At 41.3% G+C, this 143,699-nt stretch overlaps 4 protein-coding genes across 14 annotated transcripts; 2 read left to right on the plus strand and 2 right to left on the minus strand.

Moving 5' to 3' along the window:
- Nucleotides 1-30,652: 30,652 nt before the first annotated feature.
- MRPL39 (mitochondrial ribosomal protein L39) lies at nt 30,653-40,286 on the minus strand. The gene is made up of 10 exons (XM_074599976.1): nt 40,198-40,286; nt 39,492-39,698; nt 39,004-39,143; nt 38,429-38,528; nt 37,747-37,814; nt 36,256-36,368; nt 33,806-33,871; nt 32,440-32,593; nt 31,851-31,898; nt 30,653-30,834 (listed from the first exon to the last, which is right to left on the minus strand). The coding sequence occupies exons 1-10, from the start codon at nt 40,247-40,249 to the stop codon at nt 30,748-30,750; spliced, it is 1,035 nt and encodes a 344-aa protein (XP_074456077.1). The 5' UTR covers nt 40,250-40,286; the 3' UTR covers nt 30,653-30,747.
- Nucleotides 40,287-48,425: 8,139 nt separating this feature from the next.
- On the plus strand, nt 48,426-86,120 carry JAM2 (junctional adhesion molecule 2). 7 transcript variants are annotated; one of them, XM_074600040.1, is made up of 10 exons: nt 48,646-48,832; nt 72,633-72,698; nt 76,066-76,179; nt 77,400-77,552; nt 78,869-79,074; nt 80,503-80,605; nt 82,347-82,454; nt 83,273-83,288; nt 84,200-84,233; nt 85,389-86,120. In XM_074600040.1, exons 1-10 carry the CDS (start codon nt 48,778-48,780, stop codon nt 85,419-85,421), a joined length of 888 nt encoding a protein of 295 aa, XP_074456141.1. In that variant the 5' UTR covers nt 48,646-48,777; the 3' UTR covers nt 85,422-86,120. The 7 variants fall into 7 exon arrangements, 6 of the variants coding, with proteins under 6 accessions (XP_074456151.1, XP_074456141.1, XP_074456132.1 ...); XR_012588957.1 differs by lacking the exon at nt 83,273-83,288 and having other exon boundaries at nt 48,426-48,832; nt 82,347-82,482; XM_074600031.1 differs by lacking the exon at nt 85,389-86,120 and having other exon boundaries at nt 84,200-84,444.
- Nucleotides 86,121-86,551: 431 nt separating this feature from the next.
- On the minus strand, nt 86,552-91,380 carry ATP5PF (ATP synthase peripheral stalk subunit F6). Of its 4 annotated transcripts, none has more exons than XM_074600105.1 (4): nt 91,178-91,380; nt 90,206-90,394; nt 88,846-88,970; nt 86,552-86,683 (listed from the first exon to the last, which is right to left on the minus strand). In XM_074600105.1, the coding sequence occupies exons 2-4, from the start codon at nt 90,373-90,375 to the stop codon at nt 86,655-86,657; spliced, it is 324 nt and encodes a 107-aa protein (XP_074456206.1). In that variant the 5' UTR covers nt 90,376-90,394; nt 91,178-91,380; the 3' UTR covers nt 86,552-86,654. The 4 variants fall into 4 exon arrangements, with proteins under 4 accessions (XP_074456206.1, XP_074456176.1, XP_074456186.1 ...); XM_074600075.1 differs by lacking the exon at nt 91,178-91,380 and adding an exon at nt 90,728-91,026; XM_074600085.1 differs by lacking the exon at nt 91,178-91,380 and adding an exon at nt 90,890-90,996.
- Nucleotides 91,058-116,353, plus strand: GABPA (GA binding protein transcription factor subunit alpha). Of its 2 annotated transcripts, none has more exons than XM_074599990.1 (10): nt 91,058-91,278; nt 95,056-95,156; nt 96,863-97,007; nt 97,892-97,976; nt 103,381-103,626; nt 105,785-105,979; nt 106,781-106,837; nt 107,881-108,021; nt 109,380-109,572; nt 113,380-116,353. In XM_074599990.1, the coding sequence occupies exons 2-10, from the start codon at nt 95,080-95,082 to the stop codon at nt 113,606-113,608; spliced, it is 1,368 nt and encodes a 455-aa protein (XP_074456091.1). In that variant the 5' UTR covers nt 91,058-91,278; nt 95,056-95,079; the 3' UTR covers nt 113,609-116,353. The 2 variants fall into 2 exon arrangements, with proteins under 2 accessions (XP_074456091.1, XP_074456101.1); XM_074600000.1 differs by lacking the exon at nt 91,058-91,278 and adding an exon at nt 91,740-91,874.
- The last annotated feature ends 27,346 nt before the right edge of the window (nt 116,354-143,699 follow it).

Here is a 143,699-nt window from a genome sequence, read left to right on the forward strand (position 1 = left end):
AATGAGAAGGGAAGTAAGAGAGAATTGCTTGTAGTGCAGTCTTTGCTTTTCTGCTGCACTAGTATGAAGACATCATTCCCACACATTGAGCAATGCAGTACCCCCACAGATTTGGGCAAAGGGAACATGAATGAAGAGCAGAGTGAACACACCAGCAGATGCGCATTTAGGATGATAAAGTCCTGATCTTCACAAACCTGAGACCAGAAATATGCTGAGATGCAGAAATTCACTTACAAGTGCTCTTTTAGAATTACCCTTGTTCAGTGGGAATCCCCATTCAATGTACAAAATCAACTGAGAATTGCCAGGATGAATCACAGAAGTGGTCCAGCCTGCCCTAGACAATACCAAAGATGTTAGGTTCCAGACACCTTGGGTGTAAGATCACTAAAAAATATGTTGCTCTTTAAGTCACAGCCCTCATTTGCAGTTATTTCTGTATGTGTTTTAATTAAAAAGTCCCCTCTATGTAAGCCATGTTGCTTCATCATAACTCTAAGATTGCAGTAAAAGCAAAGGGATACATTTATTTAAAAATTTATACCAAATTATTAATTTTTTTAATTGTTGCCTGTAATCTGGTAGCAAACTTGATTATGATTTTTTTTTCTCTTTCTGTGAAAAGCACAAAGGTTCATAAAAATTAGCGTAAGCAAATGTCAGGAGATGAAAGAGCGAAAAAGTACAATGAATCAGAATGACCACTGAACTGTATTCACGTGTATCAAACAGTAAAACACCTCCACTCTGGGATACAAGAAACAGCTGGAATTATTGGGAAACTTAATGGCATGTAAGTATCCAGGGAAAATAATGGTTCTCTTACGGCCACCACCCTCTCTCTCTGCCTGTGATTTAGTGGCCTTAAAATACAAAAAAACAACTCATTACGAGTGTAGGTCCCAGAAAGGAAACAGATTACCAAGCCAAAAATTCAATGCAGATGTTCTTTAGGCAATGGCATTTCTCAAGTGTATGTTATAAGGGATCTAAAAAATTATTTCATTGTCTTCTCCTGTGCACCACAGTGATAATCCTGCAGAAATTCAGGCTCTGATCCTGCAAACAAGTATACTCCAGTTTAAACTTTTGAGTAGTCCTGTTAGCTTTCCTGGATTTACTCCTTCACATGAAGTCAAGCACTGTTACCGACATTTTTATGATTAGAGAAAACAGTTTTCAAAACTCATTAAAGTACTTGTCAAAGAAGCAGGTCACTGAGTAGGATTCTGCCAGGGCACTAGGAATTGAAGTGAGATGTAGGCTACAAACTACTTAATGTCATATTGAGGAGACTCCACAAACAGTGAATGTTGCTGAAATACCTCATATTTTATCCTGACGTGCTTCTGCAATAAAAGAATTTGAAGACTGTTTGAGGAATTAAAAATGAACTAATAAGAAATAAAATTTAAAAAAAAGAACACAGACAAGCAAGTATCACTACTTTCACTACGCTCACTGCTTCACAAAAAGAGAATAGATGTACTCTCCGCTGACATTAAACAGTTCGGTTCCCACTTCTGTGTGCACAACTATTCACGTTTCTGTTCTGCCAGGAAATACTGAAGGTTTAGGTCTCTGGGCATGCCTTACGCTTTGCCTGCATACAAAACTGCCCAGTGAGTAGTAAGAGATATGCTTTAAAAACTGCTTTGGTTAAACCACTGTGAACACTCATGGGAGCCCAGCGGGGGCAGCTGGGGCATTGCAGTAGAAACATAAAGTCTGCTTTAAGTAAAATATGAATATAACCATTACATTATCCAAACGACAATTTCTTAAATTACACATTGCTCATCCCACAACAACACAGTATGCATGTACATCAGTATTGTTTTGAAGGCCCTAAGTCAACACAATGAAATATCATGGGCCGATAGCCCCAGCAAAAATGAAGGCATCACTTTGTCCTGTGTGAGAGCAGAAGACAAATTGGGAACCCACCTCTCCCCTGCGTCTGGTAAGAACCCTGAGTAATTTCATGTGAGTACATGAAGTTTCAGGATGAAAGGTGTAAAAGTGAGAGAAGTTTTAGATTTTCCTTGTAACGTTCCCAAGAGATATATCAAACAAACCCCTCACCGATTTGTTTAATGAGGTTTTCAGCTTAAAATAACTGCAGGTCACTGCAAAAATCAGTTTCATTTCTTGAACAGATACATGGAGAAGGGACATCAGTGTAAGGCTCTATATCCTTGTGACTCAAAATAGTTCGTCATTCTGGACCTGATTTTCAATTTTGAATAAAAGATATTACCCGAGTGTCAACTTTAATTAAAAAAAAAAAAAAAAAGAAAAAAGAAACCAACCACCAAATCAAAAAAACCCAAGAGATGAGGTTTTCTACTTCAAATAGAGAAATCTGTTTCCAAATCATTTATCTAACTGCTGAGTCATTGACTAATTGAAAATAAGTAATAGTTTCGTGCAAGAAAAAATAAGGTTACACAAGACTTTCTATTGAATTTAACAGGTTTTTTTCACAATGTCACTGAATAACTGCACGTATCTTGCAAAGGTATGTATATGATATATATGATATATATTTCTTTATTCTTAGAAAGTTTGTATTTTCTGTCTTCATACATTGGATCCAGGTTTCACTGAAGTAAATGCCCACTGAAGCAAGTGGGAGTGTTCCACAGGTACAACATTAGGAGATATATATATCTGGGACCAGCATGAATAAATTCATTAATTCTCTCCAGTGAATCTGGATTAATTTTACATAATATTAAAAAAAATAATAATAATTACTATTTCTATGGTACATACCCTATAGGCTTCAGTATTAAGAACACAAGACATTAGTTAATATGTGTTTGAATAACCAATTACATTTAAGAATCCATTCAGCTAATGAGGTAACAATTATTTGTTGCTAATACTACATTATATCCTGCAAGAAAAATGTCTTCCTACTCGATCAGTATTCCATATATTTATATATTCAGATGATATTATAGAATCTGCTTCTATTTAACTTTATTTTATATATTTTCTAAGCAAATCTGCTCCAACTGAAAACTCTGGAACACTCATACTGCTTTTAAAAAATCAGTGGGAACATGCCCACCATCCGTAAAGTTTTATTGTTGTGTTTTTACATTAACTATTACACTTGTGTTTGTTATTTAATTGACAAATTAACTCACCTAGTACCCTACCCCCCAGGAGGAACTGAGCATCCCAAATTTCCAGTAAAGCCACGATGTAGTTGACTGGAGTGAGATATCTTTCATTTTCGTCGAGTGCAAAGACAAAAATCCTATCATTGCACCAAGCCCTTACAGGTCACCCCACTCCCCAAGTTTTGCTGAAATCCACGGAATTTTTTGTAATAATTACTCTTTTTTACCCTGTGCATGTCTTAGAAGTCAGTCAGAATATAGTAATTTGTTTCACGTTGCAAATGTTGTGGTTAAAACACAGTCCTGATTTGAAAAATCTGACAAATTAAGTGGCATTTCCTGTTTGAAAGAGGGGAGCAACAGAATTTTTCAGGAGCGTGCAATGCTGGTGACATTCAAGTGAGGCAACTGCTTTCATGGCACGGCACTCAGAGCCTAGCATACAGGGTGACTCTAGTCTACAGTTCAGAATGCAAGAAAAAGTATTCCCTGCGCTCAAAATAACGCAAATGTGTTCATGCAGACATTCAAATCAAATATTACCGGGTTCACTTCTCCCTCAAGAACTTCATTTGCTGCCATAACAGAAACAAGCAGGCAGCCAAAATCTTGTGTGGTCAAGCAACTTGCAGTGTTGCTGAAGCTAACATCTCTAGACCACTGTTCAGGTGATACCCTCCTTTGGCTGAATCCTAAATCAAAAACTTTCGCCTTACCTATTTATCAGGAGGTAGGAATGCAACGTTAGAGCAGGTCCTTAGATTCACATCTAAATAGAGGTATAGAGTGTGCTGCTGCAAAGCTGTGACTAGATTCCTTCCCTATCAGCCCTTTCTACTCTGTGGCTTTACCAGATGAGGGGAACGGACAAGTAGGCAGTAAATCCAGCCTACCAACTTTAAACAGAACTGATCATGTGAATATGGCAAGCTTTTAAGAACTTGGATATGGTTACCAAAATTTGGACTTCTGCATATAAATATCCACAGAAAGCTTTGGTGTTTAGGTCAAGATAAATTTTCATACATTGCACTCCATAAAGAAGAAACTTACCAGTAAGCTATAATCTCTGGCTGTCAAGAATGCTCTCATAGGGACGGAAGGTGTCCAGCCTCTCTCCTTATTTACAGTCTTTGGCATATAGAGATCATTGCAAGTACATTTAGTCAGATGATGTATTCAAACCAGTTGTAAATAAAACTGCAAATTGATAAAATCCATTTAGTAGCTTTGATGAATGGATTTCAGACATTTTATCCCGAGATTTTTATTTTTCAATCATGGAATCTTATAGCCATATTCAGATCATGTCACAGTAAATTCAAGTATTCGTCTGCAACATCGTATGTTAAAAATAAAGCCAAATAAAAATTGAAACAGCAATTTTGTAAAGTAAATATGTACCCTAAATCTTGTAGAATAACTCCACAAAAACTTTGTGTTTATGTTGCTAATGTTGGTAACCAGTACTGGATCTCAATCACTATAGCTATATAACCCCCTGCTTGAGGAGGATGCTGAGGTTGGTGCACTTCATTGTGCTCTTCTGGTTAACCTTTGACTTGGCCTGGGCTCTGTGAATAGGATTCACCTGAAAAAAATGTAGCGTCTAGCATAAGTAGACCTCAGCATCTGAGATAAAAGTGTAGGTTTTCTGTACGGTCATGGAGATAAATGGGTCTTTTAGGGTATAAATCATCTCCATCTAAAGTAGAAATCTAAAACAGGTCAGATGAACTGTGTCCAAAAAAGTCTATTTCTTCCCACTTACAGACCTTATAGAGAATCCAGGGTAAACTAACACAGACACAGATATCAATGCCATGAAAGTCCACCTTACGTGAGATGAATCTCCTGTCAAAGGTCTAAACCCACTTGCATTCAAGCCCAAAGGGACAAACTGTCCTCCTGTAGAAAGACCCAAGTCCATTAAAATGATTGTCCCTAGAATGACCCTGGCAACAAAGGGTTCCACTAATAGACTTGTTCACCTGTGCATGCAGCAAATCTCAAGCAAGGACTGACCTTTCCCATGCACCGAAACCTCTTCAGTTCTAGTTTTCATATGAAATAATTATACCTTGCCCTATACCTGGCGTCTCTTATTGGGATTTTCAAATATCCAGTAGCCTTTGCTGGCAAACATCTAGAAATCTGGTAGATCACTACCTGCAGCAGCGGGGCAAATAAATTACTATAAAAATTACTATCAAACACCTAAATCGTTAAAACTAGTTCAGCAGTACGCATTAAACAAATTCATCCCCCTGCAGTATGACATACAGGAGAGAAAAACACATGTACCTTGACAAGCTTGTTTTCAGAATTCTTTTTTGAATGTCTGTTTTTTTCTAAGGTAAAACATCCAAGTGCACAGGCAACACACGTTATGCACAAAATCCTGTGCAATATGATAAATGGTGTTTCTGTAAGTAAATGAACACACATCCTTATACAGGAATTAAATAAAATCTAAAATTAGAATGAGTGTGTAAGTTTATGAATAAGTGAAAGTACACAAAGTAAGGCATATGTAAACTTATCTTGTGTTATATGAATCATTCTTGACATACGACTATAACGGCAGCCTTCATTAGAAAGGGGAACAGCAAAAACTTCTAAGAAATGAAGTAGGAATGCTTCCTAACGTTCAGTGGTTTGGCATTCTTTGGTAAGAAGGTAAAGAAAGCATAAACAGAGACTGCATGCATTTCATGAGTCACTTCGTAAATTAACAGTTTTTGGGTATGAAGCTGTGTCACTTGGAAAAGAGGATATGATATGTATGTGGTGGGCATGAAAATACTAGATACATTTCTTGTTGTTAGTTGTAGGCTATGCTTTATAAATGCTTATCATTCAAAGGATGAGATTTCAGAGGAACAGGTAATATTTGATACCTGAAGGTCTTCATTTTATGCTCGAGTGTAGATACATCGTATAGAAAAGAAGTTGTCATTGGAGTTTTAGGGACTCGGGAAATAAGAGTGTGCATGCGTGGTGTAACTATGTATGTCTTCTTGGATCATAAATTAATTTACAAATCTACTGATCCTCCAGCTGATGTTGTCTTATCTTTCCTGCAAATCGCTCATAGATACATTTAGTATTCTGGGAAGTGCCCATATGGCATGCAGTCATCTGGTGGCCTATTGCAAACACTGCCATGGGCTGGGGCGGAGAGGGGAGGAATATATCCGTATGCATGTACACACTTACAACGATCTCATACAAACCTCCAACGGCAGACTGTGCTATGTCTTTATAGTGAAAGTCCTAGAAGAAATGGACTGTTATTTGCAACCAGCTTCCTCACCTCAAACTAACTTCCCTCAGCTTGAGGGGTTTTATAGGTGCTGGTCTGTCTCATCTCTTCGAACCACATCATCCTACAAGAAAGCTGGGGAGGGGCTGTTTGCAAGGGCATGTAGCGATAGGACGAGGGGCAGTGGTTTTAAACTAGAGCAGGGGAGGCTTAGATTAGACATTAGGATGAAGTTCTTTACAATGAGGGTGGTGAGACACTGGAAGAGGTTGCCCAGAGAGGTGACAGAGGCCCCATCCCTGGAGACATTCAAGGCCAGGCTTGATGAGGCTCTGAGCAATCTGATCTAGTTGAAGATGTCCCTGCTTACTGCAGGGGGGTTGGACTAGATGATCTTTAAAGGTCCTTTCCAATCCAACACATTCTATGATTCTGTGATCCCTTTTCATCTCATCAGCACTGTTTTGGCAGCAAAACTTCCAGCCAGATGGGTGCTGTTGGACACAATGAAAAGAACTGGAAAAATATGAACTGGTCGTTCAAGCTCTCGTGTTAATTTGCAGCTTTGAGATCCCCTAAGACATGAAAGTTTCATTCCAAAGCAGTTTCTTTCATTGAGAAACATTTTTTTTAATTTTTTTTCAGTTTTGAAACATTGGAAACATGGCATTATTCATAGCAATTTATCTCTTTGTGAGCATCAAATACAAAGCGACATAGTTCTTTGATGTTTTAAATGATTAGGAGAGAATATTTCCCTCCTAAGTTTCACTTTGTGCTCGGTTGTCTGCTACTACATGGAGCTAAAGTGACAGAGGGAAATGCTTTGACTGATATTGAATCTTCCTTGCTGTACCCTGCCACCTGTTCTTCCTGCAGGACAGGAGAATGCAGGGAAAGGGAGGACAAGCTGAAAGAATGAAGTTGTGCAGTGGCTACGTTTTGCTGGGCAGAGCAAACTCAGACTCAGAATTCTGCAGTAACGTCATACTTCCAGTTTTCACTCAGGGGAAGCTTGCAAACCCTCACAGTCGCACACAAACACACTGAAAACATGATCCTAAAATGCAGAACACATGAAGGAACGGGAAAACCTGTTTTACCACTTCTAAATCAATGTGCTGGTATTTTGCTTCTGACTTTGGGTCTTTGCACTTGGAGACATCACACAGAGTTGGTAAAGAATCCTGCAACATAGTGCAATTTTATGATGACCATAAGGCTCGTGGCAACGTGTCTGTTTCAAAAGACTTTCACTAACCAGCGAGCAGCATTCCCTCTGGTTTCCTGCCAGCTCACCCCTCCGCTGTGAGCTCGGATCACTGAGGCTTGTGGCCCCAGAGTACCACTTCCCTCCCATTAGGACTGTCTCAGGACCAAACTGCCCAAATTAAAGTAGGACTTTTAGGATGCCTTAGCAAAAACTCCAGCAGCTCTGGAGGGCAGGAGAACCTTGGTCGCAGAGGGTTTTCACATTCCCCTCTACATAGATATGTATGGAGTTTTTGCTGAAGATGCTCTTTCTCTGGCTCCTGAGTTTTGCACTTCATAGCAGGGATGTGCCCTGTGGGGCATTCCAGCCAACCCTGTGTGCCAGAGATTCCCTGGCAGTCCAAATACCTATCCAGGTAGGGCAGCTCCCGATTAGCCCAGACCTCCAACTGCATCGCACTTGCCGAATCTCACCTCCAGCTTCACTTTGCAGGAGGATAATCCTGTGTACCCATGTTTGCCACGCTCGGGCTGATGAGTTAGCTTGAAAGGATAATGGATCGTTCACAGAACCAAGACCTACGTGGATACAGATATACCCTGCTGCATTGTCACACTGTTAGCCAGTTTATTAGGTCTAATGCTACTTCCCCGTTCACGTGTTCACTGTTGAGTCAGGCTCTGGTCTGGGGTATTTTTCTTTGTTTCTCTCCAGTCCCGGAAATGTAGGAGGAAGAGACAGTCCAGATCCTACAGTTAACAGACACCAGTGTAATCTTATTTAATCAAACACGAGGACTGGCCATGTGAGGAAGTGCTCCTCACCTGAGCAAAACCACAGGGTGTCCAGTCCTCAGTGCTACCATGAACTTCTTTAAAAACAGAGGACGCTGTTAGAAATGCAGCTGTAACTTTTTTTCAGTGCGGGATTGTGTTGCTCTCTTTCGAACAAGACAGATATATTCCTTTTTTCCTCCCTGTAAAGGAGAAGAAATCAGTTGAGGGTGTGAGTCAAAGTAAAACTGTTGGCCCCATTGAAGACCGCAGCCTCTCCTTTGAAAGCTGTGTTAGATGTGACTTAAAATCATGGGGTTTAGGTGCATAATTACTAGTTGGTTTCTCAAGACAACCTGATGCTGGTAACACATGCCATCAGACCCTTGAGGCTTGCTTATCCTAATTCTCCTGGTGCCACTTACAGAAAGTTGTGAGTAGGAGCCCTAGGGCTCCTCGTGGCACTGAAACACCCTCATAAACAGCCTCCCCTCCAGCCACCAGCTTTCAGGGTGTCAACCTGGAAAGTGGTAGACTCCATTTTTCTTTTTTCTAAAAAGCTAAATAGGAGTATAGTTTCAGTGGCATTGGTTATAGTGGGATCTTCCCTACCCAATGAGTTTCTGCTCCCAGATAAACTTAGTTTTGAGTGTGACACTCGTCCCACCTTAAGTCCTTAAGCCCTGTCCCACTGTTGTGTTACCTCACTGAAACCAGCCTCTCCACTTGTTTTATTTATGTTGCTTTTGTTTTACTTACCTATTCATATATTTCTTGAATGGAGAGTGTTTACAAGTAATGAGAATTTTTAATTACTGTTATTCAGTAAATGACTTATGCATTAAATTATTATTTGTTCTTTCTATTGTTACTGCTGCTGCTATTATTAATAAACCTTACCGACATTTAAAGATAAAAATGCAATTGTGTAGCTGTGCTTATATTACGTTTAGCAGATTTATATTTACAAAGTTAATCCGTTTTCCTAGGAACACACAAGAGCACAGAAGACATCCAAACATGTAATTTTTCATTCAACATTTCTTTCTCTGTGACATAAAGATACTTATTACTATCTTACCAGGCAATATTTTTTCTATATTTAATCCCATGTCTCTGTAGTAACAACTAGTGTTGTCATTAAGGGGATTCTGGGAAGGAAATATTCACCACTGAAAAAAGCACAAAATCCCATGTACTTTACAGAAAGAAAGATCATTGATTGAAGACTGACTTCTTCAGAAGTTTCTGAACTTGTGTGTAGCTTGTAAAAATTCCCCACCCACATTATTCTCTTTGAAGCACACTCTCACAGAGCTGCTCCTTCCATTTCTTGCCATAAAACTGTCAGCTGAGTGTTTCGTGTTGTGATACAGCTCTCTATGTTACAGGAAATCGACCTAAGTAGTTTTCCTGTGAGTATAAAAGCAGCAGATAAAATCCATTAACCCTTTCAATACCTGATATATTTACACACTTGCAACATTGCAGGACTTACTTAGAACAAAGAAAAACAGTCTCAATGGGAAACAGCAGTGGTTACCAGCAAGGCTTTTTTCTTTAAGAACCTTTTTTCTACTCGTTGGGTATTTTTTTTATTTATCCACAAAAGATATTTGTGGGTATTTTCATGAGTGGCCCTTCTTTACAACTGCAGCTGTTTCTAACAGCTGCAAAATATTTTTTCATCCTAAATATTAGCATACTCTCTCAGCCTAGAAAATAAACATCTGCTTTTCTTCTTGATTTGACAGCCCAGTACGTTGCTGAAACAGAGCTGTGCCATGAGCTCAGATCCAGCCCTAAATTTTCAACGTGTGGTAGACATTTCTGATTTAGTTCTTGCTGAAACCTCTTGGTGGATTGTTAGAGATGTGCAGACTGCAAGAGATTAGGAGCTTTGAATAAGGCTATACAAATTCATAATCCTTGTCTAAATTTCCCTAGGCGTCCAGACAAAAAGGAAGTCTGGAACTGTAATAAGGATATCTTGCACTGTGGAATTCTTAATAATGCTTAATGTTCTGCAGATGATGGTTTATCAAAACACACACTCGCTTAAACATATCCTAATATTTTACACGAATAAAATTTACTTTGCAGTCCCAACTGGAGAAGACAGCACAGAGGCCCTCATCTTAAACCATAATAAGAGGTGAGCACAGATCTTAAATTCAAGATTCAAAACCCAAAATGTATACCATTAACTCCATCTATCAGAATTTTTTGTCTACTACCTATGAATTTTGCATTCTTCTCCAAGAAATCCTTCCTCTGTGCTGTAATCTACAGTGAGCTGAATTCTGCTGTCAGGACCACAGAATAACATCAGGTTGGAAGGAATTTCGTGCTACAAGACCACCTTATCTCACTGCATCTGACTCTACTGCAAAGTGACAAAGAAAAGCCATTGAACAGGTACACAGATGCAGCTCAGAAAGGAACAGCATGAGAACCATCTTCAAAAGCAAAATAGGTCATATTCCTGGGAAAGGATTTTTGACCTTCAAGTGGCATTCACAAATAGCTGCAAATAGCCCCTAATTCAGATAAAATATTGCCAGCTCTTCTATTGTGAGGAAACATCGGGCTCACCTAACCTTTCTTTTGCTTTTTATTCAATCTTATATCCTCATAAATTCTGAACTGCAGCTTCTCACTGTTCTACTTCCCACTTTCTTGCTGAGGATATGCCCCTATGCTCTTTGGTACATCATTGTAATTTTTCACTAGGTTCAAACAGTTAATGGTTAATGTTGAAATTCCCTGTCTCTTAGTCCAATTTCACATCTAAAACAATTTATCCTGGGAGAGGTAGGAATAAGAGAATACACAATTTTTTGCACAGCACCAACCTGGTTTATGCCAAAAAAAAATGTTTACCTCCCTCAGAAATACAATAAAGCTTCTGAAATAAATTCCACAGAGTGGCAGTTTTCCTCAGCCTATAGATCGATAATATATACAAACATTCTTCTGATTCCCAACGCCGTAATTCTGATTTTTCAGGGGAAAATAACTGAAAGGTTTGATATCTGGTCTGTGCTTGGGGGCACTTATGTGTGTATGATCTACACATCTTCCTGTGTAGCTTATATAAAAATCAGACAAGTACTGCCCTGACTATTCAGGGTACTTATAACAAGGAACACAGAAGTTCTCAAATGCCATGTAGGCAAGGCTTGACTTGCTACGTCTGCGAATGTATAGCAGATAACCTGCAGGTAGAAGGGTGTTCCACAATACTGAAGGCAGTCAGAGTTTTCTGCAAGGCTCTGATTTTTTTCCTCTTCGCTGTGAAAGCGCAACTGCAACAGTTGCGTTAGGATGGGAGAAAAATTTCCCTTTTAGTTTTAAGTCTAGGCTTATCTCTGGCTCTGAACTAAAACATCTACAGGATGTTTTAGCATACTGAGGGACCTAAGAGATTTGTGAAGATCATTTCTCCAAGCAGGAATCATGTGAGTCCCTTCAGCCCGTGCCTACCAAGACTGAGGGGGGAAAAAAGTAGAAACATAAAAATTTCCTGCATAAGGTTAACATACGTCTTTCTGTAGTCCCGGCTTAAATATAGACTAAACACACTTCCGTGGTGATTAACTTCCTCAGTCATATTTTCAGTGGCTACCCTACCTATACGGTCTATATTACATAGCTGAAGCAGAAAGCTCCAACAAGTTCTTAAGAAGGCACGAGGAGATACGTGCAAATTCAATTTTTCTGAACCCTGCTACAAAAGCATCTTTTATTATTTTATTATTTAGTGAATGCTCCCCTCCCCACACTCTCCTTCTTCCCTCTGCCAAACCCAGCAGATATTTCTCTTCTACCTGTCGTATATTGTTCCTTAACTGGTACCTCCTGAGAAAGAGAGGCTGCAGAGGTTTATGGGTGCCATGCTGGCAGGGAGCATTGCCAGTGGCCGGCTACGCTCCCGTGTTCCTCACCAGCTCCCACCCAGGGCAGAGATCCTGGGGCTGTCCGTGGACCCTGCCCCTGGCAAGGCCCTGAGGGGACCACGGGGGCCACACTGTAAAGCTCCTGTGCCATGTCCAGGGCTGTTCTCCATCAAGTAGTGGCTCTGAGTACCAGCTGTGCTGCCTGGCACCACCGGTGGTGTGAGGAACTCGTCTGCCTGAAGACACAGAAGATTCCCACAGGAGATTTCCACAAACCAGAAGAGTGGACAGAACCCGTCAGAGCAAAAAGTTAGCAGAAATCCATCCAGCTGATGTTCAGACACAGAAATCGCATATAAACTTTTTTGGCAAAAAATGCGTTCCCCCACAATATTAGCGAGATCTGAGAATTACAAAAGCGCGCTGGATAGCAGAGTGTGGACGCCAGACTCCCTTGTCCTCTGGCCCTATGGCTCGTAGTAATATTCTGTAGTAGCATAGTAATATTCGTAGTAAATATTCTGTTTTTGAAAGGGTGACAGCAGTTTTTGCCACAAGAAAGTAATGGGAAAGGACTTTTATTATGTCAAAATAATTTTCAGTTCATGCTTTATTGCCTTCCTAGAAAGGCAATTCTAGAAAGAATCAAAGTGGACAAAGCATGGATGCTAAAGATAATAAAAAATAAAAGACTATCTCACAGACTGCTAGAAATTAAAATTACCGAAAATCTGGGAATGAAATATGTCAGTTCTCCTCCAAGAATAAAAGGCTATAATAAAGAAAATATCCAGAAACTATGAGAGCTGAAACCGTAACCTGAGAACGCTGTTAGAAGAAATGCCATTAGGATACAAATCTGAACATTATTCTTTGATGTCTGGATAGAACTCAAAACACTTAGAAATTGCACATAGTAATCTGGCATTATTAAACATACTTTTAATTATACCTGAGTTCTATAGAGTCACACCTGGACTTATCCAGGATGCAATAAAACATGTATTTTATGAGCTTAGCCCATTCTGCCATGTAAAGATAATCTCAAAGGCAGTTCACAATAACATCCATTCCCTTTTCCTATTAGAGTCCTCCTTACTAGTCCCGGTTTTCACTGCATTCCAGGACCAAGTCTTTTCCTTTCCTTAAAGAAGTAGAAGGAACCTGTTTTCCCCAGGATGTAGCTTTTAAAGCAGCTTTCTCCATCACTGTTGCCTCCTTCCATGGCCTTAAGCATGGGGGCTCTGGAGTTCATGTTCAAAGCCTGATCTCCAGCTTTTTCACTGGAACAGCCTCCAAGCTACGCTCGAGCATCTGTGCAGCCTAATGCTCTGGCAGGTACTCCTGGATTTCTCACTGTCAGTTTTGACACGAGTAGAGGAGGACCAGAAGCAGCTCATCTGCTTTTCCTGAGCCTCCCCACCTCTTGGGGTACTGGCTCTAGCCCTAGTTCCTCAGATAAGGCCGGGAGTTCCACTGGAAAGTGGGTCCCCCAGAACGTCTTGCTAGCACAGCAGCTTTAGAAAGCAGCATCTCCATTGCATGGGCAAGAGAGACTCTAAAGAAAGGGAAGGCACTCTTCATCAGTGTTTAAAGCTGCATCTAGGACTCATGACCTTTGAATCAGAAAAGGAAGATAGATCTGAGCAATCACATTCTGGCTCCTCTGTGGCTTGCCAGTAGGATTTCAGTATCACAGATGAAGTTTTGGGCGCTTAAAGAGTAACTTGTGCAGAATTTTGGTGCCCACAAGAAAAACTGGTTTCCTGTAAAAGCAACTCAGTCGTCATTAAGACCCAGGACTGCACAAGTTGCAGTGCCAGAGGCTGTTGCAAAGGGATAGAGGAGAACAGGGAGAGATGGTCTGAAAAAGCTTCAAACATCCATCTCAAATTATGTTTTAGACACTTCACTAGGCAATGTGACAAGAAACGATAAACCGTATAGAATAATTTTTGGCTAATCGAAATGTTACCTTTTAAAGAACTTTTGTTCAAAAATATCTTGTCTAATCAATGTCACAATTTCCATAACAGTATTAGTTTACTCAAAATAAAAATTTGCAGTCGGCTATTATTGCAAAGCCTAATTTTAGCAATTTTGGAATTTTCAGCTCAAACTCATCAGAAGAATAAAACAATTTATTTCAAAAAGGAGAAGAAGATGAGTCTGGAAAGTCTGAAGAAAATTGCCGTTAATTAAAAGAGAAGTTTGCTGCCTCTAGATTGTTATTAGCTTTTCCAGTGACCCATATTTTAAACCCCTGTGGTTACTCATGAACAAAATCTGTTTGAAGATGGTACTTCTGTCATTAAACACTTTTAATTAAATCTGGCATTTCCACCTTTTTCATTGTTTATTTTCTCATAGAGCTCCAATTGCAATCGGCTTCTCTCTCTGATAGATGTCATTAGGAGTCTTAACCACTATCTCAAGTGAAATTAGTATTGAATGTTATGGGTCTGACCAGTGTCATACTAAGCCTAAATTCTCCTTGAATTCCATAAGTTCTGGACCGGAGCCTATTGCTTGTATGAATGTATTGCCCTCTGTTGGTCAGGCGTATCTCATAGAGCATCCCAGAAGACAGGAAACCTAACCGTCTTTACCATGTCAGTTAGGAAGTTTATGTTTCTATGTATTCTGGACAACTAGAAAGACTGCGGGAATTTAAAAATGCATGGCATACTTTTAGAGACTGATTACTTTTTTTAAATGACCCTAAAGGTCCTTTTTGACATTCTTGCAAGGCGTTATTGCTTTACATCTCTCGGTGTAGCCACTGAAATCATATTCGCACACTTGAAAATATAAAAGACATTTATGCACCATACTCGAGTGCAGAAACACAGTGATAATTGCTGTAAGGTGCAAAAAAGAGTTTAGGGGGTGAAACTCAGAGGAGCAGAAAGAGAGCATGGGAGAGCCTCAGCAGCGCCCTGGACCACGGCAATGCCACCAGCCCACCTCATGGCACCGTCGGTCTGGGCATTTGAAGCTGATTGCCAGCCTGTCTTCAAACACAAATGCTCACACATGACCCTAATCAGGCGACCCCTAATTAGGCATCAATGCCTAATTGACAGCTTTCCTGCTAAATTACCCATGTATATTGTTAGCAACATCAGGATTTTATTTGCTCTTTAACCCAAAATGGTCTATTGATCGATGTATTAACTGGTGTTTTCATGCATTTAATGTAATCCCTTCCCAACCAGGTCATTTTGTGAATGGTAAAATGAATAAAATCTGGTTGCCTATGGATTTGTAATTGAGCTCCTATGTGGACTCTGGAATATTTACTAAGAGTTGAACTCCAATTACCGTCCTTTCCACAAGTGGGAATTTTAATCAGATCTTTCCTAATCTGCTCGCTTCTTTTCACAAAAATCATAGGAGCTTCACATCCTCGAGATATCCTTCCATCATTGTGGGTTCAAATTAACCCATGATTTCAAGTCATTAGAGAGACCAACAGATATGCACACAGACATACACATGCCAAGTCTGATTCCGTAAGTCTTATCTCCTTGGGAATATAGGTTTCCAATGTACACTGAAATCAAGTAAAAATGGAAGTTAAGAAAAGAATTTAGATAAGAATTAACACTTTTTTGTTGCAGTATTATCAGGCTGGAGACAATCCCAGAGTCTAAACTCACTGAAAAGGAATGTCCCTCTTCTTCCCCATAAAAGTTGCCCCAAGTTGTGGCCCTACATCAAGTAAAAGAAGACATTTGGGGAAGAGGACCAAGTAGCTTGGCGCTTTTTCCTGGGTAAGGGTCCAAGAGAAATCCAGTCTCCTTGCAGCCCAGAGGCATAGGAGGAAAACAGAAAGGTGCCTGCCATAACCTCCCCACCCACCCAGACGCATGAGCATTAGAGCATAGCCGGGCTTACTGCCCTCTTCTCCTCCAGCAGCGTGGGTGGCGGCCACGTCCCCAGAGCGGAGGACCTTGGAGATAAAAGTAATTGTTTGTGTTTCTCAGAGCTGCTTCGCCTGGGGTGCGTCAGAGAAACATCACCGCTCCAGCCATAGCTTCAAACTTTTCTCTACTACGTTGGGAGCCAAAATCCGTCATATTGTTAATGGGGCGTGAGGGTCTGATGTAATCATGTAAGTGCAGATCTGCGGAGAAGCATCCAAAACTTATACGGGCTCAACAGGGAAAATGGAGACGTTTCTAATTACACGCCTAAAAGAAAGAGAAGAACAGTGTGTGTAAGGTGGAATTTGACAGAATTTTTTTTATTTCCTTATATTTCCATGGTTGGCACACAGAACTATTGTTTTTCAGCCATCTTAAGGAGTTCTGAAATGAAAATATTTTCTTAAAATGTCACTGAACTTCCAAAGCACAAGTCAAAAGAAATTATGTTATTCATAAAGAAAATACAGTATTTTGAGAGTGTACAACCCTCAGTGTCTGAGGAAAATCAGGATGTAGCAGCCACACCTTTCCTTGCTGGAAATTCATATAAACTGGATTTTTCTGGGAATATGTTCAGAATTTAAGAACTGTATAAATTTATATCTTCTACATTTAGACCAACTTGTCTTTCCATTCATCCGCAGTGGTCTTTCAAGAATGTTAAAAATGCCATATAATTTTAACAACAGGCTTCCACAATCCCCTGTTTCACAGTCTTCCATGTATACCCTACTTTGGCTAGAACTTGTCCCTGGTTTTAGAGGTTTGCAACTGTTCCAGCTACAGCTGTCAGGTGTCTGCATATTTCTTGAAGACAGGGAGAATTTTATCCATCTCTGACTCCTTTATTTTTTTCTGCCTGGCTCTGCAAGGGTTAACTGTGATACGAAAAGTCTGTGCAGGACAGCTCTGGATGAAAAAATAATACAGAGAAAAGTAAGAAACAGCTCACCACAGTGAACTCCCTCTCCAGTTAGATCTCTGAAGATACTGGCATGAACTCTCTCTCGCACGACATACCCCTAACTTGTTTAAGAGTACCATCACTACTAAACAATCATTTGCATTTATTGTTATTACTCAATTCAAAGGCTGATGCCAAGCTGTCTGAGGGAAGGAAAGTACATGGTGTATTTTTAAAAAATCCTCAGTTTGATTGGAGTTTTCTGTTTTCCTTGGGTTTTCTCTTTTCTTTTTTTCTTTTCTTTTTTTTTTTTTTTTTTTTTTTTTTTTTTTTGAAGCTCTGTTCTAAGAAAAGGAAAGCAGGGGATTTACTAAAGGCAAGGCAAGTCGGTTAGTTATGAGTCACCTTCATGACTTATAAAGGGTCTCAAGTTGTTTGGAGCGGGCTTTCTACACCTAACTTGTGCTGCAGGGATATCGGGCGACCAGCCAGACCAACAGACCTCTGTGGCAACTGCTCTTGCCTCGGTTGCTTTCTTTCATTTTTCATTTGCCTTATTTCTCTCTCTCTCTCTCCCTCTCCCTCTCTCTCGCTCACTCTCCCTCTCTCTCTTTAGAAGAAAAAAAAAAACACAGCCCAAGCTCAGTGATCATGGTTAACCTGTGAGATGGAACAAAGGAAGCCTGTGGCCTTCTTGCTGCATTGGTTTTGCTTGCATCTCTGTGTAAAGAAACTGCCTCGTAGCAGGTAGGTTTTTCAGTTTGGTTCTTTGGTTTTTTTGTTTATTCTTGCATGTGCTCTTTTTTTTTAAATGAGAAGCTCGTATGTTACCAGAGAGGGGAGCAGGCCAAGGGAAGGGGCCCTCGGGCAGGGTTTAGAAGCCTCGAGAGTCAGAGAGGCTAAACTTCAAATATTTGCACGCACGCAGAAACATCCTGACGGAAATATGCCTTCAGCCACCCAGAATCGCTCACAGACAACCAGCCTCGAGTGAATACGTCCCCTTGCTGTCTTTGCATTTGCTTTTTTAGGTGGCTATACCTCACGTAACTGATGGGACAGCACGCAGGAGAAAGGTGTCTGCAGACAACTAAGAGGACCTGGGGGATGCATGCTGCTTTTTAGCTCCTGCATCCCTCCTTCTTTTGTTTTGAGACGGATAGTTTAGAGGACCGTGCAATATGGAATATAACTTCTACAGTGTTTCGGTTATCTATTTGGAAGAGGTTTATGACTCTTGGCTACAGCTTGCCAGAGGCATGTTGAGGCGGGGATTGGTTTGACTTATTTAATTTTGGCCATACAAGTAGTTTTGGACATGGGACAAGTTCTGGTCCTCATTTCATAAATAAGCAACGGAGAAATGCCTTCTTAAAAGTATACCCATTAGACCTGCATCACTTAGCTATGATTTGGTTTAATTCTTTTTTAAATGAAGATGTTTAAAATGTCCACGTAAGACCGTTATATAACTTTCTTGAAATGCGTATCCATACTTACAAAACAGGAGCTCCATGCTCAGCATTAATACCTCTCTGGTGAAAACTCTAAAGTTTAATTTGGTCATAAAAATTTGCTCTGAACTTAAATTTGGCAGCCAATATCTAAGATTAATCATTTGTTTTATTAGCTTTTTAATATGGTGATTTTTAATTTACAGAAGAACAAGCAAAATAGCTGAAATACAGTATAAAAAAAAAAACCAATATAGCTACTTGATCCACAAAGTGAAATAGAGGTACATTTTATTTTAGAGAAAAGCTTCTTCTATCCTCATACACATCTTTGTAGCTCCTGCAGTATCTTAAGTAAAAGACTTGAATTCTATATTTTTCTACGTGTTTCAAAAAGAATAGCTTTACTTTCTGTGAAATTAGAGGAGAATAGAGGACTTAAAATCCTCATGAAATTGTAAATAGGGTACCTGAAAATGGATGTCTGGTGTCCCATTTTTGTCCAACATCCTTTTGTAGGTGATTAAAAGTATTATAGAATGTGCTAATTATATTAACCCTCATTCTCTTTCAGTCAAAATTAGATTTCTGCCATTCAAGGGTAAAAACTTCTCTGAAACTGGTACATTTCATATTGGTACTTATTTTTTTACAAAAAGGAGTTTTTCATGACTGCAGAGGAAGGCATACTCAAAAGCCACTCTCGCATACAATACCAAATTTTAGTTTTGACAAATAAAAGGAAATAGGCATGTCCATAAGGCAACTTGCAACATTCTAAGAAAGTTATAAAATAGGTGAAATGTTACCCCTTGGCCAGTACCCACTTTTCTCTCTCTGGTGAGCATTAAGGGAGGATACGCGGATAGACAGCATAGACTGAAGACCTAATTTTTCTACAGCTGCAGCTGGGTGGTGTGAGTCTCACCTCATGTCCCCTACAAAGTTGTTCACATAGCCTGCTTGCTGGCATATCTCTTTCAAGACTCCTTCAAGTTTTTTCTCCCAGAATCAGGCCTTTAGTTTATTTTTAACAGGTAATCTGACATTGTGCTTGAGAGCTGCATCTCATTTATGTGCAGGTAAATGGGAATAAAAGACTGGAGCTCACTAGGTCTGTTTCAAAGCCTTTTGCGGTCAGTGTGGGTCCCTATTCCTTAACTTCAAAGTACTGGTCTTGGGGTCTATCACAGTCTGACTCCTCCAACGTGATTATGAGTGAACATACTCACGTGCACGAGCACTGCAGATTTCTGGCCTTGGTGAATTGCCTTTTCTTCCTCTCACCCTCCCACTGAAAAGGGGCTTTGTAACAGAGGTGGTTGCACAACCCTAAGCACCTTCAGATGAGGCTCCCCAAAAGGCAAACTTCTAATTTTGGGGTTTTTTGCGCTGTTTGGAGAATACACCTTTTATCTTTTCTAAATTGGCTACCAAATTTTGCAGAATTGGTATCGCTTTCCTAACCTGCATGTGGTTTTTATAAAAAAATTTATATTGGGAAGTACTATCAAAGTTGGCATGTCCTCTTGCTACCAATCCAAACACAAAAGCTTGAGGTTTACTCCAGATTCATGACAAAGGATCCCCTCTAGTTGACCAATAGATAAATAAGAATTTGGTCATTTGTACTGGAGGTGCAAAACTGGATAATAATCACATAACTAGATGAATAAGCTGGATGCTTCTAGTCCATCAGTGGACCAGTATAAGTCCACTCAGACCCCTGAGGTACTGTAAAATGATGTATAAATGTACAGGCGGGGAAATGAGTACTTGTCACACTTAAACTAAGTAGTTGGAACTGCATTTGTAGTACTCCTTCTGAAGGGAATCTGAATATAGACTGTGATATGGATGAACTGGTTATATTTCACTGACTGAAGAAAATCCTAGGTTAGCGAACAATGAGCTACTTACACTTGAGCAGGCTTTTTAAGTGCCTCAATAACTCATAGATTTTTTTTTAAATATATGAAATACAAAAATAGCTATGAATACGATGTCTATTTTCATACATTTTGGAAGACGGATTGCAAAGTAAAATTACTGTAGTCTGTAAATTTACTAGTCCACATTTATTTTTCAGTAATGCCATAGGTCTCAGTAAGGTCTCAATCAGTTGCATTAATATTGCAGCAGAAATGAAGGTAAACATTTCCACATACTGCGGAAATTACAAATAGAAGAAATTAAATATATGTGCATATGTGTTTACAAGCGCAGAGAAAATCTTGTCAATGTTTACTAATTTTACGTTTGTTTTTATTGCTTATAGTTCAAACTAGGTCATCCAGCCTCTCAGTTTATCCCAACTGCCTCACAGGCTCTTCCGAAAGCACTAGCAGGTTTCCTGAAGCTGTCATAGCAGAAGTTGACCTTTAGGAGGTATTTGAAATACGAGAAAGGAACCGTGAAGAAAACATTGTATGTATGAAAGGATGTTTTTGAGATCGATGACTCGAATAGATATAATAATTGTTTCTCTAAAGAAGCTCAACGAGTGCCATACTTGCACGTGCCTGCTTCCACCGTCACTGTTGAGCAGTGAGGGAAGGGAGAGACTCCAGGCAGCCTTTGCTCTCTGCAGCTTTCCTCCAGAGCCAGCCCTTCTAGGCAAAAGTGGGTAAGTGGGTACCCATAACCCCAGACAAGCCTTTGCCGTTGGTGCTTTTTCTAATTGTATAGCATGTACGTCATGTACATCTGACTGTCAAACAGGGACAAAATAATCAAAGAGCATCTATCTTGAGAGATCAATTCTGATATGGACAGCTTCTGTGGAAGCAATAGCAATGAAAGCCGATATGAAGTTTGAAAATGAAATTAAAACACACACCTATCTGAGGTCACTACCACGGATGAAGGAACAGAAAAGCGGATGAGTGGATGGGACCTGATGACCAGAGATCAGCAAATGAGACAGGAGGAATAAATGCGTTGTTCTGATGATAGTGACTGAAGGAAGAGAGCGCTGAAAAGAGGAAAAGGGAAATCACACCAGGTCGTATGAGCTTTATCTTTTTTAATGTTGCAAGGGAAATAATAGGGGATTTTATTTTATTATATTTAAGCATGAGTAGCTGGTCATCATTTCCATTGAAGGCAAGGCCACATTTTTAGAGCTCTGTGAGAAAACAGGCAGCAATATGTGTATTCGTTCATGTAATGGAAATCTGACAGCTGTAGAAAAGGCTGTTACAAAGGTTCAGCAAGAGGAAACACATGTCATTTCTCACCACTTCCTGATAAAGCATGATTCTTTTTTTTTGCCTTTAGCACACAGAAGCACAACAGTTCGCAGCATTGGAGATGCTCTACGGCTTTTAAACCCAAAATTAAAATGCTAGGTTGCCAGCCTAGGCAAAACCCTTCCATTACATAAATCCTAGATCATGGGAGTAGAAAAAGCACCAACGGCAAAGGCTTGTCTGGGGTTATGGGTACCCACTTACCCACTTTTGCCTAGAAGGGCTGGCTCTGGAGGAAAGCTGCAGAGAGCAAAGGCTGCCTGGAGTCTCTCCCTTCCCTCAGTGCTCAACAGTGACGGTGGAAGCAGGCACGTGCAAGTATGGCACTCGTTGAGCTTCTTTAGAGAAACAGTTATTAGATCTATTCAAGTCATCGGTTTCAAAAACATCCCTTCTCCAAGACTGAATGCAGGAGAAGGCAGACTGAAGAGGAAAGTGCCGTCAACTACAAACGGCTGCTGCAAACCACAGATAAAATTGCTCTCTTTTTTAGCAAATCCCTGGCAAAGCCTAAAAAGTTATGAAAGAATTAGGGTTTGGGAAGCACGATGTAAAGAAGAACAACCTGGAATACATTTAATAGAGTGCAAATTTACAAACATGTTCTACAAATATTCTTGGGGCAACAGACTCGGAGGTGACAGAAGCTTCTTGTAGCAAAGCTCTTGTCCTACTGCATAGTGTGATCCTTATCCAAAGCTTAATGAAGCCAAATCTAGCGTTCCCACAAGAGGAACAGACATTTTGCATCAAGCATTTCATAAAGATGTATGCCCACTGGGTGACAGCAAGTGAATAAGGAGTCAGGGACGTAGAGACTTTAAAAGCACAATAATTGAATCAGAGAATAGTTCAGGTTGGAAGGGATCTCTGAACCTCATCAAATCCAAATCCCTGCTCAAAGCAGGTTCAAACCATAATAAATTCAGAAAAGATAATAGCCTTTTATTGTCAGAATTAATTTGTTTGCTTTCTTCCTCAAAAAAAAAAAAAAGAAAAGAAATACCTTAACTCGCATCTCTCATCCTCGTCCCCTGACCTGCACCCCTTGCCCTCCACACACATACCACATATGCACACACAACATTTTGGAGTACTGATGTATAGTTTTAGAAACCGTTCACTTCACGGCCCACGAACGCAAATGTTACACCACAGGTCTCGGTGTCTGACTTCAGTAGGAGTTTAGCCTGAACACTCAACAGAGCTCTGAATCATCATTTTAAATTTGAGGTTTGGAAATTTCTAAAACACTTTTTTCTGCCTACCAAAATTTTATATTCATCTTGGAATTTTTGTTTGCTACTTACATATCACAGCCACGTACTTGGCTGGTTTCATTTAGAGTGGCACAGAGTGAAAGGTAATTTCCCTAAAATCTCTAAATTAGATCACAGTCTTACTATGACATTTTAACTTCCTCTTACAACATGTGTTAGTAAGAGTAGGGAAGTTATAAATGTACATAAGTTTCTTTAAATTTACATACAAAAAAGATCGCCAAAATTGCATCTTATATATAATGTCTTGTTTCTCCGACTGTTTTTCTTGCTACTTTTTTCTTAAACAACAGTAAATGGGTTTTTTTGAAAGTGGTTACTGGGAGACCAAACAGAAAGCAAACAAGATTCAGCCATTTCTGAACTCTGCCCAGGAGCCCATACTTTACTTTAGAAGGATGGAGAAAGGAAAATACATTTCAATCAAGACACACTTAGCAGAGAACTAACTGGGCGTTACTTAGGCCTTTTTAATCCTGCTTGGAATGACTGTCTCAACTATTCCATCCTTATTAACGATGTAAGTAACTGAAAATTGTAAAAAAATTTCAGATAATTGGATATATAATGAGGATTCTCTAACCTTTCTTCTATAGAGTGCATTTCTACTTCATTATGCCATTTCTTTGCAGATTTTTTGAAATATTTTATAGAATTACTGATTTCTAGAACTATGTTTTCCTTGTTAGTTTTCAGGAGAGAGCTCGCAATAGGCTTAAAGAAGTAAAAATGTTCAACTTTGGTTAAAAAAAATTCAGCACTTGCTTACTAATTTTATGGTCAAAGCATCAGTGACTGCTTAATATTAAGAAGCGATTAGAAAACAATGTACTGTTCGACACAGACAATAACAATCATTAATGTGATTCTAGCCTACTGGAACAAGGGTGTAGGAACCCCGTATATGGATCCTAAACCAGCAACTAAATCTGTCCAACAGGTTTTGTCTCTGCTCAGCACTCATTTATACCAGAATCCGAAGCAATATTTGTTGTTTAATCACAAACACCATATACTGATGAAACTATGATTATTTCTTAGCTCTGTTTTTTACATCCTGTTAAACAGTCAGCTCTCCTGATTGATAGGCATTTTGTCTTATTTAAGTGAAAGTAAACCCAAGTCTTTTTTTGCTTTTTTTATCTTGGGTTCTTAACAGTTTGAGGAACTCGCCTGATACTAGAAATCTTCATTAACTGATATCTAAAAGGATACAAAATTAGGCAAGACCTTGCTCCAGTCTGTATTCCTTCTGCTCAGTGCAACTAAAGCAGCACAAAAAAATGCAACAAGCAGAATGATGGAAGTCCTTCGGAGGGGAAGAACAGTGAATGTACTCTATCTCTCTTATAAAAGTAACTAAAACAATTGCAGGTTTGACTGGTTTTAAATGTGCAGCAGATGGTTCCTATGCATTTAACTAACTACAATCCTTTTTCCTCCAACGTCTGTCCTTTTTCTGTCTCTGACATAATTTTTTTATAAGCACTTCTGTCTCCTTTTTTGTCTTTTCTTCTTTTTTTTTTTTTAGGTATATCAAGGGGAAAAAACAGTGGTTTCAGTTCTTTATGTCTCATACTCCGGTCTCTGGAGTTCTTCTGAAGGCTGTATGTTGTTAATGCTAATCGTGATAGGGGTTTTTACCTCTGACTGACTCCTACATATTAGCATTATCACTGTATCACGCCTTTTACCTGAATTCACATGGAACAAACTGCTGCTGTGGGAGGAGAACAGAAATCGTGAATCAGTCAGTGCTATGCTGGGAAAACCTCCGTTCTACGTGTGAAACAGACGAGTTGTTCTGCATGCAGACGTGCTTGCTAGAATGTTTGCTAGGTTTAGAGTCACTGGGAAAAAACAGGGGGGAAAAAGCAGCTTTGTGTATCAATAAGTCCTTACTAGGATGTAGACCGTGTACCATTTTGAGTGCAACAACCTGTCTTTTATTTTGTTCTATTGCTTTTCAGCTCTTCTGGCTTTACTTCCCAGACAAGCATTTCATTTCTTCATTTCATTTAGGAAACAAAAATGATAAATTAAACTTTTGTCATATATAACTGTGCATTCTATTCATTTCTGTAGAATTTTATTATATGTAAGAGAAAAACTGACAGAAAACGTTTCTCTCAGATTTTATTGTCAGTTCATTAGGAGAAATGGGTCAATGGGTCATTAGGATAAAAGAGAAATATATTTATTTTACTTTAGGATTACCAGCGCATTGCAAACCTTTAGAAGACGTCTCAGAAAATTACAGACATAGGGAAGTATTCTTATATTTATTTTGTGGAAGATCAAAATAGATACTCAATACTCACAGTCACAAAAACTGAGTGCCAGAGCCAGTCTTTAAAACTCTCTATCTTATGCGGTAATTAAACCTGCTTAATTAATAGTTTAGTTGTGAAACATTGATTTGATGGGGGAGCAGAAGGGGAAACAAAGAAACTCAAAGTACTCACCATTAATTAAGAAATAAGGTTAATGTTTGTGCTGTATCAGTATGTATACCCTTTCCTGTTAGCAGTGTTTTGGCTGTGAACACTCGGTAGGAGGTATGGTTACAGAGCACCTCGAGACCACAGACGCTTACGAATCAATGGTCTCACACATAAAACAGTCTCACATGTGAGCAGTCTCACTGAATGCAATTTTTTCCACTCAGACAGAACTGCTGCAGGGTGTAAACGTTTTCCGAATCAGGCTGTAAGTTCAGTGGCTCCCCCAAGGAACACAAAACAGCCAGGGACAACGACCACCCAAAAGCAAAAGCCAGCTTCATCCCTTCCAAAGTCAGAGCCGTAGCTCTGAGAGGGGATTCTCAATGTGGCAAAGCACACTCTGCTGAAGAAAAGCGTATTGCTATTTGTTTTGCAGGAAAAACAGCTTTGAAAGCGGGGAGGAAACTGTGGCGAAAGAGTGGAGGAGAGTCAATAGAAATTCTCATTTCTTGGGACTAGGGTGAAACAGTGAAGCGCGGTTTGATTTCCCTCTCCGTTTGATGCAAGATTTGGCAGTATCGCTTCTCTTACTGAAGCCAAGGTGGTTCCCGAGCCCCAGGGAGCAGGGGAGTCCCGCTCTCGCAGGTTGCTGCTCCTTGTCTTCTCTGTGGTGCAGTTAGCAGAGATCCAGCCCGGCGCTGCCCTGGCGCGGTTGCGGGACTTAGGGCGCACCCAGCCGCACAACTGGCACAGACAGACAATGTTAAAGACGAGATTTCTGTGAAACGCAGAAATCTGGAGATGCTGTTGAGCTTGTCTCCTCAACTTAAATTCCCCCATGGGATGTACAGGTTAAAGTGAAGTATTAATTAAGTGATTACATTTGTTACGTCAATTCTGCTCGCAAAAGGAAGACGTTACTTGATATTTCCCTTGGTTCCTCATTGCATTCAAAGAGGTCTCATTTACTGCGCAGCACCCCGAGCCTGCAACCAACCAGAGATTCTTTTTCTCTTCTTCAAAAGCTTAAATTAACATCAGAGCAGTATACCCGGAGTACAGTAGTGTCCCCGGTGTTTGTGAATGACACAGTACTGAACCAATGACCAATGACTTCCTCACTTCACCCCACCTTCACACTCCCCAGATTGGACTTCCCATTTCTATCCTATATAGACACATGCCAATAGAAGCTATATTAAGGAAGAAAACGTGCGTTGCCACTCATCATTTTGATTCATAGTCATGCTATAAAAATCAACTATATGTTCCCTTGCATCTTCTCTCTTTAAAATGTAAGTTGAGTGACCTGCAAACTTAAGAAATAAGCAGCAGATATAAAGACGGTCATTAGACCATTTATATGTATTTTTTCTGCCTAGCTGATTCCCCAGGAAAGTAGGCATATTAAGTTGTACAGCAGATATTAAAAAAAAATAGGTTTTCTTTTTACTCTGAAAAAATGTTAATGCTGTCCATGACTGGGGTTAAATCTTGTAAAAGACCACAGCATGATAGCATTACCATTTTCAGATGGTTGGTGTTCTTCAAGAAATATCCACTGCCAACTCTTCCCATTGAACGCCTCTATGATATTGAGTTCCTGTGTCTGGATTCCTTAAAAAAAACTAATAAAATAAATGTAGCTGCACTAGCAAGTTCACTGGCTTCAAAAATGAAAAGTATTGCAATAAGCTGATTGGTATAGCATTAGATAAGTTACCAAACAGCAAGACGAGATTACTTCTTGCCAGAGGTTAAAATAGAAAGGGAAGCTCATTCTGGCTGCTGTCATAAAAGGAATCGACGTCTACTGATGACTGAGCGTTTTCATCACTTGCATGTGTTCCATTCCCCAGGGAAGAGTTTCACTTCCTTGGTAAGAAAAAAAATAACTCTCTCCTGACATTTAATTCCTTCTGTTATGAAGGAAGTCAGACTACATCATAATTGCCTTTTCTGTCTCCAAATCCATAATAGCACAGATTACAGAATATTTCTTTGGAAAAAATATCTCACTTGGTTACATAATGTGTATTACAAAGCTGGAACTGGCTCATTTAAGCCTTCCTACTGCTACCTCTTAGGATCAAGGCACCATGTAGCTTTAACCTTGGTATGGAGTTTCCCTTTTGGTTAAAAACAATAAATAAAAGGGAAGGCTCAAGGTCTGAGCAAAACTTCTGCCATTTGGAAAAGTGTCAACTCTCTTTCAAACAAGAGATAGAAAGAGGAACAACTTGAATGTGAGAAGTCATGAAGCTACTACTGACATGCAACAAGGAAGGTGGCTTCAGTTCCTGCCTTTTCCCCTGTAATCATAGCATCATAGAATGGTTTGGGTTGGAAGGGACCTTTAAAAATCACCTACTCCACGCCCCATGCCTTGGGCAGAGACATCTTTCAGTAGGTCAGGTTGCTTAAAGCCCCATCCAACCCACCCTTGAACACTTCCAGGGTTGGGGCATCCACAACTTCTCCAGGCAACCTGTTCCAGTGTCTCACCACCTTCAACGCAAAAAAAAAAAAAATTCTTCCTGATTTATTCCTTATCAGAAACTGGCCAGTGTCATCTTCTGCTCATGTATGTTGGCCTAAATCACCCCACCCTCCCCTTTCTCTGTCATCTGTGCTTCACAGTATGGCGTCTTCCTAGATTCTTCTTTACCTTTAGCTAGCTCTGCATTTCTTTTACTGGACGAGTGCAGTAAAAACTGCCTCTTGAAACCTGAAAAGCAGTTTAATAAAAAGGACAAATAGCCAAGGAAGTGACTTTGCTTAATCTTGTAGTCTCTTTTGTCTATCTGCCCTCCCCTAATCCCTGTAATCTCTGTGATCTATAGCATTCAGTACAGAGAAATAACAGTATGTACTTTCCTGTCTCTTTTTGAACGGACCTGCAGTGGTCTCTCTTGGCTACTCCCATTGGAGATAAAATACAGAAATGGCCCTGAGCTCAGGGACCAGACCTCCCTGCTGCTCTGTGGCTGCCACCAGCACTGAGCACTGTTCCCATTTGTTCTCATGCTTGTCCAAAGAATGTTCAGGGATTTTTTTTCTAGTAGTGGCATCATTTCATACCGCTTGGGTAGGGAGCACTCAGAGTACGTTATGATCCGTCCCCCGAAGGCGTTTCGCCCTGCAAGTGTGGCTCTGGATCCCTCTGTGGCAGAACAGGAAACTGAATCTACGTCTCCTACTTCTTTGGAAAGTGCTGTCACCACCGTACTGATGGGTAAGAAAGAAGTGGCTGCTGCCTTCTACAGCCTGATTCTCTTTTAACTGCTGTTGTCTTCTGCGAGAATCTGGTGCTTTTCAAAAACGCCCACCAGCTCCACCTCTCCCAAAGGAAGACCTGCCTCCTGGAGCCCATCTAAGCCAAAACGTGAGCTAGTACCGAGTTCTGCAGAAGTTTGAGCTTCCACCTTTTTACACATAGACCTCTGGGGAAGGCGGGGGGCGGCGGTGGGGGGGGAAGACTAATCTCGTGTAAACTTCAGCTGGCAGCCCTCAACAGCATTGGCAGTAGTTCTGCACTTGCAGAATGCCGTGGGCATTCACCCGTGTCCCCGTAGGGGAACTCTCCTGCTCCTCTCCCGCCGGCGAGGCGGCACCGCTCCTCCCCAAGCCACGGCTCCCACCTAGCGGCGGGGCTCTGCAGGTGGCCCAGGCTCTGCTGCAAATTCCCCTTGCCAGTCCCGCACCCACTCGTCTCGCACCCAGTAAAGGTCAGGAAAAGGGAAATCCCCTCTCCAGACTTCTCAGCCCAGCTCTATGCCTTGCAAGCCGTTTTTTACACCACACACTATAAAAGCCGGGTTCCCTCCCCTTCCAAAAAAAGCCCAGAAAACTCTGAAACGTGAAATTCCATGCTAAGGTTAAAAAATTTCCCAGCGGGAAGCAGCATTCTCACCTTCCTCTGCAGGTGGTGGAATCCAGGAGGAATTCTGAACTGGATTCCCAAGCGACAGAGCAAACTTCAGACTTGTGTGAGCTGGTGATATAATGGGCTGAAGATTCAAAACTGACCGCTTAGATCAGATCCTACGGGCAAAATTTCACTATGGTCTAGGGTATCTCAAAAAAACCCACCAATCTCCCCCCAAAAAACAAACAAACAAACACACACACACACACAAATCACCAGCAAATTTGTGTCCCTCAAGACAGGAACCAATGCCTGCTTCTTCTGTAGCACCAGAGCAAGAGGTCCAAAGCCAAAGCATACTCCAGAAGGTTAGGTTTAAAAGAAACACAAATAGGAGCAAACATATTTTAACACGTACCTGAAGCAGATTTCTGCAATTTCCCCAAAAGCTACTTTTACCACTTGCAATTCTTCTTCTGTGCTCTGACACATTCAGCATTCACTTACACATTATTTAGTTTGATTAAGCTAGGTAAGATTTCCTTACCTAAATGTATTTTACCAAACTGCTACCCTGCTCTTACAAAACTATACTGTCAATTGATTAGAAAGCAAGTGATGCAGTTATGGTAAAAATAGTAATTGGGATAAAATTCAGAGAAAATATTTGCACTTCAAGAAGTAATAGAAATCTCTTCTAGTATAATGAGAACAGCTCTAATGAGCCAGGGATGAAATACAAAATGTCAGAAAACATCTCTAACAAAAACCCCTTGCGAAATTTAATTGAAGTCACCATATTTAAATATCAAAGAATGAAAACGCATAATAAATCTTACTACACTGGGGATGCAAGTAATAGACCACATTCCTGGTACTATTCTGGAAAATGATGTTTGACTGCAGTGGTACAGCAGCAAATATTAAACTCAAAGAACTTTTCAGCTTTAACATTCTATTTTTTGTATTAGTAAAGCAATGGCAATTACACAGTTGTCTACTGAATGGAGTCTTTTGAACCAGAAACACAATGGAGTATCCAATTTCAATTCTGACAGGATATCAAAATGAGTAAAATAATAGTCTTTTGTAACTCTTTATGGACTTCTGAAAGGGCTTTTTTTCCTTTTCTTTTTCTTTTTTTTTAAGATACTATTTGTCTCAACTTTCTATTGCAGTAGGCGAACAACTCAGTGGAATTTCATTTGCAGTAGGCAGAGAACTCAGCAGAATTCAAATTAATTACCCAAGTCATTTTTATATGCAGCACAAACAAGTCATGTAAAAATACACATTTTATTATGTACATTTAGAGCTTAAAGTTAATTTAAATGGATACAGTTTTTCCATCTTCAGTTACACCTTTTGCCTCATGACGTTCTGCTGCTGCTTTCAAATACTCTTCTTCAGTGACCTGCAGAAACAATTTTGTTGTATTTTTAAAAATTATTTTATTCTCCTTGACCCTGGAAATCCTCCCTGCATACTGTCACTGTAACAAGAAAGGACAGCCTACAAAGACAATTATTGTCTCCAAAATTAAACAACCTGAATCACAAGCATCTTCAAATTAATTTCATAGAAAAATATCATGGGTTAGGATCTGAATACATCCTTGGCTAACAAGTTTCAGTGGACATACAGTATTTTTTTTTTATCTTTCTTGCCACACAAACAAGTGAAATATTTGATCTGAAACATCCACTGTTTAATTCTTACGAAGATTTCCTAAGTTTAAGCATGCCTCGATAGTGAGTTTCTGGTTATATGTGGCTTATGATATTTTATAGTTCCATTTATCTTAAAAACTCGCCTTTTCCATTCATTCAGTCATTGCAAAGCTTCTGTTGGTAAAGTACATTTCAACTTTGAAATACTGGCTGTTTAGCAGAATAATATTTGCAAGAAACTCTTATTTTCCACGTAGGTTTTAAACTTCAAACTAGTGCATTTATGCAACTCCCTGAAATAGCATTCCCTTTTAGCTCCAGAAACTTCCACCGAGGTTCACCCAGTGGTACTAGATTTTATCCCTGAATTTACTTGTAAGAAACATGTTTGTATGTGTTCTCTCAAATCTGTGGCAGAAAACTTGTTACTACATAAAATCTAGGTAAGCGTAAATACAGTATTCCAATTTTTAGTTTTCTTATTTCATGTTCATGATCAAAACAAGAAAAAACAATTTTAAATTTTACACACACATGACACCAACATCAATTCTACAAATTAATTTGAAAAATACTAATATAGTTGAAAGTCCTAATTAACAACAGCTTAGAGATCTCCTGTGCATCTGATTTTTCTTCACCTGTGAACATTTCTTGAAGGTTCTTGAAGATATTGCCCACCTCTAATCATTCAAGGTCTACTCTATCACAGCATATCTTTATATTTGGTAAGCTGTACTTCACCCCTGATGAGACTTACCAGCCTCTTCGATCTTGCCAGTAGTTTATGCCACACGGTGTGGTGAGCCTGTATTAAATTTCATTACATAAAGTTACTGGAGGCCAAAAAAAAAAAAATATCTTCTCATAGAATAGATTCTGACAAGTATATAGAAATGATAGCACAAAACCACAACAATCCCCAATTCAGGCATTACGACTTATGATTTCAGGGTCTAATTTGCCCATATTCCTTTGGGGGACTTGAATAAATGTCTGCTGATCATATCCATTAATTGTGTGGAATCACTGAGGGGGTAATGGGCAAAAACGGCAATTAAATCTTATGACAAGGAAGGGTGTACACAGAGATGAGGTGAGGAACCCAGTGCCCTCTTGTCCCTTAAACTTTCCCACTGAGACAATAGCAGATCTGCTAGAGCACAGGTCAAAATCGCATAAGTCAACAGAAATGGGAAGAAAAACTGCTGCCTCCACCTATAGTTCTACAAAACCTTTGTTTAAGGCTTATTAGTGCTAGGACTTTTTTTTTGTTATTGTTGTTAAGTTTTACTTTGGTGTCATGAAAGACTTTGAAATGCTATTTTTTATCATGAGTATATAGTTACCTTCAAATGGACTGGCAGGGATACACCCTGGAACCTCCTTATCAATTCAGATTGTTTAGTCTGAAGATTATGGGCTGCTGTTATCTCATACTGGAAACAGAAACTTGTCCTTGGAATATGAGGGCCTTCACTAATATCTACAAAGTCACCAAACCTGATGGGAGAAAAAAAAAAATATGACAAATATATTCGGAGAGAAGTACAAACCTATTTGCTTTTATTTTTGATTAGCAAATTCCTATCTACAGAACAGATGAAAGAAAATCCACACAAATCCCAAACCAAATCTAAATAAATCCCCAGTTCAGCATTTCTAGGTTACCTGAAGCAAAAGTAAAGGTCACGCAATTTCCTAAAATGAATTATGAAATCTAAACGTCAAGTCTAGAATGAAGATCCTAGGTTTAACAAATCTTTGAAGCCATGTTGGCTTTAAAAGTGGGATAAATCTGTCATTAACCAAGAAAAGATTTGTCTCCGAGATGACACATTTTCCACAGTACAGTGTTTACAACCTGCACAGGTATTTCCCTTTCAGGTCTTGGAAAACTGCAAATCAATTAAGAAATGCAAGAGATAAAAAGATGTACAGCAAAAAAACATTCAGAACAAACCTCTCCCAGAAAACAATAGGTAAGCTCATTTTCCCTCTTATTGAGAGAACTAGGGTGGGAGGAAGGAGGAACAACAGATGTAACATCATTCTAAAGTTTCAAGAACCATCACTGCAAAGACATCTGTTCCTTTAGAGAGACGTGGACTCCAAAATCAAATGCAGAACAATTTAGACATCTAGAAAACTGAATACCTTACACTAGCCTAAACTAGTCACAAATTCTTCTATATGCCTGAGATAAAATACAAGCCTCCTGCCTCCAGCCTAAGAACTTTACATCTTACACTGTATCCCAGGAGCCAGCTCCATTCTCATTTCCACCACGACAAGGCAATAACTTGCAGTTAGGAAGATCTTCACAATTTTGGAAGAAAAATAGGCTATACAACGCCAACTCCTGTTTTCGAACAAGTATTTGGTTTGTATTTTATTTAACCTGTAAAGGTCTAGACATTTATTTAGATTTTATGTAAAAACATTTAAAGCAGTAAGGCTTTTCTGGCACTGCCCTTTAACATAACAAGAAACAGAAAGGTAGTGAGATCCACCAAGTGTTAAGTATCACCAAAACAATGGTTGCATTAAAAAAAACCAGCCAAACAACAATTTAAGACAGACAGCAATGAATATAAGTAATTTCTAAATTGAAAACTATCACAGATAACTTACTCTTCTCACTTGGCAGAGAGTACTTGCGATATGATCAAATCTTTCAGCGAATCATTACAGAACGAGTTCAGTTTTGCTCACCTATGTAACGTTACAATTCCTTCCATATTCTGGGAAGCTTTTTGTTCTATCATCTCCATTTTGTATCTGAACAAGACAAAAAAAAAGTTAAAAAAAATCCTTACCTTGAACACCTAGTTTTTATAAGAATACTAAAGAGATCAATTTAAGGAGCATTCGTAAAAAACATGCTCATATTTATGTGAGCTTTAAAACAGGTTTAAACTCTTAATTTTATATGACAACACATATTGGAACGTCTCATAAAGCATGTCATACAGAGCTGTTAGTCTAACCTCAGTTCCTGGAAAAATTACAGAGAAAATTATTCTGAGTACTATTGAAAGGCATTTAAAGAATAATGCAATCATCAGGCACAGTCAACATGGGTTCACAAAGGGAAAGTCCTGTTTAACTGATTTGATATCCTCCTGTGATAAGGTCACCCACATAGTGGATGAACAGAAGGCAGTGGATGTATTTTTCTGGATTTTAGTAAGGCTTTTGATATTGTCCCTCACAGCACCCTTCTGAACAAGTTGTCCAACTGTGGGACGAGAGGGCTCACAGTGTGCTGGATGAAGAACTGGCTGAAGGGCAGAGCTCAGAGGGTTGTAGTGAATGGGGCTACATCTGGCTGTTGACCAGTCACTAGCGGTGTTCCTCAGGGTTCAGTGCTAGGGCCAGTTCTGTTCAGATCAATGATCTGGATGAAGGAGTTGAATGCACCATTTGCAAGTTTCCTGCTGATACCAAACTGGGAGGTGCTGTTGACTCTTTTGAGGGACAAGAAGCCTTGCAGAAGGTAACTAGATAGATTCGAGCATTGGGCTATGATTAACGGAATGAAATTAACAAGTTGAAATGCCGGATCCTGCACCTGGGAGGGAGTAACACGAAGCGCAAGTATAAATTGGGAGAGGAGTGGCTGGAGAGCAGCCCTGCAGAAAGGGATCTGGGGTTGCTGGTTGACAGCAGGCTCAACAGGAGTCAGCAGTGTGCCCTGGCAGCCAAGAGTGCAAACCACATCCTGAGGTGCATCAAACACAGCATAACCAGCCAGTCAAAAATTGATTAGCCTGCTGTGTTTTAGTGTTGGAGCAGCATCACCTTGAGTACCGTGCGCAGTTCTGGGCCCCATAATTTACGAAAGATGTTAAAGTCCTTGAAAGCGTCCAGAGAAGGCCAGCAAAGCTGGTGAAAGGTCTGGAAGTAATGTTCCATGAGGAGCAGCTAAGGACTTTGGGCTTGTCTAGTTTAGAAAACAGAAGGCTGAGGGGCCACCTCATTGCTCTCTGCAGTTTCCTGAAGAAGGGAAGTGGACAGGGAGGTGCTGAGCTCTTCTCCCAGGGATCCAGTAACAGGACACTTGGGAATGGTCCAAAGCTGCGCCTGGGGTGGTTTAGACTGGACATTAAGAAGCACTTCTTTACCAAAAGGCTGGTCAGACACTGGAACAGGCTTCCCAGAGAGGTGGTCAATGCCCCAAGCCTGTCAGTGTTTAAGAGGCATTTGGACAATGCCCTTAACAACACACTTTAACTTTTAGTCAGCTTGATTCATCAGGCAGCTGGACTAGATAATTGCTGTAGGTCCCTTCCAACTGAAATGACTATTCCATTCATGACTATTCTACTCTATTCTATATACAGGTGTATGTAATAGGAGGGCCATGCTCTCCTAGCAGAGTTTTATTCAGAAAGATCAAATGAAAAACTTTTCTTTTTATTTTAAGTAGTATATTCAAGTCGCATGTAAGAATAGAAGACACTATCAGATCACCTAAACTGATTTTATGCAACATGCAGTCCTCAACAGCTGGTCATCTGCAAGACAGTAAAGTGTTCTCTGCTCTTTCTACACACACACACACACACAAATACACATACAATGTCAAAAGCTATTGTCAAAAGTCAGCTCCCAGCTGCTGTCAATACTTGCCAGCCAATACAGTGAAGAGATGCCAGTCCATATGTCACATTAATATCATCTTCACTATTAAGCTAAAAAACTAGTTAGTTTGGCAACTTTAGCTTTAGCATAAATTTATTTATTTATAAATTTACGAAAATTTATTTATTTATAAATTTACGAAAAATGTACATTTCTTTGAATATGAAAGTCTTTCAGTAAAGGCTGAAAGTAACTAGCACGCCAAGTCTAACCACCAGAGTTTCAATTTATAAGTAGTGAAATCTTGAAGCTCACTATTAAACTAAGAATTCTACAGTCTTTCCATTTGTCACAAAACTACATCCAGCAAACGTGCCTGGTGTTGACCTCTGGAGACAACATTAAAAATTAAGTAAGGTAGTGTGACAAAGAGAACGGAAGTATGTTCATTCAGAGTAGTGGGAGAAGTACCTTCTTACTTCACCTGTCATGTCTTACTTTAGATTTACAAAAGCAAGCAGAGATTTAAATTAATTTCTAATTGCCTTTCTAAAAGAAAGGCAAATTCAGACACTTACCTGTTATGTTGAAACATTTCACGTGCTACTTTTGCTTCAGCATGTAGTGTTTCAAATGGCAGGTCTTTATAAATTAGCTTTCCAGCATCCCTTGTAAGAGAACGGAAGTTGTCCTGAAAAACAGTTGATACACAAAAAATTGTCACCACTATTTCACAGCAGTACTGAATGGACAAAGAAAAGTAAATACTAAATATTAGTCAAAACAATAAGGACCATCTACTATAAACCCTAAATATAAGAATATTGTGGTAGGATTATAACTCTTACTCCTTATCTGCAGCAGATTGCTACAGATCATCACTGTTTGAATGGACTGATTCAATGCCCAGTGAAATCAATAGGCGTTTTTCCATCAGAAACTATACATAATAATTGGAGTTAAACTTCTCATGTTTTCACAACGTGATATATACACATACAGTCTTGCTACTGTTAAATATTCATCTGTGTTTCCCAGAGTTGTGACTCCATTTGTAAATGACCTCTACTCTGATGGAATCAAAAGAAAAAAGTACTGAATAATTAATAAGTAGACATTGCTCACCTTGGTCCAGAATTCAAAGCTTTGCATACTCAGATTTGTCAATAAATAAGACACTTTTATTAGGAGAAATTACATTTATAATGTCTCTTAGAAAACACTTCAAACTAAGCTACCTGAACTATAATATCGTGAAGAAAAATTCTGCACTGTACCAACGTTGCTTTGTTAGCCATACAAACCTCTGCTAATATTTGGGCGCAAGAACAAGAACAGGCACCAGATGAGTAAAACACTCCTGATCATACCAGCTACCAAACAGTTACATATATATATATATATACACACATATATATACATATATATACACACACACCACAGTTACCAAACAAGGTTTTAGATTATTAGATTTACTGAAGAGCATGAAATGTAAGCAAGCTATTAAGGAAAGGTTCAGCTGAATGTGCTCACAGTTCTTTTACAACAATAAACTGATTATGCTGTAAACCCTACGCGAAAATACGCATATTACACACATTTTTATTTACAGAGGGCTCTATTAACACAAAGGCTATAGGGCTATGATTGCACCTATATTACTAGGCAAGAATGGTTGAGTAGGAGCAGATCTGTATAGCAACAAAGATGGCACTGAGTTTCCAACAGCCATGCCAACTATTTTGGGAATTGTTTTTCAGACTGGAGCTACTCTAGCCCCATACACTTAAAACCTGTAAGTATCTGCAGGATTGCTATAGGTTTAATTTCATCTGAAAAGAACCCAGTTTGTGTGGTCTGAGACCACCCTGCCATGAAAGCCAGTATATGGCAAATGCAGAGATTAGTTGCCAACAAGTACTCCTAAAATGCTACTAAGATAAAATACTAGTGTATGTATACCCTATGAAAAGAAAAAAACCTCGCTGCCCCCTCTCCTCCATTAGAAAAGAACACTGAACAAGGATGCAAGCTTTATAACTTTTTGAGGAAGAAGTTATTATGCTTACGTTTGTTGGTTTCCAGTCATTCAGTCTATTGTCCAAAATTACATCATAACAGAAAGCTCCAGAGATCACTGCAATTCACATTCCAAAAAGAAAAATATTCATGCTTGTAACAAAGTACATGTGTCCTTGCCATAATACATACTTGTAAATACATCAAAATGAATGAGAAGAAAAACAAAATGATCCCAACAAATCCACCACAAAATATAAATTCTCAGATGTAATTATAGAGTCAAGTGGAAGATTAAATCTGTATCAGGTTACAGATAAGCAAAAGTTGTTATTAACCCTGTTTGAATTTCAATAATATTCCAACTCGATGTACACATGGGCTCACAAGGTTATGTAGTTATTAGGGTAAATATCACAGAAACACATCACATCTTCTAAATATGTTACTTCATAATAAAAAGGTTATATCCTCAAGTTACTAACTTAACCTACGAAATCTGAATTGGTCTGAAACCTAGTTGCACAGACCAATTTTCTGCACTTAAATAACAAAATTGTTTTCAGTGCAACTGCTATAAATTACAGCCTACAATAGCATGTAATACACAGATCAATGCTAAGTACCTTCAATCATTGGAAAAGGAGCCTCTGATTTTTTCAGTAACATTATTAAACAGTCCCTTAAGAAGCAGCAAAAGACAAGACAATCAGTATAAAATGCTTGTATCACCTGGCACTTCTGGGGCTTTAATCAGATTCACTGAGTACTCATCTTTGAATGCCCGCTTTAACACACATGCCATGATCATGGCACAGGAACGCCAATAGGCCTATAAAGAGAATTTCAAATCACAGATTTATTACCTAGAGGCTGACAAGCCATATCAGATGAACATCAGCTATTTATTCCAAAAGAACACCAACATTTAACTGAATTAAATAACCTATCTGTCAACTGAAGCATTACTTTCTTTAGTATTTAAAACTTCTGTTTGAAGATGATTCTCCATATCAAAAAAATCAAAACTGCACTTAAAATGCAAGCCAGATGTTTCCCTGGGGATATTTAAATCTGAAATCATAGAATACAACAACAATATAGGTTGAAAGGAATGCCCGCACATCACCTAGCCCACACCCTGGGCCAACTAATGATAACCGTGTGTGCCAACCAACTATTAAAAACATATGAACTTTCACAACAACAAAGTTCAAGAAACCAGACAGACACAGAACTGAAAGGGGCATACAGAATCAAGTGGTCATAATCAGGGTCACCTACAATAGGATAAGATACAAACTTACCTTGTTCACCTCCTCTGGATCTTCATCTTTGAAAGTAAGGAACTGAATTTCACATGATTTGGTCAAGGGTCTATACATATCCCAGACTTCACCATCCACAAGAGCTAGAACAGATTTCTTGCAATGCCATTCACTTAAGTCTAAAGAAAATTTGAAAAGTATTACACAGTTATTAACCATACTCCTCAGAGTCAGCAGTTTAGATCCCTGCATTTTCAACAACAAACTGCAAGTTTCATTTTTGTAAATTACTTGGAAAGATGAGCTGTTGATAGTCTCCAAAACTTAACTCAGTTTCTGCTGATGTATTTTAGTACAAACTTATTTTAAACATACCAACTCCAAATATTCTGAATGCATGTCTGTTACCTTGGTCATTAAAATGTCAATAATATTAATATTTCAAATTTGGATGATAAGTACTTCAACTGGCAGTGCAATTTTCATCACCAGTGGCACAAAGTCAGTTTAAGAGCCCATTCACTTACGCATGGCACAATTGTAGGGAGTTGACAAAGCTTTGTTCATCACAAACACAGTGCCGGGGTGAGACTTCCCAGTGTATTTTACTTCGATTTTCTCAATTCGTGGATACAGAGATAACTGCCTCTCTTTCTCCTTGGTAAAGAGATCGTTACGCATCCGAATCACTTCCTCTGATGTCAGTCGAGAAACAGCTGGTGTGGAGATGAACCCTGGTAAAATGGAATGACCAAAAAATAAGCAATAAGGAGTTTTTAAAGCCCCTTAAAGACAGGAAGGGGCTTCTTTCTACAGACAGGAAGGCAAGCCCCTGCGCCGCCAATCCCTGTGTCTGTCTCAATATGCGTGAGGCGACCACATCGGTGACCGCCCCATTCTCCGTCCCTGCATGAAGCCACAACACAGAACACTGAGGCAACGGGAGCTCCGTATGGCGTCCTCTGCCTGCAAAGGCCCCTTCCCTCAGACAGGCCCCTGCGGATCGCGGCCGCCGCCTCCCCGCGGCCCGCAACCCACTGCGGTCTCCTCAGCCCGGCGGGCCGGGGCCCCGCGCCGCCCCGCACGGCCAGGCCAGGCCAGGCCAGGCCCGGCCGCCCCAGACCCGGCCCCTCAAAGCACAGGCGGGGGACGACGCCGAAGCCCGCCCGGCCCCGCGCACACCCGGCACCCCGCTGCGCCTGCGTCCGCGCCCGGCCCGCCGCCGCCACTCACGGCGTCCCCGAAGCCCGCCCCGCAGGCAGCGGGCTGCCCAGCGCGCCGCCATGCTCCGGCCCAGTCCCGCCGCCCCGGTGCCTCCTCCCCCGGGTTCCGGGGGAAACAGCGACGGCGGCAGCGCGGTTCCGCCCGGCGCTCCGCCAGCGGTCGCCAGGCGGCGCCGTGGGAACCGGGACCGGGAGCGGGACGGGGGACCCCTTGGTTCCTGCAGCGCGATGGCGGTTGGACGGTGCTGGAGAAGCGGGCGGCGGCTGCCCGCAGCGCAGCGGGGATCGGCTTTACTAGCCCTTGGCTTTTGGCTCTCTCTGCAGAGGCCCTGCTCTGTACGTATTCGTTCCGCCACGCTGTGGGTGCCACCCGTGTCCCCTCTGCCCTCCCTTTGCCTCAGCTGGCCCCATTTCGCCAGGCAGTACTGTCATCCCCAAAACCAGCAGCTTTTGGATGGCCTGAAGGTGTAAGGGGTCCTGGTGGACCACAAATTCGATATGAGTGAACAGTGTGCTCTGCGGCTCAGCAAGCCAACAGGACGCCGAGTTGCATCAATGAGGGCATCACCGGCAGAGATAAAGAAGTCGTTATCCCACTCTACTCAGCGCTTGTCAGGCCACATCTGGAATACCACGTTCAGTTTTGGTCTCCGCTACACAGAAAAGATGTGGACAGGCTGGAGAGGGTCCAGAGGACGGCCACCAAGTTGATCTAAGGACTAGGAAGCCTGCCATACAAGGAAAGGCTGAGAGAATTGGGTTTATTCTGCCTTGAGAAAAGAAGGTGTAGGGAAGACCTTATCACCATATTCCAGTATTTAAAGGGTGGCTACAAAGAAGAAGGAGACTCACGTTTTACCAGAAGTCACATGGAAAAGACGAGGGGTAATGGATACAAGTTAATCCAGGGGAGACTCCAATTGAACACAAGAGGAAAATTTTTCACAAAAAGAACAATCAGCCATTGGAACAGTCTCCCCAGGGAAGTGGTGAATTCCCCTCAATGATGGACACTTTTAAGATTCAGCTGGACAGGGGGCTGGGCCATCTTGTCTAGACCATGCTTTTGCCAGGAAAGGTTGGACCAGATGATCTTTGGTGTCCCTTCCCAACCTGGTATTCTATGATTCTATGATTCAGCCTTCTCGTAGTAGGGATTGCAGATATGTAGTACTGGGGTTACAGCATTAATGTTAACAGCCTGGTGGCTGGTGGAAAGGGTCCTTGGTGCCCAGCTCCCTGCTGTGCCTAGGCAACCAGCAGGCATGTGTAACTGCAGCTCCTCACCGCCAGCTCCCCTTCGCCATCGCTGACATCCCTACTGTCCTTCCTCCCCAAAAGATTGAAGCCAAGCACATACTAGCTACTGCACAGGTAGGAAAATCATGGCTTGCATTAAAATATGTTAAAATTTATGCAATAACTTAGAATTTGTTTCAATTTAGCTGATGGAGGTCTTCAGCTCAATCCTCAATTGCCAAAGATACAACAACAGCCATCAGGAATGACAACTGCAAACAGTTACACTGAATTAGTGTCATTAAGAGCTAAAGGTTGTAATTAAACTCAGCACCAAAAAAATAAATGTGTTACTACTGGCAAGGGCCGGCAACAGACAGAGCATTTTCCACTGTGGAAACCCTTCTGCAGAGCAACAGGACAGCTGGCCCCTCCTGGTTCCATACCTGGCACTGGCTTCCCTGCTCACCCGAGCTCTCATCCAGAAAACCAGGTGTGCGAGTATGGTAGCTGTTGGTGCCCTTTGTTACATTATTTGATAGATTAAGAATTTCAGCAAGTCGATTATCCTGCTTCCTCATTTTTTCAAACGAGTTAAATACAAATTATTTTTTGGTGCACCAGTCTTATTGTAGGCTACATACTTGTGTATGTAAAACAGTTTATAGCCTTGAGGTGAAAGGTCCCAAGAAAACACAAAGATGCTATTATTATTTATGCCATTATAGCTCAACTACGCCATTTCTTCTATTAACTTTTTATTCTTTGACTTGAGGAATCATATGCGGTCAATGATCACATCACGTAATTGTTTTGACTTAAATAATAATAAAAAAAAAAAGAAAGAAAAAACACAACCAAAACAAAGTTCATAATTTAGGGTATAAAAAGAACATTATTACTCTATGAGGAGATAAATTCAAAATGTTCAGGGAATGACAGAAACAAACCCCATTCTGTCACTCTGAGGAAGTCTTGAACAATAGGAGTAAAATCCTATTTGATACTGCACACTTTATTATATGTCTTTCTCTCTCTCTGTTTTAAATTGCGACCTTCTATTCTCTAAATCTTCTTTTGTACAAGTATTTGCAACTTTTTAATCAGCTAAATATTCAGAAAAATGGTGGTAGAATATCTGGTCCTTCCTTCCACTTGTTTGATGTTGCTCTGGAAGCTCAATGCAGATAAAAACCATCAGGGACTTGTAACACACTGAAGACCACAGGAGGAGCATGGTTGTAGCCCTCTGCCTTTTGGTAATCCCTGTCCAATGCAGTGACAGTGCAAAGCTTTACACCTCAGTGGAAATCAAAAGACATCCAAAGCCGCTGGAAATTTCACCCAGGGTTCAGCTGGCATCTCTATAGCCCCTGGACAAAAGCAGAAAAGAGGAACAACAAGAGCATAGATTTGGGGTTAATTGAAAAGTTCAGTGTCCAAGTTTATTTTTGATTCATGCTGACATAGCTGGCTCACAACTGTAATATCATTTCTCTGTTTACTACAATATATTTACTTAAAGCTTCTGTGGAATGGTAAAAATCCCTGGGTCCACACAAACCCCATGGACTGAGCCAAGGGCCAGCTGGGGGTTACTCTCAGCTGCCAAACGTGGCAGTAAATGAAAAGGCTTCGTGCAGTCTCCCCCAAGCTATTGATCTCTCAATGCCAAAAGACAAAGGCCTTCCAACTGAGAAGTACTCTGGGAAGAGCTTGGCTGAAGGCCAGCAGCTTTTAGTGTGTCACAACATGGACCATGTTTGCGGTACCGAGAAGAGACAGGTAACAAAAGTGAAAAAATGTCCAAGAATAATTATAAGGTATCAGACTTCACAACGCCCTGTGACTTTCAGGAAAACTAGGGATGTTATTTTGTAATGTGCAGAAGAAAATGGGAGGTTGCCCTACAAGGCAACAGTAACCCTGTTAAGTGCTCTTATGCTGTAGTATGTGACCCAACCGTAATGGGTAAGTGACAAACCATGACCGTGCATGGCTCTCATAGAATCATAGAATGGTTTGGGTTGGAAGGGACCTTACGGATCATCCAGTTCCAACCCCCCAGACACCTCCCACTAGACCAGGCTGCTCAAAGCCCCATCCAGCCTGGCCTTGAACACTTCCAGGGATGGGGCATCCACAGCTTCTCTGGGCAAACTGTTCCAGTGCCTCACCACCCTCACAGGAAAGAATTTCTTCCTAATATCTAATGTAAATCTCCCCTCTTTCAGTTTAGAACCATTACCGCTTGTCCTATCGCTACACTCCCTGATAAAGAGTCCCTCCCCATCCTTCCTGTAGGCCCCTTTAGGTACTGGAAGGCCACTATAAGGTCTCCCTGGAGCCTTCTCTTCTCCAGGCTGAACATCCCCAACTCTCAGCCTGTCTTCAGAGGAGAGGTGCTCCAGCCCTCTCATCATCTTCGTGGCCTCCTCTGGATCCACTCCTTCTTGTGCTGAGAAGCAAGATAAGGTCAAAAGCAGAACTGGCTTAAAAACTCCTGCCCCTCCCTTTGCCATTCTTATCTGTTTCTCACTGCTTACCCTCTAGGTAGACAACCGTGGCAGCACTGAACACGAGATCACTGAAGTGGTACAAATTATAAAGTGGTACAAATTATAGGATCGCTATTGCTGAAAGATTATGTTTTATTCACATTATTTCAGTGACTTGGCTTAAAGTGCAGCTTCATATACACATTCCTGTGCACACTGTGCACACTGTAGTGACATAATTCTGAATCTACCACCATCAGCATTGTGGCTCACGCATTGTCCACGGTCACCTCGGTTGAATCAGGAAATATCCAGTGCCATCCAATTCAGTGGATCTTTTTTAGAAATGTACCTTTGATTGCTACTGAGCTGTCTGCTCAGTGGGAGTAATCTTGCAAATTCAGTTGAAAAACATGGCATTAATACTGTACTTTGCAAGTCAAAGATAAAATTATACAAGACATTCCAGAAAATGGAGGGAGGGGGAGGTATCCACAGAAAAAAGCTGCTGAGAACAAGTAATTTGTATTACTGTTATCTTGTTCTACCCTCACGTTTTCTGGCTTTCTTGCTTCAACTTTGGCTGGCACATTAGATAGGAAATATTTTAACAGTCTAATAGACATACAGTGTTCTATCACTCACAGCGCTCTAATCCTTTTCATTATAGCAAGGCAACTAATCTATGGTATACTCTCTAAACAGCCATCCACAACAGCTTCATGGAAAAAAAGAATATCTGAATATTTTTTTGCTTCTTTTCTCAAAACTATGCTGCTCACAGTTTTCAGTTTTGAAGTACAGAACAAGCAGATAATCTGCTAGCTAAATCAGATTTTTTTCCAGACAGCAGTTAAAGTAATTAACATGAAACAGTGAAACAAAATAACAAGATGCCACAGAAATAGAAAGGAGACAAGGCAAAGAAGTAGAAAGGACTAAAGAGTCGATAGCGGTTAAAGCAATACCCCAGAACATTATAAAAAGCTAGGTGTGGTGGAAGTTAAAATTGCAAAAGTTAAAAAATATCCCTTAAATTGTAGATATCAACCTCTCCATGTGCTTACACACAGCTGCTGATAATTCTTCAGACTAAAGAGCAAGGCTTTCAAGCCGATAGATTCAATGTACTGCAGGCTGATAGTATCAGGCACAACAAAAAATACATAGCACATTGATCAATAAGTTTCAGAAACAACATTTGTGACATGGAGCATGAAATACGTATTTTGGTGATCAAGCTAGTTAATTAAATGGAATGTGTTTTAGCAGTTTTACAAAATAGGTTTCCCAACTTGTCCCATTGCGAGAGAGTGTCCCGTCACTCTAGAACAGTCGCTCTACAGCTATGTGCTCCTGTCTTCAGCACTTACTAGAACAAACATACGTGACAGCAATTTGGTGTGCTTGGAAAAAAGATGTGTACAGAGATTTAACTCACAGGCTGTGGCCACAAGTCTCAAATGACATCTCTCACCACCTCAAACGCAACATTCCTCTTTTAGAAATATGAAAAAATCTGTTTCTTCTTTAAATATGGAAAAATATTCAATCATGTCTTCTTGATCAAAACCTAAACAATAACAATTAGCCCTCCAACTCTCCATATACATAAAGATATAGGTGTACTTATGCACAGGAGTGTTTTTTTCCTGTGTCTTTTACTTTCTCCCTCAGTGGCTCCAGTTCCTACATCTTCCCCCCAGCTCCTCTCATCATAACCAGGCAGGGTTATCAGCAGCCTTCCTGGGCTACCTGCTATTATAGATCAGCTAAGAGACACTAAAAAGTTTAAAGAACACTGAACTTAGGAAAGCTCAGGAAGAAAGGGGGAAAGTGATGCAGACCTGTAATCTTCGATGCTTTCACTCAGCCAAAAGAGATGAGCTACCCACAAATCATCCCAGATCCATACTACCTGCTCATCAACACAATAAAAAATATGCACTTGCTTACATGAAACTAGGGTTACACTAGTCGATCTACTTAAATTCAACAAGGAAACTTGAGATATATCAGGCTTATGCCTGAATGGGATATATTAGGGAAGCATTGCCTTTAATTAACGTCTTTTTTTAACGGAGGTGCAAGGATGAACATTCGTTAGTTCTCCCATGACTGTCTTCTAGTTTGGTATGTGTAAGCCATGACAGATGGGTGATTACTTGGGAATTAATATCTTACACTTCTAAGTATTAATTAAGCAGACAGTTCTCTTCTTGTAGCGCATTACTTTTCCGCCTGTCCTATGCATGTTTTTGAGAAGAGGAATCATAATCATCTTCCTCTCTTATCTATCTGGAATGTCTTAATAAAAGTTTAATTAAGAGAAGAATGAATTCCATTACACTGTTAGAATGTAGATTTATCTAAAATATCATCTAATGAAATTAGGGTAATCTTTTGGTTTATGAATTACTGAGATCCTTAAGAAGCGTCCAAGTCTTGAAATCGTGTTGCACTTCCACACAATTCTTAGAGGGTTTTCTACACAAAGAACTTGACTAGAATAGTTGTTAGAAAACAAGATAGCTATTCTTGACTGGCACTCTGTATGCAGACATTAATTATAGGCTATTTTTATTATTCTAAAAAGGAGTCTCTCTGGAAAACTCTCCAAGAATAACTGCTAATCCCATGTTGGGCTCTCTCTGCTGTTTAATGAAAATATTTTTACTACATTTAACTTAAGAGTTTAAAAATATGTGTAGCAGTCTTGTACTCTTCTAACAAAGTACTTACAGTATTTTAAGAATACCATTGTTCATCAAAGTACATACAGAGAAAGTATATACATTAAATGAACTATATGCATTACAACCAGTTTTCCAATAACTCTGTAAACACTTTCAGAATACTCTCATTTAGTTACGGGTGTTTCCTGCAGTTGTAAAAAACGAGCAGAGAAACCGTGATCTAGTTGTTGCTGAAATAAGAGAGAGGAATGTAAAGAACCTGTGAAAGTACTGTGAAACCATACTAGAAAAAGTCAGAAACAGCCTGGGGAGACAACCCTGTGCACTGGGTCTTTGCTTCACTTGCAACAGAAACAAAAGAGTGAACAGTGTAAAAAAAGGAATTTCACCTCATGCTTATATAAACCCTATGCATTTAAGTGGATTTACAGTGGTATAAGAGTCATCTTAATGAGTCCAAATTAAACCCCATGTGTGAGTCAAAGTATTTGGGCAATTAGAACTGAACGCTTACTGTGGTGGAAAGGCTGCTGTACTAGTCTAGCTTCATCCCATCGCCTAATGGAATACCTTCTCCTCACGATTCATCTCTTCATTCCCCACATCGATTCATTGTCATTACATCAACTTTAGTAGCCATCCTATAAGTTATCCCTTAATTCCATACTGCCATTTCTTAACATTCCCCACCTCTATACCTTTTTCACCAGGCCCCTCCCAGATATTTAAATTTTATATCAACAATGTGTTTCAATCACTGTGTGGGTTTAAACAGTACTGTAATCAATGAAAGTTTGTATATGCTTAAAGTTATGATGTGTTGGGCCACACAAAATAAAGCACTTTTCTATTGTCTGTGGAATAGTTTTGATTTTATTAAATGTGTGTCACCATTGTACCAGTAATATATACTGGTCATATATATATATGTGCACATTTTTTGCAGAAATATTACTTGTATTCTAAATACATTTTTGCATGTGAAAAATAAGCCGAGAAGATTTTGTTGATGGCATCCTACTTCTTCGGTCTCCATTAAAATAGCTGCTAGAGATTTTATTTATAAATAATCTTTCCTCATTTTGCTACAGTCTAACAAAATGTAGCCAACATTACTGTTCTGATTATCAAATAAATGCTTATGATACTTTTCTTGCTATAGAACCGCATTACATCAGTGGCAATATATTTTTAAGATGTCATTAGGAACTACTCAGATGCACTATCAACTGTCACAATGAGTAATTTTCCTCGATTCATAAATTTAAAGGGCCATTACACCTCCTGTATATTTAATCGAGAATCTCCTGGACCGGTATAAACTATTAATACAAAAGGGAAAAGGCTTGGAAGGTCGCCGTGTAGCACCCATCATCTGCTGGATAACGGAGGTGCCCCGCGGTCGGTGGGGTTTTCTCCGGCACAAGGAGCCGCTGCGGCCCCCGGCAGCGCCCGCCCCATCCTCACCCCGCTCCCTTCGCGCCCGCCACATCCACGGGTTTGTTCCGTGATTTCACCCTGTAAATTCCTACTTCCACCCACCGTCTGGCTTTGGTTTCGGGAAACGTACCACAACAGGGACTACGGGCTTCTCTGAGAGGTTTAAGCTCTTCGTAACGAAAAGTTTATTCTGTTGCAACAAATGTCCTTGAGCTTACGAAGACCTCGCGATTTACAAATACAAGTAATTCGGAGGGAAGAGCTGCTGAATGCAGCACAGGACGGCCCCGGGATGCGCGGGGGCTCCGCGCTGGCCCCATGGCCAGGAGGAGGAGGAGGAGGAGGAGGAAGGAGGAAGAGGAGGAGGTGAAGGGCGATGCGCCCGGAGCTGGCGCGGAGCTGCCGCGGCTCCCCCGCAGCCGGTGCGGGGCGGGGAGGAGCCTCCTCCGACACGTTAAAAGTTTTGGGGCAGCGGTAGCAGAAGGGGGGGTTCCGCCGGGGCGGAGGCAGAGCCCGAGCCCAGCGGGCTGCGCCCCGGCCGCCGCACCTGCTCGGTGGCCGCTCCCCGGGCAGCCCCGGCGCCACCCCCCCGGTTCCTCCGAGGCGAGGCCGTGCCGGGCCGCCCCCCGCTCCGGCCGCGCCCCACGCCCCGCCGCCGCCGTCGCACGGCCGCTTATTAGCCGCTGCCGCCGGTGGGGAGCGGCCGTCGCCGGGAAGATGGCGAGCCGCAGCCTCCGCCTGCTGCTCCTCGGTTACTTGGGGGTCCTGAGCTGTAAGTGCCCGCGTCCCATCCCCGGTGTGGGGGGTACCGCTCCCTCCGGCAACGCCCCGGTCGCGGGGGGGACCGTCCCCCCGAAGTGTGAGTGTGCGCGGAAGGGGGAAAGTCTCGGCCCCGGGGCGCCCGGCCGCCGAGAGCCGCGCCCGCCCCCGCGGCGGCGCTGCCCGGGGTCCCGGGGAGCCGGCGGGCAGCTCCGGGGCGAGGGGAAGGGAGCGGCGGGGGGACGGCCTGTCCCCTCCCTCGCCCCTGGAGCCAAGTCGCCTCGCCAAGAAGGCAAGAAAAGCGGCGGCGTCCCGCGGCGGGGCCGGGGCAGCGCTGCGCCCTGATCGTTTCCATGTGTCTGGTGGTGTCACACAGATGTGACCTGTTTCAGCCGGGCCTGTTTCAGCGCAAGGCGGCGGCTCTCCGCAGTGATGCGAACTTCAGGATGCGGGCTGCGTACTCTGCTTTTTCTGATAGCCTTTACGGGATGAAGCAGCAAGTGAGAGTGTGTTTTCTGTTGTCAGCACTGGATGCTGCAGCTCCAGAACAGGCTTATGTTTCCAGTATTTGTATAGTCCTATTGTCTAACTCCTTAAAAACAAAAGCGAGGGCAATATTAAAATAAGTTGGCAAAAGCTGCTGCACCCAGAAAGTACCTGCAAATAAGAAAAAAAAAAAAAAAACAGATCGTGGGGCCACATACCTGTGAAGAAGCAGTGAATTAATATACAGTGCTAACAGTGCCAGTCGTGTGATAAGGCTGTCACTTTCAGATCACATCTTACTGTGCTCCTGTTGTATGCTTCTTGTGTCTTGCTGGTATTCTAGGGAAGGAGGCTGTACATGGAAATAGTGTTTTGAAAAGAATTATGTAGTGCAGTCTTGCAATGGAGCAACAGCCTGAGATCAGCCTGGAATGGGTTCTTAGTCCATTGTGGATGGGGGACATCCACAGTGCTGATGCTGGCTATGTTTTGTAGTTTACCTTTCATTCCTTCGCACCTAACAGAATCTTGTCTTTGTGGAAACTCCTTTTTTGCAGAGGAGGGATGAGTCCCGTCAAGGAGAGACTTGAAGTGGTGTGTGGCTGTTAGGTCTTTGGTTTGGTGGTGGTTTTCCTTTTCCCCTCTCTTTGCTTTTACAAGACCTTATGGAAATGTTGGGCTGTTAGTCGGGCAGCTAGCACAGACTTTCTTTTCCATATAGTAAATAATGATAAAAATTATTTCTTTGATTTTTTTTTCCTTCAATTGCTGTTAATTGCATGGATATATCTGAGCAGATGAGGCTGCTATGGTTTTTTTTAGTGACAGGTTTCAGTGTTCTGAGGCTGCTCAGCTTTCTGGTTAGTTGTGTCGGCCAGCAGCACTGGCTCTGACCAGTGAGGAAATGATAGAAGCTGGTTTGCAAGCAGTACAGCTAGATCAAAGTCTGGTGCCTGCATTGTTGTCAGACTTGCATTTTTTTTTTTCCTCTTCCTGTCCCAATTACCAAGAAACACCAGGTGGGGAGAAAGTTTACCAGCAAGGTGCTGATAAGAAGTCGTGGCATGAAGAAAGTGACTGTAGGTGGGTGTGCAAATGCTGATTGTTTGTGTGAGCCAGAGGAAATCCAGGCAGAAATCCAGGCAATCGGGAGTCTGCTGCTGCTCCTGTGGCTGGAATATGTTCACATGAACAATGAGAGTGAGGAATACTGGCGCCCAAGTCAGATGACGTATGGGCTGAGTGGTCTCTTACGTAGGACTGGGGCCTAGTGTGCCATGGAGATAGTGGGGAATGGGCTGAAAGCAATGAGGACAAGAAAGTAGTGGTTGATACCTGAAGCGCGCAAACGTTATGTTGTGGAGTAGGTCTAGAGAACTTGCTTGGTAGTTTAGCTGCAGAAGTTAAGAGCTGTTGGTGAACGGATGTTAGCATAACAGTGGTGAGGTAGATGAGGTTTGGATTGCTTTTCAGTGAGAACTTACTAGGAAATACAAATGACCCACAGGAACAGTAGTTTCTCTGAGTTAAAGCCTCTCTTTTCATCTTCAATTTAGAGGAAAGTAAGGGACTTGGAGATCTTCAATCACATTCTCTGTCAGCATGATCTCCTGAAATTGATGTTATCTGGAAAGTTTTAAAAGGTGCCACAGAGCAAGACTTGTGAGCCCTGCTGGCATGACAGTCAGAAAATGTACGAAAATGGTTGTTATTAATCATCATGGCTACTCTGGAGGAGATAGTACGTACTGATGAACTGGACTTTTTGTGAAACTTCTAGGTGTGATTTTTTTTTTTCTTGCATTAGTGTGCAGTAGAAATTAAACTGAAGCTGGTGATGCTGGGGGCAAATCCAGTACAATGTGTCTGCATGAGGACAATGCAGGGGCAATAAATAGTAGTCTTACATAAACATTTGACGGAGCTCACAGGGGTAGTTTGAGCAATAAGTAAGGTGAGTATGTGGGTTTTTGTTTGGTTTTGGCTTTAAAACAAACACCTCCTTAGTATTCAGGAATCTTTCAGCCAGATACAGAGGTTCAAGGCCAAAAAAGCCTTTTATGGCTTGCCCCCTGACAAGAAACCATAAAGCATAACTACATTGGCTGTAGGAATTGACAGTCTTTAAATGATGCTTTCCTGATTATATGTGATGTATTCAACATGGAGAATATTGTCAACCTGTTGATTCTTCTGTTGAACCCTCTCTGTTTGCTGGGTTAACTTGGTAGGGACTTACTCTGGTTTCTAAATGTGAGTCCATATTCAAGTGAGATGGGACTTCTTAAATTTGTAAGACTGCATACTTCTCTAGTAATATCTTTACAACAGAATACTATAAACCAGACTATCTATTTTTTGGAGAGGGAGTGCGGGGAAGAGACATCAAAGAAGATCTATTGCTGTTTTAGTTGAGAAGCAGTGTTTCCTTGCTGTGGACTGCCAGTGGTCTACAAACCTGCACAGACTCTTAGACAACATAATATAGGCTGTGAGATAATGGTAAACTTCTTAAATATAAAGAAACAAATGATAATTAACTACAGAAATGCAATGTTTTTTAATAATGTTCAGCCTAACTTTTTTTGTTTATGACTGTGGTGACACTGCACAAGATACTAGAATGCTTCTGAAATGGATAAAAATTGAGAACTTGGTTGGAAGACATCCCTGTCTTTAAAAGGGAGACGTGCTCCTTTCTAGCTTATAGAGTCATAGAATAGTTTGGGTTGGAAGGGGCCTTTAAAGGTCATCTAGTCCCACCCCCCTGCAATGAGCATGGACATCTTCAACTAGATCAGGTTGCTCAGAGCCTCTTCCAACCTGACCTTAAATGTTTCCAGGGATGGCGCATCTACCATCTCTCTGGGCAACCTGTTCCAGTGTTTCACCATGCTCAATGTAAAAAATTTCTTCCTTATATCTAGCCTAAATCTTCCCTCTTTTAGTTTAGAGCTATAACCCCTTGCCCTGCTAAAAAGTTTGTCCCCATCTTTCTTGTAGGCCCCTTTTAAGTATTGAAAGGTTGCAACAAGCCTTCTATTTTCCAGACTGAATAACCCCGAATCTCCCAGTTTTTCCTCACAGGAGAGGTGCTCCAACCCTCTGATCATTTTTGTTGCTCCCCTCTGGACCCAATCCAACAGGTCCATGTCCTTCTTATGCTGGGGGCCCCAGAACTGGATGCAGTACTCCAGATGGGGTCTTAAAAGAGCAGAATAGAGGGGGAGAATCACCTTCCTCGGCCTGCTGGCCACATTTCTTTTAATGCAGCCCAGGATAAGGTCTCCCCAGAGCCTCCTCTTCTCCAGGATGAACAACCACAACTCTTGCAATCTGTCCTCATAGGAGAGGTGTTCCATCCCTGTGATCATCTTTGTTGTTGTCCTCTGGACCTGCTCCAACAGGTCCATGTCTTTCCTGTGCTGAGGGCTCCAGAGCTGGGTGCAGTACGCCAGGTGGGGTTTCAGTTTCACTGTCTTGGTTAAGGCTCAGAAGAAGTTTTGTGTGTGAGTTACTGGCATGTCTCTCAGAAATCATGGCCTTTACTGCATTTGATCAGTCACGCTCTTTGCCTTAAACTTATGCACGCTGCTTGGAAAGGAATCTTCATCTGAGAGGACTCACCCCGTAGCAAGGCTATTTTGTGATAAGGGCTTTGCCTCTCTCCTTTCTCTCCCTGGCAGAGAGGAGGCAGAGAGGGCTGGTCCCTGGCTGGCCCTGCAGTATCCTTAGTTCAGGTTACTGGACCTGCAGGCTGCTACTGGATATGCAAAAGAAAAAAAAATGAGGGTCACTGTCTTCCCTCACTGCATACAGGCGACAGGAAACATACCTGGAAATCTGACATCAAGACAGTCACAATACCTCTTGTTTTCTTCTGTTTAAGGTGGATGTATGCAAGTGGAAGACTTGCTTTTGCTGTCATTTGGCCTCTGAGGTCCTGTTTTCTCAGCTTTAATGTTGCAACAATTCTTTGTTTGTGTCATAGGACATGCATTGCTGGTAACTGTGAATACTATAGGGCATCTGGCAGCAATAATGAGAGTTAAAACTACCTCTGTGATTAGCAGATCTAATTGAGCCAGGATGAGGTCTTCTCATTGGCTATTTAACTGAATTAACACAAAGATATTTTTGCAATTGTTTCCTGTATTATACCTATTTTTCCTACTGCAGGCTGTTTTGGCAGTAACACAGCAGCTGCCAGGTTCTGCTGCAGAAACTGGCTGATGGCATCACAGATGACTAGGCAAGAACTCGCAAGTAGCTGAACTTTGACTTCACCTTTGACTTCACTTGTCAGTGCTTTTGGAGGGGCAGGAACAACTAGTATTTTAGTTCTGAAACTGGGATTTTAAAGTTTACATATGGCACGATCTACTTAGATTCCATCAACACTCAAAATGTCATCTTCCTGTTGGAGCACTTCTGAAGACAGTCTGTTCATCGCTGGTTCCCAGCAGCTGGCGATCCCTTTTAGGAATACTGTTCTCGAAGAAAGTCTTAGTGTCGTACTTTCTCTTAGCAGTGCTAGAGGTGACTCCAGAGTAAATACTTACGTAAAGGAAGATTACTAAGAAAAGTTCACACAGCCAGAAATGGCTGCATTGCAATATAAATGTCCTGTATATCAAAACAATTGAAGCACAAGGTAGACATTTGTACTTGTCATTGCAGACTATTTGCCAGGGCCATATGGAATGGCTAAATTAGGGTTCCCTTGAAGTTATACAACAATATTAAAAAAAAAAAAAATTGCTTAAAATAGTGTCTCTGTGGATGTACCCAATGAACTATCTTATTGCTGGTTTTCCTTGGTTGGTTGGTTGGGGTTTTTTCTCCAGCATAATAACTTTGTTGCACTATTGCATAGATGTGGGAAAATAGATGGTTTACAAGTTCTTACTTTCTAGTTTAGTGGCTAATTTACCATGGGGTAAGCATTTTAATGGAAACTGAGGGACACGTTATGTGGAAGCTGAAAGGCAATTCATTTACCAGTCATTAATTCTATTTTGTTTAGGTCACCTTCCTCCCCCCCCGACTTTGTAAAGCTAGCTTTGTTACTTTCTGCTGTGTCTTTTCCCATCCCAGGTACTTTTCAAAGAACTCTCAGTTTTAACGAAACACTTCTGCAGAAAAGCCTGTCACATCTTTCTCAAAATGTTGTACGTGATTGTGCTGTAATTCCACCACAGGAAGCTTAAAGAAAATATTATGGTGTCTTGTTATCAAGACAAATGGTTTGTTTCCTTCATCTAAATACGGTGGGGGTTTTTTGGGAAATGAATATGCATTTCAAAGAATGAGACAGCAAGTGAGGCCAGAGGAGCATTTGGAGGGTTGCCAGTGTTTATGCTCACCTGTATTTCCAAAGCCACTCTTTTTCTGGAGGTCTCCAATGAGTTCTGTCACCTCTGTGCTCACAGTATATCATTGAGCACTTGAATGCTTATTATATAAAACTTCTTAAGCCAGGCAGAAGGTGAACTTGGCAGCTGAACATCTGGTCCTGTTCACTTGTCAGTTTCTAACACACACTGGGAGGTGAAGGAGCTCTTGGAAAAGGAAGAAGGGGAAAGCAGCCATTTCTGAACAGCAGCAAGTAATACAACAGCAGTAGTTGTTGGACCACTAGTAAGTCTGCAACCCCTCCTGGTTAATAGGAATTAAAGCAGGTACCCAATTTCTCTCAAAGGTTATTTACAGGGGAAAACATGATGGGAAAATCTGGTAATAAGCCTTTTCGAATGCTTGCTTTTTACAAGTTCAAAACTTAGCAGTTTTCCATAGGAGATGAGAAGGTCAAACTTGCATTGAAACAGCTACAGTTTGATCCTGGCTGTTTGAAAAAGTAAGAAATGGTCAGACTTGAGCTGCAAAGAACAGACCCTACAGGTATGAAGTTTCAATAGATATATTTACAGAGCCTTTGTTTGGATTAACTTCTTAAGGGTTGAAAATGCTCTCAAGCCTATCCAAACTACTGGGTCAGACACCAAGGGAAACAAGATGTATTATCGCGGAAAGCGATGTATTATAGGGTTGTTTTGGTACCAGATAATATTAGTAATAGGGGCTATATTTGCTGATCACAAACTGCTAGCACAGTTCTTGGAGGTAATGATGGAACATGCATTTTTGAGTGACTTTTCCTCAAATTAACATAATAAAGAAACCAAAATGATTATGTATTGTGTATCAGCCTGCAGAAATAAATTGGGAGATGCTCTTGGGAGTGGTGTGCTAAGTCATGACGTTGTGTATGTTGGCTAGAGCTGGTTTAGAGTTGGAGAGGTGCTTGTGCTTGGCATACTTGTAAACATATGAGGAAACGATATGCAGAAAACCGGAGTTTGAATACGTATTATGTGAGTTGAGACAGCAGTTTAGCACTTGAATGTACAGACAGTACTTATCTCTGGGAGGCCCTGGTTCATAACTGAAGCCTTCTCGCAACTGTACTGGCAAAAATGAGTAAAAACACATTATCTGGAATTATATCTGTAGAATGCATAGGTGTGTTTAGGTGCATATTATACTTAGCTTTTGTGCTCTAGTACCCTTCTCGTTTCTATAAAATGGTCTTAAAAAGTAAATATTGGTTCTTTGCCCTTTGACTGTTGGGACACCTAAATTGATTTTTCTACCTCTAGTCAACCACAAAGGTGAGAAATTTTGTCTTAAATTCCTGGTTTGTTGTTTGTGGCTCTTGTTTTCTGTACCGTAGTGCCAGGTTGACTGGGATTTGTGGGAGTGTGTCAGGGCTTTGGTGCAGCTTTTACACCATTCAAACTGGTGGCAGTGAGCACTTTGAGACTGGGAATAAAGCAAGCTGTAGTTAATAACAAAGGGCTGTACTTCTGTGTTTGGGGAGGCCGCTTCCCTGTGTAAATACAGAAAAATCTGAGAGGGCACAGTGGCTGGGGATGGGAGCGTGGGCTTTGGTGTGCCGAGACCCGTGGAGCGCTGCTGGCTGGGAGCCCCTACAGCTCTGGCTTGAGGCATTGCTCAGTGGCGTTGGCTGGGGCGTTCTGAGCCCCCCTTTTTCATGCTACGGAGCTTTACCGGGTCTGGTTGACTGGTGTTGAGCTTGCTTTTTTTAAAATGCAGACTGAAGAAAAGTCAGGCCCTGCTGAGAATAAAGCACTTAGCTGACCCATGCCGTATGAAAGGTGTTTGCATGAATTAAGTTAACTCTTAAGTTGAGCAAGTTATTTCTAAACAGAAATATATGCTTTCTGTAATAAATGTGACGTGACTGAAGACTCTTTAAATGCTGCTGCTGAATTAAATTTTAACGTGATGTCCTGCCAATTGAGATGTTCTGTGTCAAGATTTGGAAAAGGATATAAGTTTTAGTAACTTCTAACGTACAAATGCATACATCCCGTTGCTTGAGATGTAGAAGATTATAACTAATCAGCAACTTATACTGCATATAAACAATTCCAGCTTGTTTCAGATGTTTGCAACTCTTAACTGTAGGAATAATTAAATAGAGGAGGATTATCTCTAAAACCGAAGTAGTAGAATATCCTAGGAAGACATCACTGGTACCTGCTTAGCACTGTTCAGAAACAAAAATATGTGATAAATGTTGATGGGTTGAGTTCTTTTGTTGTGTTGTTGGTTTGTTGGTGTGTGTGGGGCTTTTTTGTGTCTGTCCATCCCCCCAGTGTGTGTGTCTCTTCTTTTTTTTTTTTTTTCCCTTTCATTCTCCTTTAATGACCATATAAAATCCAATTAAAAGATCACTAAAAATGCTTATATGTTGGAAGAGTTTGTGCAGAAAAGGTCTTTATCCTCTGAAAAGACTTAGTAGCTTTCCATTTAAATGTCAGTAAATATTTTTATTTGAAAGGTAAATGTTTTTGGTTTTACTCAGTATTTCAGTATTCTTTGTATCTTGCAATGAATGCTGCCGTTGCCTTCTGTTCACCAACATAATGGTCCTCCCTGGTGTAATGTGATTCACTGAGACACAAGAATGTCATGATCATTTGAGAGGCTCCTCAAAGGAAAATCAATATTTCTATATTGCAATAGAACAATACAACACCTGAAAATGTAAAAGAGGGAGGGTTGGGACAGCCAGGTGCTAGTAAAGGCTCAGAAGACTTTTTTTTAATGATGGTATTGTAGTATTGGAGTGACTAGTAAAACAAATTCGGACACTCCAAATTGACTGGTAACATCAAACTTGGTGCCTGGGAGAGGAGGGGAAGAGAAGTAAGCAAACACATCCATAGTGGAAGTATGCTTAGACATCAAGAAGCGACCCTTTGGACTGCATTAGTGTATGGGTTTGCTACTTGCCATACAGTCTAAGAGGCCTTTACATAATTCAGTTTGAAAATCAATTGCTTTATTTTTATTTTTTTCCTTTTCTAAATAAGACCTACGTCCTGGATGTCAACTAGTGCTATTTGAATCAAGTGATACGGAAGTCTTCTGGAATATCGTGAAGTCGTAAGAAGTAAATGTGATTCTTTTCTTAGTACGTGTTCAGCGTAAGTGTTGTTGAAATGATGGCTCGGGGTACTTCCAGAAGTTAATGTACTTATAGCACTCGTCCTTGGAACCTTTCAATAAATAATGTTCTAGTGGATGAAAGTCATCTGGGGAAGCTGTTTAACAACAGGGAATCAGCGCCATATGTAGAGAGACTAACTAAAAAATTTGTTTTCAGCTCTACTTTTCCCCTGTCACTGCATACTCTGTTACTTATTTTATTCATGTTCTAGTTGAATCTCTAGCTGAGTCCTCAAGACTGTAACAATCCACACACAGTTGCTGTTCGCTTTCCAGCTGTGTTCAAATTCTTAGCCCCCTTTTTTTTAGGGGGGAGAGGGGAGGGGAAGCAGTGCTACAAAGGTTTTGCCCAGTTGCCAAACAGTGCAGTGGCTTTCTAACATAAATAGCTGTTGGGAGAATGCACTGATTTTTGTGAGAGAAGAATGGAGCGATGTCTCTTTATAAGCATTTAAACTTATTTAAAGTTTATTCAAAGCTTTTGAAAGCTATGTAAACAGAGAAGGAGGAGAGGGGTGGCCAGTTCTTATATGTACAGACTTTCAGGTGCAGAATATTTTTCTTCAGAACACCAAAACTGCACAGAAGGGTTTTTTTTTTCTTACCTTTTTAAGCCTGTCTTCAGTCCAACAAGTAAAAAACTCATAAACCTTTGAGGCAGATACTTTGCCTTCTAGTAAAATAATAAGACCTAAAAGAATAGAATATATATATAACAAAATCTACTAAACCCAAAAGGTTGTTTAACACTTCACTTTAGAAAGCTGGGAATAAGTCAGTATTTAGGATCCGCCTAGCATTTGATAAACTCTGAACACAACTGGATTTAACTTCAACTAATTTTTTGGGGGGGGAGGGTGCAAAGTTGAGCTTGTCTCTTATGGCATCTTTAACGGTGGATTGTATACAACAGTGCATACTCCTCCCACCCCCAAAGCAAAAGAGCAGCTTGGAGGTAGGACATGATGGGCAAGGAACAGAGTTGCTGTTTGTTAATGAAGTGATGCTGTACCTATGGATTCCAGCAGAAATTAGATGTTACAAGCAGTTAACGAAATATTGGAAGGGGGTAAGGAGGAATTTGCCCTTCTTTTGAAGCTGAATTAGCTCACATTGCATGAATACAAAGAGAAAGAGAGGGACAAATCATAGCTAGAGAGAATATCAATAGAACTAACAGTGTAGCTTGTGTGTCCAATATGTACATAAAAAAGTTGACTGGAGTCCTAGTAACACTGTTTGCAGGCATACTATTTAAAACAGTATGTCAAATATAGATATGTTAGTAACTTAAACACCTTCAGTTGTGGGGTGGGACTAATCTCTGAGAACTAGAAAAATCATCTACTGCGTCATGTTGCTGTTAAGGCTGCAATCCTGTACCTATATGCTACAGTATTATAACTTTATGGAGCCCTGCCGAAATCTTATATGTAAAAATGTGGTATGAAATCTGATTATTTTAGGTTGTCAGTTGTGGTGACTGAAGGGTAGACAGTCCATGTTTTTTAGCTGCCTCTGTCTTGGGATGGGAAACGTGCTGGATGGACAGATAGTATCCAAGGAAAGTCCTATGGCTAAATGAGGCAAGTGGTTTAGTTAAGAAATAAAACCGTTTAAGTAGAAGATATGTGTAGACTTGGCTATGAAGAGTTCCATATCTGTAAACTCTGAAGTGGATACTCTTTCCTGTGAAAGTAATTAATTTTTTCTTGTAAGGAACCTGTTCCTTATCTGCCCTAAAACAATACCTGGCACTCATAAATCATAAAAGCTTATGCGCTTATTTTACAAAGGTGCATTCAGCAGAATTGTTGAACTCTTACTTAGTTGGGGATGAGTTCCTCTTAGAAGAGAAATACTGGTAGCAATCTATTATTCAACAAGGCATCTTGTTTGATTTCTTGACCACTCATAGCTCTGCTGATGCTAGCTCTGTACCATCCAGGCTCACTGCAAGAGGCCCAGCCCTGCAACAACAGTGGGAATAACTACATAAATGTGCGCTGATCCTCCTCTTACAAAAATATATTGTTCTGTGAATTTAGAGCTGAACTCCGAAGACCTCATTTTGTGTTTCGGTTCCATGTGATCACAATGCTTATGCTGCTGTTTGCCAGTATAGTCCTTGGCCTGTTCTTCAGTCATCTTTCTCAAAAAGGGATCCTTAAACTGAAATTAATTGACCTCAGTTGAAGGAGCACAAGGACCTTTAAAGTGGTATTATTTAGTCTTATTTCTAAAGGAAACTTCAGTTTAAGCAATAATAGCGTGACACAAGTTTCTAGAGCATCAGTATCTCATGAGTAGTTGGTTATAAAGGGAATATGGGCAGAAGCAGGCAAAGCAGGTGGGAAAACAGTAGTTTCAAACAGTATATATGCCTATCTGGGAGTCACGGTTTCATGAACTGTGTTAATCTATTGACTCTAACTAGTATTCTAGAAATGTAGTATGTGTGTTTTGGTGATATAATATCTTACGTGCTCTGTAGACTATCACAGATATAGCCACTTTAACCACCAGACTTTTAAGCATTAAATTGCATTTGAGGAGGTAGTGACCCAAGGGGCTGAATCCTTAATCATGTATGGCTTATTCTAATAAAAAGAAAACTTAAAAAATCTAATTGCTTTAAAAAAAAAATATATATAAAAATTCCCAGGTCTACACGTTCCTGGTACTGTTTCTGTCTCTGAATGTGACTAGATTGACTAGTTAATTCTGACAAGATTATTTGTCTTCCATACAAATCATTCTGTCTCCTGGGTTATTTTTCTGTTGTAGTTTTACAGCATTACAGAATTGCTGACATCTTTTTTGTTTCATTTTTGTGCGAGTGAAACAGCTGGTACTTTCTTAGTTTAAGTAACAAGATCATCAAATCCTATTACGTGAAGCAACAAACCAGTGAATTGTGAATGTTAGGTCACACACTGAGCTTTCCCTTCTTCTGATGCAAAGCAGCAGAGCGCTTCATTAGCGAACCTTACCCAAATATTCTTGAGGATGTGGCTCCTACTACATCTCTTCTGTTGAAAAGCTGTGGTGATTACCAAGTTAACATTTCTGCTTGATTTAAAAATAAACAAAAAAAAGCACAGAGTTACTTTATTATGTTTATACCCGTTTCCTGTGTAACTTTCCAGTGTTGTTCTTCTAATGTTTTCTAATCTGAATACCCATATGTTGTTTTGCTTGGGTAGCTTTTAATGTGATGAAGGCTCTAGTGGTTTGGTTTTGTTTTTACCGTCTTCATCCCCTTTAAGGAAAACTTGGCACCTATTATACTGTGACCTATTGTTCCTAGCTCTACCTTCCGGAGGATTTCTTCTAATCAACCTTCTCCTTTAAGCATGCAAAACATCTTCTGTTTGTTCTAGCTCCTCTTGATATGTATCAGCCGTAACTGAATTGAAGGAGTGGCTTCAGTCTTGTTCAAATGTGCCAGAAGGTGCTTCTATAAAATTTGATATTAAAGAACTAAATTATCTATTAAAGGCCTGTAGAATTAAGGCTAAAGTTATACATTTGTACTGTAAACTACGATGTTGATTGAAAGTAATAGTCATCAAACCTGACTGTTAGCTGCTTCTGGCAGGAACAGACAATTGAGCAGACTTGGCAGTGTAAGAGACCATGTGTGAATGAAAATGGGATGAGCTAATTTGGCAATTGCATTTGGATTATTAGGGAGGGTTCACCAAATCCTTTTGGCCAGCAGAGAAGTGGTCATCATGTTCCCAGCTCATATTAGCAAAGAATCTCGTCTGGAGGAAAAAAAAGTTAAAACGTGAAGTTCAGTGCTGTTTATCATTAATAAGATACAGTCTTAAAAATCACGGTTTGAGTGAAATGTGTTCAAGTGAAAACACCACTCCCACCCCCAGTTATTGGAAACATCTCCTCAGAAATCCCAAGTTCACAAAGCATTGCACAATACTCTTGCTGAGTATTTGTATTTAAAGAGCATCCTACTGTTTTTGGAAAGACTCTGACTTTTTTTTTTTATGGACATGCTAGCTAGAATGACATCAGAGTACGTCCCAAAGTCAGCAAAAATTGAATGGGAGAAAGCCCGTGTAAAGCCCTTTTTAAAAACTCACCACAAAGAGTTATTCTTACATCCATTGCATGTTAGTATAGAGGTATATTCTAGGTCAATGTTTGCTTCAGAGAGAACGGTTTCTTTTTAAATTAATGTGTTTCAGATGTATCGTCCCTTTCAGTGGGGGACATAAGGTGACAACACTGACTTAGCTTCGATTATTACATTTTGCTGAAAATGGGACATTTGGGTGTAGTTGGTCAAATTAGCTATCCTACCTGCTACTGTCTGCAGTGCACAATTCTGGTTAGTTAACTGTTCCTATACCTTTAGAAGCCGGAACTTAATACAGACTCATATGTACTCATCCTCTGCAGTGAAAGAGCTTTGTAGAAATGCTGAGATTAATAACAAAGGGGTTGAGAAGACCTACTGGGGAAAAACTGCTCTAAACTCAAGAAAGGACTGAGGATGCACAGGGAATTAGATTCCAGCTTAAATGAATAAGACTAACTATGGGAAGAGACATTTCTTCATTATAACAGTGTATTTACTTAGAACAATTTAAAATTGTAGCATCTGGAAATACGATCCTACATTGAGAGCGACTGAATTACTTCACTGGTTCTGAATGAGCAGGGACTCCAGTTTCATATGGTGTTTACTGGAGTTGTAATTTATGCTGGTTGGCACAGTTGGAAAGTAAACTAAATTTGTTTTCAGGGTTTTTTAGATAAGTAATGTGTATTTGTACGTAAGTATTTGTAGGTATATAAACGACGGACTTCTAGAAAGTGTTTATCCTTTTCCAATTGCTCGGCAATTCCAGCAAAAGTCACTTAAGTGTTGTAGGAGACTTCAGAGATCTTTACCTCGAATTGTGGGCCAGAGTGGTTGTGTGGGTTTTGAGGGGGGGGGCGGGTAGTGGGGTGTTGCTTGTTTCTTCTAGTTGCCCAACTCTCTTGCGTTTCAGGGCTGATTTTACGGCTGATGTAAATCAGGCGAGTACTCTTGACTTCAGAGGAACGTGCTAGTTTGCACTGGGTACCTAGCTTTGCTTTAACTTACTCATTTGTTTTAATTTAACCATTCTGCGACAGTTCCTCTAGGTGTTTGCGCAGGCCTGCCTTTCGCTGAATCGTTACCCCTAGTCGCGCCGCTAGAGATGTGTTTCTTCCGAGCGCTGTCGGAGCGTGTGGTATGAGGTGGGCGGCTCGGCAGCGGCCGGGGGCTGCTGCTCCCATGGCCCATCCGCACAGTCTTTTGAACACACGACGGTACCAGACACAAGCCGCCCGCATCCCGATGCATCTTAAAATGAGCAACGGCTGAAGCAGCTCCAGGCTTGCGCTGCATTTACAAGCTGTTTTTGAGCCGCTGCTGAGTTGCCGTGGAAACCAATGTCGAGCAGGACTGGGAGAGGGCTGGAAAATAGGCTTTTTTTTTTTTTTTTTCTTTTCTGTGGGAGCCTGAGTAGTTTAAAACCCCATCCCCCGTTTTCAGAAGCTCCCTCTGAATTGCCATGGAGACAAGAGGAGTAGCGGAGTTTGGGGCCTCATAAAAGTGCGAGCTATAAATATTTATTTGGTTAATAGTGTATGCTTTCTGGATTGTCTTTCTGTTGGGATAAACTCCATGCTACACTGAACCTTTGCAAGCTGTGAATTCAAACCGTTCCTTTCTTCTGTGTGAGTAGAAAAAGAGGAGGGGGAAAAAAAAAAACTTTGAAGGGAATTGCATTTCACATTTTGATTATTAATTACATAAAAATTAATTATAAATTTATCTTTTCCCAGAATTTCCCACACCATCTCATGCAGTAATCTTTCAGCGTTGGGACTGCTGAAAGCTCTTGGGAGGCTGCTCAGTTTATCTGGAATTGTTGAGTTCTGGCGTTCACGGTTTCTTCAGAAAGGCTGACCTAAATAATCTCTTCCTTTCTTGTCCCGTGCTACTTGACTTTTATTCCCTACTTTCTCCTCCACAAGCGCTTCCAGTTTTGTGTTTCCAGGGCCAACTGTCCTTGGGGCTCTGCTCTGAAATGAATCATTACCATGGTCTTAAACTCTTAGGACTACTACTGATAACTTTAGATAATTGGCTCTGACAACTTCAGTCTCTTACTACTGTTACCTTCAGGTTTGGTTTTTTTTTTTTGCTTAATTTGAAAGTTAAGAATAAAGGCACCATCAGCTGGTGTGCTAGCCTTCCAGATTGCACTAAACAGTACACCCAAAGCCGAGGATTAACTCATTTTTAGGTAGGCATTGTAAATGAAAACCTCTTTGCTAGTCTGCTCTGTAGTTGAGGCCTTTAACACAAGAACTTCTTTCCCCTGTGAGACTGAGAGCTCCTCAGATTATCCAATACCAACAGGTAGAAATCCTGCTTTTAGTCACTTTCTGGCAAAGTTTCTCTTCCCCTGTTTAAATAACTCCTGGCTGAATGAAAATGCAATTCTGCATTCTGTTTCTCATGTGACTTCCATTACGAAGGAAGAGTTACTGAAGCTGATTAAAACCTACTCTCTGTAACAGATGACTGTGAAGGATTGTTTTTATTTTTATGCTACATCTAAATAAAATAGCATATTTTTGCATTAGGCTCTAGGCCTCTGGATATGTAATACGTAATAAATCCCAGAAAAACTATTTGAACATGATCAGTTTGGGCATTTAAACGCTGTCACTTTAGCCTAAGTTTTTGGGTTGTGGTTTGTTTTTTTGGTTTTGTTTTGTGTTTTGGTGGCTTTTTTTTTCCCTGAAACAACCTGTTACTTGTCAAGTTTTCCTGTTTGGAGGAGCCACCGTGAAGTACACCTTCAGGTAGGTGACGCCTTGCTTTGTTGCAATAGAGGTCTTGCAGGTGGGATACCTTAAAACTTGACTGCTTTGTCTTGAGTATCTGTAGATTATTTTGATTATTTTTAATTCTTTTTTTTTTTTTGAACTTGACAACTGCTCTTAATTTGGGATCTTTTAATAAAAAAAGGTGAAAAAAAAGTATCTGCTGACTTCCCAGCAAGACACTTAATATGTGTGTGTTAGATATCTCATTGACCTACCATCTGGATGCTAGCCTTGTTATTAGCTTCAAAAGTATAGCTCTGCTCAGGAGAGCAAACAGAGCGGAGGATTACTCCATTGTGCATGGCTCTGAGCCTGGGCTGGAAGGGGCAAAAATGCCTTTGGGTTTGGTGAAAATTTTTTTGGTTTCACCGGGCGTGGGGGGAAGGTCAATTTTGTGTGTATCAGATGCTCAGCTGTAGAGGTGGAATTTTAATTTTGTAATAGCTGCTCTTCCAAAAAAGAAGCCAAACCAAATATTGGATTTAGCTGTTTTCTTCCCACTGCCCCAGCTCTTCCCTTGCTCTAAAAACCTAGTCCATTTCTCCAAGAATAAAAGGGGAAGGCTTGTATAAAAAGAGGGGAGGGAAAGCTAGCAGGTGTCTGTACGTGTAAACTGCAGTTCATTACAGGGCTTTTCATGAGGTTATTAATAAATCTCTTTATGGAGAAGGCACTGCCTATAACATAGAAGTTAAGCTGTGTAACTCTGCCAGTGAGCTTTTATTCCTTGCATCCTCCTATTCTTTGAACCTTCTGAGTATCTAAAAGCTTGCTTCTTCTGCTGTATCTCTGTCATTCCCAGGAGTCAAGACCAAGACATTGCATTTCTAGTACTGTCTAAGGAGTTAAAATAACTAGCCGTATTTTTTTTTCCTTGACGCCTGAAACACTACCAGCACAGATACCCTAGAACAGCTTCTTTGTAGTGCCAGGAAACCAGCACTGCATCTGCTCGTATCAAGGAACAGTTTTCTTTATAGTTGTAAGGATTAAAAACTTAACTTCTTTGTTAAAGGCAGTTTCTTCAAGCTGCTAGAAAAACGTCTCATTTTCCACTGATGTAGGGATAGCACGTGTATAAATAGTGTAGGATCCCTAGGTTTCCTTCCTTGATTAAGAACATCTGCAAGGTCTAGGTCCTCATTAGCCAGTAAAAGTGTTGGAAACCTTGCTGTGTATTTCACAGCGTGTTAAGCTACTCTTAAGAGCTGTATGTGTTACCACCAGGTCTCAGAGAGTTGCAGCATCTCTGGGGTCTGAACAACCAAAACTTGCTTGAGTGTTTAAATCCAGCAGTTTCCAAAACATGACAGAAGTGCTGCTGACAGCTGCCATGTAAGTGGAGGGGTGGCTGAGAAACTCTTTTAAGTTCCTTTTGTGTTTTACACCCCTTTAGCTGTTCAGCCAGAAAATGCGCCTTCTCTCTTGGATTACTACCCTTTATGCAGTCGCACCACGCCTATTAAAATACAGATTTGCTCTCCCCATCTGGGTTTAGATGGGTTTATTATTCCCACCCTGCAGACCCCTCCTTCAGACTACTCCCTTATTTGTTTTCTCTGGCTGAAGGTATGCAGGGTTGATTTTTTTGTAAATCGGATAAACTCTGCCCAAAGTAAATCCTGTTCTATTATTAATCTTTAAGATTCAAGAAATTTTGTAACTCAAGATAACTGAAAGTCTGAAGTTGAGCTTCTTTTTCCTTTTTTTTGCCCATGATACAGGATGATTTCTTCTAGCCCTTGTCTAAAATTTGAAGTCTTAATGCCACGTTTATGTTATGTTTACTTAATGAAGCTGGGTTTACTCCAGTTATTTCCAGCTATGTTCTGGTGCCTAAATTGCCAATTTTGGAGATCATTTAAGGACTCAGTCCAACACAGGAGACTCCTGCAGAAGCTGTGAATACTCCCCATCTCTCTCCAGCATGTTTGCTGGAATTTAGCATTCACCAAGCAGAACTGATGGAGGATGAAGGCTGCTTAAACACGGACTGCTGACAGCAACGTGGCTGGGAAGAGTGGTGGATCTGAGCCCTGGCTGCTGGCTGTTAACTGTCAGAGTTAACATAGTCAAGCCTGCCAATGCCACTGTGAGCAGGGTTGGTAGCCTTTCGGTTGTCGTAGCCACATCTTAGACTACTAAGAAGAATGGGACTTAGTCTTTTTTTTTTTTTTTTTTTTTTTTAAGGTTATGCACAACTAAATCTCTCCAAAGGTAGATAGCTAGATAGCTTCTCCTCCCTCCTCCCCATTTATGGACTATGTAATCTGTGGAGTAGTTCTCGTAGGAAAAAAAATGTGGCAACAGGAGAGACAAAACAGACATGAGTGTTTAAACGCTGGGTATCACTTGAGTACCTCATGGTAGGTAGTTACATAGCTGAGAAGTCTGTATCAGCATCTAAGCACATCACCAATGGTTTATCCTGGGGCGGTTGTGTGTCTGAAGGGTGCTAACACCAAACGGATGTCTGGTTTCCTCTTCTCTTTTAGGTTCAGTGGGAGAACTGTCTTCATTATCACTTTATTCTTGGAACATCAGACTTCCTAAACTTACAGTGTCCTCTGAAATCCTTTGTTAAGCTTTGCTCTAAACCACCTGCTCTTTAGAACTTGGCAAAATACCACAAGACTGCCTTTTCTCTTGTACTTATAACTTTGTTTTGATTCTGTTCTCATGTAACTTCCTCCAGGCACACTGTTTCCTTTGATTTGGTTTGACTAATATGCTTTTCCTTAATGATTCCTCCAGCTAGTTGTTTCAGTTTACAGCTGTGTGCGTGGTTATCAAATGGAAAGTGTGTATTTTTGGGATTTACTTCTAAACAAATGGATTTATTGGCACGAAAGAGCAGGGCTATTTTTTCAGTCTGTATAAAAGGTGAACAAAAAGTTTACTAGTACAGTAATATGTCATGTTTTCACTATTGATCTTTATATGATGAATTAAAATCCAAAGCTTAGAACTAAGTTTCTGAGTAGTTGTTGGAGGCATTTCTAAAAAGACAATTTAAGAAAGAGATGCTCTAGCTTTGAAGAGGTCTCTTGTCTTTCTGCTTGATCAGAATATATAATGGTTTTAATTTGGTCAGCTATCTCTACAACAGCTATCTCTTAAGCTACTGTTCGGACTCTGATGCTTCTTGAAGAGGGGCATGTACATGTGTGGTTTGTGTGTGTGAGGAGGAATGCTGTGTGTATGTTGAAGTTCTTTATTTTTTCTGATGTATCTTATACGTACTGCATTGCATAATTGGATCTTCATGTATTCTATAAATCCCTTGATGCAACAGGAAATATAGAGACTTTGTCCAATTGTAAGCTCCCAAAACAAAGTACGCAAAGTAATTCCATGATGACTTGCATAGTGAGAAGTACCATGATCCTGCCCCAAAAGTCATAACGTTTTCTTATTGTAGCTTCTAGCTTATGGATACTTAGACTGTGACAGTGGGCTACCTGACATCTCTGTTAAAGAGGAGGAGTGAAGTTTCTAGGTCTATGAAACAGTGAATGTAATACAGTGGTAAATTGCGTGTATTTGAGCTGCTTTGTGTCCAGACAGAGAAGGTTGGTGTGTCACTTATAAATGGCTCTGCCCACACATTGGAGCCCTAGAAATGGTCCCTACCTAAGTGTTAGCTGCTGTCAGAGCCTCAGAACAAAATGCTCCTCCCTATCATGAACATATGAAGGAATATGTTATTTCAATAGATAAACCTGATTTCTCATCTATTGGCATATAGGATAAAAAGGAGTGGTGGTGTTACTGCTCTAGAAACAACATGGTTTGGGTAAAAGTCAAAAGCTAGTTTTTTTTCTGTAAATCTAAATAGGGCTTAATCGGTTAAAAGGAAAATGACTTAATGACTTCAGGCTTTATTCTAGACCAAGCTTAGACAAAACTGAGGAGATGGGCTTGATGTAGACATGCAGAAGTAACAGTAATTTGGGAGGCACTGGAGAGGTGGTTCCCTCCTCTGGTTTCAATGGGGTGTGTGGGGGGGTCACTTTTTGTTTTTCATGTCTTTTTTTAAAGTCCAACAGGAAAGTTTCCTTTCTTGATGGGGTGGAAAAAATTTCCAAGTGCTATTTGTAATGCAAATATTTTTTGCTATTTCAGTACTTTAAGGGTACGTAAATGGCATTGCTGGAATTGATGTCTTCACTTTTTATTTATTTTCATATTATAAACTTCTGCTGTAACTATTTTGGGGTAATGCAAACATGATGGTAAGATCAAAACATATTAAGGACAGGATAGTTGCACACAAACTTGGATCTTTTGGTAATGTGCGCATGTGAACATATGTTTCTCTTAGAAATAAGAAATGTTGGACATACATTTGGAAGGGGATGGTGAGAGATCTAGAAAGGAGCAGCTTTGAAGAGCAATACAGGAGTATGGCATGTGGGTGCCCCAGCTGGGCTGTCAGGGGTGCCCAGGCTGGGCGGCTTCTGTGGTGAGCGGCCAGGGCTGCCCCGAGCCGGACACAGATGGTTCCAGCTGGCTCTAACCCACCCCCCGCAGGGCACAGCTTTGCCAAGTGAAGTCTCTGTCTTTCTCTTGACACACGAGCTTTTTAACTTTATTTTCTCCCCTGTCATGTTGAGGAGGGGAAGTGAGAGGGTGGCTGGGTGGGCGTCTGGCAGCTGGCCAAGGTCAACCCACCACAATAGGATACAGTGAAAGAGTAACTGAACTTTTGCTACAGTGCTGGGAACTCAATTACCTATTCTTACTGTTGCTCCATGACTCAGAGGCAATGCTTACAGATACTGATAGAACTACAATCTGTATTTTTAAAGGATGCTGAAAAAAAAACCCTAGAAAATTACAGAAGGAAAGGGCTGTAGGAAGAGTTTGGGTGGAGAATTCACTCTGTAGTGCCAGACTTGAACGATAAAGAATGGTCTTCAATTGAGAAGAAAACCATGATGGTGTATGGGATCAGTACTGTTTAATACCTTCATCAGTGACACAAACAGAGGGATCGAGTGCACCCTCAGCAAGTTTGCTGACTACACCAAGCTGAGTGGTGCAGTTGACATGCCTGAGGGATGGAGTGCCATCCAGAGGGACCTGGACAAGCTTGAGAGGTGAGCCCCTGTGAGCCTCATGAAGTTCAACAAGGCGAAGTGCAAGGTCCTGCACATGGATTGGGGCAACCCCCGATATCAATACAGGCTATGGGATAAAGGGATTGAGACCAGGCCTGCTGAGAAGGACTTGGAGGGAGCTGCTGGATGAAAAGCTGGACATGAGCTGTAAATGTGCACTTGCAGCCCAGAAACCCAACCATATCCTGGGCTGCGTCAAAAGAAGCCTGGCCAGCAGGTCGAGGGAGGTGATTCTGCCCCTCTGCTCTCGTGAGACTCCACCTGGAGTATTGTGTCCAGCTCTGGAGCCCTCGGCACAGGAAAATCATGGAACTGTTCGAGTGAGTCCAGAGGAGAGCAACAAAAATGATCAAAGGGATGGAACACCTCTCCTGTGAAGACAGGCTGAGAGAGTTGGGTTTGTTCATCCTGGAAAAGAGAAGGCTCTGGGGGGACCTTATTGCAGCCGTTCAGTACTTAAAGGGGGCCTACAAGAAAGATAGGCACAATTTTTTTAGTGGGGCCTGTTGCAATAGGAGAAGGGGTAATGGCTTTAAACGAAAAGAGGGAAGACTTAGTCTGGATATAAGGAAGAAATTTTTTACATTGAGCATGGTGAAACACTGGAACAGGTTGCCCAGAGAGATGCTAGATGCACCATCCCTGGAAACGTTCAAGGTCAGGTTGGACAGGGCCTCTGAGCAACCTGATCTAGTTGAAGATGTCCCTGCTTATTGCAGGGGGGTTGGACTAGATGACCTTTAAAGGTCCCTTCCAACCTAGCACATTCTATGATCGTACCTTCATACAAAGAAGGTGCGAACTCGGAGCAGTGAGAACTGTTGTGGTTTACCCCACCTGGCAAAAAAGAACCATACGGTCTTTCACTCACTCCCCACCACCAACAGCGTAATGGAGGTAGAATCAGAAGGAAAAGGCAAAACTTGTGAGTTGACATAAAGGCAGTTTAACAGAACAGCAAAGGAAAGAGGAAAGCAACAATATTACTGATAGAGGAATACTGAGGGAATCTTATCAATGCTTCTAAATATCTAAAGAATGGGTGTCAAGAGAATGGGGTCAGGCTCTTCTCAGTGGAGCCTGTCGACAGGACAAGGGGCAATGGACGCAAGCTGGAACACAGGAAATTCCATCTCAACATGAGGAAAAACTTTACTTTGAGGGTGACAGAGCACTGGAACAAGCTGCCCAGAGGAGCTGTGGAGTCGTCTTCTCTGGAGGTACTCAGAACCTGCCTGAATGCATTTCTGTCCAGCTTGCTCTAGGTGAACCTGCTTTGGCCCAGGGGGTTGGACTAGATGATCTCCAAACTCCCTTCCAACCCCCACAATTCTATTATATACGAAACACCATTAATGTACCACAAATACCTATTTGGGTCAGTCAATCCAGCTGTGTCCCAGCTCCTTGTGAAAATTAACCCTACCCACACCAGAACCACGTTGAGAACCCATAGCTGAAAACCCAAATGGACTCACTCAAGTGAGAAATGAGGCACACGCTTCAACAGAGGTAACAATTGTCCAAAGAAAACAATAAGAAGCAAAAGATTCTTGATCTGTTCGTGTCTTCAGATCAAGACTGGATATCCATCTGCTAGGTTGTGTGTGACTCTTCCCCCGTTAGAGCCCCCATTAATTCTTGGGGATGAACAAAGGAGGTCTGTGTGTGTGAGAGAGATAAACAGCAAGGTTAGACTAAAAGGAATAAAGCAAGACTAGTTTCTATCAGTCAAAAGAACATTATTCTCTTAAACAAGCTATGTTTCCAGATGTTATTGATGATAAGGGCTCCGTTCTCATTCATACTGTCTGTAGCAATTGTTGAGTTGGCTGATGCAGATGGAGACAACAGACTGCATTAGGAGTGTCCATGCTGTCTTCAAAACTGGTCCTAAACACAAGGGAACTTTAGATGCTTTTGGAAAGAAGAAAAAAAAGTTAACATAAACCTGTGTAAAGAACTGTATTTAGCCAATCTTAAGCACTTGGTACACTTGTAGCCTGCCATGAAGTAATCAGAATAACTGGGACTGATTTGTAGGCCTTGCAGGAATGCTTCTGAATTGTGAGGGGACATGGTGAAGTCCTTTTCTACTCTTAAGAGAGAATGTATAGTGACATGAAGTGGGGGAGGAGGGAGCTGGCTGGGGGACTAGTGGTTATTTCATTTGTTGTCTCTGAAATGTCAGTATTCCCAATACAAGAGATATCCAAGAATGTATGGGGGTTTTTTTCTCTCTTTGATATAAAACTATAGAAATGTTGACTACTGTTTTCTGTCTCATTTCAACAAGAATTTAGGGTAACTGCCAATTACTGCACATGTTGTTTTACCCTGTAGAAGCTGTACGTGGTATTCTTCAGTAAATGTGCCTGCCTCGTAGTAGGAATACAATGGAAAATACACTTAGGGATTAATACAAGTCTCCTCAATTAGAAACAGACTGAGACATTACCCTAGTATAAAACAATGCCTACTGTTTATATAGAACTTCTCATATGTAAATATTATCATGCTATTGTAAAAGAGAAATATTACTATTTTTTTACAGGTGCCAGGGCACAGAGAAGAAAAGAGGAATTGTTCAAGGCCACCCACATGGCCAGCCCTGATCTAGCTCTTAGTCCTGTGCTCTCTCTAGGAGACAGTGTCTGATCTGTGCACTGTAAGGAGGCCTTGAAAATATTGCTTGTAGATGCTAAAGTGCATACGAAATTACAAGTGTTTATTGCTGAATTGTCTTTTTTTTTTTCTCTCCCCTTGCAGATCGTAAAGTGTCTGGAATTTCCATTGAAACGGATAACAAAAACGTAAAAGCAGAGGAGTTTAAGGGTACAGTATGGGTATTGCTGTGATTATTTTTAATATATACACAATACATGCAAACTGCGTATACAGAAGCTGTGCAGCTGTTCAAACTGTATCCCTTTTTTCTGAGGGGTCCTGCTCCTACTATCTCAATCGACTTTGTGTAATCTTGGTCTTGTCCTCATTTTGTTCTCTTACTTGATGTCAGGTTGGACTAGATGCTCCCCAGAGGGCCTTTTCAACCTCACCTGTTCTGTGATTCTATGACTTGTTTGTCAGTCCTGGTAGCTCACTCTGTAGCTTTTGCCTTGGTTTCCTTCCACCCACAATGATGGCAACTGATAGAAAGGAAAATGACTTGTCTTACAAGACCGAAAAGTGAGGGACTAGAGAAAGAACGACTGTAAGTCAGCTAATTGTCAGTAACTGTAACTGGGTGGCTACTTTTAATTGTCAGTAACTATAGTGGATATTTATATATGTATATGTCATATGTAAAACGGCAAATGACTTCTAATAATGTCCTAGAGAAGTTAAGGAGGCAGGGAGGAAAACCTGATGTTTGCTGGGTAAATGATAAAGGGATCCTAGTAGTGTGTATGAGTTTTGTGGTTTATGTGTGGGTTTTTGTTTGTTTTTTCTTTGCATTTGGTTGGAAAGGAGAGAGGTGGGAATTGAAAGAACTGTTTGCTGAGCTTTAGGCTTTATTCATCTGTTTGAGGTAATAATCAAATGTTTTAGAGGTCTGTAAAGCTGTCAGTTGGGCTCCTGTGAAGAATTTTTGTCACTTTGGGGGAAGAAAACCTTAATACATTTAGAGCTCTGGACAGGCAGGGGGAGAGAAGCTCTTCAGGTAATATTAAAGCTTGATAAGGTTCTGTCTCTTTATATGATATATGGCTTGCATTTTGTTCTTTTGTTATTTGTATGATAGAGTGAGATCAGCTCAACGTAGCTCAGATGCCATGCCGAGTTTTTTTTGTGTAGTAGCACTAAGGGAATGGCAGGGGCTGGTGGGCCTAGCTGTTCAGCTGAATGCCACTGACCTGAAATGCATTTTTCTTTTATACTCCAACTCCTACTACTGTATGGGAGGGTGGTCTGTCACTGGAACGGGCTGCCCAGGGAAGTGGTCACAGCACCAAGCCTGTCAGCATTCAAGGAGTATCTGGACAACACTGGTAGTCATATGTTTTAGTTTTAGGTAGTCCCACGAGGAACAGGGAGTTGGACTCGATCATCCTTATGGATCCCTTCCAACTTGAGATATTCCATGATTCTATAATGAAATTATAGCCTCCAGAGCAGATGTAAATACAAATTAAACATTGTTCAGGCTGCTCCAAAATCCCGGAAGGTTCTTCCAGGCCTGGCAGAGCCTTTGTTGATGCACAGCATGCTGTGGGCCTACCTTAATGCAAGTCAAGTAGACCTGTTCTGGAAAATACTTTTCACTGCCTCTGTTAGTATGGGAAAAAGCAGGAGAGGGAAACTATGATGAAGGAGAGTTTTATTATGTTGTCTCTGTTCTGGGTGCACTCCTTTTCTTCCATGTCATTCTCTTCCTCAGAGTAAGATTAGTGGGAGGGCATCAATGCTAGCTTTTCTGAAACAAAAAAGGTAGCATGCAAGAAAGGGGCAGCGCATTCAAGATGGAGGTGACTTGTTCAGCTGAGATCACTTCAGCTGAGCTGTCTCTGTGTCAGCTAATATAGACCAGCTCATGAGATCAGCCAACTGTCACAAGGTCAGTAGCAAAAGCAAGCTGAGCTTGAATGATGGTTTTTCTTTGTTAGAAGGATACAAAAACAAAATGGAAAGGAAACTTTAGCAAATCTTAAGATTCAGGAAGCCTCCACCCATCCACTCAACCTGAAGTCAGGAACCTCAGGCTTCCTGAGTGCACAGCATGTTTTTCGAAGCGGCCAGTGCGTGTGTAACATGTTTCTGGCAAAGAATGCCCTCCTGCCTCAATTTTTCTTTCAAGTCTGGACATTTTTTTCCCCTGTGAGACATCACCAAGGCTACCAGTCTGGCCCCTTGAAAGCTTTTTGTTTTTCTACAGAACAGACCTGGGAAATCAGACTCTAAAGGGTGAGTGGGTAGATGTATCGGTAGCTCTTAATTGCCCTTCAGCCTTGTTTGCTGAGACTGGGAACAAGGGTGCTGGTTAAGGCAGATTGACTGTACGATGATTGAGCAGTGGATGTTTGTCTCCTGAAAGCTAGACAGGCATTGCCAAAACTATAAAGGCTTTTGATCTTTGATACTCTGGCCTACGTTGGAAGATGAGCAGCCTAAAGGTGGCAAGATCAATATTGTGTTTGTTTCTCCTACAGAAGTTTCTGGGAGATACTAAACTTAACTTTATTAATAGATTCAGAGGTAGTCAGATGTGTGGTTGTATTCTTTCTTCTAATGTTGTTTCCCAACAATTCTTATTAATACCTTGACTTAAGAGTTATTTACTAGGAAAAAATGTATAGAGATATTTCAGCATGCTGTTGCATGGAGAATGGAACTACTGAAACACTGAGTTTGTCCCAATAACTCACCTATACAGTTTGTCATGTCTTCTCTCCCTCTTTAGTTCCCCCATAGTGACTATAGGATTGACCATAGACCACGATTACTATGATGCAAGCTACGTATTAGAGACGTTCACTTGCTCCAGTTGCTCACACCACAGTCCCACCAGTTTGTTTGGAGACTGATGGGTTTTGTCATCTTCTTTGTTAGTCCCTGTTTGTCATGTTTGTGTGTCTGTGTTTTGGTTTGTTACTGCCTCCTTTACTTGATACCACTTTTGCATTGAAAAGGTCTTTGATTGGGAAACCTTAATGAAGCAGACTCTCACCCTCCACATACCCTTACAATAATCAATGTGAAACTGTAACTGCTTACATAAGTTACTCAGGAGAATATTTAACCATCTTACTGGTATGTTTTCCATCTGCATTAAGTTATACGTTTGAACAGCTAAAATACTGATACCGAATTCAGAATGGTAATCCACAAAATATTGTTAATGGGGTCAGAGGCCTTTTTTAATAGTGATGCGCTCACTGACAAAAATATTTAAATCTAAAATGAGGGTGGTAATACAGAATCTGTGCCCATCCAACATGGGAATATCTAGTCCCCAACATCTGAAACTTGATCCAAAGGCCACTGAACTATGGGAAAATTACTAGTTTCTGTTTTCTTGTTGCGTTTGTGTAAGTCTGGAGAAGGTCTGATGGCATCTGGCCCTCGCTGACTGCTCAAGTTGACTGCTCAAGTTCTTTTGAAGGGGTAGTATTAATTTAATGTAGCCTGAATGTGTACCAAACACAATGCTGAAGTCTCTAATTTTCCCTTTTGCGTGTTGTTTTTTTTTTTTCCCCTCTAGAGGCTATTCTTAGTTGTAAGCACAAATTTTCAAAAGGGATGAGCTTAAGAATAGAATGGAAGAAAATACAGTCTCAAGAAGTCTCATTTGTCTACTACAATGGTGAATTTACAGGTAGAGTACTACAAACTTATACTAATGGTTTAACGTGTCATTCTCTAGCATAGATATCAACACTTCCTTGTGAAAATAACTGAAAAAAAATGCTCTTGACTCTCCGTGCTGAACAGCTGTCTGTTTGAGGAAAAGAATCCGTGCCCGGGGGAAAGCATTCCTTAATAAAATCTTCAATGTTTAGTTACCTTTTTAATGAAGTTAAATATAATAAAACACAAGACTAAGAAAAATGTCACTGCACGTTCCTTGACATTTTTCAAAAATGAAATTACATTCAGATGTAAACTCTCCAAAACTACTGCAAGCTCTGCACTCCTATCCTATAAAAAGGTTTCTGAAGCCTCCTGAAGGGCTGGAGGCTTGGATATGAATAATGCAGCAACTTTATATACATAAAATATAAAGTCAGCTGTATATTTTAAATTATTTGTATTCTTTTCAGAAGTGGAATTTCTGTTTATATCTTCTGAAAAGGACTTACTTCAGCTTTATGTGTTGAAGAAAATATGGGTCTCTGGTACCTTGTACACAGTAAATTAAGGTTGAGAAGTAAAAGCGAAGCACAGCGATTTCATTAGTTTGTAGAGCTTGCAAGATGTGCTGGTCTTGTTTTTTTTTCTGCATATATTTAATTTAGTGAAACACTGGACCTTATGGTTCTGTGTGTGCATGTAACTTCAAGTTTAATTTAACAAGCTGGAGAATGAAAAAAAAAAAACAAACAAAAAAAAACCCCAACCCTAATTGTAAGAAGTCTGATGGCAATATCTTTACTGAATCCATCAAGTTTTTCCTTCCAAGTTAAAATGTCAAATACTTTGCTGTGGTCTTTCTCACAGTTCTTTCTGTAAGGTAATTAAGTTAGCGATTGCCATTCCTCTAGTGGAAGTCTACGTCTTTTTTGTCACCTGACTACTGCTATGCGTGTTTTCTTGAAATGTCTTCAGAAAAAAAGCATTCCATCTTCCAACTACAAAATGTGTAAGAGATGTAGGTTTTTTTGAACTGAGGGTTTTTTTGGACTAAATGGACGAGTTGTAGAAGGTTCTTACTGTCTTGGGAGGGAAATTACATATTGCTCCTTGGTGATAGATAACTAACACTGAACAAATGAGCAATAGTTCATAAATTGTACATGACTGCAGAAAAAGCCAATGGGACGCAGACATTTGCTATAAGCAAAGAGTAGAAACCTTTCTGTTATTTCTCACTTAAAGGTGATCTTCGAGGCCGAGCAGAGATGCTGAATACAGGAATTCGTATTAGGAATGTGACTAGAAAGGATTCTGCAACATACCGCTGTGAAATCAGTGCAAAGAGTGAAGAGGGGCAACGCCTGGGAGAGGCTACTATTACTCTCACAGTATTGGGTACAAACTTTGTTACTTGGGCTTCTGTAAAGACATTGAATGATGGCAAGCGGTGATGAAGGTGGGGTTGTCCATGTGATGTGTGCCTGCTGGGTTTTTGGGTCTTCTTTGGGCTGGGTTTATAAACACATGTGCACATGCATGTTCTACAACATACTTGACAAAAGAGCTTTGTAAAATGCACCCTTGCATTAGAAGGGAATGGGACTAGGGGTTTGTTGATATAAATGTGGGGTTTAGTTCTCCAAACTTAGTAAGTATGCTGATTTATGTGATCATGAAATGTCCATTTCTACTAAAACTGAAGTCATTCAGTGGCTGAGATTCTGGATAAGCTGATCATGGAGTTTGGCACTGGAAAGTCAGCATCTGTCAACACTTATCAAATATTCCTAAGCAGCAGTTGATTTCAATATGCTACAGTCTCCTCATGGTTTTGGAAGGAGAAACTGCTGCAATGCCTGTGCAATGCCAGCCGGCGAGTTAGCAATCTGTGCGCTTTATTTACAGGAGAGATGCTGTTGGCTTGGGGAGGTGGTTGTTCTTTGTGGCTTTTTGTTTATTTTCTTTCCCAGTCGGGGAAAGGAGGGAAAAGTGAATACTGAGCACATTCTTCTTACACTGTTTCTGGTATTTTTCCCAGGGGATGAGTGGTAGAAGTTGGTAGTTTTCTTCTTTTCCCCACATAGGGAGAAATGAAAATGTTTGCTTTTGTAGTTTCCATACAAAAATAATTGATCTTTTAAAACTATAAATGAAGTCTCAATGTTCTTCATAAAGGATGATAAATTCATGGACTTCTGATTAGCTCCAACAGTGTGGTAAGCCCACTTATTCTTTCTGACAATCATTTTTCAAATCCAGTTGATTTCTTTTAATAAAAAAGATCTTTTTCCTCTTCCTCACATCTGTTTTTAAATACTGGGGCAGGGAAGGGGAGAATTGCTGGACTACAGATACTGTGAGTTGTCCCTCTTCTGCCTGTGAGCAGGAAGCCCCATACAAGAAACGAGGTGGAAAGATCTCTCTGGGGTTGGATGAGGGTGTATAGATTGGAGACAGGATGACACAGCATGTTGGGGGGGAGTCTGGCGTGGAACAAGCCTCTTTCTTCCGCTTTTAGCAACTCACAAATTTTCCTGTGCTCTACAGTAGCAGGACTCTGCCTTCAGTCCCTTCTCCAGCACCTCATTTCATTAACATGGTAGTTTCTAAGCATGTATACAAGTGCTCACCTCCTCACCAGTGACTGTCCAACTGTTGTCATGTAGACAATGCTGATAAGACTGTGTAACAAGTGCAATTTCATTTTCCAGTTGCTCCAACAACTCCGGTATGTGAGGTACCCAGCTCTGCAATGACGGGAACAGTAGTGGAACTGAGCTGTAAGGAGACTGAGGGATCTCCTCCCTCTGAGTACCAGTGGTACAAGAATGGTGTTCCCTTACTGGAAAAGACAGGAACAGGCAGTGCTAGAGCAGCAAACATAACTTACACCATGAATAAAAAGTCTGGCACTCTGGTAAGTGTAATAACCAACTCTGTCATAACCAGCTATCACGAAGACAAAATTTAGTGTTTAGTACAATGATGCACAGGGGTCTCAATCCAAAAATGCACAAGGTCTTTGTTGAAGATCAGTGTCATGCTGATATATGTGATAACAAATGTAGAAGGTGGTTTCTGCCTCAGATCAATGACAAGCCATAGGCATGATACAGATAAATTGGGTGAGTTGCAAGGATGCAGTACTGATAAATGAGCAGAATCTAGAATAGAAATGACAAATTTCACCTTGTAATTTAACAAACGAGTGCCAGGTGAGAATGATCTCTCAGTATGTCAACAGAGTTATATTTGGTAGCACCTTAAAATCTGAAATAGCAACTTCTGTGCACTTCAGTGGGAGTGCAGCACTAAGGGTAGTCCAGAATCTGTACAATCCAGTGGCGTTTACAGGTTCCAGTCCAGTACTTGTGAAGTCAGTGGGAAGTAGCTGGGGCTGTAAGTAGCCTTAGTGTGTTTTTTGTTGTAGTTATTTGTGGTGTGTGTGTGTGGGGGGGGACATCCCTCAGAACTGGCCATCACTTGCTCCTACTTGATCCTTCTAAAAAAAAAAATAAATTGATATGTACTACTTATGGTGCATTGTCAGCTGAGGTCTTTCAGAAGTAAAGAGCTGTTCTAGGGACACCCTGCTCTTGTGCATGATCAAACCTGGAAACTGAGATGTGGCTAAGCATTCCGAGGTGCTGTGGATCTTTCAGCATGCCGTGGAAATTAGGTGGACTACTCAAAATTAGCAATCACTTCTGAAAATCTTAAAGTATGGTATATATTAAAGGAAAAAAGTTTAACAGGCCTAATAGTGGAAAAAAATAACAATAAATACAGAGAAACACTGCAACAGACATGACGTCAGTCTCTGTCCATCTCTTGCTTCCTTACTTTCATTTTTACAGCAGTAGTATTTGATAAATAATGCACTTTAGCATTAGAAAGCGCCATTTCTTATGGGAGGGGGAAGCCCACAAACTTTCCCTGGGAAATATTTTTTTTACTACATGAATTTTTATTTTTATTTTTTTGGTGAAATGAACAAAACGTTCTGATATCAGGGATTCTGAAATTGGAGCATGCCTAAAAAAATGTATTTTGTTGGAAAGTACTGATCCACTGAAAAAGAATCTCCTTGTAGATACACACCATCTAGTTCAAATGTCCATCTAAAAGACCCTCTTAGACCAGAAGCTGAATTTCAAGACCACGGGATGTGACTAGGGAGCTGAATTATGAGGTCAATTTCTCACTTTCTTTCAGGTTTGGTTTTTTTTTTTTTTGGTTAAAAAAACAACCAACCAAAGCCTGTTGACATGTCAAAATTTCTATCCCACAGGCAATTCTGAATTTCTTTCCATTCTGATAATGGTTTTGGACTCTGTCTTAACAGCTATTTAACACAGTTACAAGGAATGACACTGGAGAGTATTACTGTGAAGCCTCCAATGGGATCGGATTATCTCAGAAATGTTCAGTGAAGCGAATGCAAGTTGGTATGTGTCAAAGCAAATAAGGGTGGAAAAGAGTCTTGCAATGGGAATGATTTTATTGCTTGATGCAACTGACAAGCTAAGACCAGATTGAATTATATCTCTTTGTTTGATTATAGCATTCTGGGGGAGGAATAATGATAATAATAGTTCCTTAAATGTGGTTGCTGTGGCTACTTAAAGCATTCCTTTCTTACAGCACAAACATGTCTCACTGCATTTCACAGAAAAGCAGCTAGTGTAGTACCCTAAAATTATTGTAGCAGCCAGCCTTTAGGTTGCTAAACACTGAACTTCACACAACAGCAGTATCCGTATGAAATCCTTAATATTTCAGAATGCTTTTGTGGAAGCTGTACAGTATAATGTGCCCGTCCACTGGGTTATTTTCTTTATGAAAAGTCTCCCTTTTGAGATTCATTCATGTGAAATCTTAATGCAACAGATCAGAAATTTAACTGTGGCTCATCTATACCTGCCAGAGGAACGTTGAAGAAGTCAGTGTATCTTGAAAAAAAAAAAAAAAAATTTAAAAAAAAAAAAAATCATGCTGCCTGTTTGTTTTCTACTTGCATAGCATAGGTGAAGTGTAACATTGGTTAGCTAATAAAGAATTTAGCAAAGTCTGGAGGGGCGAAGTCTATAAAAACCCAAAATACATGAATACTTTTACAGAATATAAAACTAGCTCTTGCAGCTGTGATAGGAAAGCAGATGCTAAAGAAACAAATTTGCTGAAAGATCCTAACCAATACCGCACAGAAGTGCATGTCCAAGTATTCCATAAAGCAGTTGTCTGGTGCTTTCTTAGAACTTGGCTGAAAATCAATGGATCGTGGCTTTTAATGCATACCTGGTTGATTATGGGCAAGAGTCCCACAAGCTACCATGACAGAATCCCTCTGTTGTGGAAATACTCACCAAAGTCCTAAATCGCTATCAACCAATGCACAAAAATTGATAGGCTTGGGGGTAAAATTCCCAACCATATATTAATGCATGCTTAAAGTCAGGATCCAATTAAGTATTTGGGTATATAACAAAAACTTATGAAAATGTTTCTGCTTGTTGATGTTATTGTTTTTTCCTAAAATAGATGATTGTCTGAGGCTCTTAATGGTTAGATCAGGAAATGGGCATGGGTCATCACCTTCAAAATAAAAATGGCTAGATGTTTCCGTAGCACAGTGCAGAGTTTAACTTTAGACATCTGGGCTAAAATATTTGTTGATCTTTATTGGGTTGGATTTGAAAAGGCTTGCTGTTTAAAAATAAAAAAAGCATTGAATTTTAAATAACTTGCCTGAAGAGTTCTTCAGGACTGGGACCTGACATTGCCATCAGCTGTTTTAGTTTATTTTAGGCAAACTAACTGTATGAAAACACTTGTTTTAAGACTTTTAAAGATTTCCAGATATTTTCCCTTAGAGACATATGACACGAATAATACTTATTTGGGATAAGTATGATGAGGAATATGTATCCCTTGACCCCTCTTATTCTTTCCTTACTTTTGACCCAAACTAAGCAGTTGAAGTGTACCAAGGACTGCTGTTAATGTGGCTGTGATACAGTAATGCTTTTGGACTCCTTATCTACATCTATTCGTTACTAATTAACTTACATAACTTGGGCCAAAGACCACCTATAGGTACAAAAGGTCCCTGTAGTAATTAGAGGAAAAAATCCAGCCTACGGAAACTTTTACAACTTATAACATTGGACTTACGTTTTATAATTACAGATGACCTTAATGTAAGTGGTATCATCGCTGCAGTAGTATTTGTGGCTCTGGTAATGGCATTGTGTGGCCTTGGAGTATTTTATGCCCAAAAAAAGGGCTACTTTACAAGTAAGTAAAGTAAAATCAGTCCTTCCTTGTGTCAAAAAAGAAACAATCTGTACTTCTGCTGACTGTAACATGTCCTCCGTTTCATGAAGGCTCCAACTCCATGGTACTAAGGCTAAAGAGTATTACAGCAGCAACTTTATTGTGCAGACATTTTTATTTTGCCAACTTCTACTGCAAAAGATACTTTATCAATGGCATGGAGACGTTCATGCAGTTGCATAAGGCTACCAAACAGCAATCTGGGGAAAGCACCGAGCCGAACCCTGGTTCTTGGAGCCTCTCTGCTCTGGTTTTGAGAAGGGATGGCACAGAAAGGCAACATAAAAACAAGCCGTTCAAGTTCACTTGTAGTCTAAAAATTCTGAGCGGCTGAGTTCTGATGAAGGGGAAACTAAATTACTGGCTCCCTCTTCTGGGTCGTGGCGAAAATGCACGTGGAGAAACCTTGCTTTGTAAGGATTGCTGCAAAAAATCTCGACACCCAGCAAGCCTCTCCATAGCGTTTACATCAGTGCCTGTAGAGTTCAGCAGAAGGGATGCCAAATGCCAGGGTCTGAGAAGGTCCGCTGCCTAAAAGTAAAAGGCTAACAGAGCTGCTGTTAGAATTCATGTTCACTTGGAAGTTCATTTACCTTTGAAAGCAACCTAATCTTTTTCTGTTGAAACTCACTATGCCAAAAAGAGACATTTGGTTCAGAAACTCCTTCTAGAAACTGAAGAGCTGAATAAGCTACGAATAACTATTTCAAAGAACTTTAAATCAGCTAAGGAAACTGTTCTTGTGCTAATTTTTAATCTTATTTTTTTTTCTTTTTCAGAAGGAGGTTCTTCCCAGTAAGTATCTTAATGCGAGTAGCACACAAATCACTGCAAACTTCATTTACATTTCTGATGAGTTAGTAACTGTGGTGATTGTTTAAGGCCTTTCTCACATGATTCTTGTACAGTGCCTTTTCTGAACATTGAAACAAACCTGGTCCTACACATCAGCTGGTTCCCTTATTAGGACCAGTGTGATAGTGAGAAAATTAATTAAGGATTATTACTGTGATAAATGTCCAGAGATGTGTCTTTTTACATAGTTATGGTTTATATCCGTAACTCAGCTACAGGCATGCATTTGTCTTCTCTTCAAACTGGACAAAAGATACTCAGAACCAAATTGAACTGTCCTCATATCCATGCCTGCAGATCATTTCAGGAAATATTTGACAGGTGGAGGCTTCATGAGGGTGTCTGGTTTACACCTTTAATATGGATTTACTTCATGCATTTAAATTTCTTTATTCTTTAAAAGTCAGAATTCCTCAAGCTATTTTAGTGGTCCCACTAAAATTGTGTGCTTCATTGGAGGCTGCCCTCATATTTTTGTTTTGCTTTTGAAAGTTTATTTTAGCACTTCTAGGTTATAGCAGGTTAAAAAAAAGTACTAAAGAGAACTACAAATATTACTTTTAAATACTATGTTGTTTATACAGCATAGCCACAAACTAGACAAAAAGCATAACTGGAAGCATTGAAAAGACAAGCTAGGGAAGGTGATTTGTCAGTGGTTGATGAGATACTGACAGCTGTCTAAGAGCATTCAACAGATTTGTTATTATAACTTTTTTCTGAGAGAGGGGGGAAAAACTCTAAGGATTGCTGGAAATCAGGAAAAATGCATTCATAAATAAGGTCCTCGAAGGGTTAAAACTAGCACCAGAAAAGTCACTATTTAACCTATGTTCTTTTCCTGTTAACAGAAAGAAGACCAACTATCAATCTACGAGTGAAAAGGCAAGTATTTTGCATTCAGTAGTGTGTTTAAAAAGTTCTATGTGTCTTCCAAATTCCTTAGTTCTGTGATGGTTTTGCTTGCCCTCCCCCAAACCTCATATGCCGCCAATACCTGGAGGTACCTTATCTCTGTTTGCATTTATAGCATCCTATTACTTAGTCTCAAGTGCCATGCAGCTACAGCACCTTGCTCCATATTTTGCCATCTTTTTCTTTACCGCACTAAGCAGACTTTTACCTGGTTGTCTTTTACCTACTTCTTCCTACATCTCTCCCTGTTCTGTGAGCTTCTTTCATTCTTTTTCTTCCTCCTTTTCATTACTTTCCCTCCATCAGCTAAGCTAAAAAGGTAATGCCCTTATACTACTTGGCAATCTCATCTCTACACTGTCCACTTAATGCTGCCATTTCTCACTTGTGAAGTCTTTTACTCCGCCTTGCTTGTGCATGTTGGTTAACCAAGGAAACTAACTCGGACAATCCAAAGCAGCAGCAAGAGAAAGTGTGGGCCTTAATTCCTCTAAGATTAATGTGGGTCAAAAGGCTGGACTAAATATGGAAGTTAAACTTGCTACTTCCCCCCCACCCTGCCCTTTCTCATTGAGAGGTCTCAAGGGCTGTAGCTGCGTGTAGGTTACTCCAGCTTGTCAGAGTGCTGTAAAAAGAATGGAGCTCCAGCTAAGGTTTCAACTAGGAGCAACTTAGTTTCACTCTCTATAGTTTACGGCTACACTAGTAGCCTTGAAAGCTCATTTCTTTATTCAAAACAAAGCACACTAAAAGCATAAGCTTATTCCTTCCCCTAGTATGTATGTAAGAAACTGCCTGAGGCCAGCTACCTGGCTGCTCCGAGTTGGGAAGGAACAAACTTTGAAGAGCTGTGGTATCTGTTTATCAATATTAATGCGCTTGTGAATCAGATGCTCAGCAGAGCCGTTTGATACTTGTATTTTTAATAGGTTATTACTTCTATTCTGTGTAGCAGTGTTTTCTGTAGACTTCCCTTTCCAGAAAAGGGTAAAGGATAATTAGCAGTACTTCAGGGAGGCTTCTTTTCAATCTCGATGCCTTAGTTTCTTCTGAAATGTACACTAAAGTTTTATCTGGTTAAAATCTCTGAACTATTACTCATGTAACCTTGTTTGCTTCATTTAGGATTTCAAGCATACCAAGTCCTTTGTTATTTAGAAGATTTCAGCCTCTGTGAGGGACATCAAATGACTACTTGTTATACAAAAGTATCAAAGGGATCTTTTGACCTCTACTCTGTAAATATTGGTTCCACATACTACATGCTGAAAATAGAAACTGCCAATGTTTAGATCTAGTCACCCTGTCTGTGATTGCTTTTTAAAAAAACAAAACCCAAAAAACCTCTTAACTTAAAGACAGAACTAAACTGAATGTACAAGTCAGTTTCTGTGAAGACTTCTCATTTTGTTCATGTATACATGCAGTAATACCGGATTCACTCTTACAGCTTGGAACAGTCTATTCAAATTACTTCAATAGATGACCTTGCTACCACTACTTCTACTATTTATGTCTCCACCATTGTCAAGGGCTCAAAATCTCCTGCAATTCTGACTTATCAGTACCTTGACGTTGCATTAGATTTGCCAAAGCCATCTGTAAGTGTGTAAGTAGTTGTGCAGACTTAAACTCACTATCCTGACAGAATAAAGCTTCCTGTAATTGAGGCTCAAGCAGTGTTTTGTTATCTAATATAAAATGCCTACAGCTTCTTTTCCACAAGGAAGTATCTCTCTCTCTGTAGACTGCATGTGTAATTTCATTCTGAAGAACAATCATGCCAGTACAACTCAAGCTGTAGTATCTGGACCCTAAATGTTGAAGTGTCACAAATAAATAGTTCCTCAGAACTTGAAGTGTTTGTGTCAATTGTTCAGTTACTAAAATTCAACTCTCACAACCTCATTAACAGGTATCAGTTGCTTGTATTAGAGTAACACTTCATCACTTGCATGTTCATTGATGCAGTGTAAAATTAGTATATTTGTGCCTATGTTTTTAGCTGTGCAGGGACCATTACTATCCTAGGGCTTTGCTACAGACTTAGGGATCATGTTTTGTGTTTTTTCTGCAGAAGCTTTTTGGATGTGCCAAACTCAGAAAAACAAGTCGTTCCTTCTTGGTGTATTGCTATCAGCATTATAACTTCTCAACACTAACACGTAGCTTGGCAAAGGCAGTTTTGCAGTTAAGATTAAGAAACACTACTCAGATGCCTCAGTCACTTAAAGAGGTGACAAGCACAGCTAACTATGCTCACCATACAGTTAAGAACTTATTCACGCTTTTGAAATCAAACTGCAACGCTGTCTTTATTAAGTTACAGCTGGTGCCATGTTCAGCAACTCCATTGATGTACACTGCTGTTCGGTGTACAACCTGCAGAGATCACTTCGGAGTCTCCTCAAACTTGGGCTCTAAAGGAGGAAGGGGAGAGAGAGAGAAAAGTCACATTAGTCTCTTTTCGTTCCAGCCTCAAACACCACAATTCATCTGATATTCAAAGAAAACTAAACATTAGGTTTGCAAGCTAAAGCAAGCTCTTGTACCCTGCAGCCTACACCACTGCTTGCTGTGTTTGTATCAGGGTAGGATTGGATGTGGGCAGCACTGAAGACTAAACTATGCTGGAGACAGGTCCTTTCCACCTTAGAGTTATACGTAAGGTTTCAGACAGACATGCACCTCAGTAACATTCTACCAAAACAGCTTTTACAACATCTGGGGTAGGGAAGGCAGCAGAGAACTGAAGTAGTCAACCAGAATGTTACTAGACAACATGATACTAATATTTCCAACATACCTCTGCTATGAGAGCAAGTAACCTAGCTCTTTGCTCTTGATAAGTGTCTTATAGCTGAATAACAGAACGGAGTGCACAATTTCAACACCAGTCGAATATTCTCCACATAGAAACACTGAGGAAGGAGTTCTTGATGTCAAAGGTACAAACTCAGAAGGATTATGGCTTTTGACAGGTGAGCTACTACTGCCTGTTCTCCTTGCTACAAAAAGTCTGAGATATAAGGCTCAGCTTATAGTAATCTTCACTAAGACAAAAAAATAAAGTTTTGACCCACCTAGCCATTTAGTTTTTAAAACTTGCTGAAATTAGATAAAGGATAGGCAAAAATGGTAAAAGAACATGGTCTCCCCACTCTATGTTCTGTTCTTACAGTCACACAGATTTTGTTTCATTACAAAAAAAATCCTAAGCTTTTATATGTATTGTTTCAAATATTACATAGAAATAAAACTGAATATAAAGACAATGCATCCCTAGAACTGGAGCCAGGGGGCAGAAATGCCATAGATCCTACTTTACAGATGCTCTGTTTTATTTGCACCAGTAACAATCTGACACCAAATTCTCCCTTAATCCAACTGAAATACCACCAAAACCCAAAACATCTTTAGGTGTGTTCCTAATCTAAATTAGAATTTCCAGTCAGTCTTATCAGAATTACAAGTCACTGACTATGGCGGCTTGACCTTCGCTGGCTGCCAGATGCCCACCAAGCCTCTCACTCTCCTGCTCTTCCCCTCCCTCCACAGGAGGGGTGAGAATAGACAGTGGTTTTACCATTCTTAAAATATGTTGTCACAGAGGTGCCACCAGCTGTGTCCTGCAGTGTGTCCATTTTGGAGCCAGATGGAACTGGCTCTGTCCAATGTGTGGACACCCCCTGGCCCCTCCTGATAGAGGCCACCCCTTCAGCCCCCCACTATCAAAACCTTGTCACGTAAACCAAATACACCGGCACCTTCAAAAGATTGCTGCATCTCAACTTATGGGAAAGGCAGCTTACTCCTCCAAAACCTGACTTCAGCCGAAACTGCTTGTGAGCAATGAAGACTTTGAGCTATACTTCCATAAGGAAGCAAAAGAAACAAAGAACTAGAGAAATGAGCCATAAAAAAATTAAATTGCCTTTATGTCCTAAGACTCGGTGCTGTTTCTTTGAATTCTGCATAAACCATTCCTCACAAGCATTCTTCTTATGATAATCAATCTGGGTAATATGAAAACGTGTTAATACAAACTTAGAGCAGTTAAACTGAAGTCACATCCAAATAACTGAAGAAAAAGGTTTAATAAGTCGTGAAGTAATCCTAAGTAACAAAACTATGTCCATTTTCTGAAATCACGGACTTTCCAGATGAGCTTAGAAAATTTACAAATTACAGTTTGGGTGACATAGCAGACTATCATTTTGAAAAACAGTTGTCTCACCTCTTTGTGAGGATGAGGAAAAAATATAACAATAAACCCTGGGCTATTTCTTTTATATTTGTGCTATTTCTTTAGGGTCTGTGAAGGGTAATTAAGATAGCTGAATCTGGCTGCAAGTTTTCTTAAGCATCAGTCTAAGTAAGTCCACGTCTCTACAGGAAAAGGCAAATAATCAAGAAAAGGAGTCAGATGGAATCAGATGTGAACTGTCTGAAAGTAAGGATATTCACTGGGGCATCTTATGTGAAATTAATGGTCCAAATAAAAACTAAATGGGAATTAAGAAAAACAGTCACTGAAATGTCCTTACTTGCAATTAAAAACTGAGTAAGATTGTTAACTCACCCTCAAATTTAAATTCTGGAAACTTGGTTAGATCTCCCTCACCATACGCCCGTTGAAGTCTAGCAAGGGATTCATTCAAGTCTTTCTGAAATTCAGGGCCTGCATCAACAGGCCCTCCAGCTTGCCTAAAAAACATTAAAAGTTCTGATTAATACTTCAGTTCCGAAATTTCATGTGGAAGTTATACATTTTCACGACCATTTATGAATTAAAAGCCTTTTTGGCAACCAGCTAAAGCAAACCATTTAAAATATCTCCAAAAGTCGAGATATGACGCACCTTAGGGCCTACTTACCTTACACGTAAACAAGGTTCCCAAGGTAACGTACAGGCTTTCTACTATCAGTGATGAAAATCCAAGCTACAGAGGTAGCCTTTTGAGACATAAAACTACACTGAGTATTCAGGATTTCAGGGCTCTTAGTTTCACTTGTTCCGGATGTGATTTCCTAACAAAATTGTGATTTGTACCTCTGATATTTCTGAAATAGTGATCTTGGTTAGTAAAGCTTAACTGTTCTCACAGAGAACGTGCTTTAAATACTAAATAAGGAAATAAACCAAGAGACAGGGCACCATGCGTTCATATATATTCAGACAGGGATTTCTTGGGATACAAATATAAAATAACTAAAATAGTAACTCTTCAGATTACCAATGCTCAGTTGTACCAACACAGATATCACTTACAATTGGTAAAGCCAATAAAAATTTGCCACCCTACACAGGCTAGTTTGTAGGTGTGGAAACACAGATCTTCCTCCAGTAGAACCAAGGAGCAGCTTATTTCCTTCCCAGAAATAATTCACAAGAATAAATGACACAGAATTACTATAGTTTTAGTTTTCCTGTTAAGTAGTTCATTCAAATATTACAAGAATCTAAGATTCCATTTGAATGAACTCCTTATTAACTTAAGATGTTTAAGGAATCAGCCTCACAGTTCCATTAATTCCAAATTGCTTTTGGACGCTGTTTCCATTCAGCTTCTGGCAACAAGACTGAAGAATAGCCACTTTCCTCAGATAAAAAAAAAAGGGGCTTTTTTCCCTTTTTTTTTTTTTTTTTTTTACAGAGCACATAGATGTGTAAAAATTAACATACTGGTATGTTCACCTGGTATGCAAAGAAACTCAAATGAGTGCCTTAACTCCCCAAGAAGAATGACATCAACTTTACTTCTTTTTTTATTTTTTGAAGGAGAAAAAATAGACATTTCCTGCCAGGTATGCAAGAACAAGCCTTCTCACTTGTGACACTATCAGTAAGTGTTGCAGGAATACGTACCTGAAGTATTTAGAGACCAACCTACAAAGTTAACATACTTTATTGTCAAAATCAAATAACCTCCTTTACTTACTTGCTCTTTGTGTTGTATTCTCTGATCTTGTCCACGAAGAGCTTCTGAACGGGATCGAGCTCTTTCGTCTTATTAAAGACAATAGCAGAAAGCCCGATGTTTCTGCGCAAGTGAATGGAAACAGCAGAGCGAAAAATGGAAGAAAGTCGCAGAATCTGATGCAGAATCATGATGGCACTGGTGTTTTACCTAATAATAAAAAAAAAAAAAAAATGCAAAACAGAAATACGGAATCAGGTAGCTCTTTCTGCAACCTAAATGCATAAAGATGCAAAATATTTGGGTCAGAAATGAGCTTTAGACCAGGAAGAGCAGTGAAACCAACACGCCATTTGGGGTGAAACCCCGGAGACGCGGTGCTACCTCCCGTTCAGTCCCACCACCGCCGAGAGCAACTCACAATTTCAAGTTTTGACTCGTTTGAAGAAAAAGCGACAGTTTTAACCCAGCCAAAGCCGGCAGCACCGGCCTCCGACCCCGCTGCTCCCCCCACCCATCCCCCGGTCCCCGTCTCCCTCTCACCCGCCCGGGCACCTCCCGCAGGCGGCGGGGCAAGGCGGCGCCGTTCGCCCCGGGGCCCGGGTACCCCAAGGACAAATCGACGGAGGAGGAGCTGCCCCCCCCGGTGCTGCGGGAGGACGGGCGGGCGGTCACAGAGCCGCCACCAGGCCCAGCTCCAGTCACCTTGGGAGAGTCACCGCCGCCGCCGCCACGGCCCCGGGTGCGCCCCGCCTCCCCGCGCAGTGCACGCCGGGAAACCACCGCCTCAACCCACGCCCCCCCGGCCCCGTCCGCACCGCCCGGTGTCGCCGCAGCGCCGGGCCCCGGTGGCCGCCGGGAGCTGTAGTTCCCGCCCCCGCGCGGGGGGTGGCGGTCTGGGCGCGCCCTCCCTGCCCGGGCCCGCGCTGGGCCGCGCTGCCCAATCCCCGGCGCGCGACGGCCTCCTCAGGGCGGCGGCGGCGGGACCGAGACCTGGACGGGCACTGGGACCCGCTGAGGGTGCGGGGGTTGCGGCCGGCGGGGACGTATCTGTGCGGCCGCTCCGCTTCGGGGCAGGCGGACGGCGGTGGCGGGTGAGTGTGGGAGCGAGCGCGGCGCGGCGCGGCCTGGCGGCCCGTGTTTTGTTTCCGTTTCTCCCCGGCGCCGCGAGTCTCATTTCCGTTTCGGGTTCAAACAACGACGAGGCGCCGCGGGGAGGAGGAGAAGGAGGAGGATAGCGGGGGGGGAAGCGGGCGGGGGAGACAACCGGGGCCTGCGGGGAGGAGCGGCCTCGCCCGGCCGCCGCCGGCCCACCGGCCTGGCTGCGCCTCCTGCCCGCTCGCCCGTTGGCGGGAGGGCCCTGGCGGCGGCCCCGCGGCCGGAGGAAAGAGCTGGAGCGCCCCGTCTCCCGAGCGGCCTCGGAACCTTCGGGTCCCGGGAGCGGGAAATGGAGCTGGCGGGGCGCGGGGAAGGGCCCCACGGGGAGCGCGGTGGGGCTGGCGGCGGGGTGAGGGCGAAGTCCTCCCACCGTCACGGCTTGGGGAGAGCCCGGCAGCCTGGACCGAGGTCCGCGAGTCCTCCCCGGGGCATAAAAACTTACTGCTCCACTCGTAAAAAAACCTCATTTTTGGATGAAGACGTACGAGGGCATGTGGCATCTTACGTAGTTTGGTTCCTGGTGTTCGGCCAGGTACGTGCTGCACAGCTGCTTCTCCCGGTTCGGGTTTATTTTTATAACTCCTGAGTATTGATAAGGAAGGAAAGCGCTTGAAATCTGGCATGACTCCACCCCGCTTAGGGGTCTGCTGTCTTTGTCTTAAATCCCAACTGGCTGGTAACTTGCAAAAGCTGTTTGGTAAAGGATGGGTTGTCTGCTTTGTTACCTAGTTAGTGTTGGTATTTACTAATTTGAGCACTTAACAGGGATGGATGCTACCAAATGCTGCATGAACACCGGAGCTTCTCAGGAGCACAAATATCTCCAGTGATTTGACTTCAGTAGCAGTTGATAGTGCATATGGTTTCCGGTGGTTGCCCTCACTTCACAATTACCTGTCAGGATTAAAAACACAGATTCTACTACTAGAATTTGTGCCCCTATTGTGATGGGCTTATTACTTAATTCCTTGCGTTCCAGGGAAAAGAAAACATAGATCTTAACAGAAAACAGTGGGGTTTCCCCCCGACTGCAAATGCCAAACTGTAGATGATACGGGAGTAGCACTGGGCTGTTGCTCTGTTAACAGGTGCCTTCTCTTAGGTTAGCGGAGGTCTGTGTCAGGCATTATGGTCAGATTCCTTCTTGGATAACAGGTGAGTCTTAGGGCTTTTTAGGTTGAAGAAAAAATAGAAACAAACAGAAATCGGTAGGCTGTAACTTCCACAAATCAAGCACAGTTTTACGTGTTCCGCCAGACAAATGCTGCTGCTGTGGTGTTCCTACCACATTGACCCTCCTAGCAGACCAGGCTGTTTGAGTTCTCCTGTTTCTCAGTAGCCCTCAGTGAAGGCTCAGGAAGCTTACTCCCATATGAACTTATGTACGCTTTTGATCTCTGCATCATTCTGTAGCAAGAAATTTCTCTTAATGTGAAATGTTTATTTTCACGTTTAGACTCATCAGGAGTCTCTCTGTTTAGCATGGGAAAGACAAAATAATTTTCCCCATTATGTTTCTCTGAACTGTTAATGACTGCACATGTTTCCATAATGTTATTCTTCCTCTTTCCACCCATCATCTCCCTTGCTTGCATCTGCGTTCAATGGAACCATCTTTCTTCCTCTTTCCGTACCTGCTGCCTATGCTCCCCTCTCCTGCCTCCCCATGGTAATCATAAATGTAGTAGAGCCTGTGAGGTGCAACCAGAAGCCATCTTTAAAAAGTGAGTGAACAGTTACTTGTCCAGTTGCCAATTTGGAATCCAATCCATAGGGACTTCAAAATATCTTACATAATTCTATATGGTTACTATGCTGATATAATATTTACTCATTGTGCATCACTTTGCATTTTCCAGTATTGAATATTTTCTGCCAGAAATCATTTGAGATGGTGAGTTCTTTCAGAAGGTCTGCACAGTTTTCTCAGTAAATAACTTGCAAATACATCAAGGAACAGAAATCCTAGCCTAACCCCTTTTGTGACCTTGCTGGTAAACTCCCTTGCAAAAAAAAAAAAGTTAACTTGTTGTTTTGGGATTTTAAATCTGATTGCTAATACAGGAAATAATTTCCCCCTTTTTTATGGTACCAGTTAGCTGCTTTGGGATTTTTCAGTAAGGGACTTTGCTCAAACCTTAGTTTTGAAAAATCTTTTAACAGTCAACCAGATCACCTGTAACCGTGCCAGTGTAGTTCTTTCAGATACTTAATTAAGCTTGTCTGTATTCTTCAGAAGTGGTGTTTCATTCGTCCCCATTTATTGTGACGATGATGTACAAGATTAAGTGATATGGAAATTGGACTCCCGGGACCCTGTTCAGTGGCCGCTACTGCTCCAGTTTGGCTGACCCTACCCTGGCAGTTAGGGGACTTTCATAGAACCGGATCTATGAGCAGAACAGATTCTGGTTTTGCTTCTAGTGGTGAGGTGCACCAGACGAGGCTCTGTTTACTTCCTGTCTGGCCCTGCTAGATCTTACAGATTGACATCAGATGCAGCACTTGATTTCTTAAAAACTAATTTTATGTAATAGTTTTTGAAGGGTATAATAAGATGAGCTGTTTTAATTCTTTTAACCTTTTCTGTAAAAACTGTACAACTTGGTTACTATTCCTTTTGAGAAGTTCTAAAGTTTAGTAAGTTCCCTTATTAACTTGTCTTTAAGAAATTCACTTACTAATGATTGGGTCTGGGATAGACTAGTTCTGGGAAAGAGTGATTCCAGGATGGAAACCTTGCTAATCTCTTATGTTGTGGATATTTTAGTAGCGGCTTGTTTTGCTTTTTCTAATGTGATTTTCTCCTCTGTACTCCTACTTCGTACTCCTTTTCCTATAAGTTGGTGGTGTTATTTATTGTAAACTGTTGCTGTATAATTTGGCTCAGTTCTCTATCATATATATTTCATACTTATGATGCATGGGACGGTCAGTGAAACATGATAATATTATACAATCTGTGTCTTTACAGACCAAATGCTGTAATTGTTTCTTTCCCCCTTATGTTCCAACAGACTCCAGTATTGTACAGGGCATGAAAATCTGTAGCGTCAATGAGAATATTGTCACAGAATAGTTTTCCTTTTAATTGCTAACATACTGCATTAATTTGGGACTTAGCAAGATGCGTTTGTTATGCACCTGTCATCGTGTGATTGCCCGTGAGAGGGATGGGTGGAAAGATGGCACAGTCAGTAAATGCTTTATGGTTGAGTTTATTTACCTGTAAGGAAATCATGGATCTTCTGTCTAGCTTTCTGTTGCAGCATTTTATGTAAAAACTGCTGAAATTTATAAGCAGCATCTTTCAGCCTCGCTAGGAAGGTAGTATGTAGCTGAATCTAGATGGTAAAATACGTATAACTTTCAAAGAATTTTCAGAAGTTCTTTGCAACGAGCTACTAAAAGCTGTAGCTGGCCCATGACAAAAACATCCAGTAAATTTGGATGCCTCCAAGAAAATCAATCTTTGGGCTTTGTGCTAATATCTAGTTACAGTCCTGGATTTGCCCCTGGAGCATTTGTTTGAGGAACAGGTATTGTCATCTATTTTGTGAAAACTGTATTAGCTTTTGGCTTTATTTTTTAGGTGAATTTTTGTCTTTAAAAAGCTATCCTGGTGTTTGGTTTAAAAGATGTTTGATAGGACATAACCTATCATCTAGTTTTGTTTGTCTGTGACTTACAAAAAAATTATTTTCTGTTTATAGCTCTGTTCTTAAGACATTTTAGCCATGACTAAGAGAGAGGCAGAGGAGCTGATAGAAATAGAAATCGATGGGACTGAGAAACAGGAATGCACTGAAGAAAGGTACGTACTGTCTTTGCATTTTGGGGTCCTTAGGCTGCAATTTATTTATTTATTTTCTTTAATTGGTTTCAGATTTGTGACTGCACACATTAAGTTTGGTTATTCAGATTTATTATTGGGGATTGTGTAACGCTTCAGAGATGGCCATGGTTATGAAATGAGTACAAGTGTTTTCTAGCTAGATGAAAGAACTAACTTTGAACTGGCAGAAGTAACTGTCTCAGTATGATCTCCTTAATCCTGCTGTGGATTGTTTCCACAGTTTTTCAACTTTCTTACCGGATATAAAGTTCTTTATTTAGCTTATGCTCACTTCAGTTTTTCTGCTTTGTATCTAATTAATTGGTGGTTTTCTTGAAGTGGAAGTGTAGCCACTATAGGAAACCAGTATAGTGCTATCATATTTTTCAGTCTTAATTGCTTATATCCCAAGCCGTTTTGTTTATCTCTCGCTACATTCTTAGTAGTTCTCTCCGTATTTTGATGTGTGTAGGAATATGCCTACATGTACATGCTGCAGACCTTTCGGCTTCAGTGTATCCTTCTGTAATTGAGATGAACCTTGCAGTTTCTCCAGTCCATTGCTTTGCTGTTATACAGGATCAGTTGTTTTTAACAGAGCAGAAATGATGTTCTGTATCTATTGATTATATTGTTAGGGCCGTTGAAACAGTAGATACCAAAGTCTGATATCATTTAACTTAATTACCTCAATCTGTTTTTTTTCTTCATGATGCTTCCCTTCTAATTTTTACAACTGCTTTTGAAAGTACAGAGAGGCAGTTAATGTGTTGGACAGAAATAGCTGAGGTTGGTAGGTGACCTGCTCTTTAAGAACCTGTTTTGGAAAACTGATTCAGAACTACTTATTAGTTTCTTCTTATTCTGAGCTCCTTGTATATTTTTACTGCTTACAAACTGACTATGTCTGTATACTTTCTGATTTCCTTCTGTGTAAATGTAGAGAGATAACTGTCTAAGGTCATTTTTAAGATAAGAGTCCCATAACATTGATGTTTTTGAAAGCATACGCCAGTACTGTTGTCGCTGTAGTGCAGGGCAACCGTGACATGTGACTAATGTTTCCTTTGGGGATCCCTGTTGTTGTAGTTCCTTCTGGTCATCTCTTGTATGCATTAAGCTTATCCTTGTGCTGACTGGTTAAAAGACATGGGCGATTACTCTGCGTGAGAGTTGATGTTTTTTTCTTCTTTGTTCCCTGTCTAAGGGATAAGATAAGTTTCTGTGTTTGTTTTTTTCCTTTTAAATATCTAAAAAAAATATATACATACACATGTACATACATCATGTATCTATATAAACATCTTTTAAATATCTTTTCATCTTTTAAATACAGTCTAGGCAAGGCAAATAGAATTAGTTTACATGCAAGTTAATAATGCATAACATACTAATCATGACTTAATCTCTTGAAAACAGTGATCTGAAAATAATCTTGATATTTAACCTAGCTTTTTAACTGTGACGGGGTAAAAAGAGAGTTACACAACTGTAGAATCAATGGGACCAAATTCACTCTCTACTCAAGCTGAGTTTTTCTGCATGGTATTTAGATTTTAGAGTCAGTGTTACCTTCTGTGTAGCTTGCTACTAACTTTTTTTTTTAAGCTTTCCTATACCTGCTGTATTGCACAAGCTGTATTAACATGTAGGTAATGATTTGTTGTATTCATTTGATATTTAAGCATCGTTGAGCAAACCTACACCACAGCAGAATTTGTGAGTCAAGCTATTGACATCAATGAACCAATTGGAAATCTTAAGAAGTTGCTGGAACCCAGACTGCAGTGTTCCTTGGATGCACATGAAATATGCCTGCAAGATATCCAGGTAAATTGAAATGTTATGACAGATTTAACCTCTTAATGGAGAACCATTTTACATACTTTGTCCTTTTCTCCCATTGCCTGTGGAATTCACGCTTCATTTGGTATATTAATTGTAATTAAGAAGTTAATATTATGTCAGGTTCATTATCATCAGACCATTTAATATGTACGCACTAATTCAGTGTGAATAGAATCAAAACACTTTTGGGGTTCCAAGGGTGGGGGTAAGAAAGCAAAAAAAATACCACCTTGCAAGTGAAAGAAGAATGAGGGCAATGACAACACTTTCTTCTCTTGAGGTGCAGCCCACAATATTTGTTGCTGCCTGAACTTCTGAGTCTAATCTTGTTTTGAATCTGAATAAAGCGAGAAGGTTGTTACACTATTCAGGTGCATAGATAGCAAAACATTACTCAAGAAAGTTACCCCCCTACACTATTGCTACAGGCATTGCCACATGTTAGACAGTGTTTAGCTGGATGTTTTAGTTACAGTCATAACTGAACATCTGTGGCTTTTCCAGAAACAACAAGGATAATACTGCTTTAAAGACAAGATTTTTCTATGTGTTAAAAACTGAGAAAAGGAATTGTAGATATTTCTCACAAAGTGAAGGTACTTCCGGGTATTGCATTGCTTCTTTAGGTTAAAAAGTGTCCCTGTGAGTGAAATTAGCTTAAACAGAGTGGCAAGTTCCAAATTCTGATGAAGTTCTGTCTGTCGTGTACTGTGTCTACATAGTACTGAAAATATTTGCACGCTTCTTCAGAAAACTTGCTGCAGACGCTGAGTATTTCTGAAGTTTAAAGTAGAATAAGAGTTTCTTGTAAATGTGATACTGTCTAATAAAAATGTGGTACCTGTTTTTAAATTTCTTTTATCAAGCTGGACCCAGATCGAAGCCTTTTTGATCAAGGAGTAAAAACAGATGGAACAGTGCAACTCAGTGTGCAAGTAATATCTAGGCAAGGTAAGCGGTTATGTTTGTCTGCAGCACAGACAAATTAATATTGTAGGAGAGCTTGTAAGCAAACCCAATCCCCTACGATTTCTAGCTGTAACATTGAGAAAATCACTGAATGGTCACATAGCTTCAGAATGTCTCTTTCATTGTGTACTGTGGTTATAAGTAGTAGTGGTAATTAAAATAAATGTCATGGACTGAACTATTAAAAATGTCTTTTACAGTAGTTTCATATCAATTTCTAAAACCCAACCAAAACAAAACCATGTCAAATAGTAACAACTACAGTATGAGGCTCTCATTAAGGATGAGTAATACCAGGCCAAGTATCTAGGCAGGCAAAAGATTTTTTTTTTTTTTTTTTCTTTTTTGTCCAGGTAGGTGACAGTTTCATCTTTGTGAGGCAAGTGAGCTTGTGTGCTTGATGAACAATTAGATTGTGAGGCTGTATGTAGCTAACTGAAAATTGGTATGAAAGGCTGGGATCACTATCTATTGCCTGTTTTATTTGGATGAGAATTTGTACTAAAACATTGTGACAAAGAAACATTAACCAGGTGGGTAGGGATTTGTTGATGTATAGTTTTTATTTGTGTTATCAGGTATGACTGGATTTCCCCGTGTTGAATCCTCAGGAATTAGTAGCTTTATTATTTTACTTTTTGTCCTGTTCTTCTCTTCTGCCCCCTCCATATGTCTGAGTGGTAAGACTGCTGATTTGCATTTAATGCTGAGCGTCAGGTGACTACTGCTAAGTTGAATCCTCAGTTCCCTATATGTAATGGGGATTGAACTAACTTTCTGGTTTTAAAAATAGAAATCTCGTTCAGGGAACTAGAATAACTGCTCTTCGTTCATGCCCAGTAACTTGTAGTATACAGTGCTCAGACTTTCAGTTTCAAAAGGATGCAGATGATAAATGTCTTCACTGTTATCTTCCATTTTCTTCCTGTGTTTTGGTTTTTTTTTTCTTTAATGTAAAACTGAGGTGTATGATCATATAGCACAAAGGAGCGTGCGCGCTCTCTCTCTCACGTATGCCTGAATATTAAGTACTTTGATATAACTTTGGAACGATCCTCAGTGTTGTTTTTCAGGCCATGATACTTGACACTCCTAAGCAACTCTTAAGAAATCTGTCTGCTGAAGGCAAGTAAAGTATAGCAGGACAGAATATCAGAAAACAAATAGCATGAATATAAATAATAAAAGGAAGCTCTTTAGATCGCTAACAGGGAAATGGACTTGTTACTCTGACTGCAGTGACCATTTAAGCCAGAGAGAAAAAACAGCTTCTTATGCCATCTGCCTATTTTTCTTCTATGGATGAAGTATTAAAATATTCTTTATTTTTTTTTGTTTATTTATTTTTGTTTTTCCCCAACTTGTACAACATATAGAATTCAGCTAGCAGTAATCAGTGATGCTAATCCTTGTGATGGTTCAGACTCTTATTTTTTAAGAGACAAGCTGTTATGTCAGTTAATGTTCTATCAAATTTTGATAAGCCATCTATAAATTCAAAGGAATAAACACCAGCTGAAACATAGTCCATTGTAGTTCTTTTATAGCGTTTCATACGAAGGTATTTTAATATAAGTTACAGCAGATGAAATATCAGTCCTGTTTATTCTTTTTACTAGAAAGACCATTCTGTCGCTCCACCTTGCGTTAACTCCTTTCTCCTGGTTTGAAGAATGGAGATGTATATGGTTTTCTTGCCATTGTGAGAATGGCTATTTTGAGTGCAGCCCTGTTGTGTACTGCTCTGAACTAAACCTCTTGCCAAGTCTGTGGAGATCTGAGTAACTGCATTGCATTGTATTTCAAAGAATTTGAAAAAAGCTTTAATTTGGAAGACCTCTGTAGCAAATATTTTGGGGTGGTTTTTTTTTTTTTTTTTTAATCCAGACACAAGTTATATCTGATCAAGGCTTTCTCCTGCCTGTCTGACTACAGATAATATTAGATTAACATTTTGCCATCCTTAAGCTGGTGGGGTTTTTTTTAAGCTACTAGGTGGGGTTTTTTTTCTTATCATATGATGATATGATAAAATTGATTGTGACCCTACCTTTAGTTGTTTTCTTTTTTTTTTTCCTTTTTTCTTGTTTCCTTTTTTTTTTCTTGAGAAAAGAAGCGAGTAGGGTGGAGGGAATATAGACTTTTCTGATTGTAAATTCCAGTGCTGGTTGCATGGCATAGGTTGAAATCTTTTTTTGGGAAGACTTCAGAGGTGGAAGTTCTGGCTGGCAGTCTGTCACCCGAAGGAATCTTTTATTTCTTTTTCTACTCCCTTAATCACCAGAGTAGAAGCAAGGTTGAATGGAAGTACTTGCCATGCTTTTTTCAGATGTACTGTGGGAGACGGATACGAGATTGAAAGGGTGTCCTGGTTCCGGTGGGGATAGGGTTAACTTTTCCTGGTATTCCATGCCATGTGAGCCACGCCCACCCTGAGCTGCCGGGGGAGGGGGCAGGAAGTTGCTGCTTAAAAGCGGGCTGGGGGGTCCCGGGTCCGGCCGGTCGGCGAGCGGCGGGGAGCGGCGGTTCCGTAATCGCGTTTGTATATTCCCCTGTCCGTGTTGTTGTTGTTGTTTGCCTGTTCCCTTTGCTGTCCTGTTAAACTGCCTTTGTCCCAACCCAAGGGTCTTGCCTTTTCTTACGATCCTTCCTGTATTAGGAAGGCACGTGCGAGCGGCACGTGGTTCTTTGTTGCCATCTGAGGCTAAACCACGACAAAGGGCTAGAATGAGAGCAGCAATCTCTGACAGTCATTGGCTTGAGTGATAGGAGGAGAGAGACCTGTATTGTGAAGGTGGACAATGTAGTTTTGCTTTCTGTTTCTCATTTGCAAAGTATATGAACAGATAGTCCAGATAACCTGCCATTCAAATCATTCATGTACCACATACACAAACTTAAACAAGTCAAGGCTGTGTTTGTGAGTGAAAGCGCCTGTAGTTGCTATTTGTGTTGAGCTCAGTTCTGGCTGTTATGCACACCCAAAGCACACCTGCAAGATTAACATTTTGCCAAACAGATGCTGTTCCACCTACTTTTTAAACACTTGACTGACATAAGAAGTTAGTGTCTAGCTGCTTTGAGCGTTTCTGAGCATGTGTATGTAGCTGTACTGTAGATATTTACACAGATTTTGGGACTAGGTGGTGGTTAAGCACAAAAGGTTCTTTGGATTTAGGCAGCTGAAGTACGAGTCCAATTTTAAGTGTGTAACTCCTCATTTGACTGTAGTTTCTAAACTGTTTTTTTTGCAGTAACTAGGCTTTTACTATTTTTAGTGTTTAAAAGAGTGATTCATAAGTGTAATGAAACATACTGATTTAGATTAAAGGTGCAGTTTGACTAATGTCCTGTCTCTGGCAGTGGTTAATACTAGACATTTCAAGGAAAAAACCCAGGCAGGTCAGTCTTAACTGTAGTATATTCAGACAATTAGCAGTGAAGGGGCTTGTACTGGCAACATCTGGACATGTCCTGATAGCTACTGTCCTTGAATTTTTGTACTTTTTGTATGAGTTTATACTTCTGGGCTGTGTGACATTGTCACATTGTGTTCCACAACTTATGTACTGTCCAAGGAAGGCTGGACACCTGTTTTCTCCTGCAGTAAAGGTAAAGGTAGAGATGTGAGAAGAAATGCAGGCAAACCCAGTGAATTAATGTTGATCTAACGTTGCAGTAGGTTAGGTGGCAGACTGTTACTTCACAACATTTTTACTTACAAGCTAATTCTTCTACAGAGATTCATCACTTTGATCTCCATGTTTGCATTATGGATAAAGCAGTATATTCACGGTTCTTTTGACAAGTAGTTATTTGACAGACAGAGAATTTTTTTGTTAAGCAATAGTGAACTGTTCCTCTCTAGAAGCTTTTTTCTTTACTTTTTTGAAGATCAAAAATAGAATCTTAACTCTTAGTGCTTTCCCTTACCCGTTTATATCTGACTTTGAAGGAAGCCAGTGCTGCGAATGTTAATCTTAGATGGCCTAGATAACTAAAACACTCTCCAAAATAAGGTTCTTGTTTGGTTTTTCTTCATGTTTGCTGCTTCATGTAATCAACCACTTTCTGATTATCTACATCTGTTTTCACTTCCTTAATTTGATACTGCTGCACGTTGTACTCGTGGTCTTTGTAGCGTTCCTTTTCTAATATTTTTCTCAAGCTGAATTACCTTTAAAGTTTAGAGGAATACTTGTCTGAAAAATACTTGGTTTGTTCTTACTTGTACTACAGGTAAATACTCCATTTGTTTTCCCTTCTAAACTATGAATAGGTTGTGGTTTTAGCTTTTAAGGCCATCACCTACAGAACCTACCATCTCACATTGAGTCTTAATATGGATTAGATGGGAGGCACACAAAGTAATACTTTATGGCACAAGATGTTGAAGTTATTCTGGCCATGTGATGTTCTGTGAATCCTACTTTCAACTGCCTAACTCTCGTCAAGGTTTTCCAAGTCATGCTAAAATGGATTTTTACAGATTATTTTTCTAATGTCCAAATATGTTTGATGAAAATCTGTTAAAGAAGTGTGGTGGTTAGTTGTTATTATAATGGAAATTATGTCACAAAAATGGAAAGGTTTTTTTTTTTCTTTTTAGCATATTATAATGACAAGAAAAATCTTCTGTACACTGTCAGAAATTTGGTGAGGCAGCAATTGGAGAAAACACCTTCTTAGAATATGACAGAGGTGATGATACAAAGCATTAGTAGCATTACTGGATGTATTCTTTATTGCTGCAGAATAGATACAGACATATGTGCCAACTCCATGGTCTAGTATCTTAAATGGCAGACGTAAAACCAAAACATGAACAGCTAATAAAGCTTGAAACATGAAGAATTTTCTAGTTTTCTTTGAAGTTGCTGTTGAACACACTGCCTCTTGCAGGGCACTGAAAGAAAATGTTAACTCTTGTGTGTAGACCCAAGAGATAGCAGAGAAATACCGTAAAGCCTGAAAGAAATGCCTTTTGGTTGGGGGAAAGAGGTGGGTGCTCGTTTTGGTTTTTTGGGGCTCTGCTTTTTCTCCTGTGGTTCAGTATATTTCTTACAGACCAAAGTACTTGTTCTTTATGCCCACATGCTGAACGTTCTGTTCAAGATATGTGAAATGGATCATCTAAATAGAACAGGAAGCTGTAACACCGGGGGAGGAAAGAAGGACAGCTTTGTATTCACCTTACCACAGTGTATAGTGTATAACAGAATATGTCATTCTAATTTAGGACACTTGCAGAAATTTGATGATGCTTTTGTGTCATGCTTCTTTCACAAGTATGCTAACATCTATTAATCAGAAAGCTTTAAAATAATGTTTTTGTCATATTTGCTTTGCTATCTTTAAGTTTTGTGTTTGTTCTTTCTATACCTAGGGATAGAGCCCAAGTTAAACATCCTTGAAATTGTGAAGCCTGTGGAGACTGTGGAGGTAGTGATTGACCCAGATGCTCATCATGCAGAAGCTGAAGCTCACCTTGTTGAGGAAGCTCAAGTGATAACCTTGGATGGAACAAAACATATTACAACAATTTCAGATGAGACTTCTGAACAAGTGACACGATGGGCTGCAGCGTTGGAAGGCTACCGAAAGGAGCAGGAGCGCCTTGGAATACCCTACGGTAATAACACATGACTCCCTGTGTGGTGGGGTGGGGGCTAGTTATTTTGTTCGTTTGGGGGGGTTGGCTTTTTTTCATAAATGATAATTAATTTTGGTTATATAATTAAAGTGCTCCGATACCTCAGAGAAGGCTTCTTATGGCATGGGTAAGTACAATGCAAATACCTCTGCTTAAGAGATGGCTAAAGAGACATAGAATCAATGCTTGTAATAGTTTCAATAAAATAGTGTATTTGCACCAGAACCTTCTTGTCATTGCAGTTTTTAGAAAGCAGCTTTATTCTTCGTCCCTTCCTTAAAAATGTGTGTTAGTGATAAAGCTCTTTTTCATGTGTGTCTGAATTTGAACTAGACTCAGAACTTGGTGGGGGTTACCTCTAAAGAGACTGAAACAAATTGTTCATAGGTTGTGGGATGCTGACCATGGTGTAAAATCAGATTTTGCATGGAAAGCCATACTTGGCTTCAGCATAGTGGAAAAAGATGATTCAAAACTGAATATAACTATTCTGGTAGATCATCATCTCTTTTGAATTAATGTTACTTAGCAGGCTGCTAATTTAATGTTAGTTTAGAAAAAGCACCTCTGAATGCCTGTTTAGGATTGAGCTGAAATTGTGGGTTTTAGACCTACATCACGTTCAGGAGATTATCCAGCTGAGTTGCTGCTTGTGATTTGCAGAAATGTACTGTCAAGGCATATTCAGCTCCTGAAGCTATTGTATCTAAGCAGACCTGCAAAACTGGAATATATTTCGCAAGTGGGATATTTGGAAGTGTTTAAGAATTCCAGTGAAGTCACAGGTCTTTGCAGGACATGTAGCTTGACAATATTTTGAACATATGTTTGATCACTAAAGCAGTGGCTTTTTCATGCCTTTTTGTTTCTCTCACTGGCAAGTATTTCCAAAATAGCCTTTGTTGTGCTATGTCGGTTGGTAATCAGGGATTTGACGCAGAATGTTTTTTAAAAAAAAAAAGTGAGGCGTTATCAGGAGCAGACTGATATTCTTCAGCATGCTCTCCCATTAATATAAGAAGAAAATTACTTAAAACTGTGTTACATTGAATGGTATTGTTAATAAACTTTAATAGTGTTGCTGCTTTAAGAAAACCCTATAACCTACAAGCGTGACTTTCAAAGTTTAATGTCTTGTGTCATGGGAGTGCAGATTTTCCAAGAAAATAATACTGGTTGATTAGGTTGATTATGGCAGAGATCTCTGTATTGAGAACAATAGTGGTCTCTTGACATCAGAAAAATATGCTGAAGTGCCTTCCTAGAAAGAGTAAAATTTTAAATGTTATTTGAGTTGACATTTCAGGGACTTGGGCTGAAATAAGGCATCACTAAGTTCTATGTTATGATACAGTTGGAAGTTTCTGAGAATAAAGAATGTTCTTAAGATTCTTTTGTCATCCCCCAAACCCAAAAAAAGCCTTATTTTTTTTTTTCTTTCTTTTCCCAATGTTTGTAAATATACATCTTAAAAAATAGGGAAAGAGGCTAGTTTCCTTCAGGGTCGTGAGGCTTGGTTCTGTGAAGCTATCTTAAATTATTCCTTGAATCTTTTAAAAAGATGGGTTATGTTGTTATTAAAAGTCAAGTCCAGTCAGTAAATAATCATCATGCAGAAAGATGGTGGTTTAGTATCTTCATCAACAAATTACCAGCTTTTTGATGAAAATTCACTGACGATAACATTTTTGAACGCTTAAAGCCTTTTGGTGTGGCTTTTCCCAAAGGATTATGTTGCATGGTTTTAGATAGCATCAGTGAAAAATGGTGTAATGTTACTGTCCTTTAAACAAAATGGAATTTGTGGTTTCTAGATAATGTTCGTAGACTTAGAAAACTTTGCTTTCTTTAATTCTTAAAATAAAAACTTGTCAAGGTGACATCTGTTTGGGTGTAATTTAGAAATACAATGCTAATTGTCTAGTTTGTATACTCTTTGTTGGGCTGAGCCACATATTCATGGTCTGGCTGACTTGGGGAGACAGCACCAGTTGATCCACTCAGCTGTTGATAGCTGTTTATGGTAACTGTGCTTCTGGATGTTATGTATTTACATTTATGGAAGTTTTTATATAATTGAGCAGGAACCTTGCAGTATGTAATGAGGTGATTTGCATTTTTGTCTCTCTTTTCCCAGACCCAGTGCAGTGGTCGACAGACCAGGTGCTTCACTGGGTGGTGTGGGTGATGAAGGAGTTCAGCATGACTGACATTGACCTCAATGCGCTCGGTATTCCTGGGCGGGAGCTCTGCAGCCTCAGTCAAGAAGACTTTTTCCAGCGCGTCCCGCGGGGAGAAATCCTCTGGAGCCATTTGGAGCTTCTTCGAAAGTGTATGGGAGATTTTTCTGTAACAAATTTAACTTATTTCCCTTCCTCTCTTCTCTCTCTTTTTTTTTTTTTTCCCTTCTTTCTTTCTTTAAAGATGAACTCGTGAGCAGTTGTTCTTCCTCTGTTTAATATTGGCAGTAAAAACGAGGGCATCAATACAAGATAACAGGAGATATTAGTGAGAATGTCTGCTGTTATGAAACATGTCTGCATACTAAACGCTGTTTGCCTGTCTTTCATCAAACTTCATAACTAACAGGGAGGAAGCAGTGACTGGTGATTGCTCCTTTGTTTTAATAAAGATTTTTAGTTTGTTCATCTCCTGAATTTGACAGTTTTATAATTAAATATTGATTGTAAGTTATTTAATGTACATCTCTCATATAGAAGTGAAGATTATTAAGCATAGGCAACAAAATCCTTAGATTGTTCACAACATAACTGGTAAGTGATGCATTATGTGCATAATACAATAATTTATACGTACATTTACCGTGCTTGGATGTAACTTGGCAGACTAAAAAGTATTTCCATATTCATTTACATGATATAGCTAAAGGTTTCAGGGGATGGAGAATGCATAAGATACCTTGAAATTCACCATGTACATCCTTATTTCTAAAAATTGAATCACAGATGTTAAATGTCTCTACTCATAAGACGATGAGCTATGCATGTCTCTTGCAAATTGAAACCCAATTTTGACTTTTTTCCTCTCTGAAATGTGAAAGGTTTTGATCTTCAGGTGACTTGAAATTTGTGGGTTAAATAAAAACTTACTATTTCTTTGTTCTAATTTGCAGATGTGTTGGCTAGCCAAGAACACTCTGGAGAAATAGCAACTGTTACTATTGATCAGCGTAAGTACTTCTGCCAGCAGTTAATTCATACAATTAACTGTTTGCAGGTTCAGCACTGTACTTTGGTTCAGCGCTATAATAGTACATCAGAAAATCACTCGAGAGAGTAGTTTTCCTTGCTGAGGGGAGGAGGGCCTATTTTAAACTTCAAGACAAAACGTTGGTTTTCTTGGTATTTTGTTACTGAAAGGTGTATGACCAGAACTATGAAAGTTTCTAACTTTTTCGTTTTGGATGATAGGTTTTTCGCTCTCTTGAAGTAAGCTGTCTAGGATACATATTTAAGGTCTTGAGTTGTTCTAGTGTTTTAGGTTATATATTGCATTAATGAATGGATACATTAAAATGTTATCGTTTCAAAAGAAAGCGTTTCCAAAAGTTGCAAGGGAGTGGGGAGTGTGGAAGAGGGGACTTGTTTAGAAACTGATACTAGAAAAAATACATTAAAGTAACTTTCCAGTTATTTGAAACTTATTCTTCCATCTGAAGCAGCGTCATCAATTATTAAAATGAATCAATTTTCAGAAGACTTGGAAGCAGCTTACATGTTACACAGATAGACCATGTATTATATCCTGGGTTTGTGTCTAGTTAAAGCCTCTAGAGTGGGGCGTTTGGATCTTCTTACACCATTGCAATAGAAAATTATTTAATTGCTGTTTGAATAACAGGCGTGAAGGGTTGTGCAGTGATTATAGAGAAAAGTGCATTAGGGTAGATCATATGGGAACAGCATAAAGGTGAAAACAAAGGCACGAGAGGGTTTTTTGTTATGGAAACATGTCATACACACGATAATAAACTAAAGCTGATGCTTTATCTGTAATGTGGCATCTCTGCTACAAGTCTAAAACCACAATTTCCACTGTAAGTAGTAAAAAGTCTTTAAATTATTCTTAGCATTGTGACTCACATAGTGTGTCTTTTTAGCAGAGGAAAAACTAGCTCCTAGATGTTATGATAATACAGGTAATAAATAATATATGCCTATTTCTGTGCCAGCAATTTATAATTGATGTTCTGCAATGTTCTCTACTTTACAGCTGTGCAGATTATTCCAGCATCTGTACAGCCTGCTACCCCAACCACCATTAAAGTAATAAACAGCAGCGCAAAGGCAGCTAAAGTACAGAGAGCTCCGAGGATCTCTGGGGAAGATAGAAGTTCCCCTGGGAATAGAACAGGTATCGTCTCCATTATTTTTAAATGCAAATGCAGTAAACACTCATTAATTTGAATTGCAGTTTTGGATGGCATATCTTTGTCACTCTAGATGTCAGGTCTGTAGAAGTCCACGTGGTATGAAGGGGACCGTAGCTACAAAATATATCACAGGCACATGCAGACCTGGCAGGTTGGTTAGCTCATGCAGGCACTATGTTAATGTGGTCCCACAGCTTTTGAGTCCTGCAGTAAATGAGATGCATAAAATCGTTTCTCTTCCTGTTGCTTAAGTCTCTCCTCTCAAACCACTGCATAGCATTTACTCAAGCTTTTAAATTCTTTCCATTTGCAGAAAGGGAAGAAAATAAACTGTATGTCGTAGAATGCTAGCTTAGCTGCTACTTGCTCTGCTTTTCCCCACTGCCCCACACAATTCAGTGACTTCAGAATTTAGCAAGTTTCAGATTCCTATTTTGTTAAATGAATGCACCTTCTGGAAAATGACACACTAAATCTGCAGTTTATTTTTTGGAATTACTGTTAGTCATACATACTTTTTGATTATTAATAACTCATCTTAATTTCTTTATCTTATTTTTTCTTGCTGTCATTTTTGCTTTGGTTCTCTTCACTGTTGTGAATTTTTCTGTTAAAACCTTTCCTCGCCTTTCCTTTGAATTTTTGTTTTAAACTCTCCATAAAAGTCTATTATGATATCATTCAGGATTATTAGGCCAAGATTTTATCAGCTGATGTCAGTGGAGAATACACTGTGTTTTTCCCTTTAGACATTAGGTCTGCTATTTGTATTTCATTGTGAGTTTAGAAATTTAACTGCAGATGTTTGGGAGAAAAAGAAGTCTTAATGATTGGATACGAAAGATGTTATATTGACTTAAGCTGAAACCCCACTGTTTTTGTATTTCTAACATTAATGTTGGAAATTTGAGACTAAACTATTTTCTTTTTACAACAACTTTTATTGCATATATCTATATAGGTGTATGTGCCTGAATAGGAATAAGCAGCTCTTGCTAAATCTGTTCTATTTTAGGGATAGATATATGTCTAAATGACTAGGTTTACTGTTGTGTAATTTTTTTTTTCTTAAGTTATAGAGACAGATTTATGAGAAGTCTTGATTATTTATTCATTTTTTCACTGTATTCATCAGTTTCTTTTTTTTTAATAGATTAATACCAATGACTTCACAGGAAAATGTTTACAACAGAACAATTAGAAGAAATTAAGTGCAGGTTTTCCTTCCATCATATATTCTGTGTTGGTCTACTTTAATATGTTGGTGGAAAATTCTTAGCTGTGAGTGGAACATAAAAAGGACTAATTAAAATGGATCTTGTTATCCCTATTTCAACAGGAAACAATGGCCAGATCCAGTTGTGGCAGTTTTTATTAGAACTTCTCACTGACAAAGATGCTCGGGACTGTATTTCTTGGGTTGGTGATGAAGGAGAGTTTAAACTGAATCAACCTGAACTCGTTGCGCAAAAATGGGGACAGCGCAAAAACAAACCCACAATGAACTATGAGAAGCTTAGTCGGGCTTTGAGGTAAGAAACTTCAGGAACTGATCAGATATGAAGTGATTTGCTTCCACTTGGCTAATGCAGGACTTGCGGCTTGTTTAGTAAAGGAATAAAGCAATTTTCTGAAGCTACTCCTCCCCATCAGATTGTACTATGCTCAGGGGCAAGGTATTTGTTGGGTTTGTGGGTTTTTTTGGGTTTTTTTGTTTTGGTTTTTTTTTTTAAAGAAGCTAGTACAATAACTTCTGGAACATTTGAAAATACATTTTATTTTTTCAAGATTTTTGAATGCTGACATGATAGTTAATTTGGGTAGCTCACTATTGGAAATAAGTTTCTTTTTGATGTATCTTTAGCACTTACGCTTTCAGTATTGTGCCAAACAATATTGATTATTGGTGAAAGATAGAGAAATATATGAATATTCTGAATTACTGATTTATTTTTATATTTTACCATTTACTTGTTCACGTTCCTTTTGCTCTTGTTATGGTGTAAAGCAATACTTTCCTGTAACTACGTAATCATTAGTAGTTTTCTGTATGTAACAATTTTTTTCTGTATGTAACATAACTTTTTCTAAGTTCCGATATTCATCGATCCATTTCATTATTCTTATGGTAGGGATGTTAAATTGAAAAATGAATTTGGTAGGTAAGTTTTAACAGTTGTGGTTCCAACATAGTGAACTTCTATCATCTGAAGAAATGGAAGCGTTTCAGGCTGTCTTCATTCCATTATGATTTTGTACTTGACATTGGTAAAAGGGACTTGTATTATTGAATCACTGTAGGTGATGTGCTTGAGGAGGGGGGAAAACACTAGTAGCTGAACTTCAGGCTACTTTTTATCCCTGATTATTTTGGCCTCTGGAATCATTTGACGACACATTGATGTTCTCTGAAATCATTAAGATTGAACTTCTAATTTCTTACTCTGATATCATTAAATCTGTTTCTCTTGATTAGTTTTCAGAAAAGGTATTTATTGCCTAATCTTGTGAATTATTTAAGCAGTTTTAAGTTTATTAGTGAAGTGGTGTATGGTTGAAATCTGAGATCTAAGATTTACTTTTCAGCATTTCCACTTTTCGCTACACTATTTTTCTAAATGGAAGTAAACTCCTCCAGCATTGTTTAAAAAAAAAAATCAACTTTTATTTAAAAATACCTCTATGAGAAATGATGGTAAAGTTACCATATTGTGGCTTTCTAGTCTTTTAGAGAGAATTTAAATAATGTCAATATTGGTAATGCTGAATGAGTACTTCCAGTGGGGGAGAGTGAAGTCTAGAAGACCACGACTGGCACAGAGTCAGTAAAGAATGACTGCTCAGTATCTCATTTACGTGAACAGGAGGCATCAGAAAAAACTGGCAGGCACCAGATACTCAGCTTAACTATGCCCTTTCGTTTTAGTTTGTGCCTAACTTCTTTAGGCACAGTATTGTGGATGCCAGAATTCATTCCTGAGCTTGAGAGGAAATTGTAAAAATTAATGAAAAAGAAATATTTTGAAGGATATTAAGTATGGGAAGCTGCAACTTCTAGACATTCCTGAGCTCCAGATTGTAGAAAGCAAGGAAGAGCATCGTTATATGTTTGCTCTCTTTTCCTTTTCTTTTGTTTCTCTTTTCTACTCCGCTTTTCCTTAGGCATCCCCTTTTGGTTTGTTGGAGTCTATAACCTCCTCTAGATAGATCTTTACTCTGGTCTTGGGTGGCTGTTCTTGCATTATTTATATGTATTAAATTAGAATGCTACTTCTTTCATAGAATCACAGAATCCCTTGGGTGAGAAGGGCTTCAGGAGGTCTCTGGTCCAACCTCCTGCCCAAAGCAGCAGGGCCTTTCTAGTAGAGCTGCTCCCCAGCCTGTATTGTTGCAATTACCTGTTTTTGTGAATCTGTGCATTTGTGCACTGAAGGTATATATGAAAACTTTCTGGAATGTAGAAATGATGTAAATGGTGCTAATGTTTTTTGGGGTTTGTCAACAAACTCCGCAGAAGATCTCAAAGGCAGCTGAAGAACTTCAGAATAATGTTCTTATCACTGGGATATTAAACAGATGTCTGCACAGTAATTAGCATAAATCACTATTTGGGAAGTTTTGCGTTTATATTTTAGTTGCAGAATTACAGAAATCACATTTCTCAATGTTGCCATTTTGGCAGCTGCATCAATATTGACATGTTTTCTAACACTTGAATGTCTAAAGGGATGTTTAATGCCTCTTGCTACTCCCATGATACACACTGTTGTCAGGCTAAAGTCTTACTAAAACAAAAATGGTAATATGGTTTGTTTACTAATGTACTGAAATTACTGTGTCAATTATTGATTAATATAGAAAATGGTGTTGATATTACTGGGAAATGTGCTAGATCTGCCCAGCTGTAGGAAAAACAGGCTGTAGAGAAACTAGGGAAGGGTGGAAAAAAGGAAGAGCAACGTTTTTTGTTACACACACCTTGGCAAATTTTCTTAAAATCAACATCTGTTTAATTATCCAGTGGGGAAGTGAGACTTGAAGAAAAATAATTTCCTGTACAGTTTTCCATTAGAACTAGAAGACAAAAGTTAGTGACGTCATTTTGTTGGTGAATAAGAATCATCTTTGCTTTACAAGCGTGTCACTCAGAGGACTGAGCTTTAGATGGTCAAGAAATCTGGGCTGTTTTGTGAGATGGGTTGATTTGGGTGATGATTTTGAGGAAATTAAATTGTGTGGGGTTTTTTGGGGGTTTGGGTGGTTTGGGGGTTTTTTTGTTGGTGTGTTTTGGGATTTCTTTGGTGGTTTTGTTTTGTTTGGTGGGGGGTTTTTTTACTTGGTTTGGGTTTGGTTTTTTGGGTTGTTTTTTTTTTGTTTGTTTTGGTTTTTGTGTTGGTTTGTTTTGTTTTGTTTTTTTTCAAATCTATCAGAAGCTCGTTAAACCCAAGTTAAGGTCCAAGGTAGCAAGGTTAAGGACCTTAACCTTGTTAAGGTCCAAGTTATGTCCCAGCCACTTTGGTTTTCATAATGAGAAATGTAACATGCATACTATTAAATGCCTGCAGTGAGACAAGAACAGCAACAAAACTAAAATTCTAACTTCAGCTCTATTGGTCTTACCTGAAGATTTATAATCTCTGGAGTCTCTGGAGTACAGTGGGTCATACAGACTTTATGTTACCTTTTAAGGCATTTCTGCTCAGTCTGATAACTCTTCTGTGACACAATGTAAAAAGTATTCACAGTTTGTAGAAGTCACTTCTAGCTGTAAATAAAGGCAAAGGATGTAGTTTTGACAACATATGACCTATACAAAAACAGAAAATACAAAACCATACTTTTGTAGTTTTACTTCCATCTTAGAAAACAATAGGGAGAGAGTGGCTGCTTTACTATCATAGAAACCACAATGCTTATTCAAACTGTTTCCAACCTGAATATTTTCCTCAGAAAAAGCGAGACAAGAGTAAAGAAAGCAAAAGACAATAATAAGGGGGGAGACAACATTTTCTTAAGGCCAAGCACTATATAAAGCTTACCCACACATATACCGACACCCACCCCTCAGCTGTTTTTAAAGTGCTCAGAGACCTTCATTTCTTAACTGGTGCTTCCTACAGATTATAAAATGATTAATGTGGTTTGTTTCTCCTTAACGTATCAAGGTACAGGGACAAGTTTCAACCCTCTTCCCTTGGTATATGAAATTACATGAGAATCATGATGAGAAAACATTGGTATTTTAGCCTCTGAGTGACCTTAAGTATATGACTGATGTGTATGGAAGTTACTGATGCTGAAAGTTTTACTTTTTTCCCCTTTTTTTTTTCTTTTTACAGGTATTACTATGATGGAGACATGATCTGCAAGGTGCAAGGCAAGAGGTTTGTGTACAAATTTGTCTGCGACTTGAAAACTCTCATTGGATACAGTGCAGCAGAGTTGAATCGGTTGGTCACAGAATGTGAGCAGAAGAAGCTAGCCAAGATGCAGCTCCATGGCATCGCACAGCCAGTTACCGCGGTGGCACTAGCTACAGCATCCCTGCAAACAGAGAAAGATAATTAAGCACTAGGACCTGACGGTGGGAGCTTGAGGCCTTTCCTCTATAACCAGAGCAGTTGCTGCTCTTACCTTTATCAGAATTGGAAACTTCTTTTGTTTCCTGACAGTACAGTATAGTGCATGATTTTCTACAAAGAACTGGGACTCGCGTAAACTTGGATCTTTTAACAGCATATATTTCAGTGTAAGTTAAGGGATCACCACAACTCCTGCAACTTTGAGTCAGGGCCTCTATGGTATGTGATCTGAAACTGGTGAGAAAGGTTGAACTGGTCAATGCTCTGTGTCCACAGCTGTACAAAATTAATTTTTGCAGCGCTTTTAACAAAAATGAAGTACCTAGAGCAAGCAGGCTGGTCAGTTGTCTGAACTCAGTCCTTCCTAGTCTTTTGTTCTCTGCTGAACTACCAAATGGCATTTGATGCTTTCGAAGTTAAATGTGCTTTCATTATTCTCATTTAATCAAGCAGAGTCAAAAGACACATTAAACGTTACAAAGCATCAGGTTCTTAAAATAGCTTCTGTGTTTATAAGCCAAGGAAACTAAGACTAGACCGAACGGAAGATCAGTGCTGAAGAAGGAGATCCAGGTTTAGATCTGGCTTAGGTGAAAAGCCAATTATGAGTATTTCATTGTACTGTGTAGGTAATAAGCATATATGAGGGCAAGTACTTTAACCGTTTTGAAGGACATTGTTAACGCTAGCCATTTAGCAAAAAACGAAGATAAACTTCTTCCCCCGCTACCACCCCCATCAGGTGATTCGAAAACTTGGAAAAAATAGCCCTCGCCTAAAGAGTAGTTTGTTTTGGTGGGGGGTTTTAATGCTCTTCTGCAAGGTGCTTCTACCTGCACAGTGGTCAGCCTTAGGAACTGAAGACTTAAGTTAATCACAGTCAGTAGTCCCTGTTTAGAAACAAAATGCAAGTTGAAAATAGTTTTACAGAGAACTGAAGTTTGATTTCCAAATTATTGTACAGTTGGACATATATTAAAATACAAAGATGTATTTTTTATTTAAAATTAATTTCTTGCTGAACTTCAAGTGATGTTTTTGAAGCTTCATAAGCCAAACGCATGCTCCAGAACTGGGTGCAATTTGAAGTCTGAATGATGAATAGAAATAGATGGAATGTGTCCTGAAATCTAAGATATGGAGAGTATTTCATGCGAACTTACACGTGCAGTAAAAAGTAGGCTGCAACTTTTGAGCTTCTGTTCCGATGCCTATTAGACTTTTTCTGTTAATGGCTGAAAATGGTGTGGTTTTGGCTTTGCCCCTACATGTTATTGAACAGTATAAATACTGTGTTAGCGTGCATTATTTTCCAACATTATGTAAGAGAAACCCCCTCTGGTAATACTGAACAATTAAAATGCAAATGGGTAAGGGAAAACCTTAAATTCTGTGAGGGACTGAGCTGTTCTTAAACCTTAAATCAAAAGTGCTTGTACCATGAGGTTCTGAATGTAAAATGTGTTTATGCTGAGTAAGGAGAGCACTGGACTGTTGCTCGTATCTGAAAAGGAATGGTCATAACTTGCAGGCAGAGGGCAAAGAACACAGAAAACTCGCGTTTATTTTAAAGATGCATTGAGGACAAAGCTTTTTGTTTATAGGTTCATCTGCAGATAGCTTTTGCTTAACTCGAAACCTTGCATGTAGTTAGTTATAGCCTACTTTTTTCATCATCACCACGATGACAATTTTTATTTTTTTTTTTTTTTTTTGCGCCAGATTCTTTCAGTAACTCTTAATACTGTTTTCACTCTCAAGCTCTTAAAGCACTCCATCTGCTGAGCATGCTGGGTTTATTTTTTTTAAAAATGAAATCTCAAGCCCTGAAAGTGATGTGTAAATGCATCTGTCACAAGAGGTCAACCATCAATCCATTTATTACTGTTACAGTCGTCCGATTCCACCAGTTGGCAAGTGTTTGGGGTGACGTATGCGAATAGGTGCGCGTTTGCTTGCTAAGAATACGACGAAGCCGACAGTTGGGCGGCAGCAGCTATGTACATACCGCCGCTCCATTACTAAACGCAAGTCCAATACAAGTCACTAGTTATATTTAGCAGAGTTCATGAGAGGTCTTTGTAGGTAAAATACAGCACAAAAAGAAGAGGAGCTTAAAATACCAGCTTTCTAGGTCAAACTGGACCGTGGGAGGATAAACGAACAGCAAGGTTGAAATGTAATAGCAATACTTCATCCCCTTCCATGTTTTTGTTACGTAAGCCCCCTAGGGGAAACTTCCGATATCACACTTTCTTTGTAAATACATCTGCTTGTTATTGTGCAGCTTTTCAGTAGGTATGGTAGTCCTTTGGGTTCTTTCTTGTGGGATCATCTGCTTTTCCCGCTGCCTTCTAATGAGTAAAGAAGGATTCTTTCAAACAGTATAAAATCACTGTCACATTCTCTGTAGTGGAGGGAGAAATCTGTGACTAACTTGATGTCTTCAATAACATAAAAGATGTAGAATATATTGTCAAAGGTTGTTCTGTTGCTGCCAGAAGGAAAACATAGAAAGAATATTCGCAATTTTTTGTAAAACGGAAGGGGTTTTGCATACTTTTTACTCTTTAAATAAAGACACTTATACTCTGCTAATAATTATGTATTTCTTTTGTGGTTTGCATTTTTTTGGTAATTTTACATGAAACAATTATTTTCTATTTTTACTCTGATAAAATATTTGTGCATAAAATGTCAATATAGTAAAATAAAAATGTTATACAGCTGATGCCTGTTGACTTAATTTTTCAGAAAGCCATTGGTGATGTCATTCAGGGGCAACCAGTTTAAAGATTGCTACGTGCACTTTATCCTCATTACCCTTAAGATCCCAAGCTCGTTAGAGGAAGAAGGCAGACTGACTTTCTGAAGGTGCATCATCTTTGAGTCAGTACTTGCCTGTGCGTTTCTGCTTTTAGACTGGAACTCGGTGTCCTTCATTGCTGAAACCGCTTTCTTTCAACATCGTAATTGTAGGTCTCAAAATGGTGCTTTGATAAAAATAATGATGAAAACTTCACAGTAGGATGAAATGGAGCCCTGTAGAATAGTTCGGTTTATGCTTTTAGGCGTGTTTAAATTGGAAAGGTTCACGTTGATCTATGAACTTCGCACTTTGTTTCATTCTTGCAAAAAGGCCCGCTTCCTTCATGTGGCCCGCTAACTCAGTTGTTAGTACTGTCTTTGCTAAAAAGAAGATAAAATTCTCGTTATACTGTTATTACCTTATTTTTTAAATCGTGTCTCAATAGAAGTATTCTCATTATACCTCTGAACTCCTCCATCTGGACTGTCAAATTCAAGACTGAAATATTTTGTCATCTTTAAACCTACCAGATCACTTGATTTCAAAATGTTTATGTTGAGCTCAGCAGCAACAGCATGTAACGGACTGAAAATAATTTTTTACAACACTTCAGCAATTTATTGGCCTCCTTTTAAAGTTCAGTTACAAGTGTTCCTTATCTTATCAATTGAGGACCTTTTATTTCTGTTTATAGGAAGTCATCTCTTTATGCCAGTGAGAGTTCGTTTTGGGGATTCCCTCTCTCAGACTGAAATTTTCATTGGAACAATGTAGGGAATTACAAACTAACAGCTTGCAACTATCGCTCTTCAGCAAAATGAGCTGGCGTGGGGCTCCGGTGCCTCAGAGTGAAAGAAGGATGATATAAGATCCACAGACATAGGTTTATGGGAAACATTTTTATTTTTTTTTTTTTAAAGGAGCGCAATATAAGATCGATTCACACAGGTCTACAGAGAATATTTTTACCGACTAGACTTGGGGGGATTTGTTTTCCAAGATTGTACATATTCTGATAGGCTGTGATTTTTAATATAGCTATATCAGGACTTCTGCAATATATTTGGATTGATGCTGTGTCAATTTTCATTTGGAAAAGTAATTCTTAATATGGATGATGCTAAACAGAATGTTACTTAATAATCAAAGGAGTGGAGTGATTGACTGGTTTGGAGTGTTGTAATGTGGGACTCCATATATTAGACGTATTGTGACTCAATTACATTTTGTGTTCTTATTTCAGGATCAGGGCCCACAGCATCTCATTGGGCACCAAACTGAAATTTTATCATCTTGTAATTTTAGAGTATTGACATCTCGGCCATTAATAATTTGAAACTAAGGTTAGAAAAATGCTGAGGAGGGAGGAAAAAAATATTGAGTGCCTTTAATTAAAATTGTTCTTTAGTCACGGAACTGGTCTTCTGGAAACCGAGATAAATGGTGCTAACGGCAGTGGTATTGGATGATACGTCTGTAACCCATCAGACAGTTCTCATTTACCCGGAAAACCAGGAATCGGTTGTTGCGTTTGTGGTTTGTGACACACAATGTTCCAAGTAGGCTCTTTTTGTAGGTGGTGTCACCAACACTGTCAGTGATCGGAAAGAAAGAATCCAAAGGTAATTAATTATTGATCATAGTTGTAAGCAACTTATGCGGTTAGTTAATAAAAGTAATGGCAGTTTAAGGGAGGAGATAACTCCGTATCAGAAACAGATGAATCCTCATGTAAATAGTTGTCTTGTTACCAGAAACAGCTGAAACCACCGACGGTGCATTAGTTTTTAACTGCCCAACAGTTTAGTTCCCCAACTGCTAGACAGCCGATGATAGTAATAAAATTTCAGTTTATTCTTTATAGTAACTTTGAGGTTGCCAGAGTTGAAATGGTCTTTCATAAACAGCAGGGAAAATGCTTTTTTAGTTTAGCACAGCTTTGTCGAGTGTGTGGCGACTTGTGCAAACTTTTAATTTTGCCTATTGAATTGCTTCCGGTATTTGCTACTTATGATCTAAATGACCTGAGAGTCTTCAGTATTAAAAAAAAAAAACAACAACAAACCACTGTCCGCAATAGATCTGCCATCTTAAGACACTTTTCTTTTTCCTTACCTTTGCACCCTGCCTTGTAACATAAATGTAAGACATCAGCACTTAGGAGCCATATTTCTAGTCCTTCGTGGGCTACGTTATCAGAATGCCACCATCTCTGCAGACAAAAAGCAAATTATATCAATTATGTATGTTATATAATATACTATGTATCAATTATAATTTGAAGGAAGCACAGTGGCACTAAACAGGTTGTTTCTTAGAAATCAGAAGATTTGTTGTTTATTTGAAATTCCTCCCACTTATGTATTTTGGGATGAAAAAATGTTAGTTAGCTGTTTCCCCCTTCATCCCGGTAAGCTTAGGTTTTTCAATATTCTCATTTTCCAGGACTCTGCAGGAACTGCTTCACAGGAACTGGGTTTGCAAAAAGCTTCAGCTGCAGAAGACAATGGGAAACCAGTATGTGTTAAAAAAATCTTGTAAGAGTGAAAGTTGCATACAGCGTGCGTGGAAAAAACGAGCCTGGAAGTGAATGCAAGAGACGAGATTTAATGAGATTAACTAGTGGGAAGGACACCTGGAGGGTGCAGTTCTTAAAACTTCAGCGTTAGAATAGAAAAAGTATTTTATTTAAATCTTTTCCCTTCATGAAAGCAATGTTTTATTCCAGCAACATAAAGCAGCATTATTCCCCAAATGAAGCATGCTCCCTGCCTCCTGAGGCACGCCGACGTGTGGGGCTTCACAGAAACTGCCCCGTGCGGGAATCCGCAATCCCTGCCTCAGGAATTTGATTTCCCCCCGTTGAGCTCAGCGGACGGAGGCCAGAGACGGTCGGTGAGGGGGGGAGACCCGCGGCGTAACTGGGGTGTCTCCTGACTCCCGTCAGCTAAAAGCAACTGAGGAGGGTGGAACTGATGGGGAAGCAGTTTGGCAAACCACCATAAATTAATAAAATGACCTGAACCGAACCTGACAAGGAACTAGAAGCTGTCACAGGAGCTTGAGCTTGTCCTCGGGAATAATTCACCAGCCCTGAAGTGAGCGCTGTAAGAATGAAGGGAAACAAAAAAATCAGCTGGGCAATATTTCTAGTGTAGAGGGGGTTTTATGGAGGGGAGGTGCGTCTGCCTGGCCTGCTCTACCACTTTTTCAACCCATGAGCCAGTTACATCCAAGGGGTTACAAACAATAAACATTCGCAACCTCCATGAAACTGAAGAGCTGAGTAGGTGCGATCATGCTCAAATTGGTGTGCCCAGGTAGGAAAATAAAGCATAATTTGGCCTTTTTGCAATCAATACTATGCTTTTGTGGATTTGCTGAATTTTGCTCAACTGGAAAAGCAGGAAAAGACAGAAGAGAGCTGCAATTCATGGGCGTGCGTGTGTCAGGATGGGAAGGACTTTATTTTGGAAAACAGGTTTCAACAGTTTTTTCATTAGTTTTATTGTTGCTCCTGAAATATTTTGTCAGAGGAGGATAGTTCTTTGAGGAGAGGTGGAAACCAGCTAGAGCCCCGTACCATACCAGTAACTGATTTATGCCGCTAAACTGGCACTAAACTGAAAATACCAACATTAATTAATTTCTGAATACAGTTGTAAAAAGCTCATAAAGCCGGAGAGGTGGCAACAGAGGTGAGTTTTTCCTTGGACCAGATGAGCTAGACCAGACCAGCAGGGACAAAGAGAACAGCCGGCCTGTGCCCGGATGCTCTGCCGGGGTAACCAGGGCGGCTTTGCACGAGATTGGAGTAAAACTGACTTGTGTTGAGGGACTGAACGTGTGCTGACGGAAAAGTGCTGTGTGAGTTTATAAATAAATTAATACATTGGGAGGGAGTGTCCCAAGGGGTGGGTTGCCCGGGGGGGTGCTCCCCTGGCTTTGCTTGGTCAGGCAGATGGCATTGTGCCCTTCAGACTTCACCGCACAGCAGACAAAGCTTATTATGGAAGAGTGCTTTTATTTATTTGGGTTTTTTTTAAGAGACTTGGCTGAAGAGAACAAATTGAAGGAAGAAATAGAAAGCTCTTCTTTAGAGGTGCAAAGCTGCTCGAATGCATCAGCTGTGAGGCTGGATGTGGTGTTTAATAGACTGAATATAAATGCAGGTAGAGCGTTGGTGTTGACTGAAGGTGCGGGTAAGCCAGAGGGGAGGGAAAGGGAGCCATCACTGGAGAAATGCAGGGACAGCAAAGAAATTCCTGACTCAGCCAAAGGAGCTGCGAGGAAACGCAGGGAGAGCTGCTGGTGCGGCTGTGTGCTGGCTGAGAGCAGCCCGTGCTGTCAGCCCAGGGACCGGCTGCTGTTGGCTCCGTATCTCAGAGAGCCGCTGTAACTAAACCAGATGGTCTCACGTTAGTTCTTCTTGATTATATCCTCGCTAGCTGCTGACTGAAGCAACCGGCATTGATTATCCCTCTGGGCCAGGAAGAGTAAACAGATAAAGGCAGTTTTTCCTCTTTCATTGGCAACGCTGTACACCTAGAAACATTTCTTCTTGCATTAACTGGGTTTCACTGGAGGCTTTCGAAAAACCTGCTCTGATTAAACTCGGGGCATCCTGTGGAGGATTATTTTCAGCATGAGCTCACAGACGTGTGCGGTGAGCGGTGATCCCGGGGAGCAGCTTCCAACAGACTGCTATATTACAGCATTATTCAATGAAGCATTTTAAATTACCCACTTAAAGCCTTCGATCCCGAAGCCTCTAAATACCAGGGAATCTTGTGTTTCATTTTTTAACCTGTATTTGGCCTTGTGATCGTAGAGGAGCTCTTGCTAGAGAGAAGCGCGCTGTAGTGCTCTCCACTGTTCCTTGAAGTTTTCCATTTCTTCACCTACTGATCACAATTTTCTTTCAACCAGCAGCAAAATTAAAGTTTGGCCAGATGCTGTTTGCTGCAGCGAAACTCACAAACTACATACCAGCTCAGTCTGACTTTCATAAATAACTGGGAATCACTGGAGCTATTTAGTCTGGTACGCGCTTTGCTCCCTCCCTTTCCTTATATCACCTTGGAAACTCTTCAATGAAATGGAAGAACTAAAGGTGAAAATACTCCTTTTTCCTGATTGTGGGCCCGGGGAGTGTGTTAGCTCAGCACCTCTCTTTTCACCAAAGGGCAGTGGTGCCAAAACCAGTCCAGGAGTGATGTTCCCCTGGGAAATTCAGCTTTTTCCCTTCTCCCAAAAGACACGCAGTGTGCAGAGTGATTTTCATGGGCTGTTTCCATCCTCTCTTCGGTTAGCTTGTGTCTAAAAAAGATTTTTTTTTTTTCCGCTGTGACCTTCAGGCAATCAGTTTTTCTATATGAAAAAAGGGGCAATTTCCCTTTGCAAGGTTTGCCTTAGACACTGAAAATGCTTGTCACTTCCTGGAACTACAAAACTTTAGTCACTAAACAAAAAGCTAATCAGAAGCCCTTCTCTCAAGGTTGTGGTGGCTCAGCAAATCAATAATAGATTTGAGAGCAGCAAACATCACAGGGATTACGGAGTACTAAGTGCATGCTCATACAGCTTCTTTTCCCAGAAGACAAGCTCAGTTATGGAGATTTTTGGCTGAAAATAAAAAAAATCATACACCTTTGTCCCCTGTCCCAAGACAAAGAAACTTTTTTTCAATGCTGATCTGAGTCTTCGAGGATTTCTCTACTGTATTCCTCTTCGAGAAGGATTTCTCCAGCCTCACCTGTCACACATTCAGAAATAAAGTACGTGTGCTTTCTTGCCAAAGAAAATTCGTGGTACATTTCCTGCTTATCTGTGTATGCCAAAATTGTCCAAGGTACTTTGCAGTAATTGTTGATATCTTTCAGAAAGAAATATAGTCCTGATTTATGCCCAGGTCATATGAAACACATTATGTTCTTGTGTAGTAATCTGCGTTGCCAGCCAGGAGAAGAAATTATTGTAAGCGCATGTTGAATCGCTTAGTATTGTGTTGCAGCTGCCTTGCCCTTTAATGAGAAGCCTGTAGTTTTAATACAACATTAAAATACAATTGCGATCGCCAGAAGGACCAAAGAAAATCGTATCAAGCAACCAGCCCCTCTCGGTATGGTAATTGCCACCTCCAGCCCCCGCGAGAGCTAATGCTGAAGCTTCATTCCTGTGTGTCTGAAAGAGAAAACCCCGCCGCGCTCAACTCCCTCCTTCAGGAAGGCTGGCTGCACTGTCCTGCTCCAGTTTTCGCTTGCTCATCTCATGTATGAAGAATTTACAGTTAAAATGAATAATTAGTCTGGCTAACGGTCTTGAAGAGGGAGGTCATTGGTGGCTTTCAGTTTATGGAAAGTTATAATTTGCCCGGGATTTTTAGATTTCAGAGGAACTCAGGTGTTCCGTGCAGCGTGGGGGGAACTTGCTTTTGGCTGGAAAGAAACTTCTTTAAAAAGAAGTTGTGCTCCAGTACCAGCTTTTCCCAGCTGATGTCACTCTGACAATGAATTGAAGCGCGCCAGACAGAAAAGCAGCACTCTTAACAAAAAACCTAATGATGCTCCTGAAGGGAGAGGACACTCATCCTGGGGGCCTAGGAAGGAGATGTGTTATCACATATGGCGGAGCCGAAGGCTCAGCGTGGGCGCCAGCGGCCAGCTGAGCCCCACAGTGTCGCTCAACGGCTGCGGCTGGGCCAGCAGAAATGGTGTGGGGCACTTCCAAGGTGATGGGACCACTGGCCACGGCCACCTGTGGCGCTCGGGGCTCTACCCTCGTTGCACCCCTGGCTCGCACTGCCCCATGGCAGAGGTCTTCACTTCAGCCTGGCCTCCAGAGCTGTGGGGCTGGGTGGGGGACATCGCCCACCAGCCTGGTGGCCCGTGTCCTCCCTGCGAGAAATAGGAGGAGTGGTGTGTGATTGCGACCAGAAAACAGTGGCTTGGTTTTGGGGATGTTTCTTGCTGTCCAGTTCTCAGTAGAGTCACCAGATCCCTATCCCAAGTACGCGAGTGCCAGCCAAGAAACACATAAATAATGCTGCCAAGGGCGTGGGGAAAATTAAATCCAGAAAAGCAGTAACAATGAATATGCTCCAAGGCTTTATGTGTGTCTTGGTCGTATTACACATCGGAACAAAGCCCAGAAAAAATCTAAGAAGAGAACATGCAAATGCACAAAGGAGCATTACAAAAAAAAAACCCTGGAAAGCAAGTGAAAAAGATTCATAAAGTCCAAAGCAAGGAAGTAATTAAAAATGGTTAAGCTTAGCATATGAGGTGAGCATAACATAACAGAAGATTGCCAAGTCATGGCAAGTAGCAGGATGTTAAAAAAGGGGGAAAAAAGCTTCATCTTCCATAACTGTTTCAGAATTCCCTCTTATGCTACCAAAATAAGACCATGTCACATCGCAAAGGTCTCGGTTGAAGACAGCCTCTTTCTTTTTTTTTTTTCCTATAAGAAAGATATTTGTATTGGTTAATTGCTTAACTGGGTGCCTACAAAGCGCCAAGGAGGTGGGGACCACAGTGACAAAGCATTCTTGGGGCCCCTGGACTGAATTTGCAGTGCATTTGGCACAACGGCGCTGAAAAGAATGAACCACTCACTTGTTTTTATTAATTTTTCTCTAATGCTGCTTCACAGCGTTTTGTCACAAAGTCCAAACGAGAGCTTCCCATTTGCTGCTGCTGCACCTCAGCCTTTCTGAAGCTGCCTGGCTGGGTCGCACCTCCCTGGGTGGATGCACATCCCTCCTCCTCCTCCTCCTCCCCACCTCCTGCAGCTGTGGGCAGAGAGCTTTTGCCTTCCTCACTGCAGGCGAGATGTGTCCTCTGGGGCAGCAGGTAGCAGATGCAATGCACCAGCTGAAAATGGTTATTTTCAACCCAGGCTTTTTCCAACTATATGAAAATTACTCCCAGCCTTTCTAAACAAGCGCTCTGGTTGTCTGCTAGGGCCCACCCTGGAGGTGGTTTGTCACGGTTTCTGAGCTTTGAGCTGAATTAGAGTGAGGACGGTTAGCTGGAGTAAGATTAAAATCCCAACACTTCTCCCTTCCCGAGGGGAAAATGTCGCCAGGCGGTAGCATTCATACCAGCAAAGGCGCTGCAGACGGGAGTGCTGGCCCTCTCTTCACATGTCATACAGCGGTGCATCAACACTACGCTCCTCTCCGTGATATTGATTTGTTCTCTGACATTTTCAGCGGTGTGCTCGAAGCACTTCAACTGAGGTAATGCAGAGGAAGAAGAAAAAAAGAAAGGCAAAAAAAAGAAGCTGTGAATCTATAGGGTCTGCGTGCCTCCTGTGTCGCAAAACTCTGCTGTGGTGTATGCGCTGGGGAGGCACTCCGAGCTCCCTGTGACAATGGGTGTTGCTCCAGCTTTCTCTCTGCTAACCTTGGGTTGTTCTCTCAGGCTCCTGCTGGTAAAATCCTGTGTGTGTGTGCTTGACAAGATGGATGGAGGGTATATGTTCTGTTAAGTGCCTATACAAATTATAGGGAAATTAATAGAAGATTGCAGTATCAATAATTTGAATTAAAAAATTAGAATGTCATCTTTAAAATTCCTACTCACTTGTGCTTAATTCCAGCTTCCTAATGAGCTGTTTCTAAAGATTTATGATCCTGTTACCTCTGGCTTCAAGAAGCAGGGCCTCTTTTTATTAAAAAAATCATTTCCCGTCACGCTGTCGCCCAACTTGGTGGTTTAGCGCAGAGGAATGGGAAGCAGAGGGATTACTCTGGGGCTGCAGCTCTCGCGGCAGAAGAGATGCCCTGTCCTGGCCGGCCAGCAGCTCCGCTGGCTGCGTCTCCCCCGCTGAGCGAAGGGGGTGCAGCCCTTCAACCCCCAGCAGCCTTTTTTTTGGGGGTGGGTGCTGAGGAGGAACCGCTGCTGACTCCCCGCCTTGTTCTTCTGCCGGCAGTCGGCCTTCCTGCAGCTGGGGAGCAGGAGCACAGGCATCTCCAGCTTTCATGGGGACCATCCCCGGTGCCTTGTTTCTCCCCATCACTAGGTCACGGACCAGCCGGATACTGGAGGAGAGCACTGGCTCACATGAGTAATGGTTTGGGTGGCCGTCATTGCCACCACCTGGACTTTATGCGTGCTGCGTTAAATAAGCCACGTGTCCTGGCTACAGCCTGTGGGCTGCACGCTCGTGAGCCGACAGGATCTGACCTGGAGCCCCAGCTGGAAAGGGGTACCAGAGCCCCATCAGAACTAGCAACAGAGGCTTTGTGAAATAGGATTTCCTCAAAAACACTGCGCTTCACAGAAAGGTAAGCCACGGCAATAAACTCATCCAGGTTAAAAATGACAAGTTTTGATGTTCGGGCAGATACAGTAAAAAATAACATTTAAATATATGAAAACATATAAAGCAATTATATATGACATAATATATGATTATGTACACCTAATATTTGCATAGAATAAATAAATTATTTAAAATAACACCTACAGTATGTTTTGTTAAGGTTATTTTTCAGCTGGATCAGTTCTGCGGTCCTGTTAATGATGTGTCCCTGTGAGGGGACACATTCCAGGTGACAAGAAAAATTTCATGGACGTTCACTCAGATTTGGACCTGCAAAACTGACTGTAGGTGGAGTTTTGTTTTTCGTTGCAGAACCAGTGAGACAGAAAAGTTATCACACTTTCCAGATGCTCACATACCCTGAGTCAACAACTTAGCATTATGGCTGCATATACCTTGGAAATGCAAGCCATGGTGGTGATGGTAACAATGGCTATGGCCAGGGAAGCGACAATTGCATCAGTTTTTTCTTCCAAAGAATTTCATCCTTTATGGGAAGGATTCTCCTTACACCTAATGTAAGGAGAAAGGAAAGCAGGATAAAATGGGGTGAAGAAACTACAGAGAAAGGAAAATCAATACAAGACAGGCTGAGGAAGAGAAGATTGCACCGGGCATAGGAACGTATGCCTGCATGTGACAAGGGCCAGGCCCCGCTCAGCTCGGTTTTACCACTGGCAGGAATGTCCCTGGGACCAGCCCCCAAGGGCTGACGCTGTGAGGCACACTCACCTCTTAGCCCTGATCCCTAAAGCTTTCCTTTACCCGTTTACTGGAACTGCGATTTGTAAAGAGAAATGAAGGATCAGCCAACGCCGTGCTGTGCCATTAGCATGTGCGAGATCCAACTGCCCACATCTCCCGAATGCCAGCAGCCGCTAAAATTACACTTGGGCTCCAATAACAGCCATGTTGCTAGAGAATTGGAGGGGATCCTTCTCCCCTCTAGTTTCCTGAGAAGTGGTAGGCGGCTCATCTCGGTGTGTTGGCACCGAGTCCTGCTCATGTTGTCGTAGAGGGTGTACAGCGATTGGAAGCAAGAAACACCTTTCTTCCCTCAGATGTTTTCTTCTTTTTTTCTTTTTATTTTTCCATTTTAAACCTAGGCTAATTTTTGTTGTTATGAAATGTCACCGTGATGATGCCAGAGCCTATAATTCAGTAGCCAGTGGCAGGCACTTCTTGCATTCAGAGTCGGAGCAGGAGGCTGGGTTAGTGGATGCCTAGAGAGAAGTTAAAATGGGATAGCTATTTGCAGAGATTGATTCACTGAAGTGCCTCGGTAAGCAGTAATTTAGAGACACAGGAGTCTCACATTTTGTAACCATTATGGTTTAAGGAGACAGAAGGTCCCCCCCTCTTCCTTCAGCCACCATACTAGTCTTCTGTTTTCTTAAAACTATGATATTTTTCATTTTTGGAGGCTTCCTACCGGCGCCTGCAATCGCGCTGAACTCCAAGACAGCACATCGTGGATTTTCAAGAGTCCTCTCTCTCGAGACATGCGAGGCCAACAAACCCAAAGAGATGACCATGTGGGTTACTTACGCTGCTGCTTCCTGCTCGGCTGGTGTCAGCAAGTCTGCTCCACGCTCCAACGTCAAGCAACACCGACAGACGGAGGCCATGCGTGAAGGCAGCATGGTGCGGAAAAGCTGATACTCGGACAAGTTCTCTCAGCATCTGTAGGTTTGAGCTGCTGGTGTCAAGGTGAAGCTTATTCCCCTTCAACTCCGACTGGCTAGAGACAGCCACCACGGCAGCAAAGTTGTGTGAAACACTGGCGACATAGTCACAGGGAGCTAACACATCCTTGTGATACCTTTTGGGTTCAGGTAGCTTTCTGCATGTGGGGATGTGCAGGTACAAATCACTACCCTACTCAGCCCTGAAACAGGAGGCACTACCCAGTCAAGGTTATCCTGTTTTCCTACGAGTCTATCGTTTCTGACAAGTTTCATGCATGGACGAAAGTCGGCAAGACCCCGAAGCCTTTCTGAGCCTTCCAAGGCCATCGCCTTCATGTGCTGAAAAGGGAAACCCAAATATTTTGTTTTATCAGTCCTGCTGCCCCATGCCTGAGTAGGGGCTGCTCAGCACAATCTTTGCTCCTGATACTCTTAAAGGACACTGGGGTAGCCTGATCCCTTCATCTTTTGCCTGGAGAGTATAAAGAAGCTAAAGGCATAATGAAATACTCTCCTACACACACGAGCTGTCCGTGTAATAATACTTTTTACGCTGCGATACCTGCTTTGAAATTTGTTTATAATATTGAAAAGAAAGACACAAATGGTTTAGATATAAAGGTTCGTAACCAAGATTAGTTGAACATCGACTGCATAATGCTGAAAAGACTGTGTAAGTCATGCTAAAGCAGGAGTAAATACAGGTTGCCAAAGAGATTACTCCTAAAAGCCTGTCTTGTGACTGAAATAAGAGAGCCCTGCCATGCTCTCAGGCAGCAGCCTTGGAAACCTGTGGCTGGGGAACATTCCTGCAGGCTGCAAACAGAGCGGGCTTTCAGCCAGTGTGGAGACAAACGGCTGAAGTGACCCTCAGCCCAAGGAGGGACCCAGCATCTGGGCGACGTCGTGCCCTTGGGCTGCTTTCGTGACTGGGAGCTCTGCAAAAGCTGTGTCCTGCCATAAGGAATTGTTCACACGTATCTCCCAGTCACGCCGGAAGGCACGTGGACATATGGAAGACGTCAGGAGCGCTTTTTTGTATCTAGCTGTCATTACCAGCATCGAGGAAAGAAAGTCAGTGGCTTCGTAAATAAAGAGATGCCATCAGGACTCTCTCGACCAAAGCAATTCACAGATGACTTGGCTTATGCTGGCTATTTCTTTTCTCTTTTTTCCTCTCTCTGATGTGAAATTTCTCAGCTACTCGGGTGACCCTGATAGTGCACAAATTAGCCTGGCCTTGAACTTTGAATTATCGTTTAAACCCCTGCTGGCACTATGCGTGGGATTTGGCCAAAGCTGTTAGCGAGTTGCTAGTGAAAACAGCAGTCTCCAGTGGGTGTCTGATTAATAAAACTGCAATACAGTTTGTTACAATTGCTGATTGCTGGTCAGAAAAGGCCCACTCAAGATTGGAAAATCAACGTCGCACTGTGACGGGTCAAGGACCGCCATGTGCTGCTAGACCTTACAAAAGGGTCTTACACGCCTGATGCAAATGCATCCACTTGTCTCCCCGTGTTTGTGACCTCCAAAGTCCCCTGCAGTTATTAAGATACAGTGCAATTTTTTCTTAAGTGTGTAGTTTAAATTCAAGTGGGTATTACGGGCTTGCTGTGAAACGGATGGATTCCACATGCACGCTTGTCTGTGGAAACATCTGAAGTGTAAAAGGGTCTGTTAAACAAACCTCATTACACATCTGTCTGATTGCATTTATTCAGGCCTTTAGAGAGCAAGAGACATCCCATATCCCGTTTTTCTGTGTTAGAGGATAAGAGGACTTGACGACAAAAGGAAAGAAGAAACTTTTCCATGTCAGCATCCATGCTGGCGGAGCTCTCTGTCAGATGTGGTTTTTGCTAACAGAAATTTTATTCTCTGAAGAAAATACATGGGTTTGGGCTTGTCTGTCTTTCCCACTGACATCTCTGTGGGCCAGACTTTTTTTTTTGTTTTACAAAAATGGAAATATTTTGCCTGAAAAACCTCCATCCAGACTTCTCAATGGAGAAAAAGGCATCTCCCACCTATGTGAGTCATTGCTGGAGAGGGGAAGCTATCTTGGGCCCACCTCTTTTGTCCCTCAACCTACTCTGCAGCAGCCAGGGTGGCAAGGACATTGCTGATGCAAAATGCAGAGGAAAATCTTGGTCCTTGCAGTAGCACCGTTCAGTGGGACCTGGGCTGCGGCTGCTCAGCTGCTCACGGCTTTGCCCCTTCCAGAAGCGGTGCCTGCTGGGCTTCTCTTTGGGATTTTCTAAGTGTATTTGGTCTAAACAGAAAGAGCAGGTGGTCCCAGAGATGGGAAACCTGATCATGGGACAAGAGTCCGGCAGGACGCAGGGGAGGTTTGCTCCATGCCTGAGCAGGTTGGGATATACTTAAAATACGTGGGTAACATAGACAGAAGGAAGTCCTGGGGTGCAGGGTCTCGGGCATGGGCCTTCCTTTTCCGGTGCAGCTCAAGAAAGTTCACTTTCACCCACGATGTTACACTTGCCTGGAAGAATATTTTTTTTCCAGAAGATAACAATACCTTATACTGCATCACCAGCTTATTAGGAGTGATGGATGGATTACCAGGGAAGTATTTTCTGATGCTTATTCTTTGAAAGGAATTATTTTCTTTCCAGTCTGCATAAATACATCCCTTTGGCTGCAAAGGCACAACCATTGGGCCTGAATTTTATGTCACCACATTCTGCCATAGCAAGAAAATAATTTTTTATTTCTTGTTGTTTTAATGTCATATGATCATGGAAAGAAGACCAGAAACAGTGCTCACATAGGCCTAGAAACCAGCTTCCCTGCCTCCCTCAGGCCTTTGCTTGGTCTGCTGACCTTTATTTCCAACTCTGTTACAGCTTTTGCCACCTCTCTGGCATGCTTTAAGGTATAGGTAAATAGTGCGCATCACTCGGCATCAGGGGTCAGCCAGGTGGTACCTCGTGCTTGGTCCCGAGTCCCTGTGAGCAGCCTCTGCAGCCACACCGCCTGCCCTCTGTCCCTCCCTTCGGTTGTCACAGAGGTCAGCTCTTTCTCAAATGATAAAATCCCTGTGAACCCAAATTTTGCTCTGAGCACCTTGCTGACACTGCTGCCCCGCGCTGGAGGGCCCGCGAGGCCCAGCACCCTTTTTCATGCCAAGGTGACCCCCCCCCCCGTTAAGGACCCGGGGATAAACCTGCAGCCTGTGTGTGTTTTCGCTGGACCTGGAAGCCTCCCGCCATGCACGATTACTCACATGGAGGGGATGCTGCCTGTGAATGGTGTCTGGCCCATTGCTCTCCTGCGCTTTCCGACGGCTCTCCGGCAAGGGATGCTCTGTGGAGTGCAAACACACACGCTGATTTACCTCCCGAAAAGCAGACAAAGAGGTATATCCGTATATATACATCTGGTATAGCCGACGCTACCTGCTTCAGTAAAGCTTGTGCTACAATTTGCCTCTGGAGATGGTCAGCTAAAGCCAGAGAAACCCAGGACTGGTGTGAGAGCCGTGGCTGTGGAGGAGCTGACTCCTGGGGACAGGGTGACGGGGGAGGCCAATGGGGATGGCTGATGGGGAGGGGATCTGCACCAGGGCAGGGGTGGTGGTAGCCATCCCAAATGCCTGTTTTGGACTGATCTTTGAAATGTTTTCACTGTCCCAGAAGACACTGCCAGGACAAAGGAGGGGGCGCTGCACAGGGAAATATCCCAGAAGATTGGGATGAAATTGGGAAGTACAACATAAACCAAGGAAATCCACATCCTGTGCCACCACAGAAGGGACATCTTCCCAGTGAGCCCAGGGTACCATCCCTTTTGGGAGGTGTGTGTCTGCTGTGCCTAGGTGGCTGGGCAGGAAGCAGTGAGGTGAGAGGAGACGGAGAGGGAGAAAGTGTTCCAGGCACCTGAGCAGGGATCCCCTAGAGAGACAAGATGGAGCAGATATCCACACTGCAACCATGCAGGAAGCCATGCTGGAGCAGGTGGATATTTCCTGAAGGACTGCAGCCCATGGAAAGCTCAGACTGCAGGAGGGGAAGAGTGTGCAGAGGAAGGAGCAGCAGAGGGGAGCTGTCATGAACTGAACACAGCCCCCATTCCCCATGCCCCTGTACCACTCAGGGTGGGGGAGAAGGCAGAAGAGTTGGGTTTGAAGGAATGAAGTTGAGCCTGGAAATTAAGGGGGTTAAGGGGAAGGGTGTTTTAATTTTTGTTTTTGTTTCCAAGTATATTTTAATTGGTAATAAATTAAGTTAATGCTTGCCCTTGATGGTAAGTGATCTCCCTGTCATTGTCATGTTCCACGAGCTTTTTCATCTTATTTTCTCCCCCTGTCCTGTTAAGGAGGGGAATGAGTGAGCAGCTGGGTGGGTGTCTGACAGTCAGCCAAGGTCAACTCACCACATTCACCCCCCCCTTTTTCTTTTTTTGGTGGAGCTATCAGTTCTTTGGAAGATCAGCCAGTTTGGCAGCGCTGCTGGCAACCACTTGCCAGGAAGGGGCACACACAGACCTTTAAAGAGCAGGAGGGTCACTGCTCCTTTTCACCCAGCCCATAAATTGCTACTCCCTGCCTGGGCTCCCCATGCAGTGGCTGCCTGCGAGGGCACACAGCTTCTTCTTTTAATAGCTGCCAGCAGCAGTTGCTCTTCTATGTCTCTGGGTCTTTTTGCAAGCTATCCTGGAATTATGTTGTCTCTCCTAAGCATTTTAGTGAAAACTCCACTTTCAGGTGCTCCCTGCTTGCCTAAGAGATTTATTAGTGCTCCGCAGGTCTGTCCTCACACCATCTCATAGTGAGTCATCCTGACGCTGGGATCAGTGAAAGCTGTCATGCATTGCAGCCCACCTGTTTTCCTTGACGTGCTGCCTTTCTTTAGTCAGAGAGTTACCCACTGCTCCTGGGGCAACAGCCTGAGCTTATTGCTACTCAATTCTTTTTTTAAAAGACTAAAACCAAACCATGTTAAAGGGGTCTTTTTTTCTGGAGGGTACTGCGCTATTGCCCCTACAGACGAGAGTACCAGGATGGCGGGTACACCACCAGCCACCCTGCCTGCCACAGGTGGTCCTGCAGAGAAGACTCAAGAGAGAGAAACCACCCTCGCCTTGTGGAAAGGAAATTCCTTTTGACATTTGTTTTGCAGGCAGAGGTTCCTGTAAGGCTCCCTGTAAGGATGGCTCAGACGGCCTGATGCTGCCTGGGTGTTGGTAGTGCAGCCGGGTACATAGCCTGCCAGCTGTAACAGAGACACCACAGGTCCACCTGACCCCAGATCTCCCTTTACTGCATGATGCACGAAGACTCATCTACTGTGCCAGTGCTTCTCGTTAAGAGCAGCCTGGGGACTGCCCTCCACACCCAGCAGCCTGCCTTTTCTATTCCAAGGCAGCTGTCACAGTCTCAGGTGCAGCAAAGCTGTGACCACCAGAGCCCACAAGAGCCTGTGCACCCCCGCTGTCCGGGGATGAGAGTTTGGGTAAGATGTGCCCACAGAGGCTGGCTTTAAGACAGCCGTGGAGCCACCTGAGGCAGACCCAGCAAGGCTACAGACTACTTTGGAGGATCTTCTTTCACAACAGCACAGGAGCTACCATGATGTTTTTAAGTAGTCATAGCAAACTGTAGTCCTTGCATGAGCAGTGATGGCAGAGCTGCACCTCGCTACACACGACATGATATTCTGTCATCCGCCGCCTCCCTCCCTGCCCCAGATGTGGGGGCTTTTTATAACACTGACTACCAGCTGCCGATAAAGCAACTCATAAGGGAGTGTTATGAAAGGTGCTGAGAGGAAAGGCATGCACAAATGTCACCTGCCTCTCCTAGACGATCGCAGCACGGGCTCTGGTGCCCTGTGAGAGGGAGCCGTAGCTGAGCTGGCAGCCGCCTGCGCGCTGGAGAAGCTCACACCTCCAGGGCCGGGCAAAAGGAGTGGCTGGGTCCTACTTTCAAAGTAGAGAGATGGTACAGCACTGACATCCTGGTAAATTCCCTGATGTGTATCCTCACAGGACAGGCTGTTCCAGCAGATGCATCAATGCTCTCTCTGGAGACAGTGTGTAAGGTTAAGTCGGCTTTTTTGTTTCTTTCCTTCCTTTTTTTTTTTTTTTGCATACACTTAATCCCTTCATTCCAGCGTTGACAGTTGTTGCATTTTCCAGGGTTTTATATCAGCATCGTGAAAGCCACAAAATAAATAAATTAAACCCCAGGGGAGGTCAGGCTCTCCCTGTAAGCAGGAGAGAAGTGGGTGCTGGCTGCATGGCCATGGTGCCCAGCATGGAGGGAGGTGAGGAGAAAGTGCAGGACAAAGGAGAAGGGAGAACAGCTCAGCTTAGCCTCTGCCTTCTTCCTCACAGGAAAGCTCAGGGAAAATTTACTGTGTTAAGTCATAAGATTTGGTTACAGGATTTCAAAGTGAGTTTCTCAGAAATGGTCAAGTATTAGCTTTTTTTTTTTTTTTTTCCAAAAGGAGAGAGAGATTTTAGATAGTCCAACAAGTCTGTTTTGATGCCCACCTCTGACTAGCATGGTGGTGTCTGAGCCTACAGCTCCAGCATCCTTAATGATGGACCAACTAATATCTTCTTGTGGAGAGAAGAAAGGGAGAGAAATCTGAGAGACTATGCTGGAGTTCATCATCTGCAGGCTTCTTGAGCCTGTTCCTCCTTCCCTGAGGCTTCCAGCCTCCCCATTTTCTCTCAGGGCCAGAAAGCCTCATCTGACAAGCCCACTGGGTAAAGCCCAGAAGAGAAGATAACTCCTGGCTGTTGCCTGGTAACTGCAGGTGTAGCATCCCACTCCCCTTAGGTAGCACCAGCAAAAAGACCTGTGTCTGTCAAAAAAAGTAAGTTATTTTCTTCATGTTATTTTTGGAAAGCTGCCTTAGTCCTGTTGACTACAAATCCTATTAGAGCATGGGGGGTCCTAACTGGGATTTGAATGCCACAATACCTTAATGATGGTGTAAAAAAAGTAACCCCACGTTCAAAGGACTTTTGGTGCGAGAAGGCACTCGTTGGCAGGGAGAGAGCAAGTACGTACACAAATACGGGTCTGAGTCAAAAGTATAGGTGGCCACATCACACAGGTGTGTGCAAGCAAAGAAACAAGGTCTGTCCTGACACATCCCTAATGGCTACTTGAAGACAAGTTGGTTAATCTCTCGTCTAAACTGTATCATTGCAAAACCTATCAGCAATGGTTCAGCAGCTGGCCCTCAGTCTTCAGCGCTACTGAGTGGTGTAAGCTTGCTTGCACCCTCCCAGAGATCTCCACCTTGCACCAATCCACCTCTGCACTGAGAGAGACCAGCCCTCCTTGCCGCTGTGTGGTGGCCAGGTGACCCAGGCCAGGGCAGCTCACCCATCCTCCTCCTCCCTGTCCCTGTATCGCCATCCCCGGTGAGACACGGCTTGGCTGCTGCAGCGACGGAGCGAGCCAGCGCGGCATGGACTGGATCTGCACAGAGGGGAAAAGCAAACCATTAGCTCAGCGATGTCGGAGGCATGGCACCCCTGTGCCAGTGTTAGGTATCCTCCTGTGCTTCCTTCACTCCCCGCATTGCTTGCTTTAAATGTGATCACTGAAGGGAACACCTACCATGCATATCCCTAACCTCTCCCTGGCCGGAATTTACTCCATGTCAGCACTGCGGTGTTACTCTTCTGTTTCAGTACCCATTCCTGCTCCAGAATCGCCATCATTTGAATGTTCGTATTCATTTTCTAATGCACATAGAGCAGGAGAAGAGCGCAGCAAAATGACCCTGGCAGTGATCCCTGCTGTCAGCCCATGTGAAATATTACCCCCAGTGCTTCTCCAGTGCCAGCTGGCTGCAGAGAGCCCCAGGGGGGAATGGGCTTAACGGTGTAATTAAGCAGCTCCTGAGGCGGCCAGCACTGCTGAAGCTCCCAGAAGCGTAAATGCTCTCTGTGCCTCTCTCGCTTTCTGCAGTCACATAGAAGAGCTTTTTCCTTTTTTTTTTTTTTTCTTATCTTCTCTTCCCCTGAAGGTTATTTGTAACATGACAAATGCCCTCCTGAATCACATTAATGGGCCATCTCGGCCACCCAGCATCTTAACTCTGACAGTGCCAGCGGGAGACACCATTGAGGGTGAGCATGTGAGCCCGGCTGCCAGCGGCACTCCTTCCTCCTCACTCTCCCCACGTTCCCAGGCACCGTATTTAGTCTGTTAGGAGATGCATCCTCTCCCGATCCCTTTGGTATTTATTTGTGTTGTTGTTTGAATTTTTCTAGCCCCTTTTTGGACCTGATCATCCTGTCTGTCCCCCCAGAGATCCCGAGGCAGTGAGTGCCAGCTGACTCTCCGTGGTCTAAAGAGGTACTTGCTCTTCCCTCTCTGGGACTGATGGCCCGTGAGGTTCAGCAGGTGCCCTCAAACGCTGGCTGGGCACGAGGTGGTGGATAACAGTTCTGCATCCAGCATCATGACTTTGTAAACTTTGGGTCACCCCCCCACACACACACCAAGGCCTCTCCAAATGACACTTTCTTTGCTTTTTCCAAGTGGTTGATGAGCTCTTTATATTCCATATGATGGGGAAGGTTGTTGGCTTGTTAGTGTTAGGAAGAAATTATGTAGCTAATGTGTGGGATGTGTAAATGCATTTTTTAGGAGGTTAAAAATAGGTTTCTGAAATGCTGGTATCTTAAGTCGTTTATATCACCACATTTATTTTTTTTGTCTGTCTCCTTACTGAGGTTTCCATAAGTTGTCATATGTGACTATTTGTGGTTTAGCTCTGTATTAATGTTGAGTAATGGTGCATTAGTCTGAAACTCTTCCTCTACAGAAACGGGCAGCAGAATGTGGATATTTTAGATGATCTGCTCAAATGAAACAAGAACTTCTACCCGTCCCTCTCTCTCCCTACCTGTGCACCACACTGTTGGGTGTAGGGTTTGCTTGGGGCTCATTCAAGGACAGGTATCAGCAGGCAAAATCATTTTGTAATACAAGGCAAAATTGTTGTGGATCATCAGATAGTTGGGATGTCTTAGGAAATGCAAGTCCATCTCAGTTGTTTCTTCCCCACTTCTGTTTCTCCCTACAAAGCTACAATCAGGGTTCCCTGGGAAGGAGGAAGATCGTTCCTGGCATTTCCAGCAGTACACTGATAGTTTGAACCCTCTGTTTTTGTTTCCATTGCCCCTTCCTCCTGCCTAAACATTTCATACCTTTACACCACTTCACACCTATTCTGCAAAAGCCAGTACTTCTCTTTCTGCATTTCTAAAATACAGCCACGATTTAGTTCCAACTGAGTTATTTCTGAGCAATCCAGAGCCTGAGATGCACCGTGCCTGCAGACAGCTAGTGTAGAGCCTGCTTGCCTGGGAAAGATTCGGATCTAATCTCCTCTGCAGCACCCAGCCTATTCGAGTCTTCCTTCCCTGGAGCACCCCAGAAGCTCCGTCTCCTCGCCCACGGAGCGAGCGTAGGATGGATGGCCTCCTAACTCACACCCCGAACCTTGTGCGCTACCGTTTCTCCTCTGGTGTGATAAGCAGCATCCACACACCAGCTGTCTAATTAATCCTTTGTAGGCATAGAGGTGAAGGTGGTGTCTTACAGTCAGAATGGAAAAGAGGGAAATGTTGCAGCTTTGCATCAATAAACACCATCGAGTGAAGGTTTCTGAGGCAGTCATCCAAAGCTTTAAAAAATGTCCTCACTGTCCAGGTATTTTGAGTAAAAGGGGTTAAACTGGTGCCTGTAGGAATCCCTGTTTTTTTCTACCCTGGTACTGGACTCCCCTGTCAGTAAATTCACTTACTGGTGTTCCTTTTTGACCAGCTGATGGATGCATAAACCGTTTATCATTGTTTTACACAACCTCTGGTTTTGCTAGCTACTTCACTCTAATTTGGTACTCTTCCTCCCAGTTTTGAACCAGAGTCCTTGTTGTAGAGCCAGTGCAAGAGCCCTTCAGTTAGTATCCTTAATTACTCCGTTTTGTCCTGCCTCATTTTAAATCTCTGTCACGTAGCTGTGGGCAGCACTTACAGAGTGGGTCCCTAAGACCCATGATAGTCAATAGAAAGGGCACTCAGAGACAGACGCCTACACTTTAGACAGATACAAGGAAGCAACAGGAACCCAGAGTCCAGAAAGATGATTTTTCTCCAATTCAGGCCAAGGTTATAGTTCCTTGAATGGGATTTTTGTCATTTTTACTGCTATATGAGAGGTGTTTGCAACAACTATAACCCCCCCATCCTACCATGCCAGCTGTCTCCTCTCTCGTTTCAGTCAATGGTGATCTAGTTTATATGTAATTCCTGTGACCAAATGCATAAATTTTGTGTTGAGATGAGTCATTTGCTTGACTCCACTGACTGTCCCCCCACTGCCCGTAACGCATAGTGTAAAGCGTTAAAGCATTGATAGACTTCATGGCCTGGGCTCATATGACTGGGATAGCAGTAAGAAGACCTAATGCAGCTTTTGCTTTTTGGTGGTGTGTCTGGGGAATTCAAAGGTTGGCCCTGTACACTTGTTAGATGGAGAAAGTAGTTATCATGAGCAAACTCAGGGCAGATGAAACAGTAAAAAAAAATCTGCAACTGTTTGTCAGGCAAAAGCAAATCTATACTCCTGCTAAGCTGACTTAGGTTCAACTACTTTTAGTTTGTTCCAGATTCAAGATGGGAATAGCTGAAAAATCACTTGGCATTTTGAGCGTAGTGCTAAAATTTCTCACCAAGTGGGAAGGAGGGGTGGAAAGGGAGAGGAGGGGAAAACAGGAAAGACTGACTGTGTCTCACACCTGAAAAAGAGAAACCGTGTTTGGTTAGGAACCATTGTAGGGGGGGGTTGAAACTCTGAGAGCCTCTATTTCCTCCATTGGCATGTTTGCTTCTCGGAGGGGTTTTGGTGTGTGTAGGATAGATGCCTTTCAGAGGACATGAGCCTGGAAGGTCTGTTTCAAATGCGCACCCATGCCTGATGGGGATGTAAGGGCTTAAATCACAGAAGGCCAGGGAAGGTGTAATCCAAGTAACCATGCTGGCCCCATGCTTGTAGATCGAGTGTTACTCAGAAGAGAGAGTGGAGTAGGCCAGCCTTAGAGGAGGATGTAGGAAGGCAAGAATAAACCTTCTCTGAGGAAAGGGATTGGAGAAAGATGACAGAGAGAAGCATTGGGGCTCTTTTTGTATTGACATAGCATTTATTACAGTGACAAAAGCATCAGTGATGAAGCACTTTTCCCATCCTCCTCACGCAACCTACTCCTGGTGACCAGTGTGCGTGTGGCCCTGATCAATGACAGCCATTAGCTCCATGTGCTGGATGCCATGGGAGGACTGGCACCCTGTCAGTCACACAGGGCTCTCCTGGCAAGAAGCAACCATTCAGCTTCCACCATGAACATGGTGAGGGCTTGAAAAGAAAGATACCAGCAAAGCTACTGAATCCAAGGCTGGAAGCGGACGTCATGGGTGATGTGAGGCCTTCTGCAGAGCTGTTCCTAAATATATAGTGAGGGTCCGTGAAGGCTCACATATGACTTAAGCAGCTTTGGGGGGCAGTGCAGTCAGAGCCTCCCTGAGCTAAGCTCAGGACCGGAAGGTGAGCGCAGCCAGCAGCCCCCGTCATGCTGGCTCCCACGGGGATTGAAGGCCTGGAGGATGCATTATTTTGGCAGCATCTCCCACTTGCAGTGCTCAAAGGGAGCGAGCCTGGAGGACCACCTCACAGACCCTGAGCACCACCTTACCTTGGCAGTCTTGCCCACCCCAAACTGGGTAATGGCTGACTGTCAGGACTTGCATGGTGAGACACCCTAGGGCAGTAGCTCCGCTTCTGATCCAAGGGATGAGCTCCCAAAGGGTGACATGGAGCACTTGCATCTACTCACAGATGATGGCCTTGACTGTGGTCACTCACATCCAAAAGCTGGATGTTTGCCAAGGGTCATTTGGCTCCACATGTCCCCAGGGCCCTGGTCAGACCAGGGCAGAGGAGTCTAAGCATGGTGGCCACTCAGGAGGAAACCCTGCCATCCTCATCTTTTGGGAAAAAAACAGCCGAGGACAACCGACATCAGGTGTCCTCCCAGTACCGTTGCAGGATTAGGCTCCCACCTTCAGCCCACAGCCCCTTGTAGGTCACACTGTCCAAACACAAGCATGGAGGCAGATGGAGAAGCTGGCTTCGTGGTGCCACTCAGGAGCAGCACCAGGAAAAAGAGGAATAGAGTTTTTCTGTCATTAAGTCTTAAAAAGGAGATGCTGTGTGTACAAACTGACGCAGGTAGTGACACATCAACAGAAGACAGACGAAAGGACATCGTGGTACTTTCTAGAAGGGCAAGTGAGGGAGGCAGGGTTCGGTGGGCTTGTGAAAGTGCTAGACCGTATGCGCAGCCAAATTGTTTAGCCCTGGGGGATGGATTATAGACACTCTGAAATAAACACCTTGAACTTGGGTCGTAATGGGGACGTGAGACGCCTCAGGACCTAATGCTTTGATCAGCAGATCCACACTTATTACAGTGCATTAATTGCTAAGGTAGGCTGAGCCAGATGTCACACCAGCTTTCTCTTCATCAAAAGCAGCAGCGGCATGAAGATTCCTATGCATCTCAGCACTCATTTCCTGCAGAACAGCTTTTATAGTTCATGGTTCCCCTGCTCGCTTTTCCAGTTGCTTAAACAGGTCTGTTTAATTCAGCCCTAGAAGAACTCGCATTTCTTTTGCGATATCGAGACATAGGCACCCCCCACTTTCACGAAGCCCTGAGCTGAATGCTCCCAAGCTAGAAGCAATACAAAATGAAAAATATTGCATGTTTACAGAGACAATACCTTCCCTGATTTTAAACTAATTAAGACCTTTGCTCACAGAGAAGAAAAGGCTAACGGTGCTTATTGAGGTTTAATTATTTATCACTGAAGAAGCATGGATTTTGGACCAGAGTTTTCTTCAGCTAAGTGCTATTAAAGCAGATTAAAAAAGAGACTATTTCAAAGAGTTTACAGTTTATGCAGTCTGCAGCCAGGTTGAAGGAAAACAATCAGAGCAGGCTTATAAACACTTACAAACGAATCCATGGTTTTGTGTTAATGGAGTCGGAGTTTGTTCTTGAGTTGTGTAATAGTCTGCGGCACTATAAAACTGAAGGAAACATTATGCAGTAGCAAAATGTTGAGGACTTTATTGTGTACATTTACAAGTAGTTTAGTCCAAAGCATATGGAGCCATTTAAAATGCCATTCAGCTAACACTGACTTGCCTACACTGTGCGTATATTTAGTGTTTACTGTAATTATAAGTTCACAGCCGTGTATACAAGTTTGTATTCTTAATGTAGCTGATTGTGTGATAGAAGCCTATTTTTGTTGTGGCCTTTGACTTAAAAAAATTCCGGAGCTGTGTATTTAAATTTACACTTTTAAATACAAAAGTTTATGTTAATGAGAATCTTGTGTTATAAACCGACAGAGCTGTGGACCTCAAAGAGCTCCCAATTATTTCAAAATAGAAATAATAGTAGCATTTTCTGTCTTCCTTTCCAGCCTGCAAGAGAAATTGTTTGATCAGGTATTTGCTGTGTTTGTGTTTTTGAATACTGTTGTGCTAAGAAAGAGAGTTTACTGGGGAAAAAAGTGAATCTTCATGCTCACATCTGAGTCTTAAACCTTGACTCTTGGTGCCTTGCCTGCATACAGGCATTGCATTTTGAACAAATATGTATTTTAGGTATGCTAACTCTGTAAGATTTCAGACACAAAAGGTCTTGCTTTCACAAGCATGCTATGGAAGTGTTGGGTTTTTTTTTTTTTAAGGGCAATTTTATTATCACAAAAGAGGAGGACGATCTTTTGCTCTGTGTCAGTCTCAGCAGCAGCAGGGATTTCATTTGGGCTGACGGTGGACTGGACTGACCTCCCAAGTATCTCACCTTGCGCTTCGACCACAGCATCGCAAGCAGGCTGGACTCCCCGTGACTGCAGCCGGGCGCTGGGAAGCGAGATGTGAGCGTAACTTCGAGGTCCTGGAATGGGGAGGCAGATAAGAATGAGTAATGTATTGAATTCTCAGGATCTTGCATTGCTCAAGCACATGCTTTGAATGCATAGGACTGCTAATGCTGCACAACGCTCCTTCTTTCAACTAAACTAGTTACAGCTCTCACACGCGGCTATAAAAACCATATGCCAGGGCTCATGATTTTAGGCAGATCAATAGAAGACTGATGTACATAAAAGCTGTGGGTTGTTTTTTTTTAATGTGTTTATTTCCCAAGCCTCAAATAAGGTCTTACAGTCAGGATAATGATTGGAAAGCCCTCTAGAGCAAACCAGCAAGAAAAACTGAGGATGTGGGTGTTTATTCCATATCCTCAGGGCTTCAGAGCTCTGTCTCTGCTTCCTCTTAAAGTAGGGCAATAAATCCTCCCCAGAAAGTAGGTTTGTATGTCTCCTCCTTCCAGAAACCGTGCAAGGTTTAATCTTCTGCTCATAAAATGCAGTTGAGGTTTTTGCCCCTTGTTTATTTTATATGAAGCTGATTTTTTAACGCAGAACTCCGTAACTTCCCCCACTGAATGAAACAAAACAAACCATACCATACCATACCTCATGACTACCTTACAGGAACCTTCTTAGGCTCTTTTTTCTCCCAGGCTCAGTTAACTTGATGCTATAAGATGGCACAAGCTGAGCAGAAGAGCCTCCTCCCAGTGCTGAACAGCCACCTCACTGTGTAGGCCGGCTGCTCTGCCGGGATAAATGGGAAAATACGTCTGAAACCTCTGCAACTGGGGACTTGAGCCCTCTTGTGCTGAGGAACGCTCCTGTCACTGGGCTTATCACTAGAAAATAGTGATGGACCCAGGTTACCCAAGTTGATAGGTGGGCATGGGGCTCAGCCCGCCTTTCAGAAAAGATGGGAAGGAAACTCCTTCTCTACATCTACCTGCAGCACGGTGGCAAGAGGTGGGCAGTGCCTGGTCTCATCACTTGTACTTCTTCTGTCCAGGAGCAGTGGTGTGAAACCACAGGCACCTTCCCAGAATGGGATTTGCGTGGCTTTACTGCCAGGGACCCTGGAGTTCAGATCTGAAAGCTGAAGCCACCTTCAGTCTGCATTTATATTGTTTAGCTTTAGCCATGAGCTCAGTAGCAACTTCAACTAGAATCGTACCAAATCCCACTTCTTTAATATTGCCAGAAGGGTGGAGAAGGTGGGAGTTCTGAGGAATCTGCAAAATTAACATTCTTATTTGCATTATGTTGTTTAACCATTATGTTTAAGCATGATATTATTTGATCAAAGTCATGCTCAGAATGACGATTCAGTCCTCTGGTGGCACTGGTATATGTTCAGCCAAATTAGAGAGAGTTTATTCTCAGACATGTTGCTTGCCTAAAAGTGCTTTTTTTTTTTTCTAATGATTCTGTGTCACAAATGTGATTCTGCATTAAAATGTCAATATAGGCCAAAGGCAGTAGCAGTTATCTTGGCTAGACAGACGCTGCTGTGGTATTTCTATAACAAAAAGAGAGCCTATATGCCTGCATCCCGTCGAAGCCCCATCTGGCACTGCCATGTTCTAGACCTGCCTATCATCTGGACCAGGTGTTGTGGATGTTAAATGTTCCCCGAGGTTTGCACCAGCTGCCGCACACTCAGTCATTAGCTCCCTTCAAGGAGTCCTGGCAAAGAGAGGCCGCTGGGGGAGAACACAGTGGGTATCTAGGAAATCTCTAACAGTACTGAAAGGACAAGTGGAGATCAAGCCCTCAGTGCTTCTCTCGGTACAAGAACTGGGGAGCATCAAATAAAATTACCACGTGGAAGGTTGAAAACAAGCAAAAAGAGGTGGTTCTTCACAAACACATCCTGAGGCTGTCAGAGGATGCCAAAGCGTATGTTGGCTTCCTAGTGGCTAGGCAGGCTGTGGAAAAGACCTTTACTCATGGGAATTGAATACAAAACCACTATCTCTGGGTCACGCGGATTGTCTGAACCACATATAAGCCATGAAGAATACCCATGGAAAGCAGCTCTGCAAGCTTGCCATGCTGCTATGCTTTTCTCCAGTCCCTTGGTTTTGGTCAGCATGGGAAGCAGGATGCTGGACTTAGGTGGACCTTTGTTCTGGTGCTGTATATATCCATTTGTGTGATTCTGCTATTCCTTATCCTTCCAGTTCTCCTCTGGGTTGGCTTCAAAGAGCTTTGGTCATGCCAGTGCTATGCAGTGAAAATCGGACTTT

Source organism: Larus michahellis, chromosome 1 (assembly GCF_964199755.1).
Source record: "Larus michahellis chromosome 1, bLarMic1.1, whole genome shotgun sequence".
Lineage (NCBI taxonomy): Eukaryota > Metazoa > Chordata > Aves > Charadriiformes > Laridae > Larus > Larus michahellis.

Coding starts and splice junctions, on each gene's coding strand:
- MRPL39 (XM_074599976.1), bottom strand. CDS start 40,249: ATGGCGGCGCGCTGGGCAGCCCGCTGCCTGCGGGGCGGGCTTCGGGGA. Junction 37,815..38,428: donor TAAAGCCCCAGAAGTGCCAG/GTGATACAAGCA, acceptor TGTGAATTGCAG/TGATCTCTGGAGCTTTCTGT. Junction 31,899..32,439: donor CCCTGCCAGTCCATTTGAAG/GTAACTATATAC, acceptor AATTTAATACAG/GCTCACCACACCGTGTGGCA.
- JAM2 (XM_074600050.1), top strand. CDS start 48,778: ATGGCGAGCCGCAGCCTCCGCCTGCTGCTCCTCGGTTACTTGGGGGTC. Junction 79,075..80,502: donor ATAAAAAGTCTGGCACTCTG/GTAAGTGTAATA, acceptor CTGTCTTAACAG/CTATTTAACACAGTTACAAG. Junction 80,606..82,346: donor AGTGAAGCGAATGCAAGTTG/GTATGTGTCAAA, acceptor TTATAATTACAG/ATGACCTTAATGTAAGTGGT.
- ATP5PF (XM_074600105.1), bottom strand. CDS start 90,375: ATGATTCTGCATCAGATTCTGCGACTTTCTTCCATTTTTCGCTCTGCT. Junction 88,971..90,205: donor GAATACAACACAAAGAGCAA/GTAAGTAAAGGA, acceptor AATGTTTTTTAG/GCAAGCTGGAGGGCCTGTTG. Junction 86,684..88,845: donor TCCAGAATTTAAATTTGAGG/GTGAGTTAACAA, acceptor TTCCTCCTTTAG/AGCCCAAGTTTGAGGAGACT.
- GABPA (XM_074599990.1), top strand. CDS start 95,080: ATGACTAAGAGAGAGGCAGAGGAGCTGATAGAAATAGAAATCGATGGG. Junction 106,838..107,880: donor AACTGTTACTATTGATCAGC/GTAAGTACTTCT, acceptor TCTACTTTACAG/CTGTGCAGATTATTCCAGCA. Junction 108,022..109,379: donor TTCCCCTGGGAATAGAACAG/GTATCGTCTCCA, acceptor CTATTTCAACAG/GAAACAATGGCCAGATCCAG.